The sequence below is a fragment of the Microcaecilia unicolor genome, chromosome 1, assembly GCF_901765095.1.
Source record: "Microcaecilia unicolor chromosome 1, aMicUni1.1, whole genome shotgun sequence".
Lineage (NCBI taxonomy): Eukaryota > Metazoa > Chordata > Amphibia > Gymnophiona > Siphonopidae > Microcaecilia > Microcaecilia unicolor.
In genome coordinates this window covers 721,757,094-721,901,272 of record NC_044031.1, presented here as the reverse complement: position 1 = coordinate 721,901,272, position 144,179 = coordinate 721,757,094, and the positions used below count along the sequence as shown (strand labels likewise).

The 144,179-nt window shown below is 44.2% G+C and overlaps 2 protein-coding genes across 2 annotated transcripts; one reads left to right on the top strand and one right to left on the bottom strand.

Moving 5' to 3' along the window:
- Positions 1-53,292: 53,292 nt before the first annotated feature.
- LOC115459800 (biogenesis of lysosome-related organelles complex 1 subunit 6-like) lies at positions 53,293-72,746 on the bottom strand. The gene is made up of 5 exons (XM_030189581.1): positions 72,471-72,746; positions 65,304-65,448; positions 63,717-63,804; positions 59,555-59,641; positions 53,293-54,709 (listed from the first exon to the last, which is right to left on the bottom strand). Exons 1-5 carry the CDS (start codon positions 72,544-72,546, stop codon positions 54,590-54,592), a joined length of 516 nt encoding a protein of 171 aa, XP_030045441.1. The 5' UTR covers positions 72,547-72,746; the 3' UTR covers positions 53,293-54,589.
- A 36,156-nt stretch (positions 72,747-108,902) lies between these two features.
- On the top strand, positions 108,903-137,783 carry LOC115459799 (zinc transporter 4-like). Its single transcript, XM_030189580.1, is given in 7 exon segments — positions 108,903-109,482; positions 111,986-112,132; positions 129,373-129,526; positions 132,571-132,766; positions 135,077-135,182; positions 136,430-136,564; positions 137,395-137,783. Coding segments are annotated over 7 exon segments (1,284 nt in total). The 5' UTR covers positions 108,903-109,088; the 3' UTR covers positions 137,547-137,783.
- Positions 137,784-144,179: the final 6,396 nt, after the last annotated feature.

Here is a 144,179-nt window from a genome sequence, read left to right as displayed (position 1 = left end):
TGAGGGGGACTAGTGCACTACGAATCATGGCCCCTCCCACGAACAAATGCCTTGGATGTATTCGTTTTTGAGCTGGGCGCTTTCATTTTCCATTATCACTGAATAACAAAAACGCCCAGCTCACAAAGTAGCGAATAACATATGGGCGTCTATTTGTTTCGAAAATACGGTTGGCTCCGCCCCTTCACGGACCCGTTCTCGGAGATAAACGCCCATGGAGATAGGCGTTTTCGTTCGATTATGCCCCTCCATGTCTATATCTGTTGATTCCAAAATTGCTGACACATCCAAAGGTTGGTCAGCTTCATCACCATTCAATTGAGCTGATAGTGGCTTGCCTGGTAAATAGTATACCTGGGAGAATGGGGAATAGCTTCATCCCTGGGGAAATTCAAAAATCTCAAATTGTTGACTCTCAAAGAATTCTCCATGGACTCAATTTTCCTTCTCAAATGTGTTATATCCTTAATAATCGTTATTTGAGTATCTTGAGTCTTAACCAATTCTTTCTCCCGAGTCTCTTCTTTCTCAAAAAGCTGTTTCATACCAGTATCTACTATTTCCATTTTCTCTTCCATTTTAGATATACGTGTCTCCAAAACTTGGATTTGCAGACATATAGCCTTCCACAGGTTTGCAATTAAAGCCCATAAATTTTCGAGTGTAACCTCAGCTGGTTTCTCTTCCAAAAAACTAGAAAAACCTAAAGTTTGTACCTGATCAGTTGATAATATTTCACCTGTAGCCAGCTGATTACCTGCAGTTACAGAAGATTTCTCCGCTGCCTGTTGGGAATCAAAATCTTTTTCGACTCCCTTACTCTCCAATTGTTGTTCTTGAGACCCCAAACCTTCCTTCTCTGCTTCAATTCCAGACCGCAGAGGGAGTGCCTCCAAAATTGGAGAGCTAGTGCTGCGGGGGAGGAGCTCTTTGGTCGGGGGTCAAGGTCACATCCAGCACAGGCGTTGCCCCTGGATCTCCACTCATCCTGGGCGTTACTTGCGTGCTGCTTTCCGACCGCACTGGCACTCCAGACCTCCGCAGAAAGGACTCGATAGGACCCGCCGTCAGAATGGGAAGCTGGCTTGGGGTCCCCATGGCTGCCTGCCTCCCCCTTCGTTTCGGCATGGCCAAATTCTCGAGACACAGGAAAGAGGAAAAAGGATTACCACCCCTTTACTGGTTCAATCCGCCATCTTGGATAGCCAGTCCTTCCCACAGACTATCTTTTTCTTTTGATATACCCACAGGGAAAAGAAGATTTTAAATGCTCCCAGGTTTCAATCTAATTAAGGTTTAAAAAACCATAGTAGTTAAAAATAAAAGGGAAAGGAGAGTGCTCCTGCATTAACTCCACGTTATCCAGTTAGTGCATGCTAATCAGAATGCACTTTTTAGCACTTCCACACCCATTCTCCATCCATGTCCCACCCCCTGAAAATTTAAAAATAAAATAGCTCACGTGGTTTAGCATGCACTAACAGGCAAAAACAAACTGCAAAATGTTTTGTGCAGTAAACCTTTTCTTGTGCATAAAGGGCCCCTTAGATTGTTAGCTCTTTGGGGCAGGAACATAGAAAAACATAGAGACATGATGGCAGCTAAAGAACAAATGGCCCTTCCAGTCTGCTCATCCGCAGCATCCACTATCCCCTCTAGAGAGCTGCACGGGGTTCGCAGGATTCCCGCGGGGACGGAGGCAGTTCCTGCGGGGTTCCCGCAGGGATGGAAGCAGTTCTGTGGTCTTCTCGTAGAAGTGTAAGCTGCACCTGCACCAGCCTCTCATCTACCGAATACCAATTTCTTTGAGTGCTGTCTTCTCCTCCTCCTCTTCTTCCTTGCTTTAACAGCACAAATGTGGAAAGTCTTCCATTAAGGAAGTGGTAGAGTCACAAATGATGACGGAATTCAAAAAGGCGTGGGATGAACACAGAGGATCTCTAATTAGAAAATGGAAGTTATATAAAACCTAACCTTAAATGGCTGCATGTGTGTGGATGTGTCAAGTGACGCTTAGATGGCGACTCTGGCTGTGATGAACTAGGGCTGATACCTGGCAGACTTGTATGGTCTGTGGCTCATACATGGCAATCTGGTTTAGGATGGGCTGGAAAGGGCTTAGACAGCAACTTCAGTGGCTGGAACATGAGGACAGTGCTGGACAGACTTTTACGGTCTGTGTCCCACAAATGAGAAGACGAATAGACTGGAGTGGGCTTCAACGGCAACTCCAGTAATTGGAACATAAGGATAGGGCCAGATAGACTTCTGTGGTCTTTGTTCCAGAAACACGAAAGAAAGACCATAATCAAGTATATAATATCACACTCGTTGATCTAATGATGAACTGATCATGAGTGTGACTATTGGCAGAGTGGATGGACCGTTCAGGTCTATTTGCTGTCAGTTACTATTAATCCTCTTTGCTACCAGGCTGGTGCACAGACCTCATCTCTGACACAGGCACGAGAATCGGATGTCACCTGACCTACTGGCCCATGCATGTGGCGACCTCTCAGCACACAGTGCAAGTGAATTGGAAACAAGTCTTACATGTGCACACCAGAGTGTTCCAACTTCCGTTCCTTCCTTGCCTACAGTGCTGTGGCTCAAATTCAGAGAGAGACTGAGGGAGCTGACTGGAATTTTCTTTTATGTACCATTAAATTCTTACGGGGATGGGTGGGGGATGGGTTAAATTCTTGTGGGGACGGGTTGGGATGGGTTAAATTTTTGCGGGGATGGGTGGGGATGGGTAAGATTCCAGCGGGGATGGGCAGGGATGGGTAAGATTTCTGTCCCCATGCAACTCTCTAATCCCCTCCTCACCCTAACAGAGCCTGTCCCACGCTTGCTCTATTTTAGATATAGTCCTTGTCTCCACCACTTCCTCCGGAAGGCTGTTCCATGCATCCACCACCCTTTCCGTAAAAAAAGTATTTCCTTAGATTACTCCTGCGCCTGTAACCTCTTCACTTTATCCTATGCCCTCTCATTCTGAAGTTTTCCTTCATTTGAAACAGTTTCACTTCCTGTCCTACGTGAACAGGTATCAGCACTATATAATCTGGCAGAACAAGAATAAAGGCACTATTGACAGAGTAAGGAAAGCAGCATCAAGGTCAGGGTTCAAAACAACGTTGCATGTATTCTTGCCTACAACCTAGTTTTCAAGCAAGAAAATATGGGATTGCAGTATATAATGGGGACAAAATCCGCTAGTTGATGATTTCATCGGGCTTTTCTTGCAAATATAACATCACTGACTGCATGGCTGAATTTTGTACAAATCAGTGACCTGAGAGACCTCTGAGAAGCATTTTAACCCTAATGGTCCCATTCTGCACTGGCTAGTGACAGAGAAACTCAGAATTTGAGGGCAGATTAAGAGCACAAGGCCCATCCAGCCTGCCCTTTTCCTGTTGGAAGATCACAGGGCCAGTACATCTCTGTTTCTTTGCAGGCAAGAATCCTCTGCACTTATCCCAGACTCTCTTACATTTCTGAAACTACTGTGCGTCTCTTCCATGCAGCCACCATCCCAGTGGCGTAGCCAAGGGTGGGCTGGGGTGGGCCCAGGCCCATCCACTTTAGGTTCAGGCCCACCAAGTAGCAGCATACCTATAATGTGGCTGACAGGGATCCCAAGCCCCACCAGCCAAAAACTCCCAACAACTGTTTGCTGCTGGTGAAAATCTGCTATTTAAAAGATATACGGGGAAGAGGAGATGTTTGAAAGACCATATAGCATGCAGGCGAGAGAGGGAGAAACCAAATCACTTGTAGGACAAGGCGGAGTTCTGCCCACCCACCTTGGGTCCAGGCCCACCCAAACTTGGGTGTCTGGCTATGCCCCTGCACCATCCTATCCATGAAGAAAGTGGTCCTCCTGTTGCTCTTGAATCTGTCCCCCCTTCCCCCACTCTGGTGTCTGTCATAACCACCTGTTAACAGAGCTTTCTTACTGAAAAATAGGCTGACGTGGCAAATGGAATTCAGCCAAAAGAAAGGTGAGTAGGGGAAGGAGAGGAAAGGCCTCATGCCAGCCAAAAAAAAAAAAAAAAAATCACCTTCTGGGTACACCACTGCTGCTAGGAAGTTCAAGTCTCACAATCTCTGCTAGCTTCCATACTGAAAACTCAGGGCAGTATTTGTTAACCTTGTGTTTAAAGCAAACTCAACCTTCTCTGTGTTTCTGAATATCCTCAGTGAATATGTATAGGGTACCTGCAATTCCAATATAGTTACTACTCCATACAAAATATTATTATAAGTAACTGAAAAGAGTTTTCCATTATCCAAAAATCATTTTATTAACATACCATAATAAAGTTTAAAATTACAACATCACCTTGCATGCACTGTTACTATCACTTTAAATATACGTTCATCACCAACAATAGGGGTGGGGTCTGTTGACTTGAGTTATTAATACTGACAACTGGGCTGCTTCAACATGCATGCGCTGATGTTTTTTGGTTGGTGGTCCGCCGGCTTGCTAGTGTCCATAACATTTTGTGAGGTAAAATATGTTTTTTATTGGTGATAAAGTTTGTGGAAATATATTTGGGAGAGCTTTATATTGCATGTTGTTTATTTAGGAGTTGTTTTATCCACCCCTCTCTAGACCTCCGTGGAACCCCTTTCCACGGTCAGGTGAACAGGGGACCAAAGGACCGCCTTCGGACACGGAGGTGTAGAGGGGGTGACAGAAGGCGCAGTTCAAATCTAATTCCCATGACCTCGGCTTTCTGGCTTCTAGGATCTATGTGAATCTTTGGCCATTTATTTTCCCACATAATGTATACATGAGTGAAAGATAATTTACTTATGTGTATACTATTTGTGTGAGACAGTTCAAAGAGACAGATAGATAATCAAAAGATTGAAACTCAGGCTGGAGAAGTTTAGTGATAGAAATAGTCTTTATTCTCACCAAGTGAAACTTCCAGCTGGTACACACATCATTCAAATTCTAGGTTCAACGGACCGTAGCTTCACCCTCTGACTGGTGTCGGGGAAGGACTCCGATTTCAGGTCAGATTTACATTTCTTTTATAGTTTTTGCAGTCCATACAACTCAATGGAGAGAGACTTTTTTTTCTTTTTTTTTTTTCATCTGTGAATCATACTTAACCGCAGGTCAGGTGCCCACCTGCTCCCTCTTCCCCCCCCCCCTGAAATTTCTTAATAACGTCAATTTCCGGACTTGTAAACATCTCTCCTAATATGGAGAGATCAGTTTATGTCTTGTGATACTGGGAGCCATTTTAACTGCAGCAGACTCCATTTTCTGAACCAAACTTTTTAGGATTTTTGCCATCAATTCCTTGATCTTGGCTTTTGCACTGCTTTTGAATGTCACACTAAATTCTAATAAGGCTTATCAAGCAGTCCTGCTACTGCAGGTGCTCAGCAACAAGGCCATCATCAGATTTTCAGGCCTAGTCAGTGCTTTTCAGCAGTTTAAGCTATGTAACTCGGCCCACCACTATTCCAGTGGATGGGCCTCAAGCTGGGACACATATTAACAATGTATTGTGGTATGCTTGATTTTGCAGTCTGAACCCCAGACAATGCTTTTGTAGCGAAACATGGGACCGTGTCGGGTTTCAAGCTAAACATGAAGCTCTAAGTTAAGGATTGCTTTAAGTCAAGTTTTATGGATTGTGATTCAAGATTCATTGGATGTAATTCAAATCAAGAGTGTATGTCTTTTGCTGAGTACAGTTAACTTCAGAAGTAGTGTTCATGTATCAGTTCACTGAACTTATCGACCTGGGACAGCAAGGCTTTAAGGTAAGTAACTTATTCATAAAAAGGACAAGATAAAGACATAGTGAACTGCTGTAAAAGGATTTGAAAAAATAAAAGCATGGACATTTAGCATAAAAGATTGTTGATGGTGTCAGATTTAGTTTTGGTTTTTTTTTTTCAGCCAAAGCCGCTCTCTATATGTTTGGGGAAAGTTGTTGGTGATGAATATATATTTAAAGTGATATTAACAGTGCATGCAAGATAAAGTTGTAATTTTAAACTTTATTATGGTATGTTAATAAAATAACTTATGGATTATGGACTTTTTTCATAGTTACTTCTAATATGTTACAATTAATATGCACGAGATAGATTTGCATTTAAAATCTGAGTAAGTGTAATGCATATGAAAATGAAACATAAGACAAGAATTAAAGAAAAATACATAGAGGATAATCTTGCCTCTGGCAGCAACAGCCCCACAATGTACTTTTTATTGATTCAGAATCAGATGACACTTTCTGTAAGTATCTACCCAATATGGTTCCCAGACAGATTGAAAATTTCTCCTTGCCCGGGATCCTGCCTCTCCACTATCAACATTTCAAACATTAACCTTTCCCATTGTAAAAACTAAGGAGCTGTCTTCAGTCTCCAAAATAAAAGTATAGTTTTCTTTGCCTGTACTAAAGCTTTGAAAAGAAACAACTTCTACTCCCCTGGTAGGTTATTGCCTCTCCCCTGGAAAAGCAAATATGTAGATTGTAAAACATTATTACAATACAATAAGGAACACAAAACTGAATTTGCTTCCAAAAGAGTTAGACACTGGAACAATGACAAATACATATGTCCTAAGGTAGCTTTTTCCTTCTGAACTTGACTTGGCCTACAAGCTCTACATGGTGCTATGTGTATTCTGAGTAAGAATTGGTATTCTACCTCTTGGAGAACCATATTTATAGAAATCATATTCATCTCATGAAAATTCCTTATCAGACAATCCATTGCTACCTGCCAGCCAGGTCCACACTCCAATCCTGGGTCAGCCTATCAAATTAGATCCCTGGGAAGTGAGCCAATAAGAGTGTTGTAATATCTGCATTTCAATTTCCCATCATTCTTTAACTTTAGGCTTCCTACTCAAAGTTGGGTTACGTCCCTACAGGTTAAAAACATAATGTTGCACTTGCAGAAAACCAAAATTACCCCTGAAATGTAGGTCAACATACATTGTTTGAAGAACGCCATAGGGAAGCAGCCACCCACCCCTGTCCATCTATCGTATCTCCCACCCACCGCAGACCCTTAGCATTCCATTCCAGGAACATGAGAGTGTCCAACCCCAGTTTAAAATTCAAGTTACCAAGCAAAGGCAATAATGGTGAAACATATGGACTACCCCTAACCTCTGCCACTGCACTTTCATATAGGTCTCGTATATTACCATTTGGGGTGCCAAATAAATTGTTTATCTAACTGTCCAGGTTTGCATGAATAAGTACATCCCAGACACTGGGCAGAGTAACAATTCTGCTGTGCCCTTTATCCAGTCTCACACCTGTTGCAACCCACAGGCCAAATTATAAATATCTAATAACCCCCATCCTCCTTTTTCCCTAAACTGCATCAGAATCTGCAATGTAATACTCGCTCTCTTACACCACAAAAATCCTCAAAGTACCTTGTGTAGCCTCTCTATATCACATTGTGTAACACACATAAGACCAGTTTGCATTAAATAAAGGCAGCATGAACTTCCAGTGACGTCATGACCGCGAGGGGTTGAAGAAAAAAGATCTCTCCGGCTTCAATCCCCCCTCCGCATGATCAGCTCACAAACCGCGATCTAAAATTGAAATTCGCCGCAGCCTGAATCGCTAGAGAGGCCGGCAACGAACATTTTAAATTAATTGGCGGCGTGATGGCAGCGAAAAATATACATAAAGATAAGCTCCGTGGTAGAGGAGCAGAAGACAAGATGGCGCCGCCCGCAAGCCCGCCGGGCCCGACAGTGTCATCGGCCTGGATCGCCGAAATAACTTCAGAAATGTCCTCAGTGTTAGAAGACATGTTGGATCGCCGGCTCTCCCCCATAAACACTAACCTGGAAAAGGTAAAAGAACAGCTCACGGATCTTTCTCGGGACTGTGCAGGCTTTCAAGCACGTGTGAGTGAAATTGAGGATAGAGTAACGGAGGTGGAGACAATACAAGATATAACTCAAAAAAAGCTGCAGGCGATGGAGGAAAAGATTGAGGACTTAGAAAATAGGTCCAGGAGAAATAATATCCGAGTGGTGGGCCTGCCAGAAGCGTTACCCGAACGGGGCTTGGAGGTCTTTTTGGCACGCTGGTTTGCCAGTGAACTACAGTTCCCAGAAGCCTCGGGGCCAATACAGATAGAACGGGCTCATCGCATCGGGATGAAAATGACTGGCACCAATAAACCAAGAGTGATAATTCTAAGATTTTTGAATTATGCGCAAAAACAAGAAGTGATGAAGCTGCTGAGAACTGGAAAAGCATTGGAGTATGATGGAATACCAGTAAGATGTTTCCAAGATTATTCAGCAGGGGTAGCAACACGGAGGAGACAGTTTTCGGAGGTTTGCTCAACACTATTTCAAAAGAAAATAAGATTTGCACTACAATACCCTGCCAAACTGCGGGTCACGCATAACGGTATTACTAAGACATATGAGACGGCAGGGGCGGCTAAAGAATTTCTACAACAGCTGGGAACAATATCTTCAGATGCAAGTTGAACAGCATAGAAAAGAGAACACTCTGAGAACACTGAGTAATATTATAAGGAAAAGTCAGCAGAGACCTGACTGGTCAGTATATGACAATACAGCAATCTCCCAGCCAAGAACAAAGATGGACCACTTATAGTAGCAGAAGGCTTGGCAAGATGGCTGCAGTTGGAAAGTTAAGGTTCAATGGTTTGTGAGTTAGACTTGACTTTTTTTTTTTTTTTTTTTTTTCTCATCTTGTGCTGTTGATTAAGACACTATATGGCAGACATGGCCAGTGGGTGAACCGGTTTGAACCCCTGGTAAGAGGGGTGAGACCCCGTAAGTGTCTGATCAGCCTGACAATGAAAGTTATGTTTAATGTAACATTGTATAATGCGGAGGGGGGAGGGAGAGACGTAAGGAAGTCGAGGTCCTAATTGGTGGACCTGAGAATAAGGGATACAGGATTTGGGGGGGGGGAGGGGGGGGAGGGAAGAGGGATGCAAGCAGGACACAAGTCTTAATTAGAAAGGATGTAGAACATAACAGTGAAGCTGGCACAGTGGAGGTGCAAGTGGGGGGGGGGCAGAGGCTGGGATGTCCCCCTCGATTACAACAGTGGACATCTGTGGATATAGGCACACACCTTCAAATCCAAGAATAGTAAGAATACTAACGTGGAATGTAGGCGGAGTTAATTCGCCAATCAAACGCTCTAAGATTTTACAACAACTAAATAGGCAGAAAGCAGACATAGCACTCTTACAGGAGACGCATCTGAACCAGATTGAACATGCCAAGCTCAGCACCTGGTGGGTTGGGGATTGTATAGCAGCAAATGCACAAGGTAAAAAGGGAGGAGTAGCGATACTAATTAGAAAAGGCATAGCCTCGGTAATTAATCCACTTCTGATTGATACTGAAGGCCGTTATGTTATAATGGAAGTGGTAGTTGGGAGACAGAAACTGCTAATCTGTAATGTTTATGCTCCAAATAGATACGATAGGAAGTTCTATCAAACTTTGATTAATTTTCTGATCAGGCAACCGCACGCAGCTATAGTGCTGGGGGGTGATTTAAATGCAGCTTGGGACCCCTCTCTGGACAGATCAGCCCCGGAGACGGCCTCTTCATGTTATAATAATAGAGGCCTCTTACAATTGAGCCAGATGCTAGGCCTGGTTGATGTGTGGCGGGTGCTGCACCCAGGTGAGAAAGACTATACACACCTGTCGCGGGCTCACTCCACTCAGTCGAGAATTGACTATATTCTGACATCACGTCAGATGTTTGGGGAAGTGACAACAGCAGAGATAGGACCGTACATGGTGTCGGACCATGCCTGGGTTAAGATAGAATGGATACCAAGTGGTACAACCCCACAGGAATATAAATGGCAATTTCCCCTGGAGCTCAGCTCAGATCCAGTGCTTAAAGGTAGATTACAAGCTCGCTGGGCGGAATATAGCACTCATAATCAAGAACACATAGAAGACCCAGTTTTGTTTTGGGAAGCGGCTAAGGCGGTTCTTAGAGGCGAAGTTATAAGTCACACGCACTTTGTGAGGAAGACACGAGATAGAAAGATCTTGCGTTTAAGTAACCAACTTTGTAAGACACGGAGGAGATATGGGGAGACACACGCGATAGGTGATAAACAACAAGTGTTAGAGCTTCAAACCGCCTTAAATGTACTTTTGCAAGAAAGGGCACACAAGTCACAGCTCTACTATAGATATATGCTTTATAAACACGGTAATAAAGCAGGCAAGTTAATGTCAAAAATAATTAACCCCCGGGGAGGGACTAAGAACATTTTGGCACTGAGGCAAAGGGGGGGAGGGCTCCACACATCAGATAAAGCAATATGTGAAACTTTTCGGGCCTTTTATCAAGGGCTGTATGCTTCCCCAGAGGAAGACGGTCTGTTAAATCAGATGTATTTAGAAAATCTGGCTTTACCAAAGCTTACAATACAAGAGTTGGACAGTCTCAATCAATTAATTACTGAGGATGAAGTCAGTCTAGTTATTGCCCGCAGCCCGCGACTAAAAGCCCCGGGACCTGATGGTTTAAGGGGAGAATTCTATAAATTAATGGAAGGAGGAGTTATACCTGCAATTACTAGATTTTTGAACCAACTGATAGAGAGACAGAGGTTACCCCCAGACTTGAATAGGGCTCAAATAATAGTCTTGTTGAAGCCGGGGAGGGACCCTCTAGAGCCGACATCGTACCGGCCTATCTCCCTATTAAATTATGATACCAAGTTGTTGGCAAAAATCTTGGCTAATAGACTGGCGAGGCTGCTCCCAAGGTTGATTCATGAAAGTCAGGTGGGATTTGTGGGAGGTAGAGCAGTGAGTAAAAACTTGAGAGCAATACTGACATCACTAGAACACAGCTCGCAGGCGAAGGTAGCATCATTGCTGATCAGCTTTGATGCGGAAAAGGCCTTCGATAAGGTTCACTGGAAGTTCCTTTTTGATACGCTGGAACATTATGGATTTTCAGGGAGATTTGTTGAGGCAATTCATGCTTTATATGCCAACCCATGTGCCACCCTGAGAGTAAACGGGATAGAATCGGAAAGTTTCTGTATTGGGAGGGGCACAAGGCAGGGGTGCCCATTGTCCCCTCTTCTCTTTGTTTTGGTTTTAGATCCCCTTATCAGAGATATCATGGCAAACCCTTTGATCCGGGGAGTTGGCTTAGGGACCCACATGTTTAAGATTGCAGCATTTGCGGATGACATTTTGGTACATCTCACAAACCCAAGGGAATCCTTAGACACGTTACTGGAAACCTTTCGTGAATATGGCGATTACTCAGGTTTCCGTATTAATCTAGACAAATCAGAAGCGCTGGCTTCGCCAGAGGTGAACCAGAGGGATTGGGTCCCTGAATTTCCGTTGAGATGGGCTAGAGAGTCTTTTAAATATTTAGGAATCCGACTCACAATGAATACATTAGATTTATATCAGTTGAATGTTAAAATCTTACTGGAATATACTAAAGCTAAATTGGACTCTTGGATGAGTTTGCCACTGTCATTAATGGGACGGATACATGTAGTACAAATGGTGTTGTTTCCGCGCTGGTTGTACGTTCTTCAAACTTTACCCATACGCCTATCGCGGTCTGATTTGAGGCGGATGATGCATCTTTTTGGTAGATTTTGTTGGGCAGGCAAAAAGCCCAAAGTTAGCCAAAATCTGTTAATAGGGAGCTGGAGACAGGGGGGAATGGGTATCCCGGATGTGTTCCTATATAATCAGGCGTGTTTGCTGCGCCACTTAGGTGATGTGGTGAATGCCACACAATATTACACACCTATGGGCTTGGAGGAAGCTTTTTTTGCTCCCTATGACATATTAGCATTGCTCCATTTACCTCGTAGTCAGCTCCCTTCTAAATTTAAAAAAAGTATAATACTGCAGCCCCTTCGGGAGGCGTGGCAGTGGTGGATGCGGCAAATGGGGGGCCACCCACACGTTACAGATCAAATTCCAATCGTAGGCAATCCTGTTTTTGAAGCAGGGATAGATAACCCGACATTTGGCAGATGGCAAGGGCTGGGCATCACAAGATTGGAACACCTATTATTGGACAATGGGGAAATGATAACATTTGACGCCATTCAAGATAAAGTGGGATCAGCTTGGGGAAATAGATTTGCCTATGCACAGGTCCGACACTATGTGAAATCCTTGAGCCAAGTACCCCTGAGAGGGCGGATGGGGGAGCTGCTAAGGGTTTTTTTTGAGGAGTTACAGATAGAGAAACAATCTGTATCAGCATTGTATGGGGCACTGGCTAGGCGTAAGTCCCAGAGGCAATATGTTGATCTTAAGCGAAAATGGGAACAAGATCTGGGGACCTCCCTGGCAACATGGGATGTGTCAGCCACCTTGAAGGGCATCCGGGCGTTGGTAACAGATGAGAGGCTGAGGGAGTGTGGTTATAGAGTGGTCCTACGGGGGTATATGTCTAGAACACAACTGGCTCATATGTTGGGGCCGGACAACTCGGGGTGTTCTAAATGCGGAGGGGGTCCCAGCTCGTTATATCATTCATTATGGCAATGCCCCAAGGTGCGCATGTTTTGGCAGAGGGTAAGAGGGTTTTTGATTCGATTGGGGAACAGTGTTCAAGGAACGGAGCGGCAGTTTCTGTTGGATCAACCAAGAGCGTTTGCTCCATTAGGCGCCCCTGCTATAATGTTATGCAGGAAGCTGAGCTTGGTAGCGCGGAAATGCATTATGCAATACTGGGTCTCATCGGAAGGACCAGCTTACTGGCATTGGCGCAATCAGGTGCATCTTCTGGCCTCTTGGGAGGCTAGGGATTCAAAACAATCGCCTAAACGTAGAGTGCGCTTTCTACAGATTTGGACACCATATCTGCAAATACTCAGCCCAAGGGGACGTAGTCTGCTTGTCAATGCCTGATAAATAGCGGTATATTGGAGAGTTAGGGCACCATGTAGTAGCAAATTAGTCTAGAGTGGATCTGCTTGCAAGGGGGAGGAGGGACTGGGTGGGGGGCTGGAGGGGTTGAGTGTGATGTATATGGCTAAAGCCTGGCAGTGCTCTAGAGCTTTAATGTTTCATTTTCTGATATTTGTGATAAGCACTATCTTACCTAATGAAGTATTCAAGTGTATGATATTAGGAACATGAGTCATTTAAAATCTAATGTTAACATGGGCCAAGGAATCGTTAAGAGGGGAGGGGGGAGAAAAATGGGGATGAAAAGTGTTTGGCAAAGTTGAATATGTTGCAAGAATGCTGTTTTGTATATCAAGCAATGCTATATGCATATTCTACATTACTTTGTATTGTGATAATCGTTAATAAAACAGTTTAAACATAAATAAAGGCAGCATGAGACTATAAGCATATTATATAGAAAGATTCTCCACAACAGTGACAATGACAATGCACTCCATATGCACAGTCTTTCCATTATACTAGGCAGGATGGCCTTAGCATTATCACAGATCTCCTGGAATATTCACTCCCAGATACTGGACAGAGGCCTGAGCTTCTTTCAAGAGACACCTGGACCAGTGTTGACTAATAACCAGATAAGTACATAAGTATTGCCATACTGGGACAGACTGAAGGTCCATCAAGCCCAGCATCTGGCCAATCCAGGTCACAAGTACCTGGCAAGATCCAAAAACTCAATACATTTTATGCTGCTTATTCTAGAAATAAGCAGTGGATTTTCCTCAAGTCTATTTTAATAATGGTCTTTGGACTTTTAGGAAGCCATCCCAAACTTTTTTTAAACCCTGCTAAGCTAACTGCTTTTGCTACATTCTCTGGCAACAAATTCCAGAGTTTAATTACGCGTTAAGTGAAGAAAAGTTTTCTCTGATTCATTTTAAATTTACTACTTTGTAGCTTGATTGCGTTCCCCTTAGTCCTAGTATTTTTGGAAAGAGTAAACAAGCGAGTCACATCTACCCGTTCCACTCCACTCATTATTTTCTAGACCTCTATCATATCTCCCCTCAGCTGTCTTTTCTCCAAGCTGAAGAGCCCTAACCACTTTAGCCTTTCCTCATAGGAAAATCTTCCCATCCCATTTATCATTTTCGCTGCCCTTCTCTGTACCTTTTCTGATTCCACTATATCATTTTTGAGATGCAGCGACCAGAATTGAACACATTATTAGAGGTGTGGTCGCACCATGGAGCAATGCAAAGGTATTATAACGTCCTAATTTTTGTTTTCCATTCCTTTCCTAATAATACCTAACATTCTATTTACTTTCTTAGCTGCCACAGAACACTGAGCAGAGGGTTTCAACGTATCATCAACAACGACGCCTAGATCCCTTTCTTGGTCAGTGACTCCTAATGTGGAACCTTGCATTAAGTAGCTATAATTCAGGTTCTTCTTTCCCACATGCATCACTTTGCACTTGCTCACATTAAACATCATCTGCCATTTAGACGCCCAGTCTCGTAAGGTCCTCTTTTAATTTCTCACAATCCTCTCGCAATTTAACAACTTTGAATAACTTTGTGTCGTCGGCAAATGTAATTACCTCACTAGATACTCCCATCTCTAGATCATTTATAAATATGTTAAAAAGCAGCGGTACCAGCACAGACCCCTGGGGAACCCCACTATCTACCCTTCTCCATTGAGAATACTGACCATTTAACCCTACTCTCTGTTTTCTATCTTTTAACTAGTTTTTAATCCACAATAGGACACTACCTCCTATCCCATGACTGTCCAATTTCCTCTGGAGTCTTTGTCAAACGCCTTTTGACAATACAGATATACAATATTAACCAGCTCACCTTTATCCATATGTTGTTCACCCCTTCAAAGAAATGTAATAGATTTGTGAGGCAAAATTTCCCTTCACTAAATCCATGTTGGCTTTCTCTCATTAATCCATGCCTTTTCAGTAGTATTTCAAGGTCCCCATATCCCCTTAAAGCCATACAGATACATTTTGGCTGTATACTGACATATATTTAGTTCTTTGGATTTGGCTCATGTCTTTTGCAGTGGTGGTACAAGGCAGGTTACAGTCAAGTACAGTAGGTATTTCCCTGTTTCCCGGAAGGCTTACAATCTAAGGGGTCCTTTTACAAAGCTGCGGTAAAAAATGGCCTTAGCACACCCTACCGCTGGTCTTTTCTGTGTGTTAAGACCATGGCTTTTTTTTTTTTTTGTATTTACGGTCATGTGCTCATCTTACCATTAGTAATGGCCATTTTTTTTTTAATTATCGCATGAGCATTTTCTGTCTCCCGTTTTGTAGGTGGCACGGGCTCACACAGTATCCATGTGCTAACAAGTTAGTACACGATAATGTAGACGTTTTAACTGGTTAGCACAAGAATGCCTATTCTCTGCCTCGACACACCTCCCTCAAAAACAAACAAAACATTTTTAGTTCAAGGTTAGGACTAGATTCTCTATGTGGTGCTAAATCTAGGCACGGTTTATAGAATATACCTAGCAACTATGCCAGCATCTAACACTAGGTGCATCCGTTTACGCCAAGTAAAACTTGGTGTAAATACCGGCACTTAAGTTAGGTGCAGATCAGGTGTATTCTATAACCTTTCGCATAATTTTTCAGAGCGCCCAGGACTTACCCATTCCAGTTCCCCTTTTTGGCAGCGTGCATTAGCATTTACACACACCATTGGCTTAAGGTATATTGCGTGTGAAAATCTGGATTTGCATGCACAATTTCAACTGCGCTATATAGAATCCAGGGGTTAGTGTCTGCAGCTTTCAGGAGTACCGTGTGATGCTGTAGAACATCCCTTGGTACTTCATTTTGTGCTGCATTAGGTACACATTCGTGTTTAACACAGCTTAATAAAAGAGCCCTTAAGTTTGTACTTGGTCAATGGAGGGTTAAGGGACTTGCCTAAAGTTACAAAGAACAGCAGTATGATTTTAACCAAAGAAATTAGTTGGCATGTTGTGGCCAAAGTGCATAATAATAATAAGCAGATACATGTTTTCTTGGTGATGAATGCTGCATTGGTGTGAGTATTAGTTATAGTTAGACATACCGTCTATTGCTTTTGTACAGTGATGACCTATTTCTTGAATTGCTAAAATGTTATATATTAGGTAATAAAAATTTACCTCAAAGAATTTGTCCAAGTGGTTTATGGGAGGGGAGGGGTTGAGTTGTGCAAGGTACCTGTGCTAAGCCATTTTTATGAACTGAAAATTGTTTTGATAGTATCACAAGGTGACTGGTGCCTGACCTCTATTGCCTGATTAGAGGTTTAGTCTGTCACTGTGAAAGAATCAGCACCTGATTGGCTCTGGTTGAACAGACCGCAGATGGGAAGCAAGCAAGCCTAGTTCAAAGTCTAGGAAGGGCTGGGCGATGCCTGGCACTGCTGAACTCTGATCACTAGCAATCACAGTCTGTTCTGCCAAACGCATCAAGACAGGTTAGCATTAAACAACCCCTTACCTGAAAACCAAAGTGTCTTTCTGAGCAAGAATATGCATACGGTTTAATTAATTCTGTTTCTGCTAGAACCCCCAGCTGTTTACTACAATAATTTGCCACTGTTTAATCTTACATAAAAGCCAGACTGCTACTGTAGTTCAGTTTGATACAGTGCTGGGTGCAGAAGGTAAACATGCTTAAGTCAATATAGCTATTCAAATAAAATTCTAGAAAGGTGTAATAACAAGGAATTTACCACATTGTAGAGCTTACAATTAAATATTAGTCAACTCACTAATGGAGTTGACTAATGTTAAATATTAGTCAACTCACTAATGGAGTTGACTAGTGGAGGAGTGGCCTAGTGGTTAGGGTGGTGGACTTTGGTCCTGGGGAACTGAGGAACTGAGTTCAATTCCCACTTCAGGCACAGGCAGCTCCTTGTGACTCTGGGCAAGTCACTTAACCCTCCATTGCCCCATGTAAGCCACATTGAGCCTGCCATGAGTGGGAAAGCGCGGGGTACAAATGTAACAAAAATAAAATAGATACTATTGGAGATTCTACATGGAATGTTGCTACTATTGGAGATTCTACATGGAATGTTGCTATTCCACTAGCAACATTCCATGTAGAAGGCTGCGCAGGCTTCTGTTTCTGTGAGTCTGACGTCCTGCACGTACGTGCAGGACGTCAGACTCACAGAAGCAGAAGCCTGCGCGGCCACATTGGTGATCTGCAAGGGCTGACTTCTACATGGAATGTTGCTAGAATAGGAACATTCCATGTAGAATCTCAAATAGTAGCAACAGTGGAGGAGTGGCCTAGTGGTTAGGGTGGTGGACTTTGGTCCTGAGGAACTGAGTTCGATTCCCACTTCAGGCACAGGCAGCTCCTTGTGACTCTGGGCAAGTCACTTAACCCTCCATTGCCCATGTAAGCCGCATTGAGCCTGCCATGAGTGGGAATCGCGGGGTACAAATGTAGTAAAAAAAAACCAACACAATACACTATGAAAAATAGTCTAAAACAGTAGTAAGGCAGGGTCCTTTTTACTAAAGTGTGCTCTGCAGCTAGTACATGAAATAGTGCGCAGCTGTGGTAACTTACCATGCTAGCGTGACAGAAAGTGCAAGGGTTAGTGTACATAAAGGGGGGGATTCTATATATGGCGCTGAAAAAAATTTGGCATGGACAAAACCGTGCTTACCGCTATTATATAAACCTCACCTAGGTTAGGCACAGTTTATAGAATACACGTAGAGCCGTCCCCATGACTAAAATTTAGGCATGGCCAGTTATGTCAACTAAAACCTGGTGTAAATGCCCACACCTAACTCAGTCATGATCCGGGCATATTCTATAATAGCCCATGTAATTTTTAGGAATGCTCATGCCCCTCCCATAGCCATGTCCGCTTTTGAGATCCACACATTAGAATTTACACACACCACGTTACAGAATAGAAAGTTCTGCACGCAAATTCTAATTAGTTCCGATAATTGCTTGATATTGGCCAATTATCAGCACCAATTGGCTTATTAATGAATTAAGCTGCACACATAATTTAGACGCACTGCCAAATTTGCGTGCACCCAACTTTAGTTGCCATATACAGAATTCCCCCCTAATTGCCTAGCCTGTTACGGGATGCAAAATGGCAGTGGGCTGCACATTGCAGTTAGGGGACAACAGTGGTGTAGTCAAGGGGGGGAGGCCTCGAGCCCCCTCCAAACCTGTACTACTTTCTTAAATAGCTGGTGGGGATACCTAATCCTCACTAGCCAAAGAAATGCCCGAGCCTCTCCCCTCCTCCTTGTGCTGCTACTGTAAAACAGAAGTCGGTGGCTCCAGGACTCTCAAAGCATGCACCGTTTTTTGCATGAACTGAGTATGCATGAGAAGTCCTGGCATCAGCGGCTGGAGGCACGGTGCCAACTTCCACATTATAGCAGCAGCACAAGGAAGAGAGCAGCTCGTGCACCAAATTTAAAACAGGAAGCCAGTTCCAACAAAAGGGAAATGAGCAATGTGGCTGTTACTGAGTGAAAACAGAGGAAGTGCATGTGCCAAGATCTTCTAATACCTGTCAACATCATCAGCCACTTGAAAATAAAGTGAACCTGCTCAGATTTGTCATTTACTTATAGTATCAGGATGGATCTTCACCCCTAACTTTCAAACCAACAGTTGCAGTTTAAGGGAAGTTACTGTGTCCCTGTATAGACAAGCAGATTAACTGAAGCACAGCTACAGTGGTTTTGCACCAGGGGCATAGCTAGATACCGAATTTTAGGCGGGTCTGATCTCAAAGTGGGTGGGCACAAAAACCCTGCCAGGCATCTCCTCCCTCACCCCAGCAGTCACGGAGTGGGGTCCTCTTAACTGCACTCCCCCAAGCTCCCAGTACCATTTATATCCTTCTCTGCCAGCAGTGACTCACATCTTCTGCTCACACCAACCCCAAGCCTTCCTTCTGATGCAACTTCCTGGTCCCATTGTTGCAGGAATTGAGATAGGAATTTGTGATACTTCAGGAGTCAGACAGCACACACCAGAATGAGGGAGAAATCTTCTTTATTTGCCAGCAAACAAAGCAGGACATCAGTTCTAGCTCTCTTCTCTCTCTCTCAGCTCTCTGGATGTTATGGCTTTTGTCTGTCCTCTTCAGCTCTCTTCTCTTCTGTCTGTTCCTTCTGCTCTCTTTCTCTCCTGTTGTCTTCCAGCTTTCTTTCAGCTCTCCTTCCTTTCTTCTGACGTAAACTGCTTCTGCTCCTACTTAAATACTGTTCTATCCCCCTCCTAGCCTTGCCCCCCCTTACTCTCCAATTGGTTAAGGAATAGATTGGTTACCTGGCCTCAACCAATCATTACTTTAAAATATCAGTTACATAGGTTCCAGACATCCTAAACTGACCTGTGACCTGGGGCCCCTTACACCAGACATTTGGTCTCCAGAACTCTTACATTTCTCATTATGATTGATTTCTCATCTATAGCTTAAACTGGGTTCCCTTAGAGACCAAGAGGCCCAATCTAACATTGGTTATTCTCATATTCCTAATCAGCTTCATACTACCTGCTAGCTAAACTCTGGCATTCATTAAAGGGGTCAAAAGCCAATCTTACTTAATGGCATACGGCTATGGTCTGTTATTACTTTCAGGAGGCCAGTCCTACACTTAGCTATAATTAATCAAGGAGAAGAGAGCTGACTAGTTCTGACCTCTTTCACCTATCAGCTTATACATTGAACCAGCCAGAACTGCAGATAAGTCAAAACACATGTTGGCCTCTTCACTACAGTCTTTGCTTAGAACGTCAGACAAAGAATAATACAAACATTCCACACAGAATTATTAATTTACACAGAATACAGCATATTCTAAAGTAAGCATCCTTATAAGACATATTCTACATACTTATAATGGTCTATATATCTAAGCTATCTTCTTATAACAAAATCTACATATCAAGAACTTCTGAAATAGTATTTCAGCTTTAAACTACAATGTGTCATATGTCTAGCTCATTCCTTTATTCATTCATAATAATTTACAGCTGTGCCAGCATTTAGCAATCCATCACTCACAAGGGTGAAAGAAATTCCTGTCTCTGACCTTTCTAACCCAGCCCGGCAAACGCTAGACTTCTAGTAATTAATTCCAGCCTGCATTCCTTTATCTTGCTTGCAAGGTAAAAAGCTAGAATTCAAACACCACTTTTAATATCATTTCTTATATATATTATGCCCATGGCTGCCTCACCATGAACAGGAAGTTGCATCAGAGGGAAGACTCAGGGTTGGCACGAGCAGTAGGTATGAGTACCTACTTGCTGCCTGTAAAGAAGAGAAGGATTTAAAGGCAGCAGGAGCTTGGGGGGGGGGGGAAAGGAGAGATGCCGTGAGTCTTCAGCTGGCGAGACTTGGGGTTCCCCACCAGTCATATCACTGCTGGGTGGGCCTGAATTCAACATGGGTAGGCCTGTGCCCACCCGGGCCCAACAGTGGCTGTGTTACTGCTTTGCACCCCAGATAGCAGGGGTTCATCCTGTCAGTCACATTTGCAGGACACTCACAAAGACTGCACATAAGAGAGTTGTATACAAACTTCCATTTTATGCAGATCTCTCTCCTTCATACTCATTGTGGCTATCTGAAACCCAGATTGGCTGGGGATGTCTTAAGGACTGGGTAAAAAAACCCCACTGCGTTTTACAATATAGACAGCTGAGGGGGTCACGTGATGCAGTGAGAGTGGTAAGACACTAGTCAGATCGCTCCAGGGTCCCAACTCCATTTATTTGCTAATTTCACCATTGAAACACAACTGACCTGTGACTCCGGCAAAATCATCAGCTCGAGGAGTTGTATGGACAAATTTATTTGCAGATCAGGGGGAGATATGTCCTCTAAACCGCCCTGTGAAACTGGAGACCGGGCAAAGTCGCACGAGGATGAGATGGAGGGTCCCATGCTGGCTGCAGTCTCTCAATTTACTGAATCAGCACTTGCAGAGCTGAGTAAAGCAGTGTTGCAGGCGTTGGGACCGCAACTGGTGAATTTATCCACTCAAATCTCAAATTTGGAAAATCTTCTCACTGAGATGTACTCCCGTACAACTCAACTGGAGCAGAGAGTTTCTGCGTTGGACGACAACTCCCAAGTGGAACCTGCAGCAGTGGAGGAATTAAAGACCCAAGTGCAACAGCATGCAGCCAAATTGGAGGATCTGGAGAATAGATCATGCTGTGGAAACCTCCGTTTGGTGTGTGAAAGCAAATGTGGGAGGTTGACCACGGGTACCAAAGACTGGAGAGATGCACTCTGGAGTAAAAAAATCCTTTATTTTACTCCAGCGTGCATCTCTCCAGTCTTTGGTATCCGTGGTCAACCTCTCACCTTTCCTTTCACACTCCTGTGGTTTCTCGTGGGACATCTGAATTCTCCGCCTTGGCGGATTCTCTTGAACCTCCGTTTGGTGGGCATACCAGAGTTGCTGGCAGATGTAGGATTGCTTTCGGCATTAGAGGCATGGCTAGCTTCAGTTTTGCCAATTCACAATGGATTAGGCCCAGCACGCCTGGAACGTGCACATCATTTGGAACACAAAACAACTAGAGACTTGTACCTGTGAGTGGTAATTATTAAACTCCATAACTACATCTATAAAGTGGAGATCCTGATGCAATACAAAGGAAAGTGAGAGGATTTACTTCATGAAGGACATGTGGTGCGTATATTCCAAGATTATTCCTCTGCACTGTCGGAGTTTCATAAACAATTTTATCCACTTTGTAATCTTTTGGCTGAGCGGAAACACCGCTTCATGTTTCTCTACCATATGACCCTGAAAATATACCACAGAGGGAAATGGCAAGTACTGGATAACATCACTGAGGCTAAAGATTTTATCAGTACTATGGCAAGATCAACAGACGCTCCAGACTGAAACCAATATATGGAGGAGAAGCAGATAATATGAGTTGTGTTTTAGTGTGGCAAAATTGGGGAGCACTAGTTTTATAAGAAAGATTAAAGTGTTTATGTTTATACATCAGTAGGGGTTGGGACCCTGAAAAGCATCAAGATGTATCCCTTGCCAGCCTGGCTTCTATTAGGCTTGACAATATTCTGGATAGGAGGGAGGTTGAGGGGGAAGGATTGGGAGGGAGGGATTAGCTCTGCGTTAATGGTTGAATGCAGGCGGTGACACTTGGAAAGAGTGGTTGGTGATTGGTCATAGGTGGAATCTTAAAGTTGTATATTTTTTTATGAGGGAGTATATAGCCATGTTTCATCTGTGTGTTGTTAACTCCCCCTGGAGAAAGCTGGGATCCTAGAAGGCAAACAGTGACCTTACTGGACCTCCTTGAAATAATAGCAATGGGAATTACTTGATGGGAAATTGAAAATTATATTTTGGAATGTGTCAGGTATTTCTTCCCCTGTTAAATGAAGAAAATTCTGACTTTGTAAAAACATCATCATGCAGACATTGCTTGTTTGTAAGAGACAAAGTTCACTGATCAAGAACATACAAAATTACGTCAGGGTTGGGTAGGGGAGGTGTTTTGCGCTTCATCACCACAGAAAAAGGCAGGGATGGCAGTATTAAGTTGGAAGAACTTGCCTGGGGAGATTAAATTGGTATGTAAAGATACAGAGGGGAGGTATATTTTGTTGCATTTTAACTGTGAAGGGGTACATTTCTCATTCTTGGTGGTATACACCCCAAATAATTATGACTATGGATTCTTTATAAAAATAGCAGCTTTGGGGACAAGTGATCTTTCTCAACCGGTGGCCCTGGCCGGTGATTTGAACTGGGTACTGGACTACCGGAATGACAGATCTAGCAGGAAGCCTGCATCAGCAGAGCAAACCTTGGCTAAAGGTGTTCTTTATTTGTGCTCAGCCCTAGAACTGGTGGACCCCTGGCTCTTGCTGCACCTGATGGAGCAAGACTATTCCCATCTCTCTCGTGTGCACCACACATGGTTTCACATTGACATTCTGCTGTTATCTCAGTCTCGTTTTCAATGAGTGCAGAGGGAAGAGATAGGTCCAATGGAGGTCTTTTATTTGGATACGTTTGGAGCTGGGGGACAACACCAAGGGGTTTTAGTGGTTGGTATTTTCCAGCCTATATGCAGGAGGATAAAGAATTTCAGTCCTTCTTGCAGCACAAATGACAGGATTTTTCACTATTTAATGTGCAACATCGAGAGGATCCCACTCGCTTTTGGGGAAACAGCTAAAGTGTATTAAAAAGAGACATTGAGGCTCATTTTCAAAGCACTTAGCCTCCCAAAGTTCCATAGAAACCTATGGAACTTAGCCTCCCAAAGTGCTTTGAAAATATGCCTCATTATTTCCTACATGTGTGCTCGCACTTGACATATAGCCTAGTGTATTATGCATTTGGAAAAGAAATTATCATTAGCAAAAGAGCATATATAAACCCATCCAAATCAGCAAATGGAAGAAGCGTTCATAACCACTAAGGTGGCCTTAGAGACACTTATTCATGAAAGGACAAGGAAAACACTGTCAGGATTCCCGCTATGTGACCAGTTGGTTGGCCCCAACAAAGAAAGTGCTGACTAAACCAGTGGATATAGCATGTGCATTTTACGATCACTTAATTGCTTTCTATGCAGCTCCATCAGATAATGCAGGCCCACAATTGGCGGATTACTTAGAAGACGCAGGTCTTCCGATCCTTACTGAATTAGATAAAGAGCACCTGAATGTGCCATTACAAGTGAAAGAAATTCAGAAAGGTATTAAGCAACTGAAATCGCAAACTGCACCAGGGCCAAATGGATATTCACCAGAATTTTATAAAATGCTGTCAATTCACTTGGTTGGTCCATTACAAGCTGTTTTCGAGGCTGGCATTCAGCAAGGCTCATTTCCATTGAGAACTAATGATGCGCTTATATCCCTTATCTCAAAACCGGGTAAAGCACGTAACTTATGCGAGTCATACAGGCTGATATCATTGATTAACATAGACCTTAAATTGCTTGCACAGATTTTACCGCGGTTGATAGAACACCAGGTGGGGTTTCTTGCTGGCCACCACTCGGTAATGAATGTGCGTAAAGTATTGTTGGTGGCATCAAAGGCACAGGAACTGCAGGAGCTTGGCATTTTGCTGAAAAGGCATTTGACCGTGTTAATTGCGTCATGTGGGAGTAACAGGTTGGTTTTATCAGGCCTTGCGCACACTTTATTCAGCTCCTAGAGCAGCAATTATGGTCAATGGAATATGAACAAACACATTTTTTGACAGAACGGGGTACTCAACAAGGTTGCCCCCTCTTGTCATTGCTCTTAATTTAGAACCACTCTTGTGAATGATACAGAAAGACCCAGCTATCGTAGGACTCCCACTTCGTAAGGAGTGGCTGAAAATATTAGCGTATTTGAATGATATGCTGGCCACTCTTGCAAACCCGTACTTATTACCGTGATACAGTGGATGAATTTGGATATTTCCCGGGTCTGTCGCTTAATTTGCAGAAGTCTTTGGTCCTTTCATTGCAAGAATCAGTTCAGATGCAGTGGAGGGAAACCTTCTTGTTATCTTGGTCAGGAGAGGCGATCTACTATCTTGAGCTGTGGATCCCTCAAGATTTATCTCATTTATACACACTTAATGTTCAACCCCTACTGGCCTTTACTTCTCAGAAATTGCAGATTTGGCAGCATTTCCCTATTTCCTTACTGGTATGTATAGCGCTATACAGTAAGATACTCTTCCCAAAATGGCTATATCTACTCCAGATGTTACTCATTTGACTTACTTTTAAGCATAACCGTGGGCTTGACAGAGAGCTGAATACATTTTTATGGCGCGGCAGGCAAGCTAAGGTGCCACCATCAGTGCTGAAGTTGCCTAGAGGGAAGGGTGGGTTAGGGTTATTGGATATCCGACTTTTTACATTGGCATGTGGAATGATGCATATTGCTGACTGGTTCCCGGGTACTTTGTGTTTTTCTGACTCAGTCGTAGAGAGGGAGCTGGGAGCTCCATGGAACTTTTTCTATGTGACATTGCATGTAGTATGGGGTCAGTTTGTAAAATTGTGGTTTTACCTTCTGCTTTTACATCGTTGCTTCCAATTTGTGGTAATGCAGCATTTGCCCCAGGAATGGTAGATACAACTTTTGTACCATGGCCAAGAAGTGGTTTGATTTTACTTGTTCCAGGTGACTAATGAGGAAGGTGAACTTAAACCATTTGCAGAATTACAGACAGCTCATGGTCTACTGGGAACGGTGTGGTTTTCTTATTGGCAATTACGGCATATATACTTTCTTTACCTCCAGGTGTCACGGTGGTGCCCAGGTTCCTTGCTCTCAGTCACCTCGCCCCCTGTGGTTAGACCTGGTGGCTGCTGTGAACTGATGACTTTCCGTTTCCCATGTTCCAGAAGATATGCTGGTCCGGTCCGGTCCGGATTTTCCAGCCTTCCAGATTGTTTTGGGACTTTTTTGGAACTAAGCAGTACACGTACCTGGTGAACTCCCTGGTATGCTGCCTTTATTAATCACCTGGGAAATTCTCTAGTTTGCCTTGCAACAGAGGTCCTCAGAGGAGTTTCCTTTGGTGAGAGTTGTTGGAGTGCTGCTGTGCTCTTTGCTGTTTGTGGCTTTGACCCTGCTTTTCCCCTGGTTTATTCTTCTGTCTGCTGCCTGCCCAGACCCGGTTTGTTTTCTGTTTTTTTTCTGCTGCTTTCTGACGGCCTGGAACCCCGGTGTGTTTTCTGGACGTGTCCTGCTGTTCGCCCGCCGTCTGCTGTTTCCTGCAGTTCTGCCTTCCTGCCCTGACCGGTGAGTCCTGTCGGCCGCCTGCACCCAGGGGCTCAACTCCTGAGGAACGGCGGTCAAGTGCAGGTGAAGTTTGGGCTGATTTCCTGTCCTGCTTGCTCCAGCTTGAGTTGCCTCGGCTGCAGTCTTCGCCTGATAGTTCCGGTCCTGGGTTTGCTGGTACGTCTGTTCTGCCTTGTCTGTGTTTGGGTGATTCTCCTGCCGCTGCCGCCCCTTGGCAGTGGCCCAAGGGCTCACTACCCCTGAGATTCCAGGCGATACATGACACCGGGTGTTTTTCTTGTTCTCACATGAGAAATTAGAGGCCTATTAGCTGGATGCCCAAAATCTGGTTCCTCTTAAATGTTATCACAAAGAGTTACAAGAACGTATGTCTGAGCTGGAATATGAGCATTATATGAATAAGTGGAACACAGATTTGGGTATTCAGCTGAGTGAGTGGTTTAAACGCTGTGTTCTCCAATGCAGAAGCCAGACAGGTGACACTTTACATAGGGAACTTCAATATAAATTTCTCCTAAGGATGTACATTTCCACGCATTGCGCTTTTCTAGCTACTCTGCAAACAGATGACACATGCTCCAAATGTACACAGAGCTCTGCGACCCTGGGACATCTGTTTTGGGGATGTCCCATAGTGCAACCTTTTTGGCAGTAAGTGGCAAATCAGGTTTCCACATTATGGCACTGGAAATGGCAACCTGCAGTTCTTACGCTTTTTGATCAGTTTAATTGTTCCTGCCCAGTGCCTAAGGGGTACACTGATTTTTTTGAAACAGGCAACATTACTGGGTAAGAAATGTATCTTCAAACGATAGCTGTCTGCATACTCACCCACACTAGCACAATGGAGATCTTTGATGATCCAGCAGGCCTCACTGGAGCGCTGTGGAGCACGGGACATGGACTCACTAGTAGGCAGACGTTTTACTCGGACTTGGGAGCCCTTTTGGACTAGTTTAACACCGTTGGCCAGAAGCCGTTTACTCAATGCCTGATTAACTATGTAATTAAATCTCACACAGAACTATATTCAAAGGTGGGTAGGTTTTGGTGGGAGTTCGGTTGGGTGGGTTTATGAAATTCTTCTTTAATGGAAATTTATGGTTCTGAGGTGTATGATGTTATGAACGTGTGAATGTACTTGCATTGAACCAATAAAGATGATTTAAAAATCCAAAACAATATAGACAGCTGACAGTTTGGAAAATTCATTTTATAGAATCGAACCAATCAAATGGTATTTACAAGAGGGATCTCCAACTCCAGTCCTAGAGATCCACAACCCAGTTTGGTTTTCAGGATTTCCACAATGAATATGCATGCAATGTATTTGCAGGTATGGAGGCAGAGTATACAAATATATCACATGCATATTCATTGTGGAAATCATAGAATAGTGGTTATAGCCCTCGATGACCAGCTTTAGGAAGCCCAGATTTAAAGGAACCATCCATAGCTCTAGTCCTGTTCCAACTTGACACACTGTGCAGTGGCATAGCCACAAGTGGGTAAAGGCCCACCCAGCAATGATGCATCTTTGATGTGGGTGTCAGGGTTCCCCAAGCCCCACCAGCTGAAGACTCCCTGTATCTCTCCCTCCCCTGCACAAGATGCAGTGTCTGAACTCCATCTACCACCCCCCCCCCCCCCCCCGGTACCTTTGAAAGACTTTTATTTCTTTGCCAGCAGCAACGTATACCTGCTGCTCGCTCCAGCTCCAAGCCTTCGCTCTGACTCAACTTCCTGTTTCTGCATAGGCAGTACCAGGTCAGAGAGAAGGCTTGGGGCCGGCATGTGCAGCAGGTAAGTTTCTGCTCACTGGCGGCAAAGAAATGAAGGCTTTGACAACGAGAGAGCTGAGACACACCCGGTCGCTGGGGGGTTAGTTGTCATGCTCTTCCACTTTGGGCTCAGGCTCACCCAAAACTGGGTGTCTGGCTATGCCCCGGACTCTGAGACAAAAGTAGAGTACAGGGAGCAGTGCTCAGTGCTAATCTTTCAGAAAATAAGGCAAACAGCAAGACCCAGCATCATATCTTCATATCATATTTTAACCCTGATTTGTACACCACTCATCTCAAAACATATAAATTTTATCTGTAGAAAGGATTTGCTTCTGATATCTTCTAACAATTTTTAACAGTGGTTACATGCCTGGACTGAACAATGCATAGATTAGACACCCCATGTCCATCACTAGGGGTTATTAAGAGCTAGTGTTTAAGAATGTCTTTTATCACCTTTAAAAGTAGCTCAACCTAAACAGGTGAAGGCGGTTAGCTTAGCAGAGTTTAAAAAGGGGTTGGACGGTTTCCTAAAGGACAAGTCCATAAACCGCTACTAAACGGACTTGGAAAAATCCAAAATCCCAGGAATAACATGTATAGAATGTTTGTACGTTTGGGAAGCTTGCCAGGTGCCCTTGGCCTGGATTGGCCGCTGTCGTGGACAAGATGCTGGGCTCGATGGACCCTTAGTCTTTTCCCAGTATGGCATTACTTATGTACTTAGGTAGTCTGAATCGTGCATAGGGTTCACCGCCCTTCATTTTTGTCTTTAACACAATGCAGGAAAGGAAGTGTTAATATCATGCCTCTGGCAAAACTTTCTATATTTTATCACAGTCACTAATCTGATCTTTGTGAATTTCAATAAGAGAAATTCTAGGACTAGACTTGGCCATTACCTGAAGTCTAAACTGCATCGGTCCAAGTTCATAAAGGTTATTGTGTCCCTGGGTGAATGGACTGAAGCACTGTAAAAGTGGTTTTCAACACTGAAATGCACTAAAAGACTGGTTAACAAGTCCATGGTTTTTGTATACTGAACATGTGTTTATAATTGCAATCCCTCGCTCGAGACCTGTCCTTCACCTACTCCCTCTTTTTATTTTGGATTTTGCTCACACCTTTTTCAGTAGTAGCTCAAGGTGAGTTACATTCAGGTACACTTTTCTCTCAAAGGCTGTCCAGTGCCCCTACTCTTTTCTTCCACAGGATGACAAACATCTCCCAAGCTGCAAAGGATCCTTTTTATTCATCTTCCAGGTTCACACAGTAAACATTGATCAGAGACCACAGTTCAAGGTAACAAGAGCATGACATTCACAGCTTCACCTAGAACAGTGTGCGCCCTCTAGTGGAAAACAGAGCACAAGACTTCTGAAAAAAACATTAATCTTAGAAATGTAATTAGAGACCTTCCCGTGGGGATGGAAGCAGTTCCTGTGGGGTTCCCATGGAAGTGCAAACTGCACCTGCGCCAGCCTCTCACCTACCAAGTTTTTTGAGTGCTACCTCTCCTCCTCCTCATTGCTTTAACTAGTATATGTAAACCGCTTTGTATCTACAGAAAGGCAGTATATCAAATATGGAATAAACATAAACAGCGCAGATACAGAAAGTCTTCCATTAATCCTCTCTGGTCCCAGGCTGATGCGCCTCAGCTCTGACATAGGCATGAGCATCAGTGGTCACCTGACCTACTGGCACGTGCATGTGGCAACCTCTCAGCACACAGTGCCAGCCAATCAGAGATGAGTTTTACATGGGCGCACCAGAGACTGTTCCAACTTCCAACATTCCTTTCTTGACTGCACAGCACAAACCCAAAGACAGAGAGAAACAGAGAGCCAACCAGAATTTTATTTTAGGTACCATTAAATTCTTGCAGGGACGGGTAGAGTGGATTACATTTCAGCGGGGATTTATTAACTGCCCTTATGGAGAGATTCACCCAGATTTCTGTCCCCATATCAGCACCATGTAAAGGCCCAAAACAGCTAATAAAATATTATGGAAAACTGGAATTTCAAAGAAATAAAATCACTTTTCCCTGCAACAAACCCACTTTTCCTCTCAGGGAAGGTGGAAGAATGAAGGGCTTAAAATTGTGGGAAAATTTGGGGAATGGTTAGCAAAATACACACAGTGTATAGCTTTTCTCTCTCATAGATTACCCTTTGGCTAAGAAAAGTTGTTAAGGAAAAATAAAGAGAAAGATGTGTTTGAAATAATTTTATTGGAACAAAGTCTTTCCTGTATTGTGATTATAACACATAAGTACATAAGTACATAAGTAGTGCCATACTGGGAAAGACCAAAGGTCCATCTAGCCCAGCATCCTGTCACCGACAGTGGCCAATCCAGGTCAAGGGCACCTGGCACGCTCCCCAAACGTAAAAACATTCCAGACAAGTTATACCTAAAAATGCGGAATTTTTCCAAGTCCATTTAATAGCGGTCTATGGACTTGTCCTTTAGGAATCTATCTAACCCCTTTTTAAACTCCGTCAAGCTAACCGCCCGTACCATGTTCTCCGGCAACGAATTCCAGAGTCTAATTACACGTTGGGTGAAGAAAAATTTTCTCCGATTCGTTTTAAATTTACCACACTGTAGCTTCAACTCATGCCCTCTAGTCCTAGTATTTTTGGATAGCGTGAACAGTCGCTTCACATCCACCCGATCCATTCCACTCATTATTTTATACACTTCTATCATATCTCCCCTCAGCCGTCTCTTCTCCAAGCTGAAAAGCCCTAGCCTTCTCAGCCTCTCTTCATAGGAAAGTCGTCCCATCCCCACTATCATTTTCGTCGCCCTTCGCTGTACCTTTTCCAATTCTACTATATCTTTTTTGAGATACGGAGACCAGTACTGAACACAATACTCCAGGTGCGGTCGCACCATGGAGCGATACAACGGCATTATAACATCCGCACACCTGGACTCCATACCCTTCCTAATAACACCCAACATTCTATTCGCTTTCCTAGCCGCAGCAGCACACTGAGCAGAAGGTTTCAGCGTATCATCGACGACGACACCAGATCCCTTTCTTGATCCGTAACTCCTAACGTGGAACCTTGCAAGACGTAGCTATAATTCGGGTTCCTCTTACCCACATGCATCACTTTGCACTTGTCAACATTGAACTTCATCTGCCACTTGCACGCCCATTCTCCCAGTCTCGCAAGGTCCTCCTGTAATCGTTCACATTCCTCCTGCGACTTGACGACCCTGAATTATTTTGTGTCATCGGCGAATTTAATTACCTCGCTAGTTACTCCCATCTCTAGGTCATTTATGTTTAAATCGTTTTTATTAATAAATTGACACATAACAAATGCTTGTCAAGAAAATGCATAACACAAAAATTGTCTTCTAACATCTCATGTGCAATACTAGAATAAACAATATATGTTATTTTTATTATATTTTCCCCCCTTCCTACCCTCCCTCCCTGCCTGAACTGATCTTGTGTTCCTCTCAACCCACCCCCCTCCCCACTCGGTGTCTCCACAACTTCTATATAATAGAATGGACTGAATAGGGCTCTAACCATTAGCATAAACAACTGGCCCGACTTCACCTCTCTGATATTTGAAGTGAGTTCAATACTTTGCAAAATACACTGAGGGCCCTATCTAAAAGGAAGACATAGACGGGCTTTATCCCATCACTCAGTTCTTTGGGTAGGGCCAATTTCAGATATTCTCACGGATAAGTCAAAAATTCAAGAGAAGACTACGTGCTTTCGGTGTAAGGGTATTCCATAAGGGCTCCCATTGGGCCTGGAACTTTAAACCACTTGTGCTTTCCAAATCATGTATCCCACACCTGTCAATTCTCATTTGCTGTACTAATTGAGAGCGCCATACCTGTAATGGGGGCGCCTCTTGTGCTCTCCAAAATTGTAGTATAGTATTTATTCCAAAATAAATTGCTATCTTTGCAAACGCTCTAAACCCGTCTGGTGGGTCTACTGTGTATTTAAATAAGTTAAATAAGATTAACGGCTCCCTCAGGAGAGTACAATCCCACATTTGATCTATTCCCTTTAGTGCTTGTTGCCAAAATCTTGCTGTATAGGGACAGCTCCAGAACATATGGCCTAGGGTTGCCGCAGGCTGGCTGCACTTGGGGCACACACCTGTCGTGTTAAATCCCGCTTTATGTGCTCTCTGCGGAGATATGTGAGTCCTAAGCAGCCACCTATACAGCCGTTCCCTCTGCGGAATGGAAAGTCTCTGCTTATAAATGGATTTTAAATAAGTCCTACAGTCATCCTCAGTAAATGTGCAACCCAGATCCCCCGACCATTCTCGTGCTAGACGCCGGAAATCCAGCTCTGCTGTAGTATCTTTGAGTTGTCTATGGTGAAATTTTAGCGGCACCTGCAGCTGAGCTCCCAATGTAAACTCTTCAGATAGAACCTCCACCACATCTTCTGTAATATCTGTCCATTCTAATGTGGCCACATAGTGTCTCAACTGGTAATATGCAAAGTAATGCACTGGGGAAATTCCGTATCTGGCCTGGAGTTCCGCGTACTCCAGAATGCGTCCCTCCTCTGTGACTATGTGTGCCAAGTATACAATCCCTTTTTTTGCCCAACTACTGAATATATTAATCCCTCTGCCGGGTGGGAATGCAGGATTATTACAAATTGACACCCACGGGGTTACACGAGAAGAAAAATGATACTTTCTACACACCCATCTCCAAGTCTCCCTGAGGGGTCGCAAAAGTGGATGCCTCATAAATGCCATCGGTGGTAATGGGGCACCCGTGTGTAGCAAATGACTGAAATGTATATTCGGAAACACCGAAGTCTCCACCAATGTGGCGGAGAACTCAGATGTCCCCCGATACCAATCATTTATATGTCTCATGGAGCATGCAGTCGTTAGGAATTTGATATTTAGAAGTCCCATGCCACCTCCTTCCCTTGGCGTCACTATTTGGCTGTATGATATTCTGGGTTTCTTTCCCTGCCAAAGATATGTTTGTAATAAGCGCTGTAACTGCTTATCATCTTTGTGTTTCAAAAAGAGTGGTAGTTGTTGAAAAACATATAACCATCTAGGGGCCACCATCATATTAAATAGTGCTATTCTACCCCAGATGGTAAGCGGGAGCTCTTTCCACATCATCAATTTACTTTTAGTCATCTCCATTAATGGGCCTACGTTAACTCGATACATAGCGGACCTATCGCACGGGATGTATACTCCTAGGTATTTCAGCTTATTCGTCTCCCACCTAATGGGGGCCTCCCCCCGCCAGAGGGACTCAGTTCCCAAGTTCATAGGCATCGCACAAGATTTAGAGAGATTGAGTTCAAATCCCGATAACATCCCATATTCTTTTATCAGAGATAGTGCCGCTTCAAATGATTCCCGTGGCTTAGTCAATAGTAGAAGAACATCATCCGCGTAAGCCAACGCTCGGATCTCCTGCCCCCCCAGCTGTACCCCACGAATTCTGGGGTCGGAGTTAAGAAGGCGCAACAGTGGCTCTAGCGTTATATCAAACAATAGTGGGGACAAGGGGCAACCCTGCCTTGTTCCTCTCCCTATCCTGAACCGTGTCGAAAGTCCCCCATTAGCTGATATTCATGCTTCCATGCCAGAATACAAAGTCTCAATAGTTTGGATTATTCCAGGAGGGAGTCCTATCCACTTCAATACATAGAACAGATAACTCCACCCCACTCTGTCAAAAGCTTTAGTGGCATCAAGGCTCACCAATATCCCTGGTGTCTCGTGGAACTGACACTGTGCCATTGCTAGTAACATTCTCCGTATATGTACAACAGAATGTCTTTTTGGAATAAAGCCCACCTGCGCCGGATCTATTACACTAGGTATACATCTACCGAGTCGTGAAGCCATAATCTTTGCTAACAACTTAATATCCACATTGATTAGTGAAATAGGCCTATAGGATTCTGGATCTTCAACCACTTTCCCAGGCTTCAACAGTAATGAAATACAGGCGGTGTTTTCATATAAGGGAAATTTCCCTTCTTGTATCACCGACTGGTGGTATTCAAAGAGCGGCCGTATTAAGTGAGGTTGTAATAGCTTATAAAATTCTCCGGAATACCCATCCACCCCTGGAGCTGAAAAGGATTTCAGTCCTTTAATTGCCTCTATTAATTCTTTAGGTTGGATGGGAGCTTCTAAGCCCGCTATATCTAGATCCCCGAGTTTTGGCATCTTGGCTCTTTTCAAAAAATCATTCATTTGTATTTCCCCAGCCGGGTGTTCAGCTGTGTATAGTTGTGCAAAGTGTTCTTGGAGCAATTGAAGGATTCTATCCGGGCAATTGGTGAGGCTTCCCGTCTTTTCTTTTAGTACCGATATGGTTCTACCTCCCTCCCGTCTCCTAACTATCCGAGCCAGCATTCCCCCCGTTCTATTCCCAAACCTGTGGAAGCTATACTTCTGAAAGATTCTATTTTTTTTCATTCTCTCATGCAGCAGGGAATTCACCGCTGCTTGGATAGATAGATAAGAGTCTCTATTAGTTATGGTTTGCCGAGTCATATATCGATTTCTGGCTTTCTGTAATTGTCTATTTAAGTGCAGGAGGCTAGCCGAGTTTTTTTTCCGCCTATTTGCAATAAAGGCAATTATGTTACCTCTGAGAACTGCCTTTCCAGTGCACCAAAATAATTGGGGATTAGATTCATGTTGTCTATTAAACCAACCATATTCTTCCCATTTTGTAACTAAAAATTTTTGAAAAGACTTATCCCTTGCTAAGTGACTGGGGAATCTCCATTGCCTGGTCGGTTGGTAGCTCCCAGGTGCCTCCAGTTCCAACCAGACAGGGCTATGATCAGATATCAATATTTCTTCAATTTTAGTGTTTTTAATACACGCAAATAGTGTGGGAGAAGTAAACATATAATCTATTCTGCCCCAGGTGCCGTGCGCCCTAGATCTATGTGTATATTCTCTCGAGCCTGGGTGTAAGTTACGCCATGTATCTATGACAGACAGTGAATTGCTAAATTCCTTTAACATTCGACCTCCCCTGCGGTGCTCTCTCCCCTCCTGGTCTCCCTTCGAACAGTCAATTCTTGGGTCCATCAATACATTCATATCTCCCACAATCACTAGTTGCTTACTTTCATAAGGGAGTAACTGCCTAGACAGTCTAGGGAAGAAAGAGTCATCTGGGGGAGTGGGAGCATATACATTTAAAAGGTATAGTTCCCTCCCTTGCAACCATATTTTAATCAGCACGAATCTCCCCTTAGGATCCTGTAAGATCGTCTCCACCGTGCACGCTAGCCGCCGGTGTATACAAATTGCCACGCCCCCTCTCCGCCCTTCTGGAGATGCATAGATCACTTGTCCCACCCAGCCCTGTCTCAATTTTTCATGCTCTGCGGCTGTCAGTTTCGTTTCTTGCAGGCACGCAATATCTGCTTTAAGGTGCTTTAGATGCGCTAGTATCTTTTTCCTTTTAATGGGAGAGGAAATACCTCCCACATTCCAAGTGATTATTTTACAATGTGTTATTTCTTAAACTTTTTGATACCATAACAATGCGCATTGTAACATTCAGCCACTGGGTCCCAGCCCTTTCCCAGTAGCTGTGAGAGGTATATCCTGTTATTTGCTTTTCTCTTCATGCCCATGCAGTTCCTATGCAAGTTATTCTTTTGTTTAATCTGGATTAGAGACCTATGTCCTCTTATTAAAATCCCTCCCACCCTTGATTTGAAATCCCCTGTGAACTCTCCCTCCCCCCGCCCCTCCATTAAGGACCGTGCCCTTACCTAACCCCTAACTACTTCCCTTCCTTGGATGTAGTACCGCTTCCTGACTCTCCCCCCTCCCCCGAGCCCCTTGTTCTCCCCTAATCCGGAAAGGGGGGATGGAATTCTCCCCTCTCCCCCCCATATGCTCCCCCGGAACTTCCTTATAGAACCTTCAGGCAACTTGCTAATCAACAGTTAATACTCTGGGAACATGCAACATAACATTTCTTAAACCACTTTATACAGTAGATATAACATTACTTTCATAACTGTCTCCTTGTTGTTTTCGTTAAGGCTGCAAGCCGAACACAAAGTCCGTCTCCACATGCAGTCAGTAAATTGGAAGTCATGTTCACGGTGGTGCCTCCTCCGGCACCATGAACTCTGCGTCAATAAATTGTTGAGCCTCTGATACTGTGTGGAAGGACCGCCATCGATTCTCATGGTGAATTTTCAAAATAGCTGGATAAATCAGCATAAACCGTGCTCTCTTGTTCACCAGAGTTGTACAGAGCGGATGAAACCGGCGTCTTTGCTCTTGAACTCCGGCTGAGTAATCTTGAAATATTTTAATCGGGTTCCCGTCATATTTCAAAGTATCTCTTTTCAGTCTAAAGCCCCTCATTATCTCCTCTTTATGTAAATAGTTGTGCACTTTAATAATCACCAGTCTAGGTCGCTGCTGCCCTTGTTGCCGGCGGCCAAGCCTATGGGCTCTCTCTATACACAGTTCTCCATAGCTGTCTGATAAAGCCAATTCTTTTTTAAGCCATTGCTCTAATAAATGTCCCAGGGATTTTTCAGGGATTGATTCTGATAAGCCCACAATTCTTAAATTACATCTTCTTGCTCTGTTCTCCATATCCTCGATCTTGTCTTGTTGAGCTTTAAGTTGTTCCATTAATCGGGTGACGTCTTGTGCTGCTTGTGCTCTTGTGTCTTCCACCGTTGAGATTCTATTCTCCGCCTCTCCCATGCGTCTTACAGTGTCTGCCATAGTAGCTTCCAAACTGCTCATTTGTCGTTCGAGCAAGTCAAATCTTGGGTTAAGTGCAGCACTGACCGCCATAGTTATCTGTGCTAGTTGTTTTTCAGAAAAGTCCCCCAGCTTTTCCACCTTCCCTTCTGCCATTTTGGCTCCTGTGCTCAGTATGGGACTCTTCCCTTTATCGTATTTGGTCCCGCTTCGAGTTGTTCCTGTGAGTTTAGGCTTCAGAAATTGCTCCATATAGAGTACGTTATGACTTTGTAAATACTGAGCGTCTGATCTTGCAGAGTGGATGCTCGTAGTGTATATATCCCAAGATGTTATATACCTTATGCCTGGGCTCCGCAAACCCTCCTTTCGCCGTTTTCCACTAATTGGGGGCCACGTCCGCGGGTCCGGAGCTCTCTCAGATTTTCCAAACTGCCAAGGAGAGCGGTTCAATTCCACTGAGTTAGTTGTGCGCTTGTGTGAAATATAAGCAAGTATGAACTGAAATCAGCCCACCTACGGCTGACTCAGTCCCGCTCGCGCTGCTGGCCCCGTATCACTCTAGGATCCCCAAGCACGATGTTCCACCTCTCTCCTCTTTCAGGTACAATCTTTGTGCAAGTAAATTCACTACACACCCTCACAGCATCCACATTAAAGACTGCATGCACTTGTGGAAGATTTAATTTACTTGAGGTAGATGTTCGAATGTTCCAGGGGTTGTTATAGCGAACCTGGTCTTAACCCCGCTATATTCCAGCGTCGTTTCCCCTGTTCACTCGCTGTGAATGGGGGGGGTGAGGGGAATCCGGAAGGAAACTTGTGCGTTTTAATTTATTGCACTCCCCCTTATCCTCTAGTCTGCACTCCCTTCTCCGCCCTCGCTTCAAGCCCCCGATTTCTTACTCTGGGCGTTGTGCCCTCAGCTCTGGTAGTTCTTCACGCTCTCGTGCGCTGCACTTCCGACCGCCATTTTGGATCTGATCGCGCGAGTCACTATTTTCGGCTGCGCTGCACTCCCAAACGTTCCAGGGGGTATTCTAAATATGTCCGCATGCTTTGTGGAGCTTTAGGTGTTGCCAGCTCGCCATGGAGGGATTCTCGAGAGCGGGGGGCGGAGAGCCCATCAGCGGTGTATCGGAGCTCTCTCAAACCGCGGCCATCTTGCCGCGCGGCTCCACCGGAAGTCCCTCTAGGTCATTTATAAAATATAAATACATTTATAAACACTTGAAGCATATTTGCCTTGTTTTGTTATATAGCACTGAAATAAAATTAATTAAAAAAAAAAAAACTTCCATCAGGGTTCAAGTGTAGTTTTCCCTATTTCACAGAAGGCCTGATTTACCTTCTTAATGTTTTCTCACCACTAGCTACTACTGTATAAATTTAACTGCTGCAGATTTTGCTGTGCCACTGAATCAAACAGCACATCCTTGCTGGTTAAAGAAATGAGAAGACTCTGGAAAGCATAAGTTAAGGAAAAGGTAACTGTAGTGTTACATTGACATTTTGAGACAGTGAGGAGGTGACCTGGCCCTTGTGTGCACCACCCGATCTGGAAAATTCAGGCATGTTAATGTCTGACATCCCATTATCTTACAACCTTCATATTCAATTTTTTGATTGAATGAACCCCCTCCCCCCACACACACACACAGCACTCCAATACCAACATTCTCTTATAGTCCGCAAAAGACACTGAAGTTCAATGCGGATTACAAGATAAGAAGACCAATCTCTGGAGAAAAACCAAACAATTTAATCAGATAAAATGTAAGTTAAAAATTTGTTAAAAAGAAAATCCTTCAGTTGTTTTCTAAAAAAAAAAGACCATATTTTATAATGGTTCAATTTGATTGGGAAGGACATTACATACCTGTGCAGCAAGATAAGCTAGATGAGAAAACAGTTTTCAAATGCAGGGTCAGTTTTAGCAATTGTGGAGCCCTGTGAAGACCAGTTTGGGTAGCCCCAACCCGCCTCCACATAGCCCCCACCTAGCCCCCCCCCCCCCCCCCCCCCCCCCGCTTGACAAGATGTGTTTTAACAATTTTTATTTCAAATACAGATAAATCAAGCAAAACTTGTACAGAAAAACTAATTCAAATAAGCACAATGCTATCATAGGAAACCTTTGGGTTTAAAAAGCAAAACCATGTGCATGTAAGGACTGGATAAATTAAAACAAATGCCCTTAATATGTAATACTTGGAAGCAATAATGAAAGTGATTGAATATTCACATAGCAAGCAGCCACAGCCAACCGATTTATCTTCCACTGAACATAATTAATGTTGTATGAACTTGGCAGCTAATAAGTGTGCTGTACTGGACAATGTTGGCACAGTTAGACTGACTCTGCACTGTTCTGCAGGAAGGAAACCCTTCCCTCATTATTCCATTCCTTCTCTGTGAAATATTAGTATTAAAAAAAAGGCAAGTGCATTTTTTATAATATACCACTGCATTCCATGAAGCAAACGGAGCAAGTTCCCACATGTCATCTTTTTCTTTTGATGTAGGTACAGGAAAAAAAAAAGATGTTAGATGCTTCCAGGTCTCAACCTAATTAATGATTTTTAAAAACTGTACTTATAAATAGTAAGCCTGATTGTTACTCATAATGTCTGATTTAGTGGCCCTTTACAAGGTGAAAACATCAGAACACAGTGAGTTCCTATAAACCAGCCCCTCCAAATGACACAGGTGGAACCAGCTGACCAAGTGACAGAAGGAGGCTCTCCAGTGCTTCTAGCAGCTACAGTTCCAGAAGTGACTAACTTCATATCCTATGCAAAGGGGGCTTGACTGATCCTGTTGATCCTAATAGGCCCTGGACAGTAGGCAAGCAGCTTACAGTGCCCAGGGCATACAGAGAACAACTTCTACAGAAGCACACAACATTCCACTAGAAGACATCAGGAGGTGACGTGCATTCACTAGCTTGGCATTGAACTTCTACTGGCCAGGATCTTGAGCCGTAGCTATTGCCGAACTTGTGATGCTTGCCAAAGAGTGGGTAAGACCCAAGATCACCACCGAGCTTCCCTGAAATATTTACCTATTATTAGTGAGCCCTTTGAGAGAATAGCTGTGGATTTAGTGGGGTCTCTCGCTGTCCCTAGCTAGACTGGGAAAAGATATATTTTGACAGTGGTGGACTGTGCTACCAGATATCCTGAAATGGTAGTCTTATCCTTAATAGAATCAGAGAAAATTGCCATCGTCCTGCTAGAAATATTTTCCTGGGTAGGATATCCACGAGAAATACTCTCTGACTAAAGGGCAGTTTATGTCCAAGATGATCCAGAATCTGTGGGCACACTGTGGAGTGAAATCTGTATGTACCACACCAAATCACCCTGAAACTAATGGGTTAGTGGAGAGATTTAATGAGGCATTAAAGCATATGTTAAAGACTTTCATAGAAACAGGAGACCAAGACTGGGAGAAATACTTGCCCTACCTACTGTCTGCATACAGCAAAGTACCTCAGGAGTCTACAGGGTTCTTCCCATTTGAGCTGCTTTATGGTTGGAGGGTGAGAGGGCCCCTTGACCTAATAAGAGAACATTGGGAAGGGAAAGTTGACACCGCTGACACTCCTGTAATTGAATATGTAGTTAATATTTGGCAGAGATTAGAAGACCTTGTGGGCTTTGTCAGAGGTAAGTTGCAGGCAGTCCAGACTAAGCAAAAGACCTGGTTTGATCGTAAGACCTGAAATAGAGAAGTTTGAGTGCCAGCAGGTACTTGTTTTAGTTCCAGTACATCAGAATAAACTTCAGGCTACTTGGACAGGACCTTACAAGGTCATAAGGTGTCTGAATAATACAAACTATGTTATATCTATGACCTCTCAAGACCGAAAGCAGCGTACCTTTCATGTAAATATATTAAAGGCCCATGCAAATCGCACAGCCATGGTACTAGCTGTGTGTAGACTACCAGAAGTGTGTCAAGATAGCGAACCCATATCTGACCTCCTAGCAGAGACATTAGCAGAGGGATCAGACACTGAAGAGAGACCACCTAAATGTACAGTCTGTGGTAAAACCTTCAGACAAAAGGTAGAAATAGAAAAACAATAGGAAACATGCCACCCGTCTTGGAAACTGCTATGATACATCCCACAGATCGTGGACTGGTCTGATGAATGCTAAGGAAGGAGAAATGTGGTCTTACCTGCTTATTTTCTTTTCAAATCACAGCTAACAAAGCACCAGATAAACCACACAAGAGAAAAACCATGCACATGTGCTGAGTGTGGAAAAAGATTCTGTCAGAAGATACTCCTCACTATTCACAAAATGAAGCATACAGGATTAAAACTGTTAGAATGTACTGAGTGTGGTAAACACTTCTGTTATAAGCACTGGAAGGACAATGAACATAGCAATGCTGATGGACTCTCCAGAAAGGAAAAGCCAGAACTGCCCTGACGCTGGACTGTTGAGACCAGACCAGCAGTTTGTAGAGGCCACAGTCTGGGGTCTCTCTCTTGAGGAGGGAGATGTGACAGAAAAGTGGGTTTTTAAGCCTATGATAATTGTTTTGATATTTTCCTGCAATGTATTTCTCTAGTTTGGCCAGCAGGTGGTGCATGTTTTAAACTGTTGCAGATAAGTGAATGATTCCTCCTTTAGTTTAAGCACAAAGAGAAACTGCCTGAAGTGATGTGGCCAGCTATTTTCAAATGGTGTTGTTCTGGGCTCAGATTGGCTTGGAGTTTGAAGTTACCCAGGAGTTTCTGGTTTTGCCTCCAGTTTCATCCAGGGAGAAGAGAGAGAGATCTCATTGCGGAAGCCCTGTGAACAGTTATATTTGATAACTTGTGAGCAGCTATATGTCCTGATTGCCCCAGGTACTATTTAGATAGTATACAAATGTTTAGTTAGTGTTATAATTGATCCATATTTCAGTTACCTGCTGTTGTTTTGCTGATTGAAAAAATCAGAACAATGAACAGAAAAGGTGCAGACAATAAACATTTTCAGTTTATTGTCCCTGCTTGTCTGGACTTATTAAGAATCCTGGTGGTTTGTGTGTTGGGTCTATGACTGCTTTCTGGGAACTGTGGGACCACTAGGAGTATGGCCTCCAGTAACCTAGAAATCATTGGGGATAATTTGAGAGTGCAAGACGTGCCCAGAGGCGTTTGAGACCCAATCGGTGGGAGGACGGTGCTAGTGTAGAGCACAAGCGGCAGATATAGGCAGACTTGAGCTGTGCTGGGGATAGACCCTCTAAGTGATAGCAAGGTAACCCCAGGTGGGTAGCTAGGTGTTTTGTGATAGGTGCTATATCAAGTCCTGTCCCCTATTTTCTAGAAGAGGAAAAAAAAATACTGTATGCATTAACCCTGCCTTAGACCACTAAAGTGAAGGGAGTGACTTCATATATAATTAGGAGAATACTAAACATAAGAACATAGGAGTAGCCATACTGGGTCAGACCAATGGTCCATCTAGCCCAGTATCCTGTTTTCCAAACACTGGCCAAGCCAGGTCACAAGTACCTTGCAGAAACTCAAATTGTGGCAACACTCCATACTACAAATCCCAGGGCAAGCAGTTGTTTCCCATGATTGCCTCAATAGCAGACTATGGACTTTTCCTCCAGGAATTTGTCCAAAACGTTCTTAAACCCATATACGCTAACCGCTGTTACCACATCCTCCAGCAAAGAGTTCCAGAGCTTAACTATTCGTTGATTGAAAAAAAATATTTCCTCCTATTTGTTTTAAAAGTATTTCCATGTAACTTCCTAAAAAGTGTCCCCTAGTCTTTGTACTTTTGGAACAAGTAAAAAATCAATTTACTTCTACTCATTCTACACCACTCAGGATTTTGTAGAACTCAATCATATCTCCCCTCATCTGTCTCTTTTCCAAGCTGAACAGCCCTAACCTCTTTATCCTTTCCTCATACAAGAGGAATTCCACCCCCTTTATCATTTTGGTTGCTCTTTGAACCTTTTCTAATTCCGCTATATCTTTTTTTTAGATACAGCGACCAGAACTGAACGCACTACTCAAGGTTCTGGATGTACCATGGAGCGATACAAGGGCATTATAGTGTTTTCGGTCTTATTCAGCATCCCTTTCCTAATAATTCCTAGCATCCTGTTTCCTTTTTTGGTAACCACCGCACACTGAGCAGACGATTTCAGAGTATTATCTACAATGACACCCAGATCTTTTTCTTGAGCGCTAACCCCCAAGGTGGACCCTAGCATCAGGTAACTATGATTCGGATTATTTTTTTTTTAATTTGCATCACTTGCATTTGTCCACATTAAATTTCATCTGCCATTTAGACACCCAGTCTTCCAATTTCCTAGGGTCTTCATGCAATATTTCACAGTCAACAAGTGTTTTAACAACCTTGAATAGTTTTGTATCATCTGCAAATTTGATCACCTCACTCGTTGTTCCGATTTTCATATTATTTATAAATATGTTAAATAGTACCGGTCCCAGTACTGATCCCTACGTCACCATTGTTCACCCTCCTCCATTGAGAGAAATGACCATTTAACCCTACCTTCTATTTTCTGTCCAATAACCAATTCTTAATCCACACCAGAACCTTGCCTCCTATCCCATGACTCTTTATTTTTCTCAGGAGTCTCTCATGAGGACCTTTATCAAAAGCTTTCTGAAAATCTAGATGCACTACATCAACCGGCTCACCTTTATCCATGTTTATTCACACCTTCAAAGAAATGAAGCAAATTGGTGAGGCAAGACCTCCATCTGCTGAACCCATGCTGACTCTGTCCCATTAAACCATGTTTGTCTATGTGTTCTGTAATTTTATTCATTATAATAGTTTCCACAATTTGCCCAGCACCAACATCAGGCTTACCGGTCTATAATTTCCCGGATCACCCCTAGAACCCTTTTTAAAAATTGGTGTCACATTGGTGGGACATTTCTACAACATCCCTTTAGGTCTCCTGTATGTACCTCTCTGTTTCCCTCAGCTCCACCAAGTCTGCTACTCTAGCCTCAAAAGAATGGACCCGTTCTCTGAGAGCTAGGAGCTCTTTGCATCGGGCACACACATATAACCTCTCACCAACTGGGAGATAATCATACATGTGACACTCAATGCAAAAACCTGGACAGCACCCGACTGCCGACTCGATCTTAGAATTTTTGAGTTCTTCAATAATTTAAAACTTGCTACGGTATTAAGGATATTATCCTAATATAAAAATGGCTTTAGCTTATCTGGTATATTGTGTGATGTATTTAGTGTGATTTCTTTAGTGTTTTCTTCTTAGGAAGTAATGAAATGTAATTAAAACTCTGTAAGATAACTCCTTGCTTGTTATCCTAATTACAATAACTGACTATAAATGAAGAGCTGTGCCAGGGGTGGGCGGGACAAGGTCTAAACTAGGTCCTGCAGTGCCTGCTAGTGGCTATCTGGTAATGCTGTGGTACAAAATTCAAGTTTTAAAACTAGGGGGAAAAGAGTATGGAGATCAGTTGATAAAGTTTGCTTTTTTATATTTTATTCTGCCTATCACTAACCTACAATTCCTCCTTTAAACCCCAATCTTTAAGTGCCCAAAGAACAAGGCAAAATAATGTTCACTTAACAGAAAAATGTCCTCTTCTCTCAGAACTTCTCAAGGCAAATGGCCTAGCCCAATTTCCCCCACAAATCAATTCTCAATTAACCATATGATGTTACCCTACTTCAGATAAATTTTTCAGATCAATGAAAGACTTTAGATGTTCCGATTCAAAGAACACATACTTCACACCTAAATAACGAATAATACATTTGCAAGGATATGCTAGAAGAAATGAATCATCCAATGCTTTAGTGTCAACTCTCATGTCTAAGAAACGTCTCCTCCTGTTCTAAGTATTTGTGGCCACATTACTACTACTACTACTTATTTCTATACCACTACTACAGATACACAGCGCTGTACACTTAAACATGAAGAGAGAGTCCCTGCTCAAAAGAGCTTACAAATCTAATCAGGACAGACAAACAACGGATAAGGGAATTACTAAGGTGGGAATAATAAAACATACATGGGTACTGAACAAGTGAATAGGGGTTAGGAGTTAAAAGCAGCATCAAAAAGGTGGGCTTTTAGCACAGATTTGAAGATGGCCAGAGATGGAGCTTGATGTACTGGCTCAGGAAGTCTATTCCAGGCATATGGTGCAGCAAGATAAAACAGAATCTGGAGTTGGCAGTGGAGGTGTGTAGGGAGAGATAAGAGTGGAGAGGTACTGAGGAACTGCAGAGTTAACGCACTTGTAAGTCAATAAGAGGAGTTTGAACTGTTTGTGGAAACAGATAGGGAGCCAAAGAAGTGACTTGAGGAGAGGGCTAATATGAGCATAACGACACTGGCAGAATATAAGTCGTGTAGCAGAATTTTGAACAGATAGAAGGGGAGAGCCTGTGAGAAGTAAGCTGTAATAGTCTAAGTGAGAGGTGATAATAGTGTGGATAAGGTTTTGGTAGTGTGCTCAGAAAGGAAGGGATGAATTTTGTTAATATTATAAAGAAAGGACAGGTTTCAGCAGTCTATTGAATATGTGCAGAGAAAGAGAAGTCAAAGATAACCCCAAGGTTACAAGCTGATGAGACAGGGAGGATGAGATTGTTTTCCACAGAGACAGAGAATGGGGGAAGAGAAGAGTTGGGCTTAGGGGGAAACATAAGAAGCTCAGTCTTAGTCATGTTTAGTTTCAGATGGTGGTGAGACATCCAGGCAGCAATGTTAGACAGGCAGGCTGATACTTTGGCCTGGATTCCTGCTGAAATTTCTGGTGTGGAGAGGTAGATCTGGGAGTCCTCAGCATAAAATCATGGGATGAGATCATAGAACCAAGGGAAGAAGTATAAATGGAGGAAAGAAGAGGTCCCAAGATAGAGCTCTGAGGTACACCAACCAACAGTGGGATAGAAGTAGAGGAGGATCCGCCAGAGTATACACAAAGTGAGATGGGAGAGATAAGAAAACCAAGAAAGAACAGAGCCCTGAAATCCAAGTGAGGACAGCGTATCAAGGAGTAGGCAGTGATCAACAGTGCCCAACAGCAGCAGACAGATCGAGAAGGATGAGGATAAAATAGAGACCTTTGGCTCTGGCTAGGAACAGGTCACTGGAGACTTTAGAAAACCATTTCCATTGAATGATGAGGGCGAAAGCCAGATTGAAGTGGATCAAGAATAGCTTTAGATGAAATAAAATCAACACAATGGCAGTGAACAGCATGCTCCAGTATCTTGGATAGGAAAGGGAGGAGGGAGATGGGTCGACAGTTGGAAGGACAGGTTAGGTCCAATGAAGGTTTTTTGAGGAGTGGTGTAACTAAGGCATGTTTGAAGGCATCAGAAACAGTTGCAGTGGAAAGTGAGATTGAGGATTTAACAGATAGCACTATCTCTCCTACTGTTATCCCTTCTAAGTAGATGTGTGTGAATAGGATAAGAGGAATAGGTAGTTAGTTTGGAGGAGGAACGAAAATGTGCAGTTTCCTCTTCAGTGATTTCAGAAAAGGAAGCAGAAGTTGAAGGAGGGTTGAGAGAATGGACTGAGGGAAGGCGAGGTGGCGATAACTTGGTTGAAAATTCAAGGTTAATCTTGTGAACCTTATCATAAAGTACTCAGCCAGTCTAAGGGGGGTTGGAGGTGAAGGCACTTTGAGGAGAGAGTTCAGTGTGGCAAAGAGACGTCAAGGGTTTGAGCCAAGAGAATTTGTCAAGTGGATGTAGTAGTCCTGTTTGGCAAGTGAATGAGCAGACTAGAAGGAGGTCAGCAAGAATCTGAAAGGTAAAATTATGTATCATACCTGATAAATTTCTTTCCATTAATCATAGCTGATCAATCCATAGACTGGTGGGTTGTGTCCATCTACCAGCAGGTGGAGATAGAGAGCAAAGCTTTTGCCTCCCTATATGTGGTCATGTGCTGCCGGAAACTCCTCAGTATGTCAATATCAAAGCTCCATCCGCAGGACTCAGCACTTAGAGAATTACACCCACAAAGGGACACTCTGCCCAGCTCACCACCGCCGAAACGGGGGAGGGGAATTAACCCAGCTCATCCCCACACAAGTGGGGGAGGGGAATCCGTCCAGCTCATCCCCGCGGAGCGGGGGAGGGACACCACCCCGCCGATGCGGGGGGATCTGGCTTATCCTGCAACCGCAACCGCGGGAGGAGCTGACTGACCCTAACACCGCCGAAGCGGGAGGGGTACAAAGCTGCCCTACAGCCGCACGAAGCGGGAGGGAACGCCGGCAGAATTTATGTCTTAATCCAGCCCCGTAAAACGGAGGGGAGAGGAATGCAGCAGCTCACTGTAACACAAACTCGTCTCAACTCTTGAAGAATCCAATTGAAAAAACTTGAACACGAAGTCTTCCTTAACAGGAACTGAAGACTAAACTTGAACCTGAAATGCAACCAGAATATAAACAGTACAGATATCTGGGAGGGGCTATGGATTGATCAGCTATGATTAATGGAAAGAAAATTATCAGGTATGATACATAATTTTACCTTCCATATCATCATGCTGATCAATCCATAGACTGGTGGGATGTACCGAAGCAGTACTCACCCAGGGCGGGACATAGAAATCCCTGACCGCAACACTGAAGCTCCAAACCGGGCCTCCGCCCGAGCCACCACAGTCAAGCGGTAATGCCTGGAGAAGGTATGGGCCGATGCCCAAGTTGCCGCCTTGCATATCTCTTCCAAGGAGACGGACCCGGCCTCTGCCATCGAGGCCGCCTGAGCTCTAGTGGAGTGAGCCTTCAGCTGAATAGGCGGCACCTTCCCCGCGGCCATATAAGCCGCTGCAATGGCTTCCTTGACCCATCTTGCCACTGTAGGCTTAGCAGCCTGCAGACCCTTACGAGGACCTGCAAACAGGACAAACAGATGATCCGATTTCCGGAAATCATTGGTCACTTCCAAGTATCTGATGATGACTCGTCTCACATCCAGATATCTGAGAGCAGAGTATTTCTCTGGGTAGTCCTCCCTACGAAAGGAAGGGAGACAGAGCTGCTGATTCACATGGAAGCGAGAAACAATCTTGGGCAGGAAGGAAGGCACTGTGCGAATAGTCACTCCTGCCTCAGTGAACTGCAGAAAAGGCTCTCGACATGAGAGCGCCTGGAGCTCGGAAACTCTTCTGGCTGAAGCGATAGCCACCAAAAAGACTGCTTTCAACGTCAGGTCTTTCAGAGATGCCCTAGACAAGGGTTCAAAAGGCGGCTTCTGCAAGGCTCTTAGCACCAGGTTGAGATTCCACGCAGGCACCACTGAGTGCAGAGGAGGGCGCAGGTGATTAACTCCCTTGAGAAAACGTACCACATCTGGCTGCGAAGCCAGGGAAGCACCCTTCAGGCGGCCCCTGAAGCAAGCCAGAGCCGCTACCTGGACTTTAAGGGAACTGAGCGACAGGCCTTTCTCCTGACCTTCTTGCAGGAACGCCAGCACTGAAGAAATTGGAGCAGTGAAGGGAGAAAGTGAGCCTGCTTCACACCACGCTGCAAAGGTACGCCAAACCCTGGCGTAAGCAGTAGAAGTAGAGCGCTTCCTCGCTCTCAGCATAGTGGCGATGACCTTGTCTGAGAAGCCCTTCTTCCTCAGACACTGCCGCTCAATAGCCAGGCCGTAAGACCAAAGGGGGAGGGATCCTCCATCACCACGGGACCCTGATGCAACAGGCCCTGCTCCACTGGCAGCCGCAGAGGGTCGTCCACTGATAGCCTTATCAAGTCCGCATACCAAGGACGTCTGGGCCAGTCGGGACCCACCAGGATTATTCGGCCCGGATGCTTTGCCACCCGGTCTAGTACCCTGCCCAACATGGGCCAGGGCGGGAACACATAGAGAAGCTCCTGTGTCGGCCACTGTTGGAGAAGAGCATCTACTCCCAGAGATTGAGGGTCCCGTCCTCTGCTGAAAAAGCGCGGCACTTGGCAATTGGCCGATGACGCCATCAGATCTAGGCTCGGCTGGCCCCAGCGCTTCGTCATGTCCAAGAACGCCTGAGCCGATAACTGCCACTCTCCGGGATCCAAGGTATGGCGACTGAGAAAGTCCGCCTTGACATTCATGACTCCGGCAATGTGGGCCGCTGACAGCTGTTCCAGGTTCGCTTCCGCCCACTGGCATAGATTCATAGCTTCCTTGGCTAGAGGGGTGCTCTTGGTACCTCCCTGGCGGCTGACATAGGCCACAGCCGTGGCATTGTCTGACAGGACCCGTACTGGCTTCAACGCCAGTACCGGGAGGAACTCCAAAAACGCCAACCGAATGGCTCTGAGTTCCAGGAGGTTGATAGACCACTTTGCCTCTGCAGGAGACCAGAGCCCCTGCGCTGTTCTTCCCAAGCAGTGGGCTCCCCAGCCCGTCAAAGAGGCGTCCGTCGTGACGACAATCCACTCCGGGGTCACAAGAGACATCCCTGCAGACAACTTGTCTGTCTTCAGCCACCAGCTCAGCGCCTTGCGCACTGCTGGGTCCAAGGGAAGGCGCACAGCATAATCCTCCGACACCGGAGTCCAGCGCTGCAGCAAAGAGTGTCTCATCCACACCCTTGTCACCTCTCGTTTAGACTACTGCAATCTGCTTCTTGCTGACCTCCCACTTAGTCACCTCTCCCCTCTCCAGTTGGTTCAAAACTCTGCTGCCCGTCTCCTCTTCCGCCAGGGTCGCTTTACTCATACTACCCCTCTCCTCAAGACACTTCACTGGCTCCCTATCCGTTTTCGCATCCTGTTCAAACTTCTTCTACTAACCTATAAATGTATTCACTCTGCTGCTCCCCAGTATCTCTCCACACTCGTCCTTCCCTACACCCCTTCCCGTGCACTCCGCTCCATGGATAAATCCTTCTTATCTGTTCCCTTCTCCACTACTGCCAACTCCAGACTTCGCGCCTTCTATCTCGCTGCACCCTACGCCTGGAATAAACTTCCTGAGCCCCTACGTCTTGCCCCATCCTTGGCCACCTTTAAATCTAGACTGAAAGCCCACCTCTTTAACATTGCTTTTGACTCGTAAACACTTGTAACCACTCGACTCCACCTACCCTCCTCTCTTCCTTCCCGTTCACATTAATTGATTTGATTTGCTTACTTTATTTATTTTTTGTCTATTAGATTGTAAGCTCTTTGAGCAGGGACTGTCTTTCTTCTATGTTTGTGCAGCGCTGCGTATGCCTTGTAGCGCTATAGAAATGCTAAATAGTAGTAGTAGTAGTAATATGAGCCCTGGCCCAGGGCACTACTTCCATCGTGGCCGTCATAGAGCCCAACAGCTGCACATAGTCCCAAGCCCGAAGCGGAGAGGCTACTAGGAACTGGTCCACCTGAGCCTGAAGTTTGACAATCCGATTGTCCGGCAGGAACACTCTGCCCACTTGGGTGTCGAATCGAACTCCCAGATACTCCAGGGACTGAGTTGGGCGCAGCTGGCTTTTCTCCCAGTTGATGATCCACCCCAGGGAGCTCAAAAGAGCAATCACCCGGTCCACAGCTTTGCCGCACTCTGCATAAGAGGGGGCTCGGATCAACCAGTCATCCAGATAAGGATGGACTTGTACTCCTTCCTTTCGCAGGAAGGCCGCGATGACCACCATTACTTTGGAGAAGGTCCGCGGAGCAGTAGCCAACCCGAACGGGAGGGCTCTGAACTGGAAGTGTCGGCCCAGGACTGCAAAACGCAGAAAGCGTTGATGAGGAGGCCAGATGGGAATATGCAAGTACGCTTCCTTGATGTCCAAGGATGCCAGGAACTCCCCTGCCTTCACTGCCGCTATAACAGAGCGGAGAGTCTCCATGCGAAAGTGCCGAACTTTCAAGGCCCGATTGACCCCTTTGAGGTCGAGGATAGGCCGTACAGAACCTCCTTTCTTTGGTACCACAAAGTAAATGGAGTAACGTCCCTTGCCAAGCTGATTTTCTGGCACCGGAACGACCGCACCCAGGCGGATCAGATTGTCCAAGGTCTGCTGCACTGCCACAGCTTTGACCGGAGACTTGCAGGGAGAGAGTACAAACCCGTCTCTTAAGGGTCGGCAGAACTCTAGCTTGTAGCCGTCTCTAATGACTTCCAGCACCCAAGCGTCTGAAGTTACCCTGGTCAACTCGCCCAGAAACGAGGACAGGCGTCCTCCAATCTGCACTGGGCCATGGACCAGGACCCCGTCATTGGGTACGAGACCCTGGGGGAGGACCGGAGGGCGCACCTCCGGGACGGCGGTCTCTGTGAAAGGAATGCTGCTTGGGGGAGAAGTTCCTCTTGAAGGAAGAGGGGGCAGAGGAGCCCGACTTGCCCGGGCAGTACCGACGGGCTTCCTGAAACCGTCCTCTGGAGATACCGGGGCGAGCACTGGCCCGAGCCCTGACCTCTGGTAACCTCTTGCCCTTAGACGTGCTGAGATCGGTCACAATTTTGTCCAGCTCGACCCCAAAGAGCAGCTTGCCTTTAAAAGGCAACTTAGCCAGGCGGGACTTAGAGGCGTGGTCCGCAGACCAATGTTTCAGCCAAAGCCACCGCCGTGCAGAGACTGTCTGAGCCATACCTTTAGCCGAGGCTCTCAAGACATCATACAGTAAGTCTGCCAAATAAGCCAAGCCCGATTCCAGGGCCGGCCAATCAGCCCTCAAGGAAGGATCCGAGGGGGAAGCCCGCTGAACAATCGTCAGGCACGCCCTGGCCACATAGGAACCGCAAACTGAGGCCTGCAAACTTAAGGCAGCCGCCTCGAAGGACGACCTTAAGGCCGCCTCCAATCTTCTGTCTTGGGCGTCCTTTAGGGCCGTGCCACCTTCCACCGGCAATGCCGTTTTCTTAGTCACCGCAGTGATTAAAGAATCCACGGTAGGCCAAAGAAAGGCCTCCCGTTCACTTTCAGGCAAAGGATAGAGGCGGGACATAGCCCTAGCCACTTTGAGGCTCGCTTCCGGGACATCCCATTGAGCCGAAATTAAGGTGTGCATGGCATCATGCACGTGGAAGGTTCTAGGCGGGCGCTTCGTCCCCAGCATAATGGCGGAGCCAACAGGGGCTGAGGGAGAGACGTCCTCCGGAGAGGAAATCTTCAAAATGCTCATGGCCTGCACTAACAGGTTGGGCAAATCCTCTGAGCGAAAGATCCGCGCTGCAGAGGGGTCATCCGCTCCATCTGAGCAGGAATCCGTCTCCTCCAAGGAATCCCCAAAGGACCGTTGGGAGAACTCAGATACGCTGCCCTCATCTACATCAGAGGAAACAGAGTCCTCTAAGGCTTGGGAATCCACCCGAGGGCGTTTACTTCCGGGGGCCTCAGCGTTTTGCATAAGGAAGGCCTGATGCAGCAGCAAAATAAACTCGGGGGAGAAACCCCCCCAGACTGTGCACTTCAGCAGCCTGGGCCACAGCCCTAGACGCACCATCAACCGGCGCTCGCAAGAGCGGGGGAGAAACATGCTGTGCATCCAAAATGGCGTCCGGCATGACACTCCGCGAAGGAGCCGCGCGGGAAGAACGGCGCTTAACTTTAGCCGCTTTTTTGCCATCGCCCAAATCAAGGGCGGCCATGGCATTAACTTCTCCCAGCTCAAGGGCGGCCCAAGAAGCCGTCCGAGCAGAGTGGCCGGCCAAGATGGCGGAGGCGAGCAGCGGGGGATGGGCGTTTATGGCGGGAAAAACCGCCGCACCGGAGGAAGACCCGGGACACTGACCGGCCTCCAAACTGACACCAAACAAGGGCGAATCAGATTTTAAGACCCCCGCATCCCCGCTAGAAGCGCACACGCGGTCCGGGGAGCGATTCTTCGTGCCCTCGCCCTCCGACGCCATAGGCCACGTGGAGATCGATCGGGGAACCCCCTGCCCGCTATAAAAAGGTAAAAATTACCTGCTTCTCGCTCCGAGCTGTAACGACCTGGTGTCCCAGTGAGTAGCTGCAATAAACATTTAAATAAACGTCGAAATAAATGCCCTTAAGGACGTTCAAAATTTTTTTTTTTTTAACGGAGCCAGCGGGAGGGGGAGAAAAGGAGGGACCTGGCGCCACCAGGTTTGCACTTGCTCAAGAAGAGCCCTCAACCCCAGGTACTCAACAAAACCTAAAAATTAGGCTTGGAGACCTAGCCAGAGCTGCTGCTGTGTGTGACCACCACCTGCTGAGATAGAGAACATGCTGAGGAGTTTCCGGCAGCACATGACCATATATAGGGAGGCAAAAGCTTTGCTCTCTATCTCCACCTGCTGGTAGATGGACACAACCCACCAGTCTATGGATTGATCAGCATGATGATATGGAATGTATCAGTATGAGCATGGGATTTCACCCAAAGGCTTCAACAGATTCAGCAACGGAATGTAGGCAGCAGATTCTAGAGGTCAGCCAAGGCTGGGATTTGGTACACCTTACAGAACAGGAAATTGGAGGAGCGAGAATATCCAGAGCAGAGGAGAGAATGATATTATAAGAAGAGACAGCCTCATTGACAGACTTGAATAACATAGTGGTTGACAAGAGGTTTGAAACACGGAGGACAGAATACAAGAATCAATAGCCTGAAGATTCCTAAACGTATTGGTGGAGATTGGACAGGACTGGGGGTGGGGGAGGGTGTTAGTGTGAAAATTATCACATATTGGTCAGAGAGGGGAAGAGCTGAGGCGCAGAAACTGGAGCGTGAGCAGTTGGAGAAGATAACATCAGGACACTGGCCATTCTGGTGAGTAGGGGTAGTGGAACACAGTTGAAGATTGAAAGAGGATGTTAAAGCGAGAAACTCAGAAGCATAAGAATCAGAGGGATCATTAGCATGAATGCTAAAATCCCCAAGAATGAGGGAAGGAGATGAAGGTTCAAGAAAGAAGGAAAGCCAGGAGAAAGTCGGTGAGAAAGGAAGAAAGGGACTTCTCAGGGGGGGTCGATAAATGACTGCTAATCAGAGAGGTAGAGGAGTGAATAGTCGGATGGCGTGGACTTCAAAGGAAGAAATGCAGCGAGACTGAGGCTGAAATCTACAGAAGGATGACAGTAGTACCCCGACACCACCTCCGCAGCCAACCAGGCAAGGAGTACGAGAGAAAAGGTATCCTCCAGGTTATAACCACACTCTTTGACCACAAAAAAGTTGTTGAAAGTTCTTAAAAACAGTCTCAAAATCCCATTTTGCTCTTGTTCAATCATAAAGGAATTAAGCAGTATAACTCTGACTGACACTTCTGAAATTGAGTCCTCAAATATAACAGATAAATCTTTTAAATCCTCTCACTCCTGGCCAGCATCTTCCAGTGTTCCCCAACTGCTTTTTTATTAGGCAGATAGTATATTAACTGTTTATATTATTTTATTTGTATTGCCCTGTGTTTCTTAATCAAATGGATACTTGTGGAATTATTTAAATGCATAAATAATAATTTTTAAAAAAGCGTACCACGAACAAAAATGGTAGCAACGCCTCTATAAAAATCACTGATAAAGCACTAGCTGGGGCGCTCTCTCTCCCCTTTCAGGCCGCACTTCCAAGCATACAAAGCAGAGACTGTTCCAAGAATAACAAATGGTGCAGTCTAAGTTATGAGGGACAGATTTATGCACAACATAAAGAAGGCTGGCGGTGATAAGACATATAAACGAGCAGAGGATCTTCAGTTGTGAGGATAAAACTAGAGATTACCTGGGCTATAAGATACTGCACCAGTGAACCTAGGCAGCTCGGACAGGTCTTATGATCTTTATCTGATGCCATATGCTCTATTTCGATGCAGTGCAGTCCCTCCAGGATGTCCGGGGAATGGGGAATTCAAGTAGTTCTGTTTGTTTTTTGTATTCACATCAAAAGGATTACAAGAAAAGAAACAAAGCTTTAACTGAGTTTTATAGTAATCTCATTCAACCTTTTTTGGCTGTAGAAACACAACATACGGTAGAAGGCCAATCTTGTCAAAACAAGATATCAAAATGCAAAGAACCCCCCCCCCCTGCAAATAAAATAGCTGCTAAAAGTGAGGAGAATTAGACCTGCTAAAGTAATTGCATAGCTTTTTTAACTGTCTCCACATTGATGGAATCGGCATAGTCTGCTACATGAGGAGTTCTGAATGGCTGAAATGGTCATGGACGATCCACTCTCAAGAAAGGCGGTGCAGAAGGTATTTTTGGCATTTAATACCTCTGGTGAGAGAGTCTGCCAACTCCAAAAAAAAGTCAATCATGGACAAGATGACATGCTGGCACATTTTATGTCCTTTTGGCTGGTTTGGCTGTTAACTGTTTCTCTCTCTCCAGTTCTTTATCTCGTTGCTGCTCTCGCTCCAAGTCCTCCTTCTGTCTTTTCTGCTGTAACTTGAGCGCTCTTTTCTATAGCAAAATGCAGCAATAAAAAAGAAATTATATTTGAATAACCCTTATGTCAGGTATACAAATGCTTAAACGTTTCAAATTTACAGCCAATCAGCCAATGGTTTCAATATTTTGGTAACTCTTATGCAACCTCTATAGAATAACTGTGGGGCCTATACAAGATGCACACTCAAACCCAATTTGTTGCCAATTAACCTCGATATTTGATTGTCAGCACTCTATTAGTACTAATTAGCTTCTTAGCCATATCAAAGGACGGTGTGCAATTCTGCATGTGAAAATCTGCACACCGTTCATAGAATCCAGCAATTTGTGTGTGAAACATTGATTTACACACACAAGTGGGTTCTTATAAAATACTGACCAGCTTAAAAGAATGATCTATGAGATGGCAGAATCGCACGTGAATTTTGCATCTTTATTAAACATTTGATATCCTGCCCATCAAATCAACTGAGTGGTTTACAATGTCACATTAAGGGCCTTCAATTACCCCGATATTGACTGGGTAAATGTAACATCAGGGCATGCTAGGGAGGTAAAATTCCTTGATGAAATCAAGGACAGCTTTATGGAGCAGCTGGTACAAGAGCCAATGACAAAAGGAAAAATTCTAGACCTAGTCCTTAGTGGAGCACATGATCTGGTGCGGGGGGGGGGGGGGGGCCGCTTGGTAACAGTGATCATAATATGATTGGATTTGATATTAGCTTTGAAGTATACATAGGGAATCAAATATGTTAGCGTTTAACTTTAAAAAAGGAGACGAACTGTGTGGAAAAAAAAGGCTTAGAGGAGCAGCTGCGAGGGTCAAAGATTTACATCAGGCGTGGATGCTGTTCAAAAACACCATCCTGGAAGCCCAGGCCAAATATATTCCGCTTATTAGAATAGAAAAGGAGGACAGAAGACCAAACAACAGCCGGCATGGTTAAAAAGTGAGGTGAAGGAAGCTATTAGAGCTAAAAGAAAATCCTTCAGAAAATGGAAGAAGGAACTGACTGAAAATAAGAAACAGCATAAGGAATGTCAAGTCAAATGCAAAGCGCTGATAAGGAAGGCTAAGAGGGACTTCGAAAAAAGATTGCGTTGGAGGCAAAAACACACAGTAAAATTTTTTATAGGTATATTAAAAGCAGGAAGCCGGCAAAAGAATCGGTTGGACCGCTAGATGACCAAGGAGTAAAAGGGGCGATCAGGGAAGACAAAGCCATAGCGGAGAGATTAAATGAATTTTTTGCTTCGGTCTTCACCGAGGAAGATTTGGGTGGGATACCGGTGCCAGAAATGGTATTCGAAGCTGACGAGTCGGAGAAACTTAATGAATTCTCTGTAAACCTGGAGGATGTAATGGGGCAGTTCTACAAACTGAAGAGTAGCAAATCTCCTGGACCAGATGGTATTCATCCCAGAGTACTGATAGAACTGAAAAATGAGCTTGCGGAGCTATTGTTAGTAATATATAATTTATCCTTAAAAACGAGCGTGGTACCGGAAGATTGGAGGGTGGCCAATGTAACGCCGATTTTTAAAAAAGGTTCCAGAGGAGATCCAGGAAATTAAACACCAGTGAGTCTGACATCGGTGGCGGGCAAAATGGTAGAGACTATTATTAAGAACAAAATTACAGAGCATATTCAAAAGCATGGATGTGGAGGAGTGGCCTAGTGGTTAGGGTGGTGGACTTTGGGCCTGAGGAACTGAGTTCAATTCCCACTTCAGGCACAGGCAGCTCCTTGTGACTCTGGGCAAGTCACTTAACCCTCCATTGCCCCATGTAAGCCGCATTGAGCCTGCCATGAGTGGGAAAGTGCGGGGTACAAATGTAACAAAAAAAAAAAAGTCAATGTGGATTTAGTGAAAGGAAATCTTGCCTCACCAATCTACTACATTTCTTTGAAGGGGTGAACAAACATGTGGATAAAGGTGAGCCAGTTGATATTGTGTATCTGGATTTTCAGAAGGCGTTTGACAAAGTACCTCATGAAAGACTCCGAGGAAATTGGAGAGTCATGGGATAGGAGGTAGTGTTCTATTGTGGATTAAAAACTGGTTAAAAGATAGAAAACAGAGAGTAGGGTTAAATGGTCAGTATTCTCAATGAAGAAGGGTAGTTAGTGGGGTTCCCCAGGGGTCTGTGCTGGGACCGCTGCTTTTTAACATATTTATAAATGACCTAGAGATGGGAGTAACTAGTGAGGTAATTAAATTTGCTGATGACACCAAGTTATTCAAAGTCGTTAAATCACGGGAGGATTGTGAAAAATTACAAGAGGACCTTACGAGACTGGGCGTCTAAATGGCAGATGACGTTTAATGTGAGCAAGTGCAAAGTGATGCATGTGGGAAAGAGGAACCCGAATTATAGCTACGTCATACAAGATTCCACGTTAGTTGTCACGGACCAAGAAAGGGATCTACGTGTCGTCATTGATGATACATTGAAGCCTTCTGCTCAGTGTGCTGCTGTGGCTAAGAAAGCAAATAGAATGTTAGGTATTATTAGGAAAGGAATGGAAAACAAAAATGAGGATGTTATAATGCCTTTGTATCGCTCCATGGTGCGACCGAACCTCGAATATTGTGTTCAATTCTGGTCGCCGCATCTCAAAAAAAGATATAGTGGAATTAGAAAAGGTGCAGAGAAGGGCGATGAAAATGATAAAGGGGATGGGACGACTTCTCTATGGGGAAAGGCTAAAGCGGCTAGGGCTCTTCAGCCTGGAGAAAAGGCAGCTGAGGGGAGATATGATAGAGGTCTATAAAATAATGAGTGGAGTTGAACGGGTAGATGTGAAGCGTCTGTTTACACTTTCCAAAAATACTAGGACTAGGGGGCATGCGATGAAGCTACAATGTAGTAAATTTAAAACGAATCTGAGAAAATGTTTCTTCACTCAACATGTAATTAAACTCTGGAATTCATTGCCAGAGAATGTGGTAAAAGCAGTTAGCTTAGCAGAGTTTTAAAAAGGTTTGGACGTCTTCCTAAAGGAAAAGTCCATAGACCATTATTAAATGGACTTGGGGAAAATCCACTATTTCTGGGATAAGCAGTATAAAATGTTTTGTACTTTTTTGGGATCTTGCCAGGATGCTGGGCTTGATGGACCTTTGATCTTTCCCAGTATGGTAATATTTATGTACTTATGTAGGTAGCGTGCGTGCTAACCGTATAGGCGCCTATAGGGATATTGTAGATGCGTACACTGTTAACGCGCGTTAAAGATGCTAACGTGCCTATAGCGCAGCTTAGTAAACAGGGCCCTAAAAATGATAGCTAGGAAGAGAGAAATTGATATAAAAAGTGACATGAAACATACTGGGCTGGCATGCGCGTGAAGGGGTGTATTCTGGGCAGAGTGCACATGTAGATTATAAAGTATGCTAAGCCACCTGCCTATCTACACAATCCACGTACTACTATTAATCATAATTTCTTTAGCACTACTAGATGTACGCAGCACTGTACACTAAATTCAAATGAGACAGTCCCTGCTCAACAGAGCTTATAATCTAATTATTCCCATCATAAGTAAAACAGACATGGGTACTGAACAAGTGAATAGGAGTTAGGCGTTAAAAAGCAGCCTCAAAAAGGTGAGATTTTAGCCTAGATTTGAATACAGTCATAGATGGAGCTTGATGTACTGACTTGGGAAGTCTACTGCAGGCACTCCTTCCCTTCTCTTTGCTTCCTTTCCCCTAACTGCAGTCTATCTGCTTAAGTATTGTGTTTCTCTTCCCTTATGCCCTCTTCTGTCATTGTAATTGTTTTTCTTTAGTTCATTGTAAGCCGCTTTGGGGCTGATTTACATGGCAAAAGGCGGGGTATAAATGTTCTAAAATAAATAAATAAATAAATAAAAGGAACAGAGTCTAGAGTTGGCAGTGGAGGAAAAAGGTACAGATAAGAGAGATTTACATGATGAGCAGAGTTCCCAGGGATGAGTATAGGGAGAGATACGAGTGGAGAGGTACTGAGGAGCTGCAGAGTGAATGCACTAAGTCCATATGAGGAGTTTGAACTGTATGTGGAAATGGATAGGGAGCCAATGAAGTGACTTGAGGAGAGGGCTAATGAGAGTGTAGCGACACTGGCAAAAAATAAATCATGCAGCAGAATTTGAACAGATTAAAGGGGAGAGAGATAGTTTAGTGGGAGACCTGTAAGAAGCAAGTTGCAGTAATCGAAGCATGAGGTGAAGAGAGTGTGGATGAGGGTTTTTTTTAAATAGAAATTTATACCAGCCTGCTGTTTATGCCAGTACTTTATAAAAAGACACACTGGCCAAGCAGCAGTTATAAACTTCTTTACCATGAACAGATTTACAGTATTTCTTAATTAAAATAAAAGGGTTTCCTAATCAGTCACCTTACTTGCTAACTCTTCTTACTCTCTTACCAATCTATATGTTCCATCTTTGCTTATACATTAAGCTATCAATTAAAATGTTCTATTATGTATTGTCATTGTAAGTAGTATACTATGCCATACTTTATTTGAATATTTTTACTGCTGTAATTGCCTATTGCTCATGTTTGATCTATTCTTACTGTACACCGCCTTGAGTAATTCCTTCAAAAAGGTGGTAAATAAATCCTAATAAATAAATAATATTCCTCTTCTTTTTATTTTTCTAATGTTTTCCCCTTGATGTGGGCTGTGTATTTGCTTTTTTTTATTTTTTATTCTTTTTTTTTTAAAGCTGAAATAAGTGCAACGTGTTGCTAGTTTCTTATTTTGATTGCTGTATATTTCCTATTTTGTGATTTGGAAATGTAAAATTTCAAAACTCAAAATAAACAAACAAAAATAAATACGAAGCAGACACCACTTACCTTTAACTTGGATGTCTTTTCATGCAGCATCAGCATCTCTTTCCTAATATTCACTAGCTTGTTGTGATAACACTTCGCTTCGGAAAACTACAAAAGAAAAATTGCTTGTTCCAACATAGGAAACAAAAAACCTTCAAAAGTGCCCCGGATCTATTTTTCCTGTATTCCCATGCAAAATCTCCTCTGCACACATTACCCTCAAATGTCCCACACCACCTAAACTATAGAAAGGACCTATCCCTGACCAAGACTCAGATGCACAAAGGTCCCGGTAAAGAATCGCTCTGTATCTCCACCTTGGTAAAAATTACTGATTTGGAAATACAGAGGGATTCACAAAGCGAATCACATGCAAATGAGCTGGTCGCTGCTTTTGCAAACCAGCTCATTTGCATGCGAAAGGGAGGAAGCCAGTCGTCCACTTGAGAATGCAGAACAGCCAACTGCTAAGCATGGCTGCTCTGCACATGCTACAGATGGCTTTCATACACGCAGACAAGCTGTGTGTGTGAAAGCAGTAGAGGTAGCCTTTAAAAAAATTTTGCAAGCACAAGCCTCGTCTTGAAACCACAGTCTGGCAGATGAGGGATCCACCATAAGGACAGAACAGGGCTACCTAAACTACTCACTGTTGGGATTCCCTTCAATTGAGTTGTTCATCTCCATGCAGTAGCGGATGCTGGTGGTTTGGCTCATCTCCGCCCAAAAGCTGCGGTCTTGTCTGCTGTAGTGAGGACTTTACAAGAGATGGTGAAAAGATGATAGGTAGGGGAGGGGGGAATCACAGCTCAAAGGGAGTCCGTGTCCAGCAGAGATCACGAAGCATGGAGGAGGATGGGCTCCGAGGCACAAACCTCTGCAAAAAAAACCCTTAAATGTCTTCCCTCCCCCCTTACTGTGACATCAATAATGTTTAGGTGGAGTTCACTGGATGCAGCCACATCTTCTGTGGTTCTTGGGGAAAATCCGAGGAAGAGATAGCATCCCGTTTGTAACACACAGCAGTCAAGTCCATAGTGTGGCAGGGGCAGCGGTGGGAGATCAAGAACATTTCCCCAGCAGGATGTCTGCAGCTCTGACAACTCTCCTCAGCCAGCCACCAGGGAGTACCGGCAGCTCTTGACCACCCATTAAATTTTCCACAGTAAAAGGTAGGAGCTGCTTCTGTGCATCGCTAGGAAAACGGCTGTGCATCCCTTTGCGTGCAAATTTGTATAGTAATTAGCTAATTATAATAACTTTGTATTCCACTTTCATTAGCTGCTACAGTGACGTGAAAAGAGCTCAGAGAACCCTTTTGTACATGTCTCGCCTGCTAATCTGGCTAGAACAAGTGTAAAAACCACGTTACTGGCTCATTAGGTTTTGTGCATCTGGACCCAAGTCCCTTGGCACCCCAAAAATGAAAGACCCCTACCTGAAGCCATTTCCAAATTATAATGTGGGGGGGACGGTAGGAGAGAAGATACAAAAACCAGCCATCAGTACAAATTCACAAGACCCCTCCAGATAGAACAAAGGATAAATACACACACACACACAATAATACCAAATACTAGCTGTAAAAATACTAGTGCTAGATGCTATACCACAGAGGTGCTAAGTATTAGTTACTCTTTCAATTTATAAGTTACACAAATCTTCAGTACATACAGTGAAAATGACAACTCTCACTCCAACAAATATGCAACCCTCACCCCACAACACCTAGAGAACTGCTCAACTTTCAGCACAGACAGGATATTCACAGTCCAAGAATACCTGTCTGGTGGTATCCTGCTGCACTAGGATAAAGACATCAAATTCAAAAACTGCAAGTAAAAGAAAGAAAAGTTTGTGCCTGCTCACACAGAACACTAGGGAATGAGATAGTGCTCATCTCAGAGGAAGAAAAACCCTGCATTCCACTTATGATAAAAATGAACGCCATTTTACAAGCAACCAGGTTTATAACTGGCTTTTGACTGGAAGGTTGGAGTTGGTATCTCTCTCCACGGTGGTAATTAAACTCTGGAATTCGTTGCCGGAGAACATGGTGAAGGCGGTTAGCTTGGCAGAGTTCAAAAAGGGGTTAGACGGTTTCCTAAAGGACAAGTCCATAAACCACTACTAAATGGACTTGGGAAAAATCCACAATTCCAGGAATAACATGTATAGAATGTTAGTACGTTTGGGAAGCTTGCCAGGTGCCCTTGGCCTGGATTGGCCGCTGTCATGGATAGGATGCTGGGCTCGATGGACCCTTGGTCTTTTCCCAGTGTGGCATTACTTATATGTACTTATGGGCAAGGGAGTATTTGGACAAGAAGCACTTCTTGACACTCTCAGCTGACATCTCCTAGAGATGAAGCCAGGGAAAGCTTTTTATTTATCTCTAGTTTTACTACCTCTGGTCGCCATTTCAGTTTCTGAAGTACTTGTACACTGACAATACTTCGATTTGCGCCTGCCCCCACTTGGAGCACAATATTCTGAAAACGTTTTAGCACAAGCATCTGGTATGTCTGCATGTTGATTATTTACACAGAATCTGGCTCCAGGCCACTCCTATAAAGGTAACAGATAACCCATGCTGCCTATCCTGTCTGCCAATCCCACCAATAACTAAGCTTTACAGTCCCTTCCTCTCCCTCAGAGACCTTCTGTGTTTGTACCATGCTTTCTTGAATTCAGACACTGGCCTTATCTCCATCTCCACCGCTGGAGGCTACTCCATGAATCCACCACCCTTTCCCTAAAGAAATATTTCCTTAGATTACTCCCAAGTCAACTCCATTTCATTCTAATCTTATCACCCTTACAAAAGATACTGGTCTTACCGCACAGGTGCAAAAATATTTAGAAAAACTGGGCACTAGCCTAAACGCTTTAGACATCAGGGACATGTTTTGCATGGCTGGGTTCGATTCCCACTGCAGCTCCCTGTGACTCTGGGCAAGTCACTTAACCCTCCGTTGCCCCAGGTACAAAATAAGTGCCTGTATATAATATGTAAACCGCTTTGACTGTAACCACAGGAAGGTGGCATATCAAATCCCATCCCCTTTCCACCTTTTTTTTTGGTGTGTATGTGTGTGTCACCATTTCTGGGAAAAGTTGACTATGTAGCAGATTCAAACTATTGAGAATGACCGATTTTCATGTCATGGGTCCATAAGCAGTCTGTAAAAGTTACATGTCTGAACTTCTCTTTTATTTTTTTAACATAAAAGGATGGGGTTTGGACTCGTATATTACTAATTGTTGGCCCAAACAGGATTCATTAAAACCTCATTTTTTGTTTCTGGTGAGTTTGGTCACCTTTTCCTAGAGATGGTCCCATATATTTGTATGCACTTATTTTGCTTCTCCTCCACTCCACATTCGACTCTTTGCCTCCTTCCTTTCAGACTCTCTGTATCAGCAACAACAGCTCTCCTTGGGAGGCACTTGCATGAAGTTTTAGGCATCCGTGCATTTTTCTGGTCCTCTTTTACGGGCTTCTTGCTTAAAACATACAAGTTCAAAGCAGAGGAATGTAGTTATCCAAGTATATTTCAAGTTTGATATACCGCCCACAGGAATGACCCCCTGAGCGGTTTACAAATCATAATAAAATAACAATTTAAGAAGAGAATGACAAAAATTAAAGAAAAGAATAAAAGCAAAAGTTAGAACAAAAGAACCACAACACACTCAAATATCTTAACTCAACCAGCACTAAGTACCCCGATCCCAATCAACAAGCAAGCGAAGGCAAGGCAGAAATCGTATTCAGGCCTGAAAAGTGCCTGGAATAAATAGGCCTTAACCTGAAATGATTCCTCAAGCTATAAACACAATGGGAGGACATTCCAAAGGGATGGCCCAACCACACTAAACATCCTGGTGTATACAGAGTCAAAGTCATACTGCCGAAAAGATGGAACTACCAGACATCATTGTGAGCCTGACCAGGCATATAGCGGGTCAAGTTAGCAAGATAAGAGGGGCAACCACTATGATAGCTTTTAAAAGGCAAACAGAGTTTTGTAGCGCACTCTATACGGAACGGGGAGTGACAATCAAATTTGCCACAATTGGACAGGAGCCAAATACCCATATTTTGGACTATTTATCTAACAAATGAAATCCCTGTCAATGCTAATCTGTCATCTATTTGCAACAGAATGAACGGACTTACCAAGGCATTGATATCCAGGATGGAATTACACTCCTTAAATTTAGATATTTCTTGTTCCAGAGTTTCCAATAACACCAGCTGGTTCTGCCTATTCAAAAGCCACAAAACCAAGACATTACATATATAGAATTAAGCAAGTCAAACCCTACAGAATAATTCCTTGTAACCATGATAAATCTAGGGGGTAATTTTATAACAGGATGCTTAAGTAGCAAAGGCAAATAGGTGCAAAACATTTATTTAAAATATTTTGTTATCCACTATCTCCCAGATTCTGTATAGTGCGCCTAGAGATCTGCGCAGAAATCAGCATGGATTCTATAACAATGTGTACAATTTAATGAGCTTAACAAGGTAATCAGTGCTGATAACAGCACTTAAGCAATAATAAGCACTAATTGGCACAGATTAGAATTTAGGCACACAACTCACTAAGCATTCTGTAACGATGTGCATCTAACTTCTAACACGCACAGGCAAAAAGGGGCATGGTTATGGGTGTTCTGAAATTTAGGCGCCTAGTTATAGAATATGGTCCAGTGTGCCTAAATCTATGCACTGGGACTTACGCCACATATTTGCTGGTGTAAATGGATGCGCATAGATTTAGGCGGTGAAATACCAACTAAGCGTATTCTATAATCGGCGCCTAAATCTAGGCACCGATTATAGAATACGCTTAGCACAGATTTCTTTGGCATCATATATAGAATCTTCCCCTATATCTGAAGACCTAGAGTACTGGCTCTCAACCAGTGTGTCAGGACACACTTGTGCCACTGAAAGCTGAGAGGCAAGTCCTTGCTTTCCTTAACAACAACGTGTGCCTGCAGGCTGGGGAGAGCGGAGAGCCAGGGAGTCAGGTAGTTGAAATCTAGAAAACTGGTCCTTATTTCTGCTTCTCTATTACCCACAATGATCACTGCTGCCACCAGCCCATAATAGAAATGTTGCAAGTCTGCTGTTCCCCATCCAGCAGTCACACGTAGCTCAGAAGCCAGACAAAGTTGTTGAGGTATATGCGCTTTTCTGATAAGTATGCTTAGGCTCATACTCAATCAAACTCAAATCTGGAAGTTCTTGAAAAGTAGACTGTCTACTGCTGTACAAGTCACTGTTTGATGTGTGTTCATTAACTACGATTAAATACTTCTTTAGCATTTTTAGCGCATGCTGTGTATGGGTGTCTACACGGTTAGCACACATTAATTTTTAGGCTGAGCTAAAAACGCTGGCGCACATTTGTAAGAGACCCCCTATATGCTTTGAAAATATGCCTCCATGTATATCAAGGACCCTCATTCATTCATTTATTTTATTTATGATACACTTGAGGTAGGTGCTTGAACATTCATCTATCAACTCTCATATCTGGTAATGAGCTGTGTCTATATAAATGTTGTTATGAACTGCAAGAATAGCTGTTAAAGCCAAATATCATTCCTAAAATATTCTGGGCAAAATATATTACTTCAGCAGACTCCAATTTACGGCTTGAAGGACAACTGATCAGGTAGATATAACCAATACTGAACTATTCTGTCTTCCTGTGACCACTGTAACAAGCTGAAAATGTTCTATGCATACGTCAGTTCCTGCAGTGCCAGCTTTGAGTGCTGAAGATCAGGTAAATAGTGCAAAATCAATCCTTTGGTTAACTGCTCCACAGCTTTCCGACTGACAGGTGGAAAGTCTTCTCCAAGACCCTCGTCAGCAGCTGCATCACTGGAATCTAGGCAAGAGACGACAGATGCCAGAGCTCACTTACTGATACACTTAACTCACAAGGTTGGTAAACCTCAAATGACAGAAATGATATGTTATTAACATTAAAAAAAAATCAATTGGTTAATTGAGCATTAAATTAAGAAGGCTTCAAGGGGTAAGTGAACATCCCCAAAGGAAGTTACTGCTCTTATAAAAAGGAAACTATTTAACCAACACAAAAGGGGAAACATTTCTAAAGTAAATAAAAAGAGTTGAGAGAAATTAGCAAAAATGTAAAGCAAATTACACGTTCTCAGTAATAATGTTAAAGCAGAAACTGGCATGATGTTTCACTCATGTGGGGGACCCAGTTCCTGACAATAATTAATAAACCAAATATTGGGACCTCTTTACTAAGCTGCTGTAGGGCTACTGTGCAGCAAAACAGCACTACCATGGGGAACACTCATGGTAGTTTTGTGTTTGCCGTGAGGCATTTCCCATGCCAGAAAATATTTTTCTGTTTTCTAGCGAAGGGCCAGTGTACGGCAATGCCTGGTGGTAATCACCCATTGCCACGTACTGTCCAATTACCACCAGGTTAGTGCATGAGCCCTTACCATCTACTAAATAGGTGGAGGTAAGGGCTCAGGCAGTAAATGGCTGCACGCTAATTTTAATATTAACGAACAGCCATTTAATACCCCATTGAAAAAAGGGCTTTTTCCTGCTGTGATAAAAAAGTGGCTTAGCACATGGCACTTTCACATGCTAAAACTAGTGCAGGCCACTTTTTACCACGGTTTAGTAAAAGGGGCCCATTGAACAGAACACTTAAGGAATAATCTGAAAAGTCTAATACAGACATTTCAAGTTATTCTTATATTCAGCAGGACTATATATAAAATTTTATCCTCGGGGGGGGGGGGGGGGGGGGGGAGGGTGTGAAGTCACATCATTGGTTGCTACCCCGAAGCTACGCAGTTGCCGGACATACTCAGTGCCGGCATCCACACAGCTAAGCGAACAAAGTTAGGACCAGTATTATGCAGTCCTATTTGATCGCTTAGCTATGCTGGTGACGGCACTAAATATTGCCATTACCTAAATGGCTGTTGGCTCATCCCCAACTCCGCCCTCTGAACATCTCTCTACCGGTTAGTGGCAATATTCAGCACGGCCCAGTTAAATGCCATTGAATATATTGATATACAGCTGATGCTATTCAGAATGCTCTATGTAGATCATTATGGGCCAAATTCTATAAAGTTGTGCGACCATATTTCCGACTAGCATGCAAATTATAGAATAGTGCCAGTTGCACGCCTAACTTGTTATATTAGGCACCAATAGTCCTTACATACGATAGCCCTTAAGTGGCTTTAATTGGTGCCAATTGGCACTAATTTGGTGCTAGTCTATAAATTAGCGCCTAAATTCTATAGGGCGGGCACAGGGGTGGGTCTTGTACTTGCAGGCATAAGTTAGAGATTAGTACCACTTAGGCGTGACCATTTACACCAGCCTTTGACCTAAAGTCAGGCGCACTCATGCCAACTTCCATTCTATTCTAAGGCAGCAATTTCTTGCACAATTGCTGTTACAGAATTGGTATCATAGCACCCATATTTTTTCATGTCTAATTTTTGGTGCACTTTCTTGAATCTATTTGTACGTGTATAATGCCATTTAATAAATCAAAAAAGCACTTAGGGGCACTTTTACTAAGCTGTGGTAAAAAGTGGCCCTAATGCAGGGGAAAGACCCGTATCAGGGAGCACCAAGGTTATTTTTACTACAGCCATAATAATGGCCTTCATGTATTTTTTGTATTCATCGCCATGCGTTGCTGCCATTAGCGCGTGGCCATTACACTCATTTTGTAGATGGTAAGCACTCATGCGCTCTCCGTGCGCTAACCAGACAGCGTGCAGTAATGTAGCTGCGCTGATTAGAGCCAAACACCCGCTCAGAAAAAATGTAAAGTTTTTTTTTTTTTTTTTTTAACGTGACGTTAACACACACACATTTGGCAGTAATCATAGGAGGCCTGAATACGTCCCACTGTGATATGTTAAGCTGCCTTAGATGTGCGGTAGTCCTAAAACAGCTTGATAAAAGGGCCCTTTAGACATTTTGAATTTCAGGCTCATCTATATTTATTTTCTACAGACACATGCACCCTCAGATAACAAAGAAAGAGACAAACCACTCTCATATTATCTAAACTGCACATATCCTGTACTTCTGGCTGTAAATAACGTGAATTTGATTTACTAAAGGATAGCATTAATTATCTCCCACAACGGCACAGAAGAGATTTCATAATTAGCATCTCACCAGGGAAAATACACAGAAAAGCTGGTATCCTGCTGTGGAATCAATTAAACTGTTGGCACTCTGCTGAATATAGCTGCTCCCTCTCCTCTGAATTGGGCACCAATCCTGTACTGCACATTGACCGAATATGAGAGAGAGCCAGGCAATCAAAACTCCCACCAACGTGAAGGCAGTCGAGCAGTACAGCAGTACCTTCTTACTGTTGTGTTCTGTATGGTTTTAATGAGTTTTTCCATGTATTTTTCATCTCTTCCCCTCAGTCATTTCTGCCACCGATTACCCTCCTCAAATTATATGCCTGAATTTACACCAATCTGCTTAATTTCTTTGAAGGCGTGAATAAACGTGGATAAAGGTGAGCCAGCTGATGTAGTGTTATCTAGATTTTCAGAAAGCTTTTGAAAAAGTTCTGCAATATCCTTCTGTGGATTAGGAATTGGTTACTGGACAGAAAACAGAGGGTAGGATTAAATGGCCATTTTTCTCAATGGAGGAGGGTGAATAGCGCAGTGCAAGAAGGATCTGTACTGGGACTGGTGCTATTTAACATATTTATAAATGATCTGGAAATCGGAACGATAAGCGAGGTGATTAAATTTGCAGATGATACAAAACTATTCAAACTTATCAAAACACATGCGGATTGTGAAAAATTGCAGGAAGACCTTAGGAAACTGGAAGACAGGGCATCCAAATGGCAGATGACATTTATTGTGGACAAATGCAAAGTGATGCACATTGGGAAGAATAATCCGAATCATAGTTACCTGATACTATGGTCCACTTTAGGAGTCAGCACTCAAGAAAATGATCTAAGTGTCAATGTAGAGAACACGCTGAAATCTTTTGTCCAGTGTTGGCGGTGGCCAAAAAAGCAAACAGGATGCTGGGAAACAGTAGCGTAGTCAGACAGCCAATTTAGGTCGAGTCCGAGACCAATGTGGGTGTGCCAAAAATTTCATGTCTGCTGCCACCGCACCCCCACCCCAAGCAAAACCCAAACTTAACATCCGCCCCCCCCTTCCTCCCAAAGTAAATAATATACCTGTGCTGGCAGGGATCCCCAAGCCCCGCCAGCCGAAGACCTCCTTCCTGCCAAATGAGCTTCTTGTGTGGCCGCCAACACTGTCCCCGAACCGTTGCTGCAAGACACCGGCCTCCGCCTATGCTCAATTTTGTGCATGCGCACGGTGGAGGGGCTTGCAGCAGCTTGGGGACAGTGCTGGCGGCCGCCCAAGAAGTAAGCTTGTTTGAAGGGAAGAAAGTTTTTGGCTGGCGGGGCTAGGGGATCCCTGCCAGCCACATTAAGGGAGATGACATTTTGGGTGGTGGAAGTATTAGAAAAGGAATGCAAAATAATACCAAGAACACTATAATGCCTCTGTCTCACTCACCTCACTTTGAGTACTGTATTCAATTTTGGCTGCCGTCTCTCAAAAAAGATATGGTAGAATTAGAAAAGGTTAAAAAAAGAGTGACTAAAATGATAAACGGGATGGAACTGCTCCCATATGAGGAAAGGATAAAAATGTTAGGGCTCTTCAGCTTGGAAAAATGACTGAGGGGGGGGGGGGGGGGGGCTATGATTGAGGTCTATAAAATTCTAAGTGGTGTAGAACAGGTAAAAGTGAATCAATTTTTCACTCTTTCAAAAAGTGCAAAGAGCAGGGGAACCTCTATGAAATTACATGGAAATACTTTTAAAACAAATAGGAGGAAATATTTTTTCAATCAAAGAATAGTTAAGCTCTGGAACTCAGTACTGAAGGATGTGGTAACAGTGGTTAGCGTATCTAGGTTTAAAAAAGGTTTGGACAACTTCCCGGAGGAAAAGTCCATAGTCTGTTATTGAGATGGACCTGAGGGAAGCCATTGCTTGCCCTGGGGTTGGTAGTATGGAATGGTGCTACTATGTGGGTTTCTACAAGGTACTTGTGACCTTGATTGGCCACTGTTGGAAACAGAATACTGGGCTAGATGGACCACTGATCTGACCCAGTATGGCTCTTATGTTCTTAATGATTCATGACAACGTCACCAGAACGACGAATAGAAAACAGGCTTTCTTCATGATTTGCTATCAGGGATCTACTGTGCTATATTGATAGATTTTATCATATATGATGGGAGGAATAAGACAGTATGTACATCTAATGGAGCAGAGTTCCGCTGGGTGGTTGGCAAGGGTTTTCACGATAAAGACAGTGGTCTTCTCTCCCTCCTTAAGCCAAAACTCAGCACCTTTGTGGGATCCTGTGCAACGCAGCACTAAGAAACCCTTTTATTCAAGTGTGGTAAATTTCTGCACTTAACACCTGTTAATTATTGCTGTTAAAGCACAGTAAGTGCAAAGGCTTTACATTAACTGTTGGGGGTGACCAGCATGACCTCTGTAGTTACTGCACAGAAATTTTCTTTACCCTGCTACTGAAAAGAATCATAATGCCTTCTCTTCAGGGGGCAGTAAGTGCACTAACTGGACAACGGACAGTGTGAAGTAAGTACCATTTACTAACTACAATGTGCTCTCTATACCCATTCTCCACTCATATTTCACCCAGCTTCCCTAACAGTACACGCTGCAATGCCAGCCAAGTAAGTTACTGCAATGTACTAACAGGGCAAACTAATATTGCACATCAACTCCTGGACTCTATATATGGCGACTAAAGTTGCACTCAGCCAATTTGTACGTGCAACTTAGTTGTTTAAACAAGCCAATCGGTGCCGATAATTGGCCAATAACAAGCAATTATCAGCACTAACTAGAATTTACAAGTGCAATTTCTTAACTGTATTCTGTAAAGCGGTACACATAAATTTGAATGTGTGGATCCCAAAAGGAGGTGTGGGAGGGGCATGGGCGGATTGTGGCATTCCTAAAAATTATGCAGTTATAGAATATGCCTGATCTGCACCTAAGATAGGTATGGGCATTTACACCAGGTTTTATTTGGCGTAAATGGTTGTGCTTAAATTTTAGTTGCAGGAACAGGTGCTACGCATATTCTATAAACTGCACCTAAATTAAGGCAAGGTTTACAGAATAGTGCTATGTGCATTTTTTTTAGCACGATATATAGAATCTGGTCTAAACTGCTTAATGCACTTTAGCACAAAGGTCCTTAAGTGTTGTATATGATAATTTATAGGTGGGCAATATATCATGTTTTCCTGCATTTTAATCTCGCTGCAGTGTTTTGCTTTTTTTTTTTTAATACAAGCTGTTTTTTCTTGCCTGTGTGCTGTTATTTTTTATTCTATTGTGTTAAAAAAACACATTCCTTCAGTATGCCTGGTTAAATGCAGACTGCAAAACAAAAAAACAAAAGCCTTAGAATATAATTCAAAGTACTTGCTCAGGGTAAGCGGCAGTGGCGTAGCCACAGGTGGGCCTGGGTGGGACTCAGGCCCACCCAAAATTGTGACATTCTTGCTGTGGCTGGTGGGAATCCCCAAACCTTGCCAGCTGAAGATTTTCTCTCCTTGGGCAGCCAGAACTCTTCCAAATGTCAGCCAGTAGCACTTGCCTTGAGCCGACGCCGAGACGGCCCTTCTGCACATGCTCAGTTTTCGCACGTGCAAAAGCACTGAGCATGCATGGCCTGCCAGCAGCAGCATCAGTTTGAGGCAAGAGCTGCCAGCTGCCGTTTGGAAGAGTGCTGGCTGCTCGAGATGGAGGAGGAAATCTTCAGCTGGCAGGGTTTGGGGATCCCCGCCAGCTCAAGTATTTAATATTTGGGGTTTATGGGCAGGGAGGGTGGAGAAAGGAACAAACCGGAGGGAGGCTGGGGGGGGGGGGGATGAATTCCATGTCCACCCACCTTGGGGTCAAGCCCACCCAAAATTGGTCATCTAGCTATGGCCCTGGTCAGAAATTCTGAAAACTATTTGGGTACCTGGAGCAGCAGCAGTGAGACACAATGGGAGTAATTCAGTTTAGTATATCAAAAGATAGTGCCCAGCATTTTGCACACATTTTGATGCCCAAGTGATATTAGGGCACCCAGATACTATTATAAAATAACGCACAAGTCAGTATTTACATGCCATTTGGGTGTGAGCATTTGTGCCTGGTATATGCAGGTGTAAATCCACAAACATTATTATTACACTTTTGCACATAACCGGTAATATTCTATAAATTAAGCACATAAATGTGGGACCTGACCATGCCCTTGCTCATATAAACATTCCTTGCAAATATGCACTATGCACCTTGCGCCCACAATTTACAGAATAGTGCTCAGCACACACGCATGAATGTTACATCCATGCACTTTAACTGCTAGTACTCTGTGACCTTAGCATGCAAATGGCGCTTACATTTAGGCACTAAGTACAGAAAGAGGGGAATGGTCTCTGTGCCAGCCTGCCTACCACGCCTGCACATCAAAAATAATTGCTACTGAGCAGTAAGTTTGCTATCACAGAAGCAAAACAATAACAATTTTTGTCTTAACAATTCTAATGTTGAAGGATCCAACTGGTTCTTTTCAAAACCTTCATCTCTTTTAACCCCCTCTCTCCCCCGTCCTATGAGAGATTAAAGCGTCACTAGAAGTTAAAAAAAAAATGAAAACCAAACATGAGTGAGATCCTAGCGGACTCTGATCCTGGGGAACTGGGCTCGATTCCCACTACAGCTCCTTGTGACTCTGGGCAAGTCATTTAACCCTCCACTGCATACAGCCTCTCGCCCCCTACCTGCTGCATCTTCTTCTGCTCGCATCGGCGCAGCTCCCGCTTGCAACGAGTCCACGGTACCTACGTTAGTCTCCATGGGCCCTGCCCTTTACGAACCGCAAGCGGAACCGAGCCGTACCCCCTGGATAGTTCTTCCTCTCTCCTTCCACAAGAGAGACTCGCAGATTCCGGAAGAGCAGCCTCTCCCGAAACAACACCATGAAAGTACTACAATGAGGTTTAAAACCCTCCTTGGCAGCTTGACACCGTACACAGACCACTTCCGGGCTTCAAGTGAAAGTCTGACTGGTTACCACGCAGTCACCGAACGCTCCTATGTGATTGGCTAACTCTCATCCATGATCCCCAGCAAAAGATCGCAAAAAGGCTCTTTGGCCCCCTCTAGTGGTCTTACTCTTTTCATGAAAAGTTGGCGTTCTGTCCCTCACAACGGGAGGTCTGAGAATAAACCTGTTTGTGGTCTCGCCCATTGACAGTTGTTTTTTTTTTTTCGAAAATGACCGCGAGGCTGTGCCACAAACCTTTCCTCTATCCTCTCCCACCACAATCCAGCATATTACTGTTCCCCCTCTCTTACCTCATTGAGGAGTGGCCTAGTGGTTAGGGTGGTGGACTTTGGTCCTGACAAACTGAGTTCAATTCCCACTTCAGGCCAGGGGTGTATCTGCGTGGGGCCTCAGGGGCCTGGGCCCCCGCAGATTTCGCCCTGGACCCCCCTACCGCTGCCAACCCTCCCCCTCCGTTGCTCGCCTACCTTCGCTGGCGGGGGACCCCAACCCCCGCCAGCCGAGGTCCGCGTCCTCCTGCCGCTGCCGGCTGCCTCTGGTGCTTTCATTTGTCCATTGAAGCTGGCGCCGATGAAAGTTTCTTTTGAGTCTGACGTCGCTGCACGTTGTACGTGCAGGACGTCAGACTCAGAAACATTTTCTGAGTCTGACGTCCTGCACGTACAACGTGCAGCGACGTCAGAGTCAAAAGAAACTTTAGTTGGCGCCAGCTTCAATGGACAAATGAAAGCACCAAAGGCAGCCGGCAGCGGCAGGAGGACGCGGACCTCGGCTGGCGGGGGTTGGGGTCCCCCGCCAGCGAAGGTAAGCGAGCAACGGAGGGGGAGGGTTGGCAATGGTAGCGGCTGGGGGGAGGGGGATCGGCAATGGCGGCGGCGGCGGCGGGGGGGGGGGCTATAATGTGCCCCCTCACTCTGGCCCTGGCCCCCCCTACCGCCGCAGTTCAGATACGCCCCTGCTTCAGGCACAGGCCCTATGTAAGCTGCATTGAGCCTGCCATGAGTGGGAAAGCACGGGGTACAAATGTAAAACAAAAAAAAGTGTCCAGCATCTTCTTGTCACCCCCCTCTGGATCAGCTATCACCCCCCTATTGTCTCATTCCCCAACCCCCAGTAGTCCAGCATCACATAGTATCCCCTTACTCTTCCCCATCTTTTACCAGTGTTGAGGTGCGGGAACAAACAGGCAGCCAGAGAAGCATGGGGGGGCCTCAACACATGCACACACTGAAGGCTGCCATATGGCTGCCCACTCCCTCTTGTTATGGAGTGGGCAGGGACACAGCAGATCTTCAACACCTGTGTGTGTTGTGGCCTTGCCTTTACATGTTCTTTAGCTTCCCTTTGCCTGATTATCCCCACTGATCTGCCACAGGTTCATAATAATGCAGTCACTCCTGCTAAGTGTGTAATCTTTACTCCTAGTGGTCACTGCTTTGCATGTGACCTCTTCTTCCCTTTCAGAGAAGCCCAGGCCTTTCCCGGCCTTGTTGTCATTTCCTGGTTGTGTCTTCAATCTCAGCTCTGATAAATCAGCCCCTGACAACTGCATGTGACCAGGGTTGCCAGGTGGAAAAATTTTTTCCAGCCTAAAGGAGCCCAAAATCCAGCCCAAAACCCGCCCAAACTCAAACCCCGCCCCTGACACCCCCGCCCCCGCGTCATCACCCCCGCCCCCGCCGTCATCAACCCCGCCCCCGCCGTCATCGGCCCCGCCTCCCCGTCATCGGCCCCGCCTCCCCGTCATCGGCCCCGCCTCCCCCGTCACTAACCCCGCCTCCCACGTCACTAACCCCGCCTCCCAATGTCACTAACCCCGCCTCCCAACGTCACTAACCCCGCCTCCCACGTCACTAACCCCGCCCACCGCGGCCGAAAAGCCGGCCAAAAAACCGCCCAAAAAACCGCAACCCGCCGCGGGCAAAAATTTCCCGCGGCGGGTCGCGGAAAACCGCCCAATTGGGCGGTAAAACCGCCCACCTGGCAACACTGCATGTGACCCTCTCCCTCCAATCAAGGGCCACCCTCACTGCTTCGAGTGGCTTTCCCTTTCACTAAGACCTAGGCTCAGGCTTTGAAGCTATTTGGTCCCCTCCCCTTGCCCTCCAGCCTTTATGGATACTTCTTGCTCCTTACTAGGGGGCTGATGCTCAAAACATAACACTAGCATTAAAAATTAAAAGTAATTAGCGCTGGAGTCAGGGTTTTTGTGTCATTACGTGCTGGTACCTTTTTTTGTTTCCTTACCTGCTCATCCTCCCATATCCTGATGAGCAGCATCAGGAAAAGCAAGCAGTAACATTTTATTACATTTGTACCCTGTGCTTTCCCACTCATGGCAAGTTCAATGTGGCTTACATATTGTGTACAGGTACTTATTTGTACCTGGGGCAATGGAGGGTTAAGTGACATGCCCAGAGTCACAAGGAGCTGCCTGTGCCTGAAGTAGGAATTGAACTCAGTTCTCAGTTCCCCAAGACCAAAGTCCTCCACCACCCTAACCACTAGGCCACTCCTCCACTCCATGTGCAGGGCTGCAGTGCTTGGCTCGCACTGTTGGCTCTGCCAGGCCCTGCCCTGCAACAAGAACTTGACATCAGATGGGCAGGGGATTGGCAGAGTCTACAGTGAGCACTCAAGCACTGTGGCCCCACACACCTGCTACTGCTTGCTTTGCCTGCCACTGCTGCTCATTGGGAGAAGCAGCTGTAGACCTGGAGAGAAAGGAAGGAGGGAGGGAGGGGGAGGAGAAATGATGGACAGAAGAGGAGAGAGACATTGGATGAAAGGGGGGAAGAAAAAGGGAAAATGCTGGCTGGAAGGAGGGGAAAAGGGGGATATTCTGGATGAAAGGAAGGGGAGAGAGGAGAAATGCAGGAAGGATGGGAACAGAAAGAGGGAGATACTAGAGGAAAGAGGGAAAATTCTGGATGGAAGAGAGGCAGAGAGAGGGACAGACAATTCAAGTGGGGAGGAGAGAGAGGGGACATGCTGGATGGAATTGGGGAGGAGAGGGGAAATGCGGAGGAAAGAGGGACAAATGATGGAAATGGGGAGGGGGGAATGCTGGAAGTGGGAAGGAGGGAGGAAATGCTGGATGGAAGTGGGGAAGACGATGGCAGAGGGGAGGAGAGAGAGAGGAAATTCTGGATGGGAGGAGAGAAAGGGGCAGACAAAAGAAGTGGGAAGAAGAGGGGCAGATGATAGAAGTGGGGAGGACAGAGAGGGGAATTGCTGGATGGAAGGAGGGACACAGTCAAAAGAGGGAAATTAGATAGTAAGAAATAATTACATGTGGACAGAGGCAGAAAATAAACTGAAGATGAAAGGAAAAAGAGGAGAGAAAAATAACAAATGAACAGGAATCCTGGCAATAGAGTTAAGAGAAGACGATCAAAGTAGTGGTGTTGTCCTGCATGTCAGAGTCTGGTTTTGGGGAGTTTCAGCTGCAATTTTGTCTACATATTTTATTAGTTTATGGTCTGTAGGGATATTTTCAATGATGCCTTTTTATATATTCCATGGCTAGTAACATGTATGTGGTTACTGTAGGGGTGTGGCTACTGTAGGGTGGAGTCATAAATAGTGACCTTGCCCTTAAGGTAGACCCTGTATGAGTACCGGTACCTATTTTCCTACAAAAAAAGCACTGGCCGGACTAGAGCTGCTACTAAATGTTCTAATGGTTTCAGTGTAGCAGGGGCATATCTAGAGCTGACATTTTGAGGGGGCCAGAGTTAAAATGGGGGGGGGCACTAACCCCACATCACCCAGCATCGAGTTAACTCTGCAGCTCCCACAGTTCCACAACCCAAACCACACCAGCCCAACCCAGCATCACTTCACCAGTGTCCCCAAAGTTTTTTGTTTTGTTTTGGGTTTTTTTTTTCCTGGAGAGTCTGGATTCTCAGTCTGGACTCTGGAGTGGACAGCAGGCAGGGCAGTGTGGAGCCTGGAGGACTACTGGTGCTGCTGCTGCAGTGATAGGCAGGCTAGGCAGCAGATGGTGGCTCTGGTCGGTGGTGGGCTCTTCAGTGCTCCAGTCCTCCTCCTCTGGTGAGTGGTAACTGGCTGGCACAAAGTTTGCGAACCCGAAGTTGTGAGGCACGAGGCGGGTCACGGTGAGCAGCCAGCCAGGGTGGCAGTGAGGCACAATGAGGCGGTGAGCAACAGGGCGGCAGCGGGAAGAATTGTGGAGTCGGACGGCCGCTGACCTGGACTGGACTAGATCAGGCCAGACTTCGGCGGAAAGGACCGTGTGGACGTCATGTCGTCACAGAAACAGAAGCGCGCAGCCGCGTTGCTGATCTGCAAGGGCGGGCTTCTGTTTCTGTGAGTCTGACGTCCTGCACGTTGCTGGAGAACAGGACTTGTTCGGCTGGCAGCACCAGCAAAGGTATCAGTGGCGGCGGGGGAGAGTTGGCAGCGGGAGGGGGGGTCGAAGGCGTTGGCAGTAGGGGGGTCCAGGCCCCGTGGCCCCATGCAGATACGCCCCTGCAGTGTAGGTACTGAAACCATTAGCACAGACACATTAAAATGTGGTCATTAAGAATCCCACAGAAATTCCTCTCCCCCCATAAAAAGGCTCTCAAGCTTATTTAGTGCCAGATACCTAAATACCAGGTCCACCAACCCGACCACCCTGCCCTGCCTGAGGGGCTTCCCCAACAAAGCTGCCCCCTCACGAGCATCAGCCCAACCCCCTTCCCCCACTAAATTAACAAAAAACCCTGGTGGTCCAGTGGCCCCCAACCCCCCTCAGCACCTCCCTAAACTTAGAAAAAGCCCAGGTGGTACAGCGGGACTCCTGGCCAGGCCCAGACCCTCCCCCCCAAATTCATGCCTGGTGGCCTCACAGTGGCTCACCCCCCTCCCAGATCCCTCCATACCTCTGGTATGAGGGATGCCTACTCCCTCCTGCCTCTGGGTGCCATCATCTCTAACTTTTTCCATTAATTTTATTTATATTTATTTTCAGTACATTTTCTGTTTTCCTACATTTATTCTCTTCTCCAATTTCTGCATTTTTTTATTCTGCTACCCAGAGAGCCCAAACATTCCATGAATAGGGCCACATGGGACATTTCAAATCACTCAAAGAGCTGGTTGAGGGAGAAGTCCCCATGGGAGTTTGGTGAATTTACTGTCATGCTGTAGAACCATCGTCTTGAGTGGAATCTGGGAATCTTGCCAGCCTTGCCTCCTGACTGGCTGTCACATGTGGGGAAAAAAAAACAAGAGTAAAACTTTCTTCACAGACCGTATTTAGCCATGTGTGGAAAGAGAGCATAGCAGCACAACAAAATGAGCCACTTCTAGTCCACAGGCCTTAGTCTGGGCCCTGGGGACCCCCTACTCTTGTTTCAGACTTTTTCTACATTTTTCCAACCTGCTGCTCCTTTTGTCCTGCCATTCATCTCAGGCTTACATCCCTTTTTTTCTGGATTTTCTACAAAACCTTGCATTTTATTTATTTTATACAATTGACAAGGGGAAAAAAAACATTATCTAGATTGTACATTATGAATCAGTATACATTATTCACAGATCTAACAAAGAACAGTGATAACAAAAACAATGCTTACTAAGGAAACACAGTAATGGGGTGGGGGAGGGGGGTACTAATGGTTATAATGCACTGTTAAGTGACATGTTGATGCTGGTTGCGAAGCATTTCTTTTAAGTTACTGTTGGTTCTGAAACAGTTGCCAGCGAGTTAATTATTTAAATTATTTATTGATGTTGACATGCACTATCTATCTATCTATCTATCTATCTATCTATCTATCTATCTATCTATCTATCTATCTATCTATAACGGAATTCAAACATGCGTGGGATAAATATAAAGGAATCCTGTTCAGAAGGAATGGATCCTAAGGAGCTTAGCCGAGATTGGGTGGCAGAGCCGGTGGCGGGAGGCAGGGATGGTGCTGGGCAGACTTATACGGTCTGTGCCAGAACCGGTGGTGGGAGGCGGGGCTGGTGGTTGGGAGGCGGGGATAGTGCTGGGCAGACTTATAAGGTCTGTGCCCTGAAAAGGACAGGTACAAATCAAGGTAAGGTATACACAAAAAGTAGCACATATGAGTTTGGCTTGTTGGGCAGACTGGATGGACCGTGCAGGTCTTTTTCTGCCATCATCTACTATGTTACTATATATATATATATATATATATATATATATATATATATATATATATATATATATATATGAAAACACAATAGCTGAATGTTATCCAGGTCAGTCCAACAAAAGGAAAAGATTGTATACAAATGGAACCTTTAAAAAGTGGCCTTCGCTATCCCTAGCACAGGTTTGCCACTTTTAGCGCTGCCGGGAAGCGGCTGATTTTTCTATTTTGCCAATAATGGCCACGGGCAAGCTTTCCCGTTAGTGCCTGAATCCTTAACTACATCTATTTTCTAAGCACTAAGGGCTCACATGCTAATCGGTTAGCGTGCGGCAATGTAGCTGTGCTAACCGATTAGTGCAGAACACACCTACTCTCCACCTCCAGCGATAAAAAAATAAAAACAATTTTTTAGCGTGTGGGTAGCACATATACATAAAAAGAACTACCGTGGGACACCTGAGTGCATTAGTGCTTACCGCAGCTTTGCGTAAAGGGCCCCTAGAGTTAAGGGCTGGCCATTTTTCGTTTCGATAATACGGTTGGAGCCGGCCAAATCTCAACATCTGGGCCGGCTTTAGAGATGGCCGGCATTGGTTTTCAGCGATAATGGAAACTAATGACGACCATCTCAAACCCGGCCAAATCCAAGGCATTTGGTCGTGGGAGGAGCCAGCATTTGTAGTGCACTGGTCCCCCTTACATGCCAGGACACCAACCGGGCACCCTAGGGGGCACTGCAGTGTACTTCAAAAATTGCTCCCAGGTGCATACCTCCCTTATCATAGATACCACGGGTAGGCTCACATCCCAGAGCCACTACCCAGTCAGTTAACATTCATCCATTCTGCCAGGCACTAGCCACATTCATTCTGGTTTACCTTCCCAGGGGAGGAAAGTTAGGGGCTGAGTTAGAGAGGGCCATGCAAAGCCATTTCTTGAAAGAATTGTGCAACTGTGCCAATAGTTGGAGATCAGAGGAGAGAGGCTGCCTGCAGAATGAAGTCCAGTGACCCACTGCAGACTATAGTGGTCAGGCTGGCTGCTGCTGCTGCTGCTGCTGCTGCTGGATGCAGGAGACAGTAAATGACAAATTGGGATGGAAGGAGTAGCAGCTAACAGTCAGGCCTTGGTTTGAGGTTGTTTGCGTGCGTGTGAGGAGGGGGTGTGGGGAGGAGGGATGGAAGAGTGCTACATGGTTTACGCCACTGACAAGGCACTGAGCACAGTAGTTTTCTGTTCTGGCTCCTGAGTCCTCCTTTACTGCTACAATGCATGATTTGGTGTCTCTAAATGCTGCGGTTCTGTACTTTTCCAGGTCACCTCTTGAGCCCTTTTTAAAACATTAACAACTTCTTGCAAGCAAAGTTTTGCATACTTAAGAACACAGGAAATGGTCTTACTGAATCACAACAAAGGTTCATCAAGTCCAGTATCCTGTTTCCAGCAATGATAATTCCAGGTCACATGCCTGGCAGACTCCCAAAATGAGTGGAGTGGAATGGGTAGACATGAATCGCTTGTTTACTCTTTCCAAAAATAGTAGGACTAGGGGGCACGAAATGAAGCTACAAAGTAGTAAGTTTAAAACAAATCAGAGAAAATATTTAGTCACTCATCGTGTAATTAAATTCTGGAATTCATTGCCAGAGAATGTGGTAAAAGCAATTAGCTTAGCGGGGTTTAAAAAAGGTTTGGATAACTTCCTAAAACAAAAGTCCATAAGTCATCATTAAGATGGACTTGGGGAAAATCCACTGCTTATTTCTAGGATAAGCAGCATAAAATGTATTGTACTGTTTGGGATCTTGCCAAGTATTTGTAACCTGGATTGCCCACTGTTGGAAACAGGATGCTGGGCTTGATGGACCTTCAGTCTGTTCCAGTATGGCAAAGCTTATGTTTTTATGATATGTAATGTTCTAACTAGATCCCATGCTGCTTACTCCAGGCATAATAACTGGATTTCCGTAAGACTAGTCCCCCTTAATAAAGGGACTTTTCTTCCAGGAGATTGTCCAAAGACCTTTTTCAGACCAGTCACACTAACAGTTTATATACCATATCCTCTGGCAATGAATTCCAAAGCTTAACTGTGTGTTAAGAGAAAAAATATTTTCTCTGATTTGTTTCAAATGTGCTTCTTACTAGCTTCATGACAGGCTCCCTTATCTTTTTCGTTTTTGAAACAGTAAACAACCAATTTGTGCTTTTACCCGTTTCACTCCATTCATTATTTTATAGACCTCTGTCATCTCTCCCCTCAGCCATCTTTTTCCAAGCTGAAGAGCCCTAACCTCTTTAGCCGTCCCTCACAGAAGAGTAATTCTATCCTATTTATCATTTTGATTGGCCTTCTCTGAACATTTTCTAATTCGGCCAGGGGCAGCAGAACACCCTTTTGGATGGAGGGCCAAACAAATCAGTCTCCAGCCCTGCATCCCAAGCTTTCCAGTTGCTGATGTGGAGTCCTAACATTCTATTTTGTTTATTGGCCACCACTGCACACTCACTGAGCAGAGGATTTCAACATATTGTCCATAATGGCATCTAGATCCTTTTTCTAGGTGGTAACTCTTAGGCCCTGATGCTCAAAGCTTGCAACAATTGATTTAGACTGGTTGTAGCCAGTCTAGCACAAACATTATTAAGGGGTTCTGCATCGCTTTCACTGTTTGCGGTAACAGTAGGGCTACCATATGGCTCCAGAAAGAGGAGCAAAACACATAGTGGATCCAAAAAAGTCCTCTCACAATGAGTGTCTTCCTGAACAAGGTCTTTATTAACAGTAGCAGAATTGACCCGACACGTGACGTGTTTCGGCCGTGAGGCCTGCGTCAGGGGTCTATAAAATAATATAATATACAAAAACATGCATAAAAATACAAATATAATTAAAAACATAAATAAAAATCAAAACATGAACATCCATATAAACTTTCTTATACAGATTTAAACCATTAAAACATCAGAATGAAAGATGCGAAATATATATGATAAAAATATATAATAAAAATATGAATATATAACTTTAAATCAATAAAGAATTTAAATTATATAAAGATATAAAGTTATACCACATAGAGATAATGAGGACAGGGAAAAAAATGAAATACACAACAAAATATAATATAAATGTAGAGAACATACCTAGTATTATCTGTAGAAAAAAGTACCTTGTAGATCAGATGAAAAAAATAGCACTAAAGCTGCTAACAACGATATCTATAATAAATATGTAAAACGATAGAATAAATCAATCCATACTCTCCATATATTCGTATATAACAGAATGAAATTAAACTAAAAGAAAAGTAGAACACAGAAATATGAACAGGGATCCCCAAAAAAATGTATAGGGTAATGGAGAATAATGAAGAAGACCACATGGGTATGAGAATAAAAATGAAAACAAAAATGGAAAAAACTTGGAAAAAAGAAGAATAAGGCACGGCTGCCAAATGGATCAGCCAATGCCAAAAGGATATGTGAATATCTCAAGAAAAAAATAAAATAAAACCGAAAATGATAAAACACAGGAGAAACTCAGAAAAAATACCTGATATTACTGTGAAAAATAGCACTTGAAGTAATAATAAAATATAAGGAGGACAAACATAATCATAATAAAAATAAAAAAGCAAAATAAAAATGGAAAAATCTATAGCATATATTAAAAAGGAACACCTTAAACTATGGAGAAAACCAAAACATAACATAGGGGAAACCGCCTATGTGGCAGATGCATATACCCTTGCAAAAGTACAGTCGAAAGATGACCCACATAACATACTGGCAGAGGAGCTAGTACATATGAGAACACATGAAGGACATATTAAACGATACTATCAACACAAAAGATGTAAAATAAGAGTCAAAAAATGTATATTGACATCTAAAAATATAACACTGTGCCCAAAGGAATGATGACGTAACTCCCCTCGGTGTAAATCTAAAAGAAGGCAGATTACAGATAAAAAATATATATACCAATAGAAATGAGTAAAATAGTGGGTATGGGGCATGCTATAAGCTACTACAACAGACAGCATAGCTATCGGCTTTGCAACGCGATCGAGCCATGGAAGCGCCAAAATAAATGCTGAGTTCTGGAAAGCACGCTAGTTTGTGTAAGGCACAATGCTACACTCTATATCTGCACATATCCTTTTGGCATTGGCTGATCCATTTGGCAGCCGTGCCTTATTCTTCTTTTTTCCAAGTTTTTTCCATTTTTGTTTTCATTTTTATTCTCATACCCATGTGGTCTTCTTCATTATTCTCCATTACCCTATACATTTTTTTGGGGATCCCTGTTCATATTTCTGTGTTCTACTTTTCTTTTAGTTTAATTTCATTCTGTTATATACGAATATATGGAGAGTATGGATTGATTTATTCTATCGTTTTACATATTTATTCATAGATATCGTTGTTAGCAGCTTTAGTGCTATTTTTTTCATCTGATCTACAAGGTACTTTTTTCTACAGATAATACTAGGTATGTTCTCTACATTTATATTATATTTTGTTGTGTATTTCATTTTTTTCCCTGTCCTCATTATCTCTATGTGGTATAACTTTATATCTTTATATAATTTAAATTCTTTATTGATTTAAAGTTATATATTCATATTTTTATTATATATTTTTATCATATATATTTCGCATCTTTCATTCTGATGTTTTAATGGTTTAAATCTGTATAAGAAAGTTTATATGGATGTTCATGTTTTGATTTTTATTTATGTTTTTAATTATATTTGTATTTTTATGCATGTTTTTGTATATTATATTATTTTATAGACCCCTGACGCAGGCCTCACGGCTGAAACACGTCACGTGTCGGGTCAATTCTGCTACTGTTAATAAAGACCTTGTTCAGGAAGACACTCATTGTGAGAGGACTTTTTTGGATCCACTGTGTGTTTTGCCTTTCGTTGGTTTTCCTGTGGAGAGCTCACCTTCTGTGGGTGTTTGCTTCCAGAAAGAGGAGGACACGTTGATCCAGTCCGGGTTTTGCTTCCATTGAAAGCAATGGAAGTAAAACCCAGAGAACCAGATTAAGATTCCAATCCAAGCACAGGTTGGTGCACCATAGGAGGCTTATGCCGCATCTCCCCTTTGAGGAAATGGACCATATCCGGATGTGAGGCAATGGAAGAATGAGAAACCTGGCCCTGTAGCACACAAGGGTTGCAACTTGCACCCAAAGAGAGTTGACCGCCAAGCTTTTCTGTAAGCCATCCCACAAGAAGGCCAAAATCACTGGTAAGGAAGCTTGAAATGGCGAGACCACCTGATCTCCACACCAAGACTCAAAAACATGCCAAATGCGTACATACATTGCAAAGTTAGACCGCTTCTTTGCCTGAAGCAATGTAGCAATAACCGAATCCGAGTACCCTTTTTTTCTCAACTTTGACTGCTCAATAGCCAGGCCATTAGAATAAAAGGGGAGAGATCTTCCATTTGAAGAGGCCCCTGGCAAAGAAGTTTGGGAGCCATGGGAAGTCAAAATGGTTTGCCTACCAGAAGCCGGACAAGATCCGTGTACTACAGCCTGTGGGATCAATTTGGAGCTATGAGAATCACTCGGCCTTGATTAAAGCAAATCTGATGAAGGAACCTACCTATCATAGGCCATAGAGGAAGCAGAGCATCGAGATCCTCAAAGCCATGTTCCCTTTTTCTGCTGAAATTGCGGCTGGTCATCATCAGGTCTCTCCGCAGTCCCCCATTTCCCGACGATCAGTTGAAAGGCTGAGATGGAAAGTTTCCACTCCCCTGGATCCAAGGTGGTCTGACTCAGAAAATTCGCCTGAACATTGGTCATTCCTGCAATATGAGCTGCAGAAATCTGCACCAGGTGAGCCTCCACTCACCGAAGAAGCAAGTCCGCCTCCTCTGCCAAAGCAGGGCGGCGGGTGCCGCCCTGCCGGTTGATGTAAGCTACTGCCAACACATTGTCAGACAGAACGCATTCCGGTGTGCCCTCCACCATCAACTGGAAGGCCAGTAGAGCCAGATGGACTGCCCTGAGCTCCAACCTGTTGATGGACCATTGGGCCTCCGTCGTGGATCAGAGACCTTAAAAATACAGAGAGCGGCAGTGCGCCCTCCCATCCTAACAGGCTGGCATCGGTGATCACTGCTGTCCATTCGGGGGTAGCTAGAGGAGCACTGCACAACAGATTGCTGTCGCGAAGCCACAGGCCAGACTGAGATGAGCCCTGGGCTGCCAAATGAGACACTGCTCATAATCCTCCAACACTGGAGACCAACTCAAGAGGGACTGCTGCAGAGGCCACATGTGAGCCCGAGCCCACGGGACCACCTCCAGGGATGCAGCCATGTACCCCAAGACCTGGACATAATCCCTGACCCGAGGCATCGACAACTGTCACAAAAGCCGAACTTGACACTGCAGCTTGAGACGCCTTTGCTTTGTCAGAAACACCCTACCACAGGCCGTGTCAAATAGGACCCCCAGATATTCCAGCGTCTGAGTGGGAACAAGGTGGCTCTTGGTCACGTCAATAACCCAGCCCAAGAAGTGTAAGAGGGCTATGCCCTGCGAAGTGGCCAACTCCCCCTCGTGCGCTGATGAGTCTCTGATGAGCCAGTCGTCGAGATAGGGGTGAACCAGGATGACTTCCCTTCTCAAGGCTGCAGCCACCATCACCTTGGTAAAGGTGTGTAGGGCTGTGGCCAGGCTGGATGGCATCACCTGGAACTGAAAGTGAAGACCCAGAATCACAAAGCGGAGAAATCACTGGTGTGGCGGCCAGATGGAAATATGTAGATACGCCTCCTTGAGGTTGTGCACCTTGAGGAACTTGCCAGGCTGAACCACCGCTATGATCAACTGTGGAAGAGGAGGATTTTAAGAAAGCGGTTGACGCCCTTGAGGTCCAAAACTGGACGAAAGGAGCCATTCTTCTTTAGCACCACAAAATATATAGAATAGTGTCCATGATTCCACTTCTGCTCGAGCACGAGAACTACCACCTCCAACCGCAGCAGTGTAGAGTGCATGGCCTCTCACTTGTGTGTCGTGACGCACAGGGAGACCAAGAAATAATCTATGACAGGAGAAGAGAACTTGAACCAGCTCCAAGACCCACTGGTCCATAGTAATCTTGGCCCACTCCTCGTAGAAGTGGGATAGCCATTCCCCTATGGGAAGCGACAAGTGGGTCAAGACCCCGTCATTGTGATGCCCAAGGGGAAGGGGAAGGCTGTCCCGAGGTTCCAGAAGCGTGCTTGTCCATCTGAGAGGACTGCTTCTGCTGATCATGGGACTTGGAGGAAAAGGAAGGGCAACCCGGTTGATACCGCTTGTTATTCTGAAATCGAGATCTCACTTGATCCCCCTTAGCCGATGCATGGGGCTTGTACTCGGGTAAACGCCGAGTCTTCGAATCCATGAGGTCCTTGACTAGCTTCTCAAGTTCCTCACCAAACAACAGCTTGCACTTAAAAAATCAAGTCAGCAAAACCATGAGGAGAGAAGCAGCAGGAAGGACATTTAGAGGCACACTCACTCCAACAGAAACAGTGCCAGGCCGGTCTCCCTTAGAAGATCAGGCAGGAAACTGAAGCCGAACTCACTCTCCTTAAAGGGGCTGACAAGCACTGAGGATAGTGTGAACACCCACCATATAGAATGCCTGAAATAATTAAAGTTTTTTTTTAATTAGGTGGCAATTCTGTGAGGAAGGAAGGGCCGGTGGAAACAGCCAGGGCGAGGACACTGGGGTGGGGAAGGGACCTTGGGTAACCAGGTATACCCCCTAAAGCTGGCACTGCTTAGCCAGAACACCCCCGAGCTCTACTGAACCAACAAAGCCATAACAGGAGCATTAAGCAAAAGAAGCAAGGAGCCTGTGGAACACGTCAGTCTGCCTGCTGGAAACAGAGAATACTGGCTGGCCAAGTAGCATTATGTGCTATAAGGCACAGTTTAATTCAGTGCTCTCTATCTCCACCTGCTGGTAAACGGACACAACCCACAAGTCTATGGATTAATCTGCTGGTGACGCAAAGGAATTAATAATTTAACTTCTTTGTTTTTTGTGGTCCAGACTAATTTGGGTTGCCACTGGGAAGGGAGATGCAGCCTGTGAAGGACATAGGGCCATATGCAGACTCAGTGCAGGGCCTTATTTGTTTGTCATTACAGGTTGAAAAGCGGGGCCATGTGCGAAACACTAAGGGCTGGTCCTTGGGGAGGGATATGTGATGTGACAAGATGCTCAGTTTCTGGCTAGAGACTGTATGGTAGTTCTAGTGTTCGAATTTGCAACACAGTGCACAGTGCATCGTGCCATGTGTAGTCCTGTTTGTGATAAGACTTATCTGTTCTGTGTGAACTAGCGCTGGAAGGTAGACGGTACTTTCTAGTCACTTTGACTTCATCAAAGAGAATCAAAAATTCTCAGAGGGACAAGCAGTTGCCCTGAAAGTCCGCTCAAATACATAGAAAACAATCACCACTGTACTACAACCTGCATGTTACCCAGCTCATTAACTCAGCTTTGACTTCACAAAGGGAGCAGAGTTAGCCAGTCAAATACATTGGCCCTGATATTCAGACCTGCCTCCCACGGTTGGCGCTAAACCCAGATATTCAATGACGGTCCATTTCCGGCCGCTTAAAGTGAGACCGGCCAAAGTTATTCTAGCTACTGTGGTGACCAAATATGGCTGCCAAACTTGGCAGGTCAGGTTTATAAAATCGGGAGATAGACGGCTATATCGCGCACTTTAACTGGCTATCTTTAAGTTGCTATCCAGCAATAGCCGGCTATCTGGCGCTGAATTCCGCTGGACAGCCGTTTAAGTGTTGGTTTAGTGGCAGTTTTGTTGTATCAGGCAGATTGTTACTGTTATAAAAAAAGTAGCACCATAGATTTTGGGCTCCTTTTACTATTTATTTATTTGCTGCATTTGTATCCCACATTATCCCACCTATTTGCAGGCTCAATGTGGCTTACATTATGTTGCACTGGCATCATCAATAACAGAGTAAGAGGTTCAGCATATTATTACTATTGGTGTGCAAGGATATCAGGTAAATAGGGTAAATAAAGATAATACATAACATATAAATGAGAGCAAGATAAGATATACTGTTCAATAATGATAATAATAATCAAATTAGAAGGGATCAGTATTGGTTGGTTCTGGTATAGATTAGGAATCAAGTCATTAAGGAGGATTCTTTTTGTAAGTCTCTTTGAACAGGTAGGTCTTCAGTAACTTCCGAAAGGTTGTCAAGTTGTGCAATGTTTTTATAGCATTTGGTAGTTTATTTTTATTTATGTTACATTTGTACCCCACTCATGGCAGGCTCAATGCGGCTTATATGGGGCAATGGAGGGTTAAGTGACCTGCCCAGAGTCACAAGGAGCTGCCTGTGCCTGAAGTGGGAATTGAACTCAGTTCCTCAGGACCAAAGTCCACCACCCTAACCACTAGGCCACTCCTCCATTACCACTAGGCCACTCCTCCACTGTTGCTACTATTGGAGATTCTACATGGAATGTTGCTATCCCACTAGCAATATTCCATGTAAAAGTCGGCCCTTGCAGATAAACCAATGAGGCCGCGCAGGCTTCTGCTTCTGTGAGTCTGACGTCCTGCAGGACGTCAGACTCACAGAAACAGAAGCCTGTGCAGCCTTCTACATGGAATGTTGCTATAGTGGAGCAACATTCCATGTAGAATCTCCAATAGTATCTATTTTATTTTTGTTACATTTGTATCCTGCACTTTCCCACTCATGGCAGGCTCAATGCAGCTTACATGGGACAATGGAGGGTTAAGTGACTTGCCCAGAGTCACAAGGAGCTGCCTGTGCCTGAAGTGGGAATCAAACTCAGCTCCTCAGTTCCCCAGGACCAAAGTCCACCACCCTAACCACTAGGCCACTCCTCCACTGTTGCTACTATTTGAGATTCTACATGGAATGTTGCTATTCCACTAGCAACATTCCATGTAGAAGTCGGCCTTTGCAGATCACCAATGTGGCCACGCAGGCTTCTACATGGAATGTTGCTAGTGGAATAGCAACATTCCATGTAGAATCTCCAATAGTATCTATTTTATTTTTGTTACATTTGTATCCTGCACTTTCCCACTCATGGCAGGCTCAATGCAGCTTACATGGGACAATGGAGGGTTAAGTGACTTGCCCAGAGTCACAAGGAGCTGCCTGTGCCTGAAGTGGGAATTGAACTCAGTTCCCCAGGACCAAAGTCCACCACCCTAACCACTAGGCCACTCCTCCACTTCCATAATTGTGTATAGAGGTAGGCGAAGCTAGATGCATGTACTGATCACTATGTGGTAGTGATTCCCCTGCGGCAAATATGCTTAAGTCCATAGGAACTGAATGGGCTTTGCTACATTTGCCACACCAGGAATCTATTGTGACTTAGTAAATGGAGCCCTTTCTTTGTTAACTTTTCTACCTGATTCACTTTGGATGGAAATTTAAATTTGGTTAGTTTAAAAATGTATATAGCCCACTTAATTAACCATTTATTTATTCATATCATTTCATATATCACCTTATGTATGAACAGAGTGGTTTACATGACTTCAGCTCCAAAAATTGACTAATTATAGTAATCATCAAGTGAACAGAGACACAGATTCACAAACCACATAGGGGGAGAATAATGGAGTAGAGATTGGCAGATCAAAGAAGGGAAAATATGGAGGAGTTAGCTCATATACTGGTCCCAGATGTATTGCTATGCTAGGGACCTGAAAACACCAATAAAAAAAAAACAGTAGGTCATAAGACTCTTTTTGAAGCTAGCTAGACCAGTATTTAGACACAGATATTAGGGCAAAGAATTCCACAAGGCTGGTGCTTGATTAAAACAAAATGCCGATTCTCTGGTAGAGTCTAATCTCGCTCGGGACAATAGTTATATCACCAGGCGGTTCTGAGTTTGGGATCTCAAAGACTGTAAAGGGCAGTAAGGGATTAATAAATTACCCAAATATTGCAGGAGACCTTTATAAAATGCCTTAAATGTCAGAACTAACATCTTGAACTTGGTTCAGTAAGAGCATAGTAGCCAGTTGGCTGCTTTCAAAAGGGCTTTCATATGATTGAATTTCAGTTATTTAGGTAATTCAACAAAAAAGACTTCCTGTAGTCAAGTCTGCTTAAGACAAGTGCATGGATTAGTTTATGCAGTGATGATTTATCAATCAAGGGCCTCAATTACATAATAAGATATAATGTGAAGAACCACTTCTGGACAACAGATGAAATATGGGGCTGAAAAGAAAATGTAGGATCTAATGTGATTTCTAAAATCTTAATACTCGATTCAGTAGTCAAGGTATGGCCTAAGAGTTAGGGTACTGCTTCAGGGATAGACAAGGAGAAATTAGACCTTACCTGCTAATTTGCTTTCCTTTAGTCCCTCCGGACCGGCCCAGAATGTGACTGATGGGTTGTGCACGCCTTCCAGCAGGTGGAGACTGAGAAAACTGTGACTCTAGAGAGAGCCAATAAGAGCCCTTGCCAGCTAGAGAAAGATCCAGTAATAAAGTACCAAAGCAGAAGGAAGGAAAACAGTAAGGACATTGTCTGTGCATCTGAAAGCCTGAGCAGCCACTGGCACATTGCCAACACAGGGTGCGTGCCACAGAAAAAATAGTGTCCAAATGACATGCGCAACAGGCTACATACTGAGCCACAGATTCTCTTTTTGTGTTTGTGTGTGTTTTTTTAATGAAACTACAACAAACAACACAGCTCTCAAAGAAAAAACATCAGTTAACTCTTGAAGACACAGAATACCTGAAGGGAGGGGGGCGGAGCAAGATGGCGGCGGTACCAACTGCTCGCGTCAGTGAGTAGCCCATAGCTGCTGGAAATTTATAACCTCTCTTGCAAAAATTTCCCCGAAAAAATTTTGCCTTAAAATCTCTTGTTGCAATGCCTCATAGCAAGAGAAAAGGGATCGTAAGGGTGAGGACCCAGCCCTCCCTAACTTCAACACCTGTCCAGCAGTCCATGGAGCAGTTCCTTACGCGGCAATCCACTTTTACAGCGTCAGGAGGTCCCGCTGATCTTTCGACGCAGGGAGGCGCTGAGATCCAGGGAATTGACACATCATTGTCTCCCCCGACGCAACTCCCGCCTTTGCAGCCGGTGGTACTCGAATTTGCGGGTGGATTGTCGACCTCGGAAGTCAGGGAAACAAATCTGCCACTGGGCCAGCAAATTGGATCTCTTCCTGGATCTCCCATGACAACGGAGTCGAAGGGCCTTGAGCCCCTGCAAGGGAAGCCCCAAACATCTAAGGCTTCATCTGCAAAGGTATCTACACTTCTTCCCTTGGTTCATTAATCTCATCCCATGGCTTTTCCTACCACCTCTATGCTGATGACTCCCAAATCTACCTTTCTACCCCTGATATCTCACCTTGCATCCAAACCAAAGTTTCAGCGTGCTTGTCTGACATTGCTGCCTGGATGTCTCAACGCCACCTGAAATTAAATATGACCAAAACCGAGCTTCTCATTTTCCCCCCCAAACCCACCTCCCCGCCCCCCCCCGTTTTCTATTTTCTGTTGATGGCTCTCTCATTCTCCCTGTCTCCTCAGCTCGAAACCTTGGGGTCATCTTTGACTCTTCTCTCTCCTTCTCTGCTCATATCCAGCAGACCGCCAAGACCTGTCGTTTCTTTCTTTACAACATCCGTAAAATCCGCCCCTTTCTTTCCGAGCACTCTACCAAAACCCTCATCCACACCCTTGTCACCTCTCGTTTAGACTACTGCAATCTGCTTCTTGCTGGACTCCCACTTAGTCACCTCTCCCCTCTCCAGTCGGTTCAAAACTCTGCTGCCCGTCTCATCTTCCGCCAGGGTCGCTTTACTCATACTACCCCTCTCCTCAAGACCCTTCACTGGCTCCCTATCCGTTTTCGCATCCTGTTCAAACTTCTTCTACTAACCTATAAATGTATTCACTCTGCTGCTCCCCAGTATCTCTCCACACTCGTCCTTCCCTACACCCCTTCCCGTGCACTCCGCTCCATGGATAAATCCTTCTTATCTGTTCCCTTCTCCACTACTGCCAACTCCAGACTTCGCGCCTTCTATCTCGCTGCACCCTACGCCTGGAATAAACTTCCTGAGCCCCTACGTCTTGCCCCATCCTTGGCCACCTTTAAATCTAGACTGAAAACCCACCTCTTTAACATTGCTTTTGACTCGTAACCACTTGTAACCACTCGCCTCCACCTACCCTCCTCTCTTCCTTCCCGTTCACATTAATTTGATTTGATTTGCTTACTTTATTTATTTTTTGTCTATTAGATTGTAAGCTCTTTGAGCAGGGACTGTCTTTCTTCTATGTTTGTACAGCGCTGCGTATGCCTTGTAGCGCTATAGAAATGCTAAATAGTAGTAGTAGTAGTAGTAGGTTACGCTGGAGGCAATATGGGAGGTGCTCCAGCGTCTGGACAACTCTGTGAAGACTTCAACAGGCAAGATTGACAATTTATCTGAAAATTTACAGAATTTAAAAACTGCATTTACAACTATGAGTAACGAGTTGACTGAGAAAGTAAATCTTTTAGAAGCTGATTCTGTTAAAATGAAAGAGGTAACATCGAAATTGATTCAGGACAATACACAGATATATAATAGGTTGGAATACTTTGAAAATTACAACCGAAGATTAAATCTTTGATTGTTAAACTTTCCTTGTACTGAGGTGTATTCCCCCTTGGACACATTTAAGAGATACTTGATGGAAATTTTAAAATTTACCTCTGAGAATATTCCTCCTCTTAATAAAATATATTACCTACCTACAAAAAAACCAAGTGGACTTTCACAAACTCCTCAACAGCCTCAAGGAGATCTCAATGTCTCAGAACTGTTGGAAACATCTTTGTCTTCAATAACAAATAGGCAAACATTGTTGGTCTCATTTGTATTCCAGCAGGACTTGGAACTGGTTAGGAAACTAGCTTTAAGGAATTTACAACTTCCATTTTATGGACAAAAGATCTGGGTTTTCCCAGATGTTACTAAATCTACACAAATTAGAAGAAAAGACTTTCTAGCATTGAGACCAGCTACCTTGGCGCTGGGGGGCTACCTTTAATTTAAGTTACCCATGTAAATGCAATATAAAATATTTGGGTGTAAAATATGTTTTCTTTAATCCTGTTCATTTGAAGCAATTTATAGAATTGAAAAAATTGTCATGAAGCCTGTTGGATAGTAGCAGTATTGAGCTTATAGAGAAATGGAATAATTATAAGTGGCTAAAACTGTTAAGCATTTCTTTAGTTTTTGTTGCTTATAGATCTTCCGTGTGAAAACGGCTCTTGTCCCCTCTAATTTGTGGTCTAATATAGGATGCATAATTATGTTTCTGGAACTAAAACATTTTCTGTAATTTTGTTTTATTTTTATCTGATTTTCCTTTTCAAGCGTGACGAAGGCTTGTAATTTAAAAATGATAAATAAAGAATTAAAAAAATAAAAAAAGAATACCTGAAGGGAGGGATCTGCTGAGAGCACCAAATTAAGGTCCCAGCGAGGAAAAGGCCAGCAAGACGGAGGCCGAAGGTTTGCCCCTCACAAAAAAAATGGAGAACATCTGGGTTGCTAGCTAGAGACTTTCCTTGAACACGACCCCGAAAACACGAAAGGGCCGCAATCTGCACCTTAAGAGAGGTCAAAGCCAGAGCTTTGTCGAACCCGTGCTGCAGAAAATCCAAGATTTGTGGCACGGACGCACGAAAGGGGGATATACCGAGCTCCTTACACCACATCTCAAAGATCCTCCTTGTCCGAACATAATTCAGGGAGGTAGTGCGCCAACGAGAGAGAAGCATAGTGGCAACCAAGTTCGCCGAGTATCTCATTGGCGCATTACCTCCCTGAATTATGTTCGGACATGGAGGATCTTTGAGATGTGGTGTAAGGAGCTCGGCATATCCCCCTTTCGCGCGTCCATGCCACAAATCTTGGATTTTCTGCAGCGTGGGTTCGACAAAGCTCTGGCTTTGACCTCTCTTAAGGTGCAGATTGCGGCCCTTTCGTGTTTTCGGGGTTGTGTTCAAGGAAAGTCTCTAGCTAGCCATCCAGATGTTCTCCATTTTTTTTTTGTGAGGGGCAAACCTTCGGCCTCCGTCTTGTTGGCCTTTTCCTCGCTGGGACCTTAATTTGGTGCTCTCGGCAGATCCCTCCCTTCAGGTATTCTTTGTCTTCAAGAGTTAACTGATGTTTTTTTCCTTGGGAGCTGTGTTGTTTGTTGTAGTTCCATTAAAAAAAAACAACCACAAAAAGAGAATCTGTGGCTCAGTATGTAGCCTGTTGTGCATGATATGCAGACGCATGTCACTGGGACACCATTTTTTCTGTGACACGCACCCTATGTTGGCAATGTGTCAGTGGCTGCTCAGGCTTTCAGATGCACAGACCTTCACAGACCAACGGAAATAAGCTCTTGCCACTCAGGAACAAAAAAACAGCAGCCTGCACTGCCAGAGCAGAGATATCAAAACTATACTTCAACAAGAATTTTATACGGCGATCCTGGACATTCTTCAGAGCAGTACCACCATCAACGGGAACTGTATTTTGCTTGGTGACCACGGAGACCACCGCATCTACAACTGGAGGGCGGAAAAGCTCTTTGTCTGAATCCAGGACAGGATAAAGCCGAACCATAGATCTAGCAAGGTGAAAGGCTGAATCAGGAACCTCCCACTGTGCCTGAATGATGTCTCTAATATCTTGATGCATCAGAAAGGTCTTACCTGGCCGCCGAATACCCTTCACCAGCAAATCAACTTTCCTGGGCTCCGCCGCAGAAGCCTCCTGCTCCTCAAAACGTAAGGTAGTGGAAACCAGAGAAATAAGTTCCTGCAGGTCACCTTTATGAAAAATTCTCACCACTGAAGGGTCCTCCCCCTCAGGGAAAGCCTCCTCTCCATTGTCAGGCTGCACCAGATCTTCAGGCAACTGATTCTCGGGAAACAACACTGGCTCTTCCAAGGATGGCATTTCCTGGTCATGCTCAGCAGAAAAGTCTTCATCTGCATCCCAGGACTGTCTGAACTGCTTCGAAGACACTAGGAGGCATATTTTCAAAGCACTTTGGGAGGCTAAGTTCCATAGGTTTCTATGGAACTTTGGGAGGCTAAGTGCTTTGAAAATGAGCTTGTAAGTGCCCCTCCTGAGCCCTCATCACAGGAGCTTCCACAGGATCAGCATTGTGCAGTAAAAAGGCTTGATACATTTGTACCACAAACTCGGGAGGAAAACCTCCCTCAGATGCTGAAGAAACAGAAGCCGAATTTTGAACCGGCAGAGAGACCGGCTCTGCAGGCAGGGACACAGGATTCAGAGGGGAAGACAAAATGGCAGCATTTCCCGCTGAAATTGGAGCCGCTATCGGAGCCGACCTGACCAAACCCACAATGCCCGAATTGGTCTCCCCAGCTTGCAGCGCTGACTTTTTAACAGTCCCTGCCCCTTCATCCGACGATGCCTCCACCGCGCAGCAAAATTTACATGCACCGCTCGTGCCAACTCCCTGCCGCTGACAGAGCAGCGGCAGAGCTTTTCTGATATGGCATCTTTTTTTTTAATGCGAACCAAATTAATCCAGCAATAAACAGCGGTCAGCCGCAGCAAAGAGAGAAAGGGCACTGTCCTGCCCATTTAAACTACAGAGAAGCAGAGAAGTAAAACCAAGAATTCACTTTTTTTTTTTTTTAGCGGCTGCCTCTCCCTGACTCTAAAGCTCTTCCCCTAAAGAGCTTGAGGAAGCTTTCTTTCTGTGCAGAGCTTTTTTTTTTTTTTTTTAATCAAACACAGCTCAATTGAATGCCAGGGAGGACATGAGGGTGGGACTTGGCCACCCGAGTTTGACACCCCTGAGGCAGTAAGAGACCCCCACAGGCCTCTGCTTCCAACCAACAGGCTTTTCTTTTTTTTTTTTTTTACTGGATACACAGAAAAAAAGGCTAAACCAAAGATTCAAAACCAACTAAGAGAAATAGAGCAGGAAACGAAAAGTATAAAGGAACTAGTAAAAAAGGCCCGTTTCTGGATCAAATTAAACGGGCGCTAGCAAGGTTTTCCTCCCCAACACCCCCTCCCTCCCTACCCACCGGTTCGTCGTTCTGAAGCCACTGACGCCATAGGTCCGCACCTCGTGAACGCACCTTCATCAGCTTCTTGGTTGTGAAGCCACTGACGCCATTGCCCCGCCCTCGATGCGTGACGCCATTGCTCCGCCCTCGACGTCATCACGTTTGACGCGAGGGCGGGGCCCAGCGACATGGTGCTTTCGGTGGCTTCACCACCACGAACCCTTCATTACGGAAGTGACGTCAGTGTCCTCAGAACGTTGAGGGTGAGTTTTATTATATTAGATGAGACTGAAGGGCTCACCACCTCTACCTGCTGGAGACTGAGATTACTGGATCTTTCTCTAGCTGGCAAGGGCTCTTATTTGCTCTCTCTAGAGTCACAGTTTTCTCAGTCTCCACCTGCTGGAAACTGTGCACAACCCATCAGTCACATTCTGGGCCAGTCCAGAGGGACGCTAAGGAAATTCCCAGTTATCCAGATAGATTTGGATTTTGAAGGATTAAGTGCTGGAACTGCTGCTTTTTTAACATATTAATGATCTAGAGATGGGAATAACTAGTGAGGTCATTAAATTTGCTGATGACACAAAGTTGTTAAATCAGAAGAGGAATGTGAAAAATTGCAAGAGAACCTTACGAAACTGGGAGGCTGTGTATCCAAATAACAGATAACATTCTTGTCTATCTGGCATCCTTGATAATTCCATACACTCCTTCACACACTCTATGAAAGATAACAGACTGGTTATGCCCAATCCTGCTAAAGCAAGGTGGGAATCTACAAGGGCCAGTGACCTTCTTCTTTCTCACACCTGCATTATGGAGCTCACTCCCTCAGTACCTTTGACTGGACACATCCTACTCCTTTCACGGTGCTTTTTCAACTCTCTTTTGATATATGACTGCGGTGGGTTCCTGTGATGGGAGCCGTGTCCTGTTTATTTGACTTGCACATCTATACATTTGGCATGAGTGGTTTAATTTCAGAATTCAGTGTTGTTTGTAAGTTCTGTATGCCTGTTCTTTCCTATCTTGTAATATGGAGTTCCTTTCCTGGTGGAGGAGTAGCCTAGTGGTTAGTGCAGTGGACTTTGATCCTGGGGAACTGGGTTCAATTCCCACTGCAGCTCCTTGTGACTGCAGACAAGTCACTTAACCCTCCATTGCCCCAGGTACAAAATAAGTACCTGTGTATATGTAAACCACTTTGAACGTTGTTGCAAAATACCACAGGAAGGCAGGATATCAATTCCCTTCCCTATTTCTTAATTTTTTGTTCAATGTATAACTGCTTAGATTTGTTCACAAAGTAGGCACTATACAAAATTAATAAACAATAAATAGTGTAAGTAAGTGCAAAGTGATGCATGTGGGAAAGAGGAACTCAAACTATAGCTATATGAAGCAAGGTTCCACATTATGTGTCACTACCCAGGAAAAGATCTAGGTGTCATCGCTGATGATATGTTGAATCCCTCTGCTCAGTGTGCAGTGGCAGCTAAGAAAACAAATAGAATGCTAGGAATTATTAGGAAACTGTATATTCCTTCCTATCCTAGGCCTGTAATATGGCTCTGCTAGCCCTCAGTTTTCCTAGCCTTGCTGTTGTCAGCATCTTCCTGCAGCTGTATGTAAGCTACAGTGCTTTCTCAGCAAATGGAAAGTAGACGTTGCATGTCAAGGTGACACTTGGGAGGAAATGAGGCTATGCGGCCCATATATAGCAGAAACAATTGGATGTAACCTTGGTGGTGATGAGAGACTGAGGACCCTGCGAGCCCAAGATGTGCCAACGGAAATATGTGTTCAGAGAAGGAGGACACCAGGTGTTTTATAATACTGGAGTGGAGGAGTGGCCTAGTGGTTAGGGTGGTGGACTTGGGTCCTGAGGAACCGAGTTCAATTCCCAGCACAGGCAGCTCCTTGTGACTCTGGGCAAGTCACTTAACCCTCCATTGCCTACCGCATTGAGCCTGCCATGAGTGGGAAAGCACAGGGTACAAATATAACAATAAAAAAAATATTTACTTGTGTGCTATATGGTTATTTGCACACTTTACTGATAACAAATTAGCCAATTGCCACAAACTGTGCATGTGAACACAAGTAGGAAAGGATGATACAATGGAGAAAATTGCCATTTTTGTATATTACTATATTGTGTGATAGAAGGAAACAGGAAGATCCATATATGACCATGTTAGTTTAGGATAAATCACATGATTTAGGATAAACGAAACTTACAATAGTATATATGTGATGGCTAGGAAAGTTTTTGCTGAGCAGTTTGGTTATTCAGTCTTTGCATCTGGCTTTTCTGTGTGACAACCTGCTCCAGAGAGAACAATTATTTTGTATTGGCTTAGTGAGATACCAATAAAGATTTGTACTGGTTGCGTCTATATCTAAGTCTGATTGTTTCTCTTATTCCAGCCTCTAGGGCTGAAGTGTTTTCCCCTCCCCAGGGGCAAGGGACAGGATTACACAAAACAAATGGAAAACAAAAATGAGAATGTTATAATTTATGACTTTGTATCGCTTAAGGGTGCAACCACACCTCAAATACTGTGTGCAATTCTGGTCACCAAATCTCAAGAAAGATATAGGTGACAAAAATGATAAAGGGGATAGGATAACTTCCCTATGAGGAAAGGCTATAGCAGCTAGGGCTCTTTAGCTTGGAGAAGAGACAGCTGAGGAGAGATATGATAGAGGTCTATAAAATACTGAGTGAGTGGAACGGGTAGACGTGAATCACTTGTTTACTCTTTCCAAAAATACTAGGACTATGGGGCACACAATAAATCTACTAAGTAGTAAATTTAAAATAAACTAGAGAAAATATTTCTTCACTCAACATGTAATTAAACTCTGGGATTCATTGCCAGAGAATGTGGTAAAAGAAGTTAGATTAACAGGATTTTTAAAAGGTTTGGATAATTTCCTAAGAAAAAAAAAAGTCCATAAGCCATTATTAAGATGGACTTGGGAAAATCCATTGCTTATTTTTAGGATAAAGCAGCATAAAATCTGTTTTTACTGTTTGGGGATCTTGCCAGATACTTGTGACCTGGATTGGCCACTGTTGGAAACAGGACACTAAGGCCCTCATGATCAAAAGCAAACTCCGGCGCTAGAGGCTATTAACGCCATACTAGCGCCGGAGTTTGCTGCCGACCCATGATCAGAGCCCTCGAGCGCCTGAAACAATGCACTCGAGGGCTCTTAGTGCAAGTAGCATGCAAATGCATGCTAAACAGGGCTCTTAGCGCAAGTAGCTTGCAAATGCATGCTAATCAGCGCTTAACGCATTCATCCCCAATGATCAGCGTCCAGCGCGCCAAAGATTGGGTTGCTGGCCGCGGCAAAATCAACGCCAGCTCCGGATCATTGGGGAGGAATGGTGAGCCCTGTCCAGCATGCAGTTGCATGCTGGCAGGCCCCCGTCCCCCCCAAAGCAAACACGAACGCTCCCTTATATGGTCTGTAGCCCCGCCCAGCGCATCCCAGGATGCAATGGGCGGGGCTGGGTGCCGCCATTTTGCGATTGCGTTGACTGGAAGAGGAGGGAGGCAGGCTGTGTCCCTCCTCCAATGAAAGGTAGGGGGCCGGGAGAGGGGTTGTCACCATGGACCACCAGGGATTGAAAGGAGAACGCTGGGGGGGAGGAGTTGGGGTGGGCTGGAGGTCCACCGGACTTCCAGCCCCCACCCCCCATCCCTGGGTGGGAGGGTGGGAGAGTTTTTGGCCGGAGGCGGCCACTTCACAATTTCTGGGGGTTTGGGGGGGCTGGAGACCCACCGGATCTCCAGCCCTCCCTGAACATGGAGGGGGTGGGATCGTCGGGGGGACCGGAGGTCCACCGGACCTCGCCATCCCCCCCCCCCGTCGCTGGGTAGGAGGGTGGGAAAGGGTTTGGCCGGCAGCGGCCATGACGTTTTCTGGGGGTTTGGGGGGGGGGCTGGAGACCCACCGGACCTCCAGCCCCCATTGTTCGGGCCTCAGGGCAGGCTGTTTGACAGGTTTGGGCTTTTGACAGCCCAGACCTGTCAAACAAGTGTGGGAGGATTGTGCTGAGCGCATGCTCGGCACAATTCGCCCGCACTTCTACATGATAATCAAAGATAATTGCGCTGCTTAGATTTGCATGCATTATCTTTGATCATCTATGCAGTAAAGCCCTGCGCTGTTCCAGCGCTATTTTTAGAGCGCTGTTTGGAACAGCGTGGGGCTTTGGATCATGAGGGCCTAAGCATGATGAACCTTTTGGACTGTCCCAGTATGGTAACACTTATGTAGTTTCAAGTGATGATTCTCAAGCCATTCTCCAGAGCAATGTTAACTGATGATAAATCTGGATGACTAGGGTTGGTGTAGGTGATCAACTGAATGCCATCTGCAAAGAAATGTACTACTATGCCAAGTTCCTGTGTGAGGAAGGTTAATGGACTTAGATTAAATAGCAAGGGACATACAACTCCACATGAAAGTAATTGTAAAGTTGAATCTGCAGAGTTATGAGAGACATAAAAGCAGTGGTCAGAAAGGATCGACTTAAACCAATCCAGGACAATTCTCAAGGGTTATAATCAAACATACACTGTATAACATAAAAACATGAAATAAAAAAAACAATAAAAACAGAAAAGAGAACAATCTCTGAAAACCACAATATGTGACTGCTAAATATCTTAAAAATTTTTTAAAGTCAGGTTATATCTCAAAGGCTTGCTGAAACAGAAAAATTTGCAATTTCTTTTAAAATGTTTATTACCATCTCTGTTCAAAGCAGAGAATAACATGCAAATTCCATAACTTTGTCACTACTATATAAAAATAGATGACCTATATTCCTCTAATTTAACAGAGTAAAAGGATAAAATATCTAACAGATACATCAAGGCTGATGTTAGTATTCTTGAAGGATGATGAAGATGTAGGCTTGAAGAGATTGCCACAGAAACCTCATTGTTTAATATTTTAAAAATTAACATTAAAATCTTATATTGAATGCTCTATTCTACTGGCAACTAAGAACAGGAGAAATATGATCAAACTTTGAAAGTGCATTGAGGACACAGGCAGATGCAATCAGTAAAGATCTTAATATAGATTTAAGCAATTTATTTATTACATTTGTACCCCACACATGGCAGGCTCAATGCGGCTTACAATATAAAAAATTACAAGTCATAAGAAGAATATACAGTTTGTGGTAAACGTAATATTAATGGGGTTAATGGATAAGTAAATTGAACAAAGGAGGAATTAGGTGGAGAAGGAAATGAGCGTTAGGAGGTAGGCGTAGGAAGATGGAAAGGAATAGATATGGGATAGTAATAAGGATAATAGGAAACATGGTCAACGTATAACGATCGTCGGTAAGAATCATGTCGGCAGGCTTGAGTTAAGTTGAATCGTTAGGGTAGGCTTTCTTGAAGAGATGGGTCTTCAATGCTTTTCTGAAGGGAAAAAGGCCATTGATTGTACGGATGGATCTTGGCAGAGCGTTCCAAAGCTGGCTACCCAAAAAGAAGAAATTGGATGCATAAAAGGATTTGTACTTAATACCTTTGCAGTTGGGAAGGTGTAGATTAATCCAACAAATAAACTTTCACAGTAAATGCAGACAAGTGTTTTATAAGTACATAAGTACAGTGGCGTAGCAAGGGCGGGGCGGTGGGGGCGGTCCGCCCTGGGTGCAACCGGTAGGGGGTGTCGCAGTGTCGCCATCAGTTGAGTTCCCTTCCCCACTTATTCCGTGCCCTCATGCACCTTCCACTTCCGGTCTTCCGCGATGTGCTTTCTTGCTCTAATTCCAACCCCTCACAAGTACTTGAAAGGACTGTCCCTTTCGACGTGCCCTGCTGCTGGATGAACTACCCACTACCAGCAGCACTGCAAGGCCGAGGAGGCGCTGAACAGCTTCGTGCCGCCCGAGGACGCCCCCCCCCGGCAGCCGGGCCAGGAACAACGGCCTCGCAGCTGCGGATCTGGACGCTGTTCGAGGATCCCTACTCTTCCCGGGCGCGGGCGGCCAGGGTGAGTGGCGGAACGGGGGAGGGGGGGTTACGGAGGACTGAAATAGGAAACATGAGGGGCCCAGGAAAGGAACAGGGTTAAGAATGCCAGATTTTTTTGGGGGGGGGGGGGGGAGCAGTATCAGGTGAGAGGAGCAGTGCACCGAGCACTGGGGAAGGGAACGAACAGAGTTAGGGATGCCTGCTGTTTATGCTCAGCAAATAAGGTCGGGGATGGAGTGCCACTGTATATTTAAGGATGTTAATTAAGGGTGGCACAGAGGCAGGTAGGATTTTAGTAGCACTAGAGGTGTATACTGTTAGCTGGTTCAGCCAAGAGGTGAGACTGAAGCTCTTTCCACCTTTCCAACACCTCACAAGCACTGATCTCTACCTGGTAAGGAAACCCTCTAGTCTGTTCTTTTATTTTTAGCTGAAATGTTTTTTTTTGCTCTGGCCATTCTTGGACTGGCAGAAGTGGGAAATTTAGAGTTGCATCAGCACTGCAATTACTTCCTGTTCACAGCAATAAGAGTGATGGATAATAATTATACAGATTTCAGGTCCTGTGTTTGTCTTCTTAGATAGGCTATCTATATATGAAGGTGCTATCGATATTTTCATCAAAATATTTTTAGTATTTAATCTCTGTTATATGGTGATTTTGAATGGAATTCTGGTTTTGATTGTCTTTGCTGGGGGGGGTGTTAAAAAAAGGTTGGGCCCGGGTGTCAAGTATGCTAGCTACGCCACTGCATAAGTATTGCCATACTAGGACAGACCGAAGGTCCATCAAACACCAGCATCCTGTTTCCAACAGTGGCCAATCCGGGTCACAAATACCTGGCAAGATCCCAAAACAGTACAACACATTTTATGCTGCTTATTCTAGAAATACGCAGTGGATTTTCCCCAAGTCCATTTTAATAATGGTCTATGGACTTTTCCTTTAGGAAGCCATCCAAACCTTTTTTTAAACCCCACTATGCTAATTGCTTTTACTACATTTTCTGACAACGAATTCCGGAGTTTAATTACATGTTGAGTGAATAAATATTTTCTCAGATTTGTTTTAAATGTACTACTTTCTAGCTTCATTGCGTGCTCCCTAGTATTTTTAGAAAGAGTAAACAATCAATTCACGTCTACCCATTCCACTCCACTCATTATTTTTATAGACCTCTTTCATATCTCCCCTCAGCCATCTTCTCTCCAAGCTGAAGAGCCCTAGCCACTTTAGCCTTTCCTCATAGGGAAGTTGTCCCATCCCCTTTATCTATACTTTTTCTAATTCCACAATATCTTTTTTTTTATATGCGGTGACCAGAACTGAACACAATATTCGAGGTGTGGTCGCACCATGGAGCGATACAAAGGCATGATATCCTCATTTTTGTTTTCCATTCCTTTCCTAATAATACCTAACATTCTATTTGCTTTCTTTGCTGTCACAGAACACTGAGCAGAGGGTTTCAAAGTATCATCAACATTGACGCCTAGATTCCTTTCCCTGCCGGTGAATCCTAATGTGGAACCTTGCATTACATAACTATAATTTGGGTTCCTCTTTCCCACATGCATCACTTTGCACTTGCTCACATTAAACGTCATCTACCATTTAGATGCCCAGTCTCCCAGTCTCGTAAGGTCCTCTTGTTATTTTTCACAATCCTCTTGCAATTTAACAACTTTGAATAACTTTGCGTCATCAGCAAATTTAATTACCTCACTAGTTACTCCCATCTCTAGGTCATTTATAAATTTGTTAAAAAGCAGCAGTCCCAGCACAGACCCCCGGGGAACCCCACTATCTACCCTTCTCCATTGAGAATACTGACCATTTAACCAGCGGTGATCCTAGCTGGCATAACACCCGGGGCGGATCGCTGATGCACCCCCCCCCCGGGTGCACGCTGCTGGGGGGGGGATGCCGCAGCGCGCGCCTGTCAGCTGAGTTCGCTGACTTCGTTAACTTTGCTGCAGCTCCCTCTGCCCCGGCCGGAACAGGAAGTAACCTGTTCCGGGGCAGAGGGAGCTGCAGCGAAGTTAGCGAAGTCAGCTGACAGGCACGCGCCGCGGCATCCCCCCAGTGGCGTGCACCCGGGGCGGACCACCCCCCCCTTGGTACGCCACTGCATTTAACCCTACTCTCTGTTTTCTATCTTTTAACTAGTTTTTAATCCACAATAGGGACCCAAGGGACAGAGACAGAAATCTTTAAATCCTGACTGCATCCTTCGAATGGAAAGGCTACAACCCCAAAATAATCTCCAAAAATATTGCCTCCTCCCTCAAAAACCCCAGGGAAAATCTGCTACAATACAAAGAAAAAAAAGCCACAGACAGAATCCCCCTTATAGTGACATACAATCCATAGCTGGAAAAATTAAGAACAATCATAAAAGATCTTCAGCCTCTACTCCAAGAGGATGAATTACTGAAAGAGTGGAGGAGTGGCCTAGTGGTTAGGGTGGTGGACTTTGGTCCTGGGGAACTGAGGAACTGAGTTCGATTCCCACTTCAGGCACAGGCAGCTCCTTGTGACTCTGGGCAAGTCACTTAACCCTCCATTGCCCCATGTAAGCTGCATTGAGCCTGCCATGAGTGGGAAAGCGTGGGGTACAAATGTAACAAAAAATAAATATTCCCAGCCCCACCAATGCTGGCCTTCCGACAACCACCCAACTTGAAACACAAGCTAATCAGAAGTAAACTCCCAACACAGACTGAAAAAGAAGAGAAGGGCACACATCCTTGCAATATATCCAGCTGCAAGCTATGCCAAAACATTTCACAGGACCCCACAGTCATTCACAAAGGAAAAATATTCAACATAAAGGAATCTTTCACATGCTCATCTTCCAATGTGGTATATATCATTCAGTGTAAAAAATGTAACGAAGGATAATATATTGGAGAAACAGGCCAGATGCTAAAGACAAGATTTAATTTACATAGACATCACATGAACAATACTGGTGCCAGCCGGGTTCCCACCCCTGTGGGCCAGCACTTTACAAAACCAGATCACTGTACCAGTGACTTCATAGTAAGAATCCTGAAAGGTAACTTTAAAACAATACAGGAACGTAAGACCTTTGAAGTCAGAATGATTGAATATTTTGACACCCAACAGACAGGACTTAACAAAGATCTGGGTTTTCTAGCCCATTATAAACCATAAAGTTGTATTCCTCTGTTTATCACCCTTCGCTCACCTATCCACCCCTATCCTGTTAGACTATCTCTGAAATGCTTTGATGTTCCCATGCATACCTCCTACCCACCCCCACCCTGTTAGACTGTCAATGAAATGCTTGGATGTTTTACTTATATATACTGTCATCTACCACATTTGCTTATTTCCAATCTGACGAAGAAGGGCAACCTTCGAAAGCTAATCAAGAAATGTATTAAGTTATGTCCAATAAAAAAGGTATCATCTTATTTTCTTTTCCATGTTTTCTTTTGTTTGATTTATTTATTTATTTGTAACACTTATACCTCGCACTTTCCCACGTTAATTACCTTTAAAAGTGGACTAACACGGCTACCACACCACTCTAATCCACAATAGGACACTACCTCCTATCCCACTAATTTCCTCTGGAGTCTTTCATGAGGTACTTTGTCAAACACCTGTTGAAAATCCAGATACATAATATCGACTGGCTCACCTTTATCCACAGGTTTGTTCACCCCTTCAAAGAAATGTAATAGATTGGTGAGGCAAGATTTCCCTTCACTAAATCCATGTTGGCTTTGTCTCATTAATCCATGCTTTTGAATATCCTCAGTAATTTTGTTCTTTATAACGGTCTGTACCATTTTGCCTGGCACCGACGACAGGCTTACCGGTCTATAATTTCCTGGATCACCTCTGGAACCTTAAAAAAAAAATTGGCATTACATTGGCCACCCTCCAATCTTCTGGTACTATGCTTGGTTTTAAAGGAAAATTACATATTACTAACAATAGTTCCACGAGTTAAGTTTTCAATTCTATTAGTACTCGGGGATGAATACCATCTGGTCAAGATTTGCTACTCTTCAATTTGTCAAAGTGTGCATTACATCCTCCAGGTTTATAGAGATTTCATTTAGTTTCTCTGACTTGTCAGCTTTGAATAGCATTTCTGGCACTGGTATCTCTCAATGCGCAAAGCAAGGAGTAGGAAAGTTAGGCTCTTCCAAAGAACCGAAGGAGACATATATAAAAAAACAAATCTGTATTCCAAATTAAGCACTGACAAACTTGACTCTGACTCGACACAGCTGTGTTTCGGCGCCAAAGCACGCCTTCATCAGGAGTCTTCTGAAAAACTGTGGATAGTGTATATAATGAATTGTCAGCTATATGATGATGTTAAACCAGATATGGCTAAAATCCAGTGTCTCTGCTGGAGAGAATCTCCGTAGCGCGCGAGTGTCTCTGATGTGTTGCTGTGTCGAGTCAGAGTCAAGTTTGTCAGTGCTTAATTTGGAATAAAGATTTTTTTTTTTAATATACGTCTCCTCCGGTTCTTTGGAAGAGCCTAACTTTCTTACTCCTTGCTTTGCACATTTCTTTGCGTAGGAATTCAGTGTACCTTCACCCTTGTGGTGGTTCTTCTCCACTGGTATCTCTCACAAGTCTTTCTCGGTGAAAACCGAATCAAAGAATTCATTTAATCTCTCTGCTTTGTCTTCCCTGATTGCCCCCTTTACCCCTCGGTCATCTAGCAGTCCAACCGATTCTTTTCCCGGCTTCTTGCTTTTAATATACCTAAAAAGATTTTTACTATGTGTTTTTGCCTCCAACGCAATCTTTTTTTCAAAATCTCTCTTTGCCTCCCTTATCAGCGTTTTGCATTTGACTTGCCATTCCTTATGTTGTTTATTATTTTCAGTCGGTTCCTTCTTCTTTTTTCTGAAGGATTTTCTTTTAGTTCTAATAGCTTCCTTCACCTCATTTTTTAATCACGCAGGCTGTCGTTTGCTGTTCCTTCCTCCTTTATTAATACACGGAAATGTTTAGCCTGGGCTTCCAGGATGGTATTTTTGAACAGCATCCACACCTGATGTAAATTTTTGACCTTCAAAGCTGCTCCTCTAAGTTTTTTTTTCACCGTTCTCATTTTATCATAGTTTCCTTTTTAAAAGTTAAATGCTAACGTATTGGACTTCCTGTGTGCACTTACTCAAAAGCAAATATCAAATCTGGTCATAATATGATCAGTGTTATCGAGCGGCCCCAGCACCATTACCTCCCGCACCAGATCATGCGCTCCACTAAGAACTAGGTCTAGAATTTTTTCTCCTCTTGTTGGCTCCTGTACCAGCTGCTCCATAAAGCAGTCCTTGATTTCATCAAGGAATTTTACCTCCCTAGCATGTCCTGATGTTACATTTACCCAGTCAATATCGGGGTAATTGAAATCACCCATTATTATTGTGTTGCCCAGTTTGTTAGCCTCCCTAATTTCTGATAACAAGGACAAGGAAATAACAACTGTACCTGGCTGTAACTCACCTTGAGCTACAACTAAAAAGAGTGTGTGCCACATCCTAGCAAAGTAAAATACATAATTAAATACTTATTTTTGTGTGTTATCTCTTTTCTTTGTTGAAGATCTGTTTTGTTGTAAGCCACCTTGAATCCAAAGTGAAATTAGGCAGAATGTAAATCACAGAACAGAACTGAGTTTATTTGCTTCCATTTGTTTTTGTTAGATTTATTCAACAGATATGGCAATAGGATATGGCCTTAATTAAATTACCCCCCCCCCCCCCCCCCCCCCCGGCTTATAATGTCCCTATTTGAGCAGCCGATGCTCAAAGCTTGTTTGCTTACAACGTTTGATTTAGGCTGGTTGCAGCCAGTCTAGGTGTATTCGGCATCTAATACACAAACAGGTTCTGTACTGATTTCACCATTTGAGGTAGCAGCTGCCAATAATCTTAGTATTAAAATGAGCATTCTGTGCAATGCACAGAAAGGACCACCTATCTTTAACGTTCAAACTTCTCTGGCAGGTCTGGAGCTGTCATTGCATGAGGGTGACTTCTCTCAGTGGAGCAGTCTGCTTACATTTGCAAATGTATGGGAAATGGTCCATGTGTGTGTGTCCCGCACGTAAAAGTAGTGTTAAAAAGTTGACGTGAAGAACAAAAAAGAAACTCTATGGTGCCCGCACACAGGTTTGCTTCTTTATGACAGCAGTATCACAAAGGTTGTTGTAATCACTTTCTGGCTATAAATTATTTATTTATTTAGATTTTGCTTACACCTTTTTCAGTAGTAGCTCAAGGTGAGTTACATTCAAGTACTCTGGATATTTCTTTGTCCCAGGTGGGCTTACAATCTAAGTTTGTAACTGAGGCAATGGAGGGTTAAGTAAAACACAGTCACAAAAGCCTGCACAGCAAAGAAGCTGGTATAATAAAAAAACACCGGGCTTTTAAAGCGCATTTGACACATGATGCAGACCTATGAAGCGGTTATCACTTTTTTTTTTCTGAGCATGCGCAGAACATTGACACCTATCTGTGCTGCACACATGTGCTAGGTGCTTTCCGTACCCGGCTACCTGCAGAATTTCCGTACATTTCATTTCCATGCGATTTTCTTTGAGCATGATTGCTGTTGCAAAACTGAAAGCTCAACCGCGCCTATAAACACACGCGGCACGTATTAGGGACTTTTGAGCATCTGTCCCACAATTATTTATTTAAGTTGGAGTATTTTCGTTTCAATTCTTCTAGTCACGAGTCATTCCCAGCCTATCTGCCAAGTCTTGCCTCCGCCTCCGCGCGCCAACAGCGGCCCTTCCCATCCCCCCTCCCTCCCTCTCTCCGCGAGCCAGCGCTTCCGGCAGTCTTGAAGAAGTCTCGACTCCTTCGGCTCGAGCACAAACCCCCCACTTCCCCAGCAGCAGCGCGCGCCGTGCCCGGCCGCTCGCTGGCTTTCCCCGACGTTTCACGCTCCCGCAGAGGGGAGCCCGAGGGAGTGACGTCACAGCTGCCGCTGTCCGTGGGCTATGGCGCGGCCGAAAGCTTGGTGGAGCAACCTAGCTAAGCTGTTGGTGCCGGGCCGGCGCGAGCCTCCTCTCTACCTGAGCGACGCCTGCAGTGCACTTGACTTGTCGGACGAGGCGCCGGAGGAGGACACATTGCACAAGTTCAACAAACTACGGGTGGTGGTGTCCGAGGACGTCCCCTCCGTGAACGGGGGACAGCACGCGGCGACCACCTCGCCTCCCTTCTCTTCTTCGTCCGACGATTCCCTACTGGAGCATCCCAACGAGCTGCGGCCGTCGCCGCTGTGTGGTGGCTGCCGGGCGCGGGGGGAGCAGTGCAGCCGCAGGACAGCGCGGAACAGGTTGCTGGTGGCCGGGACGCTCTATTTCTTCTTCATGCTGGGGGAGCTGGTGGGTGAGTTCTGCGCCTGGTTCTTTCCCTTTTCCACGTTAGGGTTGTACGAGTCGGATCAAAATATTAATTATGTAACGCTATAAGGTGTTTGCAATGCTGTACAGACATATGTAAGAGGCAGTTCGCGCTTCGTACAGCTTACAGTTTAATCACAATCCCCAGAAACCAGGTTGTGTGGGAGCTTTGCTACTGAAAAAGACTGGTTAAAGTCCAGAAGGCCAGGATCCACGTTTTACCCGAACCCCAGGAGCAGGAAGACTGAGGGAGGACTTGCTTTACTAACTTTTTCTAAATGCACATTATTGCCGATTAATGCAAGTTAAAGTATAGTAATGTGCACTGATTCTTTAACACGAGTTAGTAAAGAACCCTAAAAGTTAAAGTGTTCTACAAGATGCTTCAGAGAGGACAAGAGAGTACAGGCTACATTTAACTGACTGGAGAGGGAGCATAAAGTATTTGTTGCAGCCCGCTGGAAAGTGCACTGTTGAGATTTGGCCTTGGAGGGAGAGAACAAAGAGAAGAGCTAGGACTTGTTTGGATGAACTGCAGGGAACAAGCGTTTATAACCGTTTAATACGCAAGTATTTTTTTTTATTAAATTCTAAATTCTCTGTGGGAATATGATTGTAAGTATGCATTTTCTAGTTTTAGGGATTAGATGCTTCATTTATATACTGCAATCATGTTATTTTGCCTCATTTGTAAACATTTGCAAAAGAAAGCTCACTTTCTGTGTGTTTCTGTACTGACTAATAGGAGTGTGGTTATCAGCTCTACATGAGACAGTAATTGTCATTTGATTATTACATTTCCTCATTACTTTGCTCAATAGTAGTCATCTACTATTGAGCAAAGTAATGAGGAAATGTAGTTATCTAATGTCATTGGTGGGGCCCTACTTGGAGTATTGTGTTCAGTCTTGGAGAATAATAGTCCTAATTATGGTACAGGTACACAAAATATATGCAACAAAAACAATTTCAATAAAATATTTACCTCATAATAATAATATTGTGATAGTGTGCTCAGTTCACAATTGCAGTTCACTTATGCAGTCATATAACATAATGCATAAGACCAACCATATGGCATGCGCTGGATTTTATTGCAATTGTTTTATTACATATATTTTATGTACCTGCACCATAATTAGGATTGTTTTTGTTATGAACTTTGCTCCCTTGCATTTTACTTCATTAGGGCCCTGTTTAAGCCATGCTAAGGGCGCTAGCATTTTTAGTGCACGCTAATAATTAGCACGAGCTAAATGCTGTCGCCCATAGGAACATATAGGCAAAGGTAGCATTTAGTGCGTGCTAATAACGCTAGCGCGGCTTAGTAAATGGGGCCCTTAGTGTTCAGTCAGGTCCTCAGTATATCCACAATAAATATTCATGAGATAGATTTGCATATAGTGGAGGCAGTGCATGGAAACCTTGCTGGTGAATGGAGTAGCCTAGTGGTTAGTGCAGCAGACTTTGATCCTGGGGAACTGGGTTCAATTCCCACTGCTGCTCCTTGTGACTCTGGGCAAGTCACTTAACCCTTCATTGTCCCAGGTACAAATAAGTACCTGTATATAATGTAAACCGCTTTGAATGTAGTTGGAAAAACCACAGAAAGGAGGCATATTAAGTCCCATTCCCTTTCCCCTCCCCCCTTTCATTGTTGGTATCCTGAAAATCTGACTGGCTGAGGTGCCTCCAGATCAGATTTGAGAACCACTTCTCTAAGGTATAAATATCCAGGTCTTCAAGTCTTCTCTTGTACAGCTTTTGCCTCAAATCCCTTACCATTTTTGTTGCCTTCCTCTGAACCACTTCGTTTTATGTCCTTAGCAAGATATGTCCTCCAAAATTGAACACTAAGGGCCCCATTTACAAAGCCATGCTAGCGTTTTTAGCACATGCTAAAGTTAGCAGCACTAATTGCTAGAGTCACCTATATGTTCCTATGGGCGACTTGGTGTTTAGCTCGTGCTAATCATTAGCATCCGCTAAAAATGCTAGCAACCTTAGCACAGTTAGAGGAAAAGAGGGACAGGGGAGATATGATGTAGATGATTAAATACTTAAAAGGTACAAACAAATTTGTTTCAGACTGGGAAGGAGTAGAAACAGAGGACATGAATAGAGATTGTAGGGAAGTAGATTTATGAGTAATATCAGGAAATACTTTTTCTCAGAGAGGGTGATGGGTGCCTGAAATACTTTTGTGGAGACAAAAACAATTATGAAATTCAAAAAAGTGTGGGATAAACAGAGGATCCCTTTACAGAAAGAGGATGGAATCATTCCATCTTTACACTTTAAGCAAGGCACAGAGGGGTGTAACCTGCATAGAGCAGCAGGTACAAATCTGGCTGCCTTTTTGGGCAGATACGATGGGCCATACAGTCACTTATATTACTATGACAGTTTTTTGATGTCATAAAACCTCATGTACAGTTCTGATCAGAAGCTTTATGATGAAATTCAGAACTTTTTTTTTTTAATTTCAGGTGGATATGTTTCTAATAGTCTTGCAATCATGACAGATGCACTTCATATACTAACTGACCTCAGTGGTATTATTCTGACATTACTTGCTTTATGGCTCTCTGCAAAATCTCCAACCAAAAGGTTTACCTTTGGATTTCACCGCTTAGGTAGGTGTGACCTTTGCTTTTTATGCTGTCATAAACTGTCAGTAATAAAGGTCAAAGCTGCATTGTAAAATAGGTTGTGCCAGGAAAGATGTCTGTGTACTAGCTGTAGAAAATATAAAGTCTTTGTGCTTTTAGTATCTGTGTATCACAGGTTTATAATCATTTTCAAAAGCATAAGTAAAATAGAGAAGGATGCAGGTTGAACTGTAGTATTTTCAAGTTTTTCTCATTAGGATGCTTAGACCATCCATCCATCTCTCAGCACCTGGGGACATCTACTACTTACATAAGTACATAAGTATTGCCACACTGGGACAGACCAAAGGTCCATCAAGACCAGCATCCTGTTTGTAACAGTGGCCAATCCAGGTCACAAATACCTAGCAAGATCCCGATAAAGTTTAATACATTTTATGCTGTTTATCCCAGAAAGAGCAGTGGATTTTCCCCGAAGTCAATTTAATAATGGTCTATGGACTTTTCCTTTAGGAAGGTGTCCAGACCTTTTTTAAACCCCGCTAAGCTAACTGCCTTTACCACATTCTCTGGCAACGAATTCCAGAGTACACATTGCATGAAGAAAACTTTTCTCCGATTCGTATTAAATTTACTACTTTGGTGGGGAAGTGTCAGATGGTAGGGAAAATAGCTGGCAAAATAATCCATTTTGTAGTAATGCCAGGGCCTTCTTTACTTTCTCTTCCTCTTCTAGGTTATTGGTATTCCTGGCTGGAGATGGATGACTAGATCTCTGTTGGGAGGAAGAGTGGGAGATTTTTGGAAGGTAGTCTAATAGGTGTGTGGAGAGTGGGATAGCCACAAGAGGCCAGATTAGAAGAAAGTCAAGTGGGAAAAGTGTGCAGAGCATCGCCCATGGAATTATTTCTGACTCCTCTTTTACTCTGATATGGAAGGAAGAGAGGAAGGATGGTTTGAATGCTGCAGTGTCCAAACATATCAGCTTTGGAAAGAATAATAAAATTAAACAAAGTGTGATGATGATCGTTAGATGTCACTGTAGATTTCAAAGGAGAGAGTTCATAGTTTAACCACAGGGTGTCACTGTCTCAAGGGGGAGTAAAAATAGAATCTCGTGGCACATTATGTGCTTCAGTCACTAGGTGCCACTTTTCCAGCAATCATTAAGAGTGGAGGAGTGGCCTAATGGTTAGTGTAGTGGATTGCAGACCTGGGGAACTGGGTTCAATCCCCACTGCTGCCTGATGGTCAGTAGTGGGTTGAGATCCTGGGGAACCAGGTTAATTCTTTCTGCAGCTCCGTGTGAACCTGGGCAAGTCACTTGAGTGAAGAAATATTTTCTCCAATTTGTTTAAAATGTACTACTTTGTAGCTTCATTGCGTGCCCCCTAGTCCTAATATTTTTGGAAAGAGTAAACAAGTGATTCACATCTACCCGTTCCACTCCACTCATTGAGAATACTGACCATTTAACCCTACTCTTTCTATCCCATGACTCTCCAATTTCCTTTAGAGTCTTTCATGAGGTGCTTTGTCAAACGCCTTTTGAAAATCCAGATACACAATACAAACTGGCTCACCTTTATCCACATGTTCGTTCACCCCTTCAAAGAAATGTATAGAATGGTGAGGCAAGATTTCCCTTCACTAAATCTATTTTGGCTTTGTCTCACTAATCCATGCTTTTGAATATGCTCTGTAATTTTGTTCTTTTTAATAGTCTCCTCTACCATGTTGCCCAGCACTGATGTCAGGCTCACCGGTCTATAATTTCCCAGATCTCCTCTGGAACCTTTTTTAAAAATCAGCGTTTCATTGGCCTCCCTCAAATCTTCCGGTACTATTCTTGATTTTCAAGATAAATTACATACAGTGGGGGAAATAAGTATTTGATCCCTTGCTGATTTTGTAAGTTTGCCCACTGACAAAGACATGAGCAGCCCATAATTGAAGGGTAGGTTATTGGTAACAGTGAGAGATAGCACATCACAAATTAAATCCGGAAAATCACATTGTGGAAAGTATATGAATTTATTTGCATTCTGCAGAGGGAAATAAGTATTTGATCCCTCTGGCAAACAAGACCTAATACTTGGTGGCAAAACCCTTGTTGGCAAGCACAGCGGTCAGACGTCTTCTGTAGTTGATGATGAGGTTTGCACACATGTCAGGAGGAATTTTGGTCCACTCCTCTTTGCAGATCATCTCTAAATCATTAAGAGTTCTGGGCTGTCGCTTGGCAACTCGCAGCTTCAGCTCCCTCCATAAGTTTTCAATGGGATTAAGGTCTGGTGACTGGCTAGGCCACTCCATGACCCTAATGTGCTTCTTCCTGAGCCACTCCTTTGTTGCCTTGGCTGTATGTTTTGGGTCATTGTCGTGCTGGAAGACCCAGCCACGACCCATTTTTAAGGCCCTGGCGGAGGGAAGGAGGTTGTCACTCAGAATTGTACGGTACATGGCCCCATCCATTCTCCCATTGATGCGGTGAAGTAGTCCTGTGCCCTTAGCAGAGAAACACCCCCAAAACATAACATTTCCACCTCCATGCTTGACAGTGGGGACGGTGTTCTTTGGGTCATAGGCAGCATTTCTCTTCCTCCAAACACGGCGAGTTGAGTTCATGCCAAAGAGCTCAATTTTTGTCTCATCTGACCACAGCACCTTCTCCCAATCACTCTCGGCATCATCCAGGTGTTCACTGGCAAACTTCAGACGGGCCGTCACATGTGCCTTCCGGAGCAGGGGGACCTTGCGGGCACTGCAGGATTGCAATCCGTTATGTCGTAATGTGTTACCAATGGTTTTCGTGGTGACAGTGGTCCCAGCTGCCTTGAGATCATTGACAAGTTCCCCCCTTGTAGTTGTAGGCTGATTTCTAACCTTCCTCATGATCAAGGATACCCCACGAGGTGAGATTTTGCGTGGAGCCCCAGATCTTTGTCGATTGACAGTCATTTTGTACTTCTTCCATTTTCTTACTATGGCACCAACAGTTGTCTCCTTCTCGCCCAGCGTCTTACTGATGGTTTTGTAGCCCATTCCAGCCTTGTGCAGGTGTATGATCTTGTCCCTGACATCCTTAGACAGCTCCTTGCTCTTGGCCATTTTGTAGAGGTTAGAGTCTGACTGATTCACTGAGTCTGTGGACAGGTGTCTTTCATACAGGTGACCATTGCCGACAGCTGTCTGTCATGCAGGTAATGAGTTGATTTGGAGCATCTACCTGGTCTGTAGGGGCCAGATCTCTTACTGGTTGGTGGGGGATCAAATACTTATTTCCCTCTGCAGAATGCAAATAAATTCATATACTTTCCACAATGTGATTTTCCGGATTTAATTTGTGATGTGCTATCTCTCACTGTTACCAATAACCTACCCTTCAATTATGGGCTGCTCATGTCTTTGTCAGTGGGCAAACTTACAAAATCAGCAAGGGATCAAATACTTATTTCCCCCACTGTATTACTAACAATAGTTCCGCAAGTTCATTTTTCAATTCTATCAGTACTCTGGGATGAATACCATCTGGTCCAGGAGATTTGCTACTCTTTAATTTGTCAAATTGCGCCATTATATCCTCCAGGTTCATAGAGTTTTCATTCAGTTTCTCTGAATTGTCAGCTTTGAATACCATCTCTGACACCGGTATGTCTCCCAAATCTTCCAAGGTGAAATGGACCATAGTAGGCCCTTCTTTCCCCACTTCCCTCTGCCATCTTAAAAGCATAGGCACTCGCTGGAAACTTGCAGACCTCTGGCCTTGAAGAAGACAGATTCAGTCAGAAGGAAGTACTGCCACAATTTGAATATTTTTTTTGTTTAACTTTTTTTTTTTTTTTAATTCAAAGTCAATACATTACCAACATTCAAAATAAAAAGTCTTTTATTAACTGTCCCCTTTCCCCTCTTAACAGTTTGCTTTTATCAGTCGCCCACCGCCCCTTATTTCAAGTATATCATATGCGTGGGATAAACATAAAGGAATCCTGTGCAGAAGGAATGGATCCTCAGGAGCTTAGCCTAGAATGGGTGGCAGAGCTGGTGGTTGGGAGGCGGGGCTAGTGCTGGGCAGACTTATACAGTTTGTGCCGGGGCTGGTGGTTGGGAGGCGGGACTAGTGCTGGGCAGACTTATACGGTTTGTGCCGGGGCTGGTGGTTGGGAGGCGGGACTAGTGCTGGGCAGACTTATACGGTCTGTGCTGGGGCTGGTGGTTGGGCGGTGGGGATAGTGCTGGACAGACTTATACGGTCTGTGCCAGAGCTGGTGGTGGGAGGCGGGACTGGTAGTTGGGAGGCGGGGCTAGTGCTGGACAGACTTATAGGGTCTGTGCCAGAGCTGGTGGTGGGAGGCGGGACTGGTAGTTGGGAGGCGAGGATAGTGCTGGGCAGACTTATATGGTCTGTGCCAAAGCTGGTGGTTGGGAGGGGGGGTTGGTGGTTGGGAGGCGGGGATAGGGCTAGCCAAACTTATACGGTCTGTGCACTGAAGAGGACAGTACAAATAAAAAAAGTAGCACATATGAATTTATCTTCTTGGGCAGACTGGATGGACCGTGCAGGTCTTTTTCTGCTGTCATCTACTATGTTTACTATGTTTATGTTTAGTTGCCGGTGCCTTGTAATTAAGGTAAATTGGCACTGGCCACACTTAACATAAGCAGACTTAGCAGTGAGGTTCATGTTCATTGTATGATTGAAATTAACACTGTACACAATTAGCAAGTAACTTCTAATTTGCAAAGTAAAAAATACAAGGAAGAAAAAGGATGAATGACCAGCCATATTTCTTCATCAGTCCTAAAGAAAACCTCCTGTACTTAATTGAACATTAATTTTTTTAACAATTTTTTTGTAGCTGTATTAAAAGTCCAATTATTAATTTCTTCAGGTACTTATCTGAAGCTAACGCTGCTACGCTCTGCAGCATGGCTGTTTCACTCTGGCTTCATCAGGTGCATTTTTATCCTGCAGCATTATCAGTAGTAACCTTTCTTTCCCTGCCGTTTAATGTATGCGGTTTCAAGGAGGAAGTAATGCCAGTGAAGAGAGTTGTGTTACGTAGATGAGTCAAATTAACCCATTTGGAGACTTTGCCCCTGGGAGTAGCCATTAAAAAATTAAATTACATTAACATATACTTCTATACTGCTAATCCCATAAAGTTCAAAGAGAAACTAGAAAGAGTAACCAATGTGGGAATCACATCGGAACAAACTTCTTAAAAAGCATTGTCTTCAAATTTCTCTGAAATGAAGGGAAATTAGACAAAATATTAAAACATGGCATCCAGGGCCAGCTTAACATAGGACCAGGTGAAGTTGTGGCCCAGGGCGCTGGAGATAAAGGGTGCCAGATGCCTGAGCCTATGATGTCGCTGACCCTATAGGTTAATCTGGCCCAGAGCTTACCTAGCGGTGTTGCATGTGCAGGGAAAAGAGAAGAGCTGTCAACACCCTTCCTCTCTGTCTCAGACCACTTTCCCCCCGTCTGTCTTTTAAAGGCAGTTTTTCCCTTGCAAATACAGATGGCATTTCACCCAATGCTGCCCACATCAGCCCTAGCATCTTCCTTCTGTCACACCCCGTCCCCTCCTTTGACATAGCTTCCTGTTTCCACAGGGACGTCAGAGGGAAGACGGGCTGATGCGGGTAGCATTAGTTGAAAGACTTTTGGTCTTCAGGAGGGGAAAATTGCCTTTAAAGGTAGGCCGGGGGTGGGGGGAGTGTGCCAATGGGAGGGCGCCAAATCAAACGTTGGCTCTGGGCGCCATGGTCCCTTGAGCTGGCCCTGATGGCTGCAATTCTTTCCAAATCCCATACCATTTTTGTAGCTTTTCTTTGCACCGCTTCCAGTCTTTTTACATCTTTAGCAAGATATGGCCTCCGAAACTGAACACAATACTCCAAGTGGGGCTTCACCTACGACTTGTAGAGGGACATCAACACCTCCTTTCTTCTGCAGGTTATGTCCCTCTCTATGCAGCCTAGCATCCTTCTGGTCACTGCTGTTGCCTTGTTGCATTGTTTCTTCACCTTCAGATCCTCAGACACCAATACCCCGAGGTCTGTTTCCTGAGTCAAGCTTACTAATCTCTCCCCTCCTATTTGGTATCTCTTTTTTGGGTTTCTGCACCTAAAGTGCATTACTCTACACTTCTTGGCATTAAATTTTAACTAGTGTGTACTCTACTGGGGTATAGGTAATATACTGGTTTTACTGTTTTGAATAAATCCTACCCACAAAACCACAACTAGTTGAAAAAAATAAAATAATGAAAAATTATTGTGCTCAGAATCTGGGTATCCCATACTGTGCCGGCTGACCATTCAATTATAGGGTGTTACCTTTATTCACATCATTGCACTCCCTACCGCCTACCAGTGGTGTCCAATTGTGATATTTCTCGTTAAATATACATAGATAACTCTTAGTATATAGCTAGTTTTCATACTATAGTTCCAACATCCACGGAGTGTGGGATACTTATCGCACTCCTAAATGGATGATTCAGCTCGTTACAGGGTCGGCACCAGTTTCTGTGTGCTTGTGCTGTAAATCAGTGGCGTAGCCAAGGGGGGGCCCGGGTGAGCCAAGGCCCACCCACTTTGGGCTCATGCCCACCCAGTAGCACACCTATGATGTGGCTGGCAGAGATTCCCAAGTCCCACCAGCTGAAAACTGTCCCTTCTGCATACCTTGTAAATAGTAGATGTTCGCCTGCAGCAAGCAGCGACTGATACAATACCGTTCACTCCAGACCCACAGCCTTATTCCTGCCTATGTGGAAACAGGAAGTTGCTTCAGTGGGAAGGCTGTGGGGCCAACATGAGCTGTGTATATTATTTGCTGCTCGCTGCTGGTGAAAATCTGCTATTTAAAAGGTATGTGGGAGAGGGGGATGTTTGACAGACTATATGGCATGCAGGAGAGAGAAGGAGAGACTAAATTACCTGTGGGACGGGGTGGGGTTCTTCTGCCCACCCATCTTGGGCCCAGGCCCACCCAAAATTGGATGTCTGGCTACGCCCATGCTGTAAATTCCTCTCAAACTCAAAGATGTTTCTAGTCTTTGATGTTATACCGTAATGCTGGTAGTTCCCGACATGCGTGCATGTTTCGCCCTAAGCATCCTCAGGGGAACGATGGACTGTGATGAGAACAGCTTCGTCTCCACTCAACTCAACTGACAAAAACGCCGGTGCGGAGAGATTAAATGAATTCTTCGTTTCGGTCTTTACTGAGGAAGATTTGGGTGGGATACCGGTGCCGGAAATGGTATTCGACGCTGACGAGTCGGAGAAACTTAATGAATTCTCTGTAAACCTGGAGGATGTAATGGGGCAGTTCTACAAACTGAAGAGTAGCAAATCTCCTGGACCGGATGGTATTCACCCCAGAGTACTGATAGAACTGGAAAAAGAGCTTGCGGAGCTATTGTTAGTAATATGTAATTTATCCTTAAAATCGAGCGTGGTACCGGAAGATTGGAGGGTGGCCAATGTAACGCCGATTTTTAAAAAAGGTTCCAGAGGAGATCCAGGAAATTATAAACCGGTGAGTCTGACGTCAGTGCCGGGCAAAATGGTAGAGGCTATTATTAAGAACAAAATTACAGAGCATATTCAAAAGCATGGATTAATGAGACAGTCAACATGGATTTAGTGAAGGGAAATCTTGCCTCACCAATCTGCTACATTTCTTTGAAGGGGTGAACAAACGTGGATAAAGGTGAGCCGGTTGATATTGTGTATTTAGATTTTCAGAAGGCGTTTGACAAAGTACCTCATGAAAGACTCGAGAGGAAATTGGAGAGTCATGGGATAGGAGGTAGTGTTCTATTGTGGATTAAAAACTGGTTAAAAGATAGAAAACAGAGAGTAGGGTTAAATAGTCCGTATTCTCAATGGAGAAGGGTAGTTAGTGGGGTTCCCCAGGGGTCTGTGCTGGGACCACTGCTTTTTAACATATTTATAAATGACCTAGAGATGGGAGTAACTAGTGAGGTAATGAAATTTGCTGATGACACAAAGTTATTCAAAGTCGTTAAATCGCGGGAGGATTGTGAAAAATTACAAGAACACCTTACGAGACTGGGCATCTAAATGGCAGATGACGTTTAATGTGAGCAAGTTCAAAGTGATGCATGTGGGAAAGAGGAACATGAATTATAGCTACGTCATGCAAGGTTCCATGTTAGGAGTCACTGACCAAAAAGGGATCTAGGTGTCGTCGATGATGATACGTTGAAACTTTCTGCTCAGTGTGCTGCTGCGGCTAAGAAAGCAAATAGAATGTTAGGTATTATTAGGAAAGGAATGGAAAATAAAAATGAGGATGTTATAATGCCTTTGTATCGCTCCATGGTGCGACCGCACCTCAAATATTGTGTTCAATTCTGGTCGCCGCATCTCAAAAAAGTTATAGTGGCATTGGAAAAGGTGCAGAGAAGGGCGACAAAGATGATACAGGGGATGGGACGACTTCCCTATGAGGAAAGGCTAAAGCGGCTAGAGCTCTTCAGCTTGGAGAAAAGGCGGCTGAGGGGAGATATGATAGAGGTCTATAAAATAATGAGTGGAGTGGAACGGGTAGATGTGAAGTGTCCACGCTTTCCAAATATACTAAGACTATGAGGCATGCGATGAAGCTACAGTGTAGTAAATTTAAAATGAATCGGAGAAACATTTTCTTCACTCAATGTGTAATTAAACTCTGGAATTCGTAGCCGGAGAATGTGGTAAAGGCAGTTAGCTTAGCAGAGTTTTAAAAAGATTGGACGGCTTCCTAAAGGAAAAGTCCATAGACCATTATTAAATGGACTTGGGGAAAATCAACTATTTCTGGGATAAGCAGTATAAAATTTTTTGTACTTCTTTTGGGATCTTGCCAGGTATTTATGACTTGGATTGGCCACTGTTGGAAACAGGATGCTGGGCTTGATGGACCTTTGGTCTTTCCCAGTATGGCAATACTTATGTACTGCCACACTGGGATAGACCAAATGTCTATCAAGCCTAGTATCCTGTTTCCAACAGTGGCCAATCCAGGTCACACACACCTGGCAAGATCCCAGAAAAGCTCAATACATTTTATGATGCTTATTACAGAAATGAGCACTGGATTTTCCCAAGTCAATTTAATAATGATCTATGGACTTTTCCTTTAGGAAGCTGTATACATTTCAGGGAAGCTAGTTGGTGGGCTTAAATTGGGAGGGAATATGCTGAGTTTTCTTTTAGACTGTAAAGACATCAGTGAGTTTCCTCTGTGAGAGCAGGTTTAATCTTTGCTGCTGGGACAGCAATTATGTTTAAAAATATTTATATATTTGGATTATTGAGAGGGGTGCTTAGGAAAAAAAATTGTCATTTTATTTAATTTCATGTGCTTGCAGGTTTTTTTTTTTTTCTTTTTTTCATTTTGTTTTCATACATTTTTGTTTCAGGCAGTGAGCCCTTCTGTATTTATGGCTGGCAGGTATGCTAAGTGCTGCTGTCCGAAGTCATCTCCTTGGCAGGGACGTCAAGCCCAGCCATCTGAGGACGTCTTCTACACAGTCCCACATGTGCTGAACGAGCAGCAAGTACTTCATTCAGCAGGTATGCTTGCTGCTAATGCTGTCTCTTCTACGCATGCTGAGTTCTGAGCATGTGTGAAATAGTCCTGGCTGAAGTGCACCTGCTGAATGAAGTGCTTGCTGCTTATTCAGCACATGTGGGACTGTGTAGAAGATGTCCTCAGATGGCTGGGCTTGACATCCCTGCCAGCAAAGGTAATATTTGATTGTGGGGGGGGGGGGGGGAGAGAATTTCTGGCCCCCTCAGTCCACCTTTGCGAGCCCTCAACAATGGACTTCTGGCTGCAGATGTGGCAGGGGCTGCTGACCAAACAAAAAAAAAATTACTTGTAACAAATCGCCTCGTCCCTCCTCCCTCTGTCACCTACTGGTGATACCTTTGGTGTTTTAGTGTTGAGATAAGAACGATCACCCTTTGCTCCCAGTCCTGTTGCTGCCTGGGTTTTGTATGTGCCCATAGAAACATAGAAACATGACGGCAGATAAAGGCCATATGACCCATCCTGTCTGCCCATCCTCTGTAACCCCTAATTATTCCTGTTCCTAAGCGATCCCACATGCTTATCCCATGCCTTTTTAAATTCTGGAACAGTCCTCGACTCCACAATTTCCACCAGGAGGCCATTCCACACCTCCACCACCATTTCTGTGAAATAGTACTTCCTTAGGTTACTCCTAAGCCTATTCCCTCTTAACTTTGTCGTATGCCCCCTCATTCCTGAGCTCTCCTTCATTTGAGAAAGGCTCTCTTCCTGTACATAAATGCCCTTGAGATATTTAAACGTTTCTATCATGTCTCCTCTCTCCCTTCTCTCTTCCAGCATATACATGTTGAGGTTCATAAGCCTGTCCCTATAATTTTTGCATTCAAGACCGCTTACTAATTTCGTAGCCGCCCTCTGGACCGACTCCATCCTGTTTTTAAAATGGCAAGACTGATTCCTAGCAGTAGTTTTGGCAGTACTACCGCTAAGTGTCAAGCTGTGAACTAAGACGTGTATTTGAAATCTCTGAAACCAGGATATGTGGTGTCATGGAAGCTAAATTTTGGACATGCAGGATCTCTTGAGGCCAGGTTGGAACTATAGAACCTGGAATCTCTGGTTGGGCTGTCAGGCGCAGAAGCAGAAACGGCCAAAGCTGGAGTCTTTTTGGAATTGGAATCTGCAGAATGAGAGCCCCCGAAACCAAAGACTGGAATACTAGGAGCTGGAGGCTTTGAAACAGGGCTTGAAGCCACAAACAGGACTCTTTGGAGCAGGTGGGGGCACCCCAAACTAGGGTACCATATTAGTTGAGACAAAAAAAGAAGAGACAAAAACTAAAATGCCACCCCGGTCCCTAAGAAAGTCAGATTCTATAAATAGTGAAAATACTGGCAAAGGAGTAGCCTAGTGGTTAGTGCAGCGGACTTTGATCCTGGGGAACTGGTTTGATTCCCACTGCAGCTCCTTGTGACTCTGGGCAAGTCACTCAACCCTCCATTGCCCCAGGTACAAATAAGTACCTGTATATACTATGGAAACTGCTTTGAATGTAGTTGCAGAAACCACAGAAAGGCGGTATATCAAGTCCCATTTCCCTTTCCCCCTTTCCGTAGTCTAAATACAAAATTAGAAAAGATGTACGTTTCCAAAAAAGCAAACATTCTTGAGCAGCATGTCCCCCTCTCCTCTCCATCCCCTTCTATCCATGTGCTGCATTTCCCTCTTTCCCTTCCCTCCCATCCACGAGCAGCTGCCTCCTTCTCTCCCGAACCTACCTTGCAGCCCTGGTGTTCTAGTGACTTCTTTGGGGCAGGAAAATGCCAAGAAGAGACCATGCTCACTCATGGCTCAGATCCTACACTTGTATCCAGATTAGTTACATCAACATATTGTCCCTGTCTGCTTCTGAAAATAGAGAGTGGCATGCTGACATCACCACTTCTTTGCTGTTAGGACGAGATGACCATGTTTGTTTGTTTGCCTGCTTGCATAACATACTATAAAATTGTGTAAAAAATAAAATCTCAAAATATTCACACTTTTTTATAAAGGTGCAGAATAATTAAGGAGTTGAAAGAAACATTTGTGAAAATTCTTTTATATCTTGCCTTTCTCTAAATTTTAAGGGACTCACAACTGACATTCATAATATAATACGATAAACATGCAGAATGTTTGAATTTTTTTTTTTTGCAGCTTTAATCACATACTCATTGTTTAATCTTGCATGCACATTTTTCTGCTTAGCGTGCAAAACTGCAAATTCAGGTTCTAGAATAGTGCCAGTTACACACACAATCTAAATTGATAAATTAGATGTTAGCATTAACTACCAATTAACTATAATTGGAGTTAAGCCAGTGGCGTTCCTAGGTCGGCTGCCACCCGGGGCGGATCACCGCTGCGCACCCCCCCCCCCCCCTGCAGCATCAGCATACCTGGCATCATCACATGCTGCTGGAGGGGTGTTGGGAGCAGCCGCGCGGCTGTCATCTCCGCTGGCTCCCTCTGCCCTGGAATAGGAAGTAACCTGTTCCGGGGCAGAGGGAGCAGGGAATCAGCGCGCAGCTGCTCTCTGCACCCCTCCAGCAGCATGCACCCGGGGCGGACCACCGCCCCACCCTTGGTACGCCACTGAGTTAAGCAGCACTAATTTGCAGTTATACACTTAACTGTAATTCTGTAACCTTGGCATGGAAATTCTTTACCATGTAACTGGTAGGTGGGTGTGAATGTGACAGGCATGGGCAGGTCAGGGGCATGCTCAGCACTTTTACATTAACCCCCAGATTCTATATATATGGCGCACAAAATTATATGTGCAAATTTGGGTGCATGCCCAATTTACATGTGCAATTTGAGTAATGAGCCCAGTTAATGCTAATAATTAGATGCTAACAATTTGGATTTATGTGTGCATCTTAACACTATTCTAGAAAGATGCATGTGTAAATTTTTGTGTGCAACTGAAAATGGGGCATGACCATGGGAGGAGCAGGTCACGGGCGTTCACTAAAGATGTGCACGGTATTATAGAATTCGGGGGATCCGTTCCTAATTTAGGCGCAAGGATTTACACTAGATTTCAATTAGGGTAAATCTTTATGCACAGTTGGGTGCGGACCTCTGCGCTATTCGCTGTTCTATAAATGGTGCCCCTCGAAGTGCCGTTTATAGAATAGCACTCATCGCTCATTTTTTTTCGGCGCCCAAATTTTGAGCACCACTTATAGAATCTGGACCTATTGAAAACTGACAGTTTAACGCCCACCCTCTACATTTACTTTCGGACATTTGCACCAGCCATTGACATGGTGTAAGTGGCTGAACTTAAATGTTGGTGCATCAATACCGACATATGCTAGTAATCTTTCACTTTCCACTGCAACTGCTCCTGATGCCTTCAAACATGCCGTAATTACACCACTCCTCAAAAAAACCTTCATTGGACTCACCAGCCCTTCCAACTATTACCCCATCTCCCTCCTCCCTTTCCATCCAAGAATATTTGAACATGCTGTTCACTGCCATTGTTTTGAGTTTCTTTCATCTCAAGCTATTCTTGATCCACTTCAATTTGGCTTTCACCTTTTACGTTCAACTAAAATGGCCATAATTGCTAAAGTCTCCAATGACCTGTTCTTGTTGGTTTGTTAGAGGTCAATGATTGCTTTTCAATGTGGTTAGGCCATAGAGAGACTTAACCTATAGACTGCTTTGAAAATTAGCCCTTGGGTGGCTCATTTTCACTTTAATATTCCATTATCTCTTGTTTGGCCCGTTTGTCTGTCCTAATTAGATTGTAAGCTCTGTCGAGCAGGGACTGTCTCTCTACATGTTCAAGTGTACAGCGCTGCTTAGGTCTAGTAGTGCTATAAAAATGATAAGTAGTAGTAGTAGTTCTTGGCCAGATCCAAAGGTCTCTATTCTATCCTCATCCTTCTCAATCTGTCTGCTGCTTTTGACAGTATTGATCATCACCTACTGCTTGATACGCTTTCCTCACTTGGATTTCAGGACTCTTCTTTCTCGGTTTTCTTCTTCTTTCCCCCATCGCACTTTTAGTGCATGCTCTGATGGATCCTCCTCCACTTCTGTCCCACTATCAGTTGGTGTATCTCAGGGCGGTGGCTTGGGACTTCTTCCCCATCTATATTTCTTCCCTTGGTGATCTGATCTCATCCCATGGTTTTCAGTATCACTTTTATGCTGATGACTCCCAGATCTACCTCTCCACACCAGAAATTTCAGCAGGAATCCAGGCCCAAGTATCAACCTGGCTGTCTGACATTGCTGCTTGGATGTCTCGCCACCATCTGAAACTAAACATGGCCACGACTGAGCATCTTATCTTTCCCCCTAAACCCACCTCTCCTCTTCCTCCATTCTCTATCTGTAATGCTCTCACCCTCCCTGTCTCATCAGCTTGTAACCTTGGGGTCATCTTTGACTTCTCTCTCTCCCCCATCCCTCCCTCCCTCCCTCCCTCCCTCCAGCAAATCACCAAAATTTGACCCATCCTTTCTGAGCACACTATCAAAACCCACACGATTTGCAGATTTCAAATGAATTAGAATGAAAAGTGCTTGCTAGGGGGAAAAAAAAAGGCTTTAACAGTTTAGCTTCATTTATCATTCTTAACACTGCTGGGAGTTTTCTGTTCAGCAGATCATGCAACTGAAAATGACGGTGTGAGTTTAGGCAAAATATGCAATACTATTAACAACCAAGTTTGAGTAAAGAGGAACATCCGCAGAAAGGACCAACTGGATGATGGTCAACACTTGTTAATCTTGATTCTTCAATACTATAGGTCAGTGATTCCCAAACCTGGTCCTGGAGGCACCCCAGCCATTCAAGTTTTCAGGATATCCACAATGAATATTCATGAGAGAGACCTGCATGCAATGGAGGCAGTGCATGCAAATCTCTCTCATGGATATTCATTGTGAAAAACCAGGTTTGGGAATCTGTGGTATAGGTAACCAATGTAACTCGACTAGAAGCTGACCAAGTTTCTGTTTAGTTATGGTGAACTTCTCTTGCCCAGTTTCATCAGCTGAAACTGACTGTGTGTTTTCAGTGGAAGCTGAAAATTTGTGGTTTGTCCAGTTTGTTTTTCCTTCCTGGAGTGGAAGGAACTAACTAATGGTTAGTGCAGCAGTTTTGATCCTGGGGAATTGGGTTCGATTCCCACTGCAGCTCCTTGTTGCTGTAGGCAAGTCACTTAACCCTCCATTGCCCTAGATACAAATAAGTACCTGTATATACTATGTAAACCACTTTGAATGTAGTTGCAAAAAACACAGAAAAACGGTATATCAAGCCCCATTCCCTCCCTTTCCTTCACCTTCCAAACAAGAGTTGCCTTAATTGTAACAGAATATGATTAGAGAACCAGGGTTCTAGAACAGAGGAGGAACCAATGAGAGAACAGCCTTAACTATTTCAATAATCAAAGACTTAATTAATAATGTGTATAGGGAGTAGTCTCAGAGTAAAAACTCACCCAAGCAAGGAAACACCAAAGTGATTTATACCTCTAAGTGTGAATAAGCTTCTCAATCATTGATCTACTCCACAACTTTTTAATTTTTCTCAAATGAGCAAACACCCAGTGCTCTAAAATTGAACTCATCTTCACACTTAATAGTAATGCCTAGTCTCTCATTGGCCCCCTCGACATAAAACTCACACTAGCACCCCTTAATGGTACTATGGAAGTACTTTCTTATATGTAAAATCTCCAATCCCCTCGGCAATTAAAATGCCTGAAAGTGTCACTCTAAAGCGGGAAAGGAGGAAAATTCCCTAAGGCACTTAGCTTATGTAAAGGTGGAACGCTGTGTACCTCGTCCTTCAATCCAAGATCCCCTCTTGTAACAGCATTCAACACTCCCTCCGATATATCTTTCAGACAAATAGCAGACGCTGGAAAAGTCACAATCCTTTAATCATTCCCATGCGCTGCTGAAAATCCTTTATAATCTTAATAATCCACGCTTAACCATTCCAAATAATATTCAATAACCAAAGAGTCCACACCAAACTTCTGCAAGTTCGACTCTGCAGAGTTTTGTATTGACTTCATCAGGAACTCCAGAGATATGTGGATAAACTGGAAATGATTGTAACAGAGGCATGAACTATATAACCAGCAGTGGAAACAAGAAAATACCATTAAAAAATGAGAAAGTTCAATGGATAAATGTGTTTTATTCAAATTTTATTAGTAAATAAACTGCCTCATTTCTTGGTGCTATTTTCTTGTTCCTCACGCAGCGTGATTGTGACTGGCTTACCAGATAACTTGGCCCCCCTTAATGTTATAAACATAGGCTACTGTTAAAGATGGGTTATTTTAACATAGGATCTCATTGTATAAAATGGAACCCTGTGCTAAAATCAGGCTGGTGGTTATACCACTAGTCATGCTAACGGTAGCCCACATTTATAAATTATTGCAACTCATAAGGGCGAAATTAATAGAGTCTTAATAGTAGAATCCTAGTAGTGGTGTAGCCACAGGGGGCCTGGGGTCCTCCAAGGTCTGCTGGTTTGGCTGACGGGGGTTGCCAAACCCCGCCAGCAGAAAGCTTCCTGCAGCAATATTTGCCGCCGTGCTGCCTGCCCTGCTTTCCCCTCCCCCATGCGCATGCTCATTTTTAGTGATATGGAGCATGTGCGAGCTTCGCACGTGCTCAATTTCACTAAAAATGAGCATGCGTATCAGGGCGGGAAAACAGGGCAAGCAGCGCGGCAGTGAATATTGCCACAGGAGAGCTTCTGCTGGCGGGGCTTGGGGACTCCTGCCAGCCCAGGTATGTGGGGTTGCGGCAGGAAGGCAGGGCAAAATGTGCTCCCCCATAATAGGCTCATCCCCCTCCCAAATTGAGGTCTAGCTATGCCTCTGATCCATAGTATAACTGATAGAGTTGTTAATGAGAGTGTATAATTTCAGTAACACAGTATAATGCAGAGCTTCAGGAGTCACCCTGTCTCCAAATAACATAGTAACATAGTAGATGATGGCAGAGAAAGACCTGTATGGTCCATCCAGTCTGCCCAACAAGATGATGTGCTGCTTTGTGTATACCTGACTTTGATTTGTATCTGCCATTTTCAGGGCATAGACTGTAGAAGTCTGCCCAGCACTAGCCCCGTCTCCCAACCACTAGACCCGCTTCCCACCACTGGCTCTGCCACCCAATCTCCGCTAATAGAGGGGGTTTGAGAGGGAAGGGAAGAGGGCAGGGTTCAGATAGGGAGAAAACTGTTGACCATGTTCTGACTCCCTCAGTGTTAGCAGATACCAGCAGTCCTGGTTTTGTCCACTATAGAAGTGATAAGTAGTAGTAGTAGTACACAGATCATTCAAGAGTGGTGTTAAGACATTGTAGCCCTGCAGCTATAGGAAACAGCTGAGATTAGCAACTTTTCTCAGGACTTCCAGTCTAGTTGAAAGGCTTGGCTCTGAGCTCCTGCCCGGCTGTCTTTTGATAAAATGCATTTTTTTTCTTCATTCCATGGAGAAGGGGCAACTTTGGTACATGCTTCAGGATGAAGTGTGCTTTTATATTATGATAAATTAAAATTATACTGATTGAACAACATCTCAACAAAAAATGAAATCTGTAAATGGAGACATCCTTTTTTAAACTGATTCTTATTAATGTTTGTATTCCCTTCACAGAGGTTTTATCAGCCGTTGCTAGCGTACTGCTGGTGTATATCCTCACTGCATTCTTGTTATACGAAGCTGTTCAACGCACCATCTTCAAGGACTATGAAATTAATGGTGACATTATGCTCATCACAGCTGCTCTTGGTGTTGCAGTAAACATCGTGTAAGATTTAATTTTGTTTTTTTTCCCCCTAATCTCTTAATTTTTTAAATCGACAATGCCTTCTGCTGAAACTGAAATCTGATCTGGGTTATCTTCAGTGAAGAATTGCTGGGGTATGTTTGATTTTTCTATAACTCATGTTTCATAATTTATTTCCCACTCTCCCCCCTCCCCCCCCAACAAAAAACGTACAACATCCTGGATTCTTGTAAATCAAGGAACGGGACAATCCTTGGTTTCCCTACCCTGGTTTGTTTTTTTTTTCTATTTTTTAATGCCTTGCTCAGACCATTGCTTTGGTCTCTTGAAGTGGGTTCTGAATAGTGACGCTGGGCGTACTTGAAAGAAAATGTTCTATAGTTAAGTGGCATCGCTTTGTTTTTCTTTTTCCTACAATGGAATTGTTATAGAAAAATACAGCCACAAGGATTTTCACACTTGGGAGAGCTGCCTTCTCTGCTAAGGTGTTTTAATTTTTATGTTCTTATTTTCAGAAATAATTAAACGTTTGTTAGATAAGAATAGCTATACTGGGTCAGACTAATGGTCCATCTAGTCCAGTATCCTGTTTCTAGCAGTGGCCAATCCATGTCACAAGTAACTGGCAGAAACCCAAATAGTAGCAACATTCCATGCTACCAATCCCATGCGACCACTGCAGCTCTCACTTTTGTGCCAGTGGTCTCTGGTATCCCAGGAGTATCTGCAGTGTCTTCCATGGCTTCCCAAGGTTCGACAGAGCATGAGTTGGTGGCTTCATGGCTCTGCCTTGCGGAAAGGGGGATGCCCTTGGTGCCCCCGCAATGGCTGATGGTGGTCACAGATGCCAGCCTGTCAGGCTGGGGAACCCATTATCTCCACCTTCATGCTCAGGGGCAGTGGAAGCGGCATGGCCGATCAACTGGCTAGAGCTCCAGGTGGTGCTGAATGCTTTACAGGAATCATTGAGAGACAAGGCAGTCCGGGTTCTGTCGAACATCACGATGGCAGTAGTGTACATCAACCGTCGGGCCCTGGCAGACAAGGTGGGATGACTCATGGAGTGGGCAGAGCTTAATGTCCTCGGTCTGTCAGCGGCTCACATCGCAGGTTGTTGCGACATTCTAGCAGACTTTCTCGGTCGTCATCTCCTGGACTCAGTCAAATGGGAGCTTGTTTCAGCGGTGTTTCACCAGATTTGTCTCAGGTGAGGCACTCCGGAGGTGGATCTCATGGCGTCCCATTTGAACTCCAAAGTTCCCGTGTTCTTCAGTCATTGTAGAGAGGAGGGCTCTGCTGCAACGTTGGCCGGAGGCGGTTTTAGGATTGCATGCCACAGGGGCCAGGTTATTCTGGTTGCTACAGATTGGCCGTGGCATCCATGGTATGCAAACCTGGTGCGGCTGCTGGTGGCACCTCCGTTTCGCCTCCCGGTCAGTCCTAGTCTCCTTCACCAGGGTTCGGTGCAGATGGAGGTTCCCTTCTGCTTTGGTCTTACGGCCTGGCTCTTGAGTAGTCAAGTTTGAGGAAGAAGGGCTTTTCGGATGTGGTGATAGCTACCTTGCTGCTAGCCTATAAGAGGGCCACCTTGACTGCATGTTCTCGGATGTTGAGGACCTTTGAGACGTGGTGTGCAGCCCATGCTTGGTTGCCATTCCAGGCTTCCATGTCTCAGCTGTTGGCCTTTTTGCAGGAAGGGCTACAGAAGGGTCTTGCTTATAATTCGCTTTGAGTGCAGGTGGTTGCTTTGGCTTGCTACCGAGGAAGGGTGTCGGGCTCTTCTCTGGCTTTGCACCCTGATGTGGTATGATTCTTGACAGGTTGCTTTGGCTTGCTACTGAGAAAGGGTGTTGGGCTGTTCTTTGGCGTCACACCCTGATGTGCAGTTCTTGAGGCGAGTTTTCCACCTTCGTCCACTGCTTTGGTGGCCTTATCCGCCCTGTAACCTCAATCTTGTTCTCGTGCCTTGTAGAGGGCTCCTTATGAGCCTCTGCGGATGGCTTCTGACAAGGACCCTACCCTTAAAGTGGTGTTTTTGGTAGCCATCTTTTCTGTTCGCAGGGTGTCTGAAATTCAGGCGTTATCGTGCTGGGATCCTTTCCTGCAGTTCTCTGAGTCGGGCGTGACTTTGCGTACAGTTCCTTCCTTTTTGCCAAAGGTGGTTTCAGTGTTTCATCTCGATCAGCCTCTCTTCTTTTTGTCCTTTCAGAAGGAGGATTACCGAGCCGAGTTCGCAGCTCTTTGGCTTTTGGATGCTCGGAGGGTTCTCCTTCGTTATTTGCAGATGTTGAATGATTTCCGGCATTCAGATCATCTCTTTTGTTGCTGGCCCTCAGCAGGGAGACACGGTGTCTAAGACAATGATTTCCCGGTGGATTAAAGAGGCAATTGTTTCTGTGTATATTGTGGAGGGCCGCACCCTTCCAGAGTCATTGAAAGCACATTCCATGACTTCGTGGGAGTGTTTTTTCCCTGGATTACATTTGTAGAGTGGCTGCTTGGGCTTCTCTGCATATTTTTTCGAAGCATTATCGGGTAGATGTGGCTGCTAAATCAGATGCTTCCTTTCGAGCAGCGGTTCTGTCTCGGGGTGTGGTAACTTCCCGCCCTGACTAGGAAGTGCTTTGGTACATCCTGCTTCTTTTTGTAGCAGGAGATGAATCCAAGATCCTGCCCTAAAATTTCTCTGGATGCAATGACGTAACCAGTATATATGCTGGACCATTCTACTTTTAACCAGTTTGGTAAAACAATTGACTTGTGTTGGAACACTCATGACACAGATATATTGCAGAAACATGGCCCGTGTCATAAAATTTGTTCCTTCGTACCAAGGGAGTCTTTTACTAAGCCGTGGTAATGTGTTTAGCTCGCAGTAGAAATCAACTGGCTGTAAACGCCGAGACACCCATAGGAATATAATGGACATCTCGCTGTTTACTACCAGCTGATTTTCTAGGTGAGCTAAAAATGCTATTGCAGCTAGACCCCCTAATTCTTGGGGCACAATCTCTTCTGTTCAGATGCTGGTCTAACACTTTTTTTTCCTTCTGTTTGTTTTGCAGAATGGGATTTTTGTTGAAACAGTCAGGCCACCCTCATTCTCACCATCCTCCAACAAACACTTCTGACACAGGTGTGGGTCAGAATCCCCGGCAAGACAGTCTGGCAGTGAGAGCAGCATTTGTTCATGCTCTGGGAGACCTGGTACAGAGTGTTGGTGTCCTTGTAGCTGCTTATATTATTCGTTTAAGGTAGGATGTCCCTTTTATATGTAGTGTGCTTGTTGACGTCCAGTCATATCTGATGGAAGGTTCAAATGAATATTTGAAACTTACCTTTATAGCAGACTTTATTTTTGAACTGGTCTACCTGATTTCTGGATTTCCAGCCCAGGCAGGGCCCTTCCCAAGTCCATATAACTTTCTGATAATGATGTAGTGCGTAGGTCATCACTTGTGACACAGTGGAGTCCCCCCCCCCCCACCCCCCAACTCTTCTTTTCACTTTTTTTCTCTTTGAAGAACATGCATTTTGACATCAATGCCTGTACTCTTTTGTCCAGTAGAGGTGATGCTTCGATTGAATAATGCTAGACTCTCTTTTTTTCCTTGAGGGAGGGAAGGAAGTGTGTCTTGAGCTGGACAGCACAGGGAGAATGGATTGGGGGGGGGGGTTTCACATTTTACTTGAAGATTTCAGCTGAATGTTTCTCTAAACTGTCTGTCCACACAGGCATACCCCACTGCACTCACCCTACAACAGATCTCGTTGATCCTGTCAGATTGTGATAGTGGAGGTTCCCAACCCCTGCAGACAAAGGCTGACCGGGACCATGGGTTTTAAATAGCCAACGATCATAGGCTGTCATGTAAACAGCTTCTTTGCAGTAAGTCCCCACCAGTGCCAAAATACCCTGCTCCTGTTTGTCTCTCATTCCTCCGCATTGCCACTCTACCCAAGCTGACTGAACCCTACACCATACGGTAAATCTATTGCTTCTTTTCACCCTTTCATCCCCCTCCCCCCCCCCCCAATCTTGTCTCACCAACACATACCTTTACACACACCCTTTGCCTATCCCATACCCCGCTCTCCTCATCACATTGCACATAAGGAGAGAGTACCAGGAGCCAAGGAGCAGTCTGGATAAACTAGTACCAGGGTCTCCACAGATGAAAGACAAGAGCTGTATATGTCAATGGTGTAGCTATGTGGGACCATGAGGGCCTGGCCTCCCCCCCCCCCCCATTTCCTCTGGGCCCCTGGTTTTGCTGGCAGTGTCCCCAACCCCGCCAGCTGAAGTGTTGCCCAGCGCCTGTCTCTGGCACTTTCTCTGTCTTCCCTCGTGTCCAGCACGCTCCTTTTAGTGAAACTGAGCGTGCAGGACGTGAGGGGAAGACAGAGCAGGGCAGGCAACGCAGCAGCACCGGAGACCAGCACTTGACAACACTTCATCTGTGCGGGGATTGGGTATTTGCTGCAGCAGACCAAAATGTCCCGTCCCCCCCCCCACACCTTGGGCTCTGGCCCCCTCCCACCGCGAAGTCTGGCTACACCCCTGGCATATGTTATATTATCTAAATCCCCTCTTTTTTCCATACCATCACACATTCAACACACTACCCTGCATGTCGGGAAAACTCACACTCCCCCTTTTCTGTTCCCCTCGCCTCTACCCAGATCATTGCCTCAACCACCACCACAGTCTCTATATCTCTCATCACCTGTCACACTGTACATATTGCCCCTCCCTCACTGCACACTCTACACACCTGCTGTCACTCACCACCTACTGCTGGATGAAGGAAGTGCAGGAGGATTGGGGCAGCTTGTGCCCAACATTGCAGGTACACTAAAGATCGGGAGGAATAGTGGAGGTACCTGATAGAGCCCCAATACTCAGCTCAAGAAGATGCGAGCGAGGGCTGGGGACAAGAGTGTGGGATTTGAGAGCATATCAATGAGTGATGGTGACAAAGAAGGGGCTATTGTGAGTTGGCTAGTGCTAAGATAATGAACAGTTCTGATGCCGAGTTTCAGTATGTCCATGCTAGTATTATGATAGTATAAATTCAGTACTCATGATTTTACATTGTTACTTAATGGCAAAAAATGCCTCCCCACCCTAAAAAAGTGCCCTATGTTGATACAACATACAGAGAATGAAATTAAACCCTAATCTGATAAATACATTAAAATTAATGTATTTTTTAACTGTTTTACCTTTTTAGAAAGGCTTTTACATTTATTTTTCTCCTCTGGTGCTGCTGTTTCTCTGAAGTATTGGGGGGGATGGGAGGTGATGCTTCCTGTATATGGTATCTGATTAGCTCAAACTGTGCTAGAATTTCATTTATAACCTCTTGCCCCTGTATAGTTTGCTGTGAAAAGTCAAAATCTTTCAATCAGATTGAACTGTGCAGACTTCTGCAGTGATCTGGGCAGAGGTGATTAGCCCCCCCCCCCCCCCCCACCCCTTAAAATTGAGAATAATGGTTTAAACTATTCTTCAAATATAAAGTATTAAAGTGGACTCTGTGTAAGTATAAATTTTCTTTTGCCTTTTAGCCAGAGTATAAAATTGCTGATCCCATCTGTACATATGTATTCTCATTACTGGTGATTTTTACAACCCTGAGAATCATGCGAGACACCATATTCATAATACTTGAAGGTAAGCTGTGCACGGGTTTTCTAATACAGCAACTATCCACCACTGGAACTAAAATGTGATGTAGCAAGTTTGCTAGTAGAGATGAGTGCATGTTTGTGGCTGAAATGTGGTAATGCAATACAAACATTTTTGGTCACCAGTTTCCAGATGAATGCCTCTAGTTAGTTATGTTGCTTGGTTATCTACCATAATTTTATTTGTTACATTTATATCCCACATTTTCCCACCTATTTGCAGGCGCAATGTGGCTTACATAGTACCGTAAATGCGTTCACCAATTCCGGTATGAACAAATACAGTAATGTTGTGGTAGAATAAGGTTCGTGTGTACAGACACATTAGGGAACGTAGAGAGGAAGAGTTATTATATGTCCATTACGAGCTTTGATTTCGTTGTGTTGCAGGGTACAGACATTTAAGTTGGGTCGGTAGGGTATGCCTTTTTGAACAGGTTAGTTTTTAATGATTTCCGGAAGTTTAGGTGATCATAAGTTGTTTTCACGGCTTTTGGTAATGCGTTCCATAGTTGTGTGCTTTAGGAAAAACTGGATGCATAGGTTGATTTGTATTTGAGGCCTTTGCAGCTTGGGTAGTGGAGATTTAGGTATGTTCGTGTTGATCCTGTTGTGTTTCTGGTTGGTAGGTCTATGAGGTCTGTCATGTATCCCGGGGCTTCGCCGTAGATAATTTTATGAACCAGGGTGCAGATTTTGAAAGCAATACGTTCTTTGATTGGGAGCCAGTGCAGTTTCTCACGGAGGGGTTTGTCGCTTTCGAATCGCGTTTTTCCAAATATAAGCCTGGCTGCCGTGTTTTGAGCGGTCTGAACTTTCTTTATAATTTGTTCTTTGTATCCTGCATAAATTCCGTTGTAGTAGTTTAAGAAATTTTTAATATAGATTTTTTTTTTAGTAACATTGATATAAGGAATTGTATCTTCTAAACTGGTATTTGTTAACTTGCAGGTTTTGCCTGTTTTTGTGAAACGCTCTGAACCCTCTGGGTTATTGCAGTCAATAAGAAAACAGTATAATGTAATTACTGAATGTAATTTTATCACAAACAGCAGGCACAGGTTTTGGGGGTTTTTGTGTGTGTGTTTTTTTTTTTTAATAATGTATTTTAATGTGCTCATTATCAGAATAAAAGGTAAAACATCTTCTGTTTTGCTCTAACGTGGTCTTCTAAAGTGATTCATCCGATATCCCTGTGATCAGTGAAATTAAGTGTGGTTTTATTTTCCTCAGGTGTTCCATTGCATTTGAATGTGGATCGTATAAAAGAAGACATAATGAAAATTGAAGATGTGCATTCAGTAGAACATCTTTATATTTGGTCTCTAACTACTGGAAAATCGACCGCAATTGTACATTTGCTGCTCAGTAAGTAAGACGCCAGTGTGACTATTGGATCTTGACATTATAAACTATAGAAACTTGCATCATTGTTCATAGCATCCCATATGCCAGGCTTTCCCAACCTTTTCTTGTGCCTCCACAGCTAGTCAGCTTTTCAGGATATCCACAGTGAATATATAGGTGTGTTGTCGGTGTGGATATCCTGAAAACCTGACCAGCTTAGGTAGGTTTGAAAAGCCCTGGACTCATGACTACTGTACTTGTGCATTGCTTTAATTTGGAATGACTGTGTATTTGAACTTACGATTGCAGTTGTTACGGTTTCATTTAATAAAATGTTGCCGGACCACTGTTTAGTAGCACATAAATAAGGTGATGGGCCCAGTCACTCCAGATTGTGTACATTATAAATTTGACCACCGTAATCTGTTTATCTGCTCATACAATTCATATGAATAAGTTGGTTGGCAGTTCATTCAGCTGCTTCTTCTCTTAACAGCCTCCTTTGCATAACATACATACATAGTAAATTTTAAGGTTGCTACTCCCAGTGTATGGAATTCCCTTACCTCCAGCTGTTAGATGTGAGACACTATTTGTATTTTTGTAAACTTGTAAAGGTAAGGCTATACAATATCTTTCTTAGTATGATTTTTGTTATAATTTAATGTTCTTATTTTGTAACGTTTGTGGGTGGGTGGGGGGAGCTCCGACTTTTGTTGTAAACCATTCAGAGCTGAAGGATGAGACAGTATATAAACATCCTGATAAAGATTATATTATTTAATGTTTTCAGAACATTTGTCTGGCTGTTTCAGCATCTTTTAAGTGTTACGCTCTGTTGTATTGTACAGATCCTGGTAGCTCATCTAAATGGGAGGAAGTCCAGTCCAAGACCAGAAACTTGCTGCTGACTACCTACGGACTGTACCAGTGTTCTGTGGATCTGCAGACTTACAGACAGGAAGTGAGCAGCTGTGCAAGCTGTCAAAATTCTGCTGCCTAACCTAGTTCACTGAACTGCTGCCTTATCACTACACCCCAGTCCTGTTAAAGACTTGAGCAATAAATAGCAACTACAGAAACTGAAGGATATCTCGTGACAAGAGATCCCACTGAAATAGCCGGTATAAACCGGCAGCACCCACTCCTTTCATGAGTTCTATACTGCTTTCCCTCTGCAAAGTATACATTCTTTCTGTCCAGTTTTACACAAACACTTAAGTAGGTTAAGTGGGAGAAACAGAGGGGTCTGGACCTACCTTGTTTACAGAACAAGACCCAAATTTGCACAACTTATGCATAAAATTACACATTGTTAGTGATATACTGTCTGTATTCTAAAGTGACCAGAAATTCAGTATTTAAGTGAAAAGCTTGAACCCATCTACATTTTAGTGCAAAGGGAGCAAAGCTTACTGCAGTCACCTATGCCCAACTATTTTTATAGTGATTCTAAAGCATAAGCTGTATACTGGATGTACATAGGGCTGTACAATGACGAGCAGTATTGAAGTACAGTAAGACCCGTTTCAAATGGCATACAATCCAAATGGGTGCTCGAGGCAGTGGGAGATAAGACTTGACCAAAGTCATAAGTTGCCAGTGGGAGACATGAGACCAGTGAGAGACATGAGGTTTTAACTCCTAGTTCTCGGCCTTTGCTGTAACTGGTAGGTCGCTCCAGTAGTCCAGTTCTGTGCTCCTAGTATTTTAATGGTAAAGCACATTTTAAAATAAGCCAATTCAAATGTAGCCACTCCTTACAAACCTCAAATTTTTTCAGTCTGTACAGGTGCTTTCTGTGTGGCGTATGGGGTGCCCCACAGGATGGAGAAGAGGTAAACACATGCAGGAAAGTAGCTGAGCAGCCCTGCCTTAAGAGCGGGACTGAACTGGCAGAGTGACAGGCTCTAAAAATAGAGAAAAAGCACTTTAGAGGCAAGAAACCTTCTGTGATGGAGACCCTGTTTTGTCTTTGTTGTTACCACAGTCCACTACAGATTTACTTGTCAGTCTAGGAAACATAGCAATACGTTGCACGTTGTATTACAGCAGTACGGAAAGTGTATGCAGCCTACCTTAGTATTCTGGCATAGAAATGGTCGTCATCGCGGAGTCACCTCAAGCCACTGATGGTATTAGCAGATTCCAGGACAGAGTTTCTGTGCTACTTCTGGGGGCTACTGCACTGCTGCCCTTTTGTGGAGTTCACAGCATTAATAGAACAGATTTCTGCTCAGCTTCATGATTTTTCTTGTGTGAATTTTTGTCAGACTTCACTATCATTTAGTGATTCTTGTGTTGGGGTAGCATGTGGGACACCTTTAGCATGGTCCTAGGGCAGGTTTTTACAGGAGGAAGATGTTCATTAGTCTTTAAAGACCAGTATTTAACACGTGAAACACATTCTAGTGAAAACAAAACAGTGAAACATGCATTTCAGGGCTTAGAATTTATTGCAGCTGAAGGCTAGATTCTTTCCTGTTTTAGATACTTTTACAAACTTCGTTCTCTTCAGTATGTATGTTTTATAGTACTCTGGGCTGATTTCATTTCTCTGCTGGGCTGCTTGCTACCATTTTAGTCTGATTCAGCCATCACTGTTGCGGATTTGTCAAGTGATCAGGCTGAATGTTTTTTTTTCCCTGTTCTCAGTTTGTAAGATGGAATTGTGCTCAGGGAAATCATTTTAAATATGGGGTATTACATCGTGTGGATTGTAAAACATGGGGAAGGTGCATTCTAGTCCCCAGACCTGGAGAATAATTGGCTTTGTGCTGTACAGCTGAATACAGTTTACATTCCCTAGTATGTAATTAGTATCACTGTCACAGCTGAAAATGTCCTTTGATCAGAAGTAATCCCACCCTCTTCCCTCCATAGACAGAGGTGCATTTAAAACCGATGCTGGTCTTTGCATAGATTTTTACTTTGTAATCACAACTGGCCTCATTATGCCGAGTCGGAATGCATTCAGGCTGGTAGTGTGTGTGTGACTCAGTGAAAAACATTTTGTTTAGAGGCCCACCTGCAGTACACCTGAGATTTGTTTGTTTAAATCCGCTTTCAGGATCTGCTTTCAACCTGTTACTGTGGCCAATTTATAGTATTGCTTGGTTTTTGGAGCAAAATATGCACTGGTTGACAAAAATGGCAAAGTCTTTCTCTGTTAAGGGTTTCTAGTATTTCAGAAGCTTTGAGGGTTGAAAAGCCTCAGCATCAACACTGTGCACACAGCTCAGACTTTCAGTGTGGGGGGAGGGGGGCACCTGATAATTTTGTGACAAGATCTTTTTTAACTCCCATATATTTTGCAACCTGTGGTGAGTTAAAGGTTTTTGTTTCTCTTAAATGCTATATTTGAAGAAGATGATGCTGAAAAGCAGTATATAGTAGGCAAGGCATGGCAGGTCTGTCATATGGAACATGGAAAGGGCTAGATATCAGATTTATTCTATAATTTGATTATACCACAAGGCTTCTAGTTGACTGATTAGGCAGTGCTCTGTCTGGACAGGATTGATCTAATTGTAGGAATTTGTGGGTGTGTGTGTTAGCATTTATAAGGTATTAAGAAGTATTCAACATTCCAAACTACTATGGTCATGAAACCTGTTTTCCCTCTTAACTCGTTTGTACCTCTGTTTCATTTCAAACCTGGGCTGGAATCTGGTACTATGAACCTTCATTTGCAACTACCTAGAGGTAGTTCAGTATTGCAGTGCTGGCCTTGGGTTGGAGGCTACACACCATGGCTCCTTCCAGAAAGAACCCTGTAATCAAGGGCCCTGAATCCAGACACTAGGTGTCACCCTTGAGCCAGTACCAAAAGTTCCCCTGCCTTGGGGCTGTGAATGCTACCTCCACAGAATTGTCATCCCCATCTGACTTGGGAGGTGAAAGATTTGTGCTTGGGACTTGAACTGGGGACCTTCCATATTACAGCACACAGCACTTTTCACCTGAGCCACTGGGCTGGCCCAACCAGGTTATTTCTAAGCAATTCTTGTCTATTGTTTCCAGTCAGTGAAGTTGCTTGGAATCTGAGACAGTGTTTGTACTATTTTAAGGTGTTCCAGTGGTATTTTGGGCAACTGTATTACTGCTGCTGTGTGTATGTATGCACACCAATAGACATATGTTTTTTTTATAGTGGTCAGCTCTCATACTGCTACTGTCATGACATTATTAAACCAGAATGATTAGAAAATATGTTAATAAAACCAGAGGTAGATACTAGCCATTGTGAAACAGTCAAGTCTGTTCTGATGACTGGTTCAGTTTGAATGCAGGTGGCTTATAGGTGTGGGGTGGAATCTAGTGAAAACTTGCCCAAGCAGCCTGTGCACATCTGAAGCAGTATTTTTTTTTACATACTAAATGGCAGGGCTTCTGTGTTTGTTTTGTTTTTTAAATAGTACTATGGTTTATCTGGTAATTGCTAATTGAATTAAATCTTCTGTATTTTTGTACAAGAATAAGGAACCCTAATTAGCTGACATCTGGATCATTTTCTCTGTGACTGGAGAAGCAGCTATTGATATTTCTGTACCATTAAATTTCTAAAACTACATTTTAAAACTGCAAATTGTAATCTTTTAAATAAACATTTTATTTAAACGATTGTGTTTCAGTTCTTATATGTTTTTTTTTTTTAAATAGGAAACGTTTATAATTCTTTTGGAAGATGCTTAAATACCACATTGAGCCTGCAAATGGGTGGGAAAATGTGGGATACAAATGTAACAAAAAAACTCTGGGAGTAACTGCGCTAAATTATGTAAAATAACAGCCAGCAAACATAGCGGGTAAAAATGATGAATTGTGAGATAAACTTATCAATGATAGAGGGAAAGAAGACCTCAGACCAGTGACACTTTTTGATCAGTAAGATCACCACATTACAGTCACTACCATGTAATCACTGGTACCAGCCTCCTCCCTGAATGTTTAACTTGTGCGCTTAAACATATAAATAAATGCTATATATCCAAAAAACATAACCACAGCTACTTATCTTTATTGTTGCAAACTTAAGGGCCTCCCCAATGGTCCCATTTCGCCAACTGGGGCGTCATCAGGGAGAGAGAGCCCCGCAACATCCAACTGTGGGGAAAAACCGGGCAAGCTAACAACGCTGCCGAGAAAAAATTTTTAATATGGCTGGGAGTCTGCAGCGGAAATCTAATGTTGTAAAGATTTATTATTTTTATTACTGTTACAAAAAGATGCCTTGTACATTTTAGTTCCAATATGTTGTGCTGATGATAGTGCAAAGTTCTTGGTTACCCTGGTTTTATTCTTGTCTGGCTCGAGAAGAAACTGGGAGTTTTTAAAGATGTTACTACAGCTGCAAAAAGTACAACTTTAGAAATATAGATATTTTATTTTAAAAGAGATATAAGGACACAACTTAAGAGCATAAAACAAACATTATGTAGTATTCTAAACCACCATCATACAAATATTTAAAAGTTGGCCCATAAATTTCAAAGCCGAGGAAAACCTCTCTTTTAAAGCTTTCATAAACAGAAGGAAAGAAAAGAAAAAGGGGGACAAGCAAAACCCTTGAAGGGAGAGAAGAGGTACCTCTCAAGCCTTCAAATATAGGAACGCTGTAACTCCAGCAATAGACTGCAAGTGGTCAAAGTTTATTTCTGGTGAAAATATACCTAAATTCTCTCTAAAAATCGCCTGGGCTATTAATGGGTTTTATTAAGTCTAGGGTAGGCTATTAATGGAGGCACCATTTCTGTCCAGCACCCTGCTCCCTTGTGGTAACCAGCATTGCTCTCCTCCACTCTTCACCCCCCCCCCCCCCCCCCCCACAAAACACTCACGATGACTGGATAGCTCTTCTTATCTTTCCTCACAGTTGTGGTGCCTGTTCGGTATAGAGCCTTGAGCACTTGTGCATGCTTAAGGCCCGCACTGACCCAGAACCACAAGAAAAGGTAAGCAGAGGGATCTGGGGGGGGGGGGGGGGGGGGGAGGTGGAGGAGAGCAATGTCAGTTACAACAAATTCCAGGGGCTGGGCTGCTATTGGAGGAATCTACATTTGGCTTTTAAAATGAAATTTACAAGGTGTTTTGCTGCTGAAACAGAGGGGTGGGCTATTAGAAACAATATGGTATCTCAATTTTTTGCAGCCTCTTATGCATAGAGGAAACTCCAGGATCCTTCCAGAAAGCTGCAAGAACCAACCTGGCAGGACTGACACAGAAACACACTAATGCAATACGAGCTTTAGTGCAACCTGGAATTACCTTATTCAATTTGAAACAAAAAAAAATGGATTCCATGGAACCAGTTTCCAGTATAAACTGCAATTGAATGCTTCTCCAATGGGCCTGTGCTTTGGGATGCCACACTAGAACTCTGATGCCTATGTGTTCTGAACTTTGATTAGCATGTGCCCAGGGGCTGGCCCCATTTTACATACATCTCTCATTTATCTCAGTTATTCCACTAATGGGCAAATGATCAAAAGCCCCGTGCTGTTCCAAAGAGCGCTCTAAAAAATAGCTCAGGAGCAGCGCTGGTCTTTACCGGACCTAGGCTCAGAGATAATTGTATGCAAATTTAAGCACGCAATTCTCTCTGATCATGGGGTTGAAGTACAGGAGGAATTGTGCCTGAATGAATCTTCCCACACTTGTTTGACAGGTCTGGGCTGTCAAAGGCCCAGACCTGTCAAACACAGGGGCTTGAGGTCCATGGGACCACCAGACCCCAACTACCCCCCCCCCCCCAACAAGCAAAACGGGTGCTGGAGATCCAGGGGGGTCTCCAGAGCCCCTACCCCCCCCCCAGCATCCCTCAGATGTCCCTGGTGGCCCAGTGGGCTGCGGGTCAATCCTCCCCCCCACACCTGGTGGTCTAGAAGCCCCCACCCCCCCTACCTTGTTGGAGGAGGGAGGTGGCGTCCTCTTCCATTGGTGCCGCCTGGAAAATTGCTGCGCCCAGCCATGCTCAGTGCATCCTGGGATGCGCGGGGCAGGGCTTCACACCATATAAGGGAGTTTCATTTTCCAGGCGGCGCTGATGGAAGAGAAGAGAGGCCACCTCCCTTCTTCAACTGAAGGTATGGTGGGTGGGGAAGAGCCGCTAGACCTCCAGGTGGGGGGAGATTGACCTGCGGCCCACTGGGCCACCAGGGACCTCTGAAGGATGCTGGGGGTAGGGGGCTGGAGACTGCCTGAATCACCAACCTTCCACCCCCCCCCCCCCCGAACCTGTGTTGGGGGAGTCGGGAAGAACGGTGGTCTGCTGGACCTCCAGCCCCTGTCACTTGGGGGGGGGGGGTTGGGTCGTGGTTCCTGCGGGGGCTGTTGCGTTGGGGGGAATGGGGGCCTGCTAGCATGCAAATGCACGCTGGACAGGTCTCACCATTCCTCCCCAATGGTCTGCAAACCCTAGCGCCAGCTCCGAGCTGGCATAGGTTTTGCCGCAGCCGGAGAGCCAATCTTTGGCACGCTGGTCACTGATCAGTGGGGATGAATAAGTTTATCATGCATTTGCATGCTACTTGAGCTATGATCCCTGTTTTGCATGCATTTGCATACTTTGCGTTCAGAGCCTGCGAGCACATTGTTTCACACGCTCAGGGGCTCTGAGCATGGGGCAGGCGCTAGT

What these genes read in the sequence shown, in the direction of transcription:
- LOC115459800 (XM_030189581.1), bottom strand. Translation starts at nt 72,546, where the DNA reads ATGGAGACTAACGTAGGTACCGTGGACTCGTTGCAAGCGGGAGCTGCG. An exon ending in AGCAGAAGAAGATGCAGCAG is followed by an intron (nt 65,449 to 72,470) that starts GTAGGGGGCGAG and finishes TCTCTTGCCTAG; the next exon opens with ATTCCAGTGATGCAGCTGCT. An exon ending in CTGGCACTGCAGGAACTGAC is followed by an intron (nt 63,805 to 65,303) that starts GTATGCATAGAA and finishes GCTTTTGAATAG; the next exon opens with GCAGAACCAGCTGGTGTTAT.